The sequence below is a fragment of the Schistocerca gregaria genome, chromosome 3, assembly GCF_023897955.1.
Source record: "Schistocerca gregaria isolate iqSchGreg1 chromosome 3, iqSchGreg1.2, whole genome shotgun sequence".
In the NCBI taxonomy this organism is placed as follows: Eukaryota; Metazoa; Arthropoda; class Insecta; order Orthoptera; family Acrididae; genus Schistocerca; species Schistocerca gregaria.
Window position 1 is genome coordinate 604,469,750 of NC_064922.1, and position 144,179 is coordinate 604,613,928.

Below are 144,179 nucleotides of genomic sequence, written 5' to 3' on the forward strand. Positions count from 1 at the left end.
CGTCTGCAGAAGTATCAGTTGTCAAAGAAAGCACTATATTGGAATCAAAAGCGTTTTCACACACTACCGAACACTTTGCCCGATTGTTTGTCGTAATAAATCCATGGAAGTGAGTTTTTCATCCTACATGGTATGACATGCGTGAAGTTTCATTACACTTGCGGATCCACTACAGGAAATGGCAGAACAAGAATGTATAGAAGCAACACTGAGCATCGTGTTTCTGCTACCCACACGCGTCTAGTAATCGCACAATGTTGGAAAAGTGCAAAATTTTTGCCCAGCGAGGAGCGTTAGCTCCAGCCTTTTCTTTTTGCTAGCTGTTAATGCAATTAACACCCCTTCAGTCCACAATGTAAGCACCCGGTCCTTCAAAGCCATTGTTTCAACATACAAAACGATAACAATCCCCTTAAACCACACCGCTGTTATGTTTCTTTTTTTTAAAAAAAAAAGAAAAGAAAAAGATTGGGGTAGTATGTAATAACCGGATTCCTTGTATATCGGATTATTCTTTATTGTTGCTCAATACTGGCAAGCAGATTTTTAAAAAAAGTTGTTGCCGAATGGAAAGGGCGTATTGTAGTATGTCAGTTGTAAGGGAACATGAAAGCAAGCCGAAAAGATGGGATTCCATTCACAGCTAGTGCGACTGTTATGCTGGGGAGGCCTTTTACCTGGCTAAAGAAAGGCAAGGAACAAGGGAGTTGTGTTGCTTACTTGCTTTTGCGCAAAAAATATCTGAAACAAACAAATACGCTTTAGAGCTGAGAAATTTTAACTGCAATTTCAGTATTTTAATAATTCATTAGCTTTGATAAAGGTAGGTGATTAACATTTATTTTATCTTGTTTTTATGAAACTAAAAAATTTGTGGCTGCAGTGCACCCACAAGATTATGTACGTAGGGCGGCGCCATCGCCCCCACATAATCGGCGCACGTGATATGGAGAACTACTTATCCCCACTCTCCCATTAAAAAAGGGAACCAAATGGCCGGAAAATGAGAAACATCCAGTGTGTATTACTTGACTTAACAGATTTATAACACACCGTTTGACGATTTAAATGCAGACAACAGCAAATTTTTCAGCTATCTTTGAATATCTAAATCTTCGTTTTTACGAGTTGCCTACATAAGAGAAGACATAACTGGAATCAACACAGCACTAAATAAGTGTTTTTCAGAGGATAACTGCTATTTCTATACTGGGGTAGCGAAATTAGTATAAAACTTCGCTAAAACTTTCTTCTGGTTCACAGCGTTCTCCTATTCTTCTGGAACAAGATTCTTTGCAGTGCTGTACCAAGTATTCAATTTCTCTGTTTTGTCAGAGTGTGCATCAATCGTGGTATCCCATATTGCAGGTTTCCTTTGATCTTAATCTGAATTTATTCGTCTTTCAATAGTGTTTATTCATTTCCCTCACTTCTCGCTCTACCTTACTTGGTGTTTCCATATTTATATACTTACTAAAAAATTACTATGTTGTAACACACAGCACCAAACACGATGTTCACAGTATTTTAGAACCAAGTTATTGAAGGACTGTGGGCCTGAGAGCACGTGCTTGAGTGACATATCGTATGCGTGCACAGGTTAATTGTGCAAACAGTGGTACCACCAGCCCCCTCCAGATAACAAGCCCAATTCACCACAATGCTCCATTACATTCTTGGGCAACTCCAAATGGACAGAGCTGTTGTCAGGTCTAGCAGCAAGTGGATGAATGGCATCGCTAACTGCAGTCGGCTAATAGACTCCCGCCACTGCCCATAAGGCACAATGCACCGAACCGTCTGCTAGCTAGCGACACCACTCATGACGTCATGAGTAGTGCCACTAGTGTTCCTTGGCTAAGAACGGTCTTAGGGAGAAAAATTCGTGTAGTCGCAAAAAGGAGGGAGTGCCATGACATCATACGAGCGGGTGGAGGGCGGGAAGAAAGGCGTTTGATGGCCATATAGGTATTTTCCATTGTGCCTAATGTTATTGGCGCAATGAAGCAACACTTCTGAATTCGACATACTTTTATTGAGCATGATTAACCGACAACAAAATTAATACTGAAAAGTCATGGAACTGCAAAAACTATTAAGTCTAAGAGTAAACAATACATGTTACGAGTTGTCTGCTGTTCAAAGCACAATCAAATACATTTTGCAATTTATTCTGCATCCATTGCCTCCCTCACAGCCCCCCCCCCCCCCCTCCAATAGAGCGGAGCTCCTGGAACGTGTGGGTAGTTTACTTCACCCATTGGCCTACCCTGGTGTAGATAGTTGGTGTAACCATAATTTCTTCTGGTTTTGTTTGCTGAGTTGAGAGAGACGCCATGGTTGCTTGCCCAGTCACTCCAATGGTTTCCTTTGGTGTCATGGTGTCGTTTCCTTATTTTCCTGATTAGTTGTACATGTTTTCAATGTCAGCAGGTACGCTGGCTTAATTCATTCTAATGACAGTTTGTCACATTTTAAAATACTGAATGGACTAGAGTATGGGGACGTAGCCCACTCAGCTAGCCGCCCAGTCTAAAGGGCTGCTTCCCGAGTGGGAAGGTGTGCCAGTCCCTGGCATGAATCCACTCGGTGGATTATTGTCAAGGTCCTGTGGATGGTTTTTAAGGTGGTTTCCCATCTGCCTTGGTGAATGCGGGCTGGTTTCCTTTATTCCACCTCAGTTACACTGTATCAGTGATTGCTGCACAAACACTGTTTCCTCGTATGCATACACCATAATTATTCTACCACACTACACTCGTCTGGTATGAAACATTCCAAGGGGAGGGGGGGAGGGGCAGAATGGGAGGGTGTCACTGGGGGCCAAACTGCACAATAATCTTGGGTTTGGTGTGGGGTGGTAGTGGGTTGGGTAAACTGCTGTTGCCTGTTGTGAGGTTGTGAACCACTGAGGGCTATGATGTCTCTGTCGTTTCTAGGTCCCTAGTTTAATACATACATACATACATACATGGGGGTCGTAATGGTGGGTGCACTGCATCTATCCTTGACATCATATGTGAGCATTTTTTCTGATCTCTGTTTACAAAAATCTTATGCTCTCCACGATGTCATCTGGTTCAAAGGACAGCTTGGATATGTGGACCTCTACTTCCTGTAATAAATACGGCAGTTTTGTCTGCTTTGCTATTTGTTGTATTAAAAAAAGAAACTCTGGTGATAAGTGCAAAGTCTCACCATTGACTGTCTCCACTGTTAAAGCACCTGTATCTGGCTTAGGTGCCTTGCAGAGACCCAATAAGAGCAGCAGTGTGGAAGTCCAATTGCCTTCATGACACATGAGTGCAGTTGTCAAAGTCCTATGCTAGTGCTCCACCATTCTATTGCTGGCTGTGTGGCAGCCGATTGTGTGGTTGTGGTGGAACCCACACAACTTGGATAGATCAAAGAATAGAGTCAATTCGAACTGTTGTCCCTAATCTGTAGCAATATGTGACGGCCAGCCAAACCATGATATTCATGCCTTCAAAAGGGGTCTTGCTACTATCACTGCCGAATTGTCACTGATTTGTATTGCCTCTGCCCACCAAGTGTATTTGTCTGTCATGCTAAATACATTGCGGGAAAAAATTGTACACCCTTTTAGATGTTTCCAATTTACTCAATATTTATTGTTGCAACAGTACCAATGGAGCACACAAAATGATTACATACACATATCAATAGTACAAGCAGTTCTGAGATACGAGGTATTGAACCATACAGAAACTTCAATATTAGTATGTGGTGTAGCCTCAATGGGAGGCAATGCAGGTGCAGACTTTGGCATCCAGTTGATTATACAGATGGCAAATAATGTTCTGGAATATATTATGCCATGCCTGCTTGACTTGTTCGCATTGTGCTGTAAGAGATATTGGTTGACTAGTTGTACAAAGTCCAGATATTGTGTGGGCCATGGAAGTTGCTGCACATCTTCTAGAGCATTTTGAGTTTCGCTGGCACTGCATGAGTGAGCGTTATCCTGTGGGGAGAAAATGTGACCTTCCATTGCAAGAACAGCAAAGGAATTGGTCTAACAACATTCTGGACATACAGAATGCTGGTTAGCATCTCCTTCAGAAACACCAAAGACGAACGAAAGTTACAGTTTATTGCACCCCAGACCATAAGGCCTGGGGTGCAGCCAGTGTTTCTTTGACAAGTGCATTCAGCCAGTGTTTCTTTTACAAGCGCATTCTAAGAGACAGTGCTCACCAGATTTACCTCTTATGTACAAACGACTATCACTTGCATCAAGCAGAATCTGCTTTCACTGCTTAAGACTACAGTGTGTGATTCCATCTTCCAAGTGATCCTCTGATGGCACCAGTTGAGACATACTCATTGCTTCTGTGGTGTAAGTGGAAGATGGACTAGAGGTGTGCATGACCGTAGACCCACTGCTTACAACAAGTCCACAACAGCTAGTGTTGAAACATCTGGGATCACAAGCCCTCTTATGTGCACTGTGGTAGCTGTACGATTGCCATTGCTGCCCTTATGGTATGATGATCCTGGTGAGAGTCAGTGCTGCATGGACATCCAGAACCCCATCTGTCGGTTTGAGGATGTTCACATGACCACTGATAGCTGTGTCATTGCACAACTGATACAGAACATCCAACTTGTGTAGCAGTTCTCAAAAGGACCATCTTGCCACTTGGAAGGCCACAATTTGAGTCTCTGAAACCTGCTCAGTTGGATGTAGGAAGCACGAGTGCATCTCCATGGAATGGTTGCCTGCTTGCTCCAAACATATGCACCATACTGAGCCTTCTGGCTGTGAGCATTCCCTATTCAAGTGTGGACACAAATTACGCTCTGGTAGTATGCCACTATGCTATCTGTCTGCAGATGATGCTGAAACCATTGTCAGTGCCACTACTGTCCTCCAGGTAGCATCTGCCATGATCAGATCAACAAATTTATGTCATATTTTCAGGTGGAAACCCAGTTCTAAGCAAAGAAGGGAAAGCAGAAAGATGGAAGAAGTATATAGAGGGCCTGTACAAAGGTGATGTTCTTAAGGACAATATTATAGAAATGGAAGAGAATGTAGCTGAAGATGAAATAGGAGATATGATACTGTGTGAAGAGTTTGATAAAGCACTGAAAGACCTAAGTTGAAACAAGGCCCCGGGAGTACACAACATTCCATTCGAACTACTGACAGCCTTGGGAGAGCCAGGCCTAACAAAATTCTACCATCTAGTGGGCAAGATGTATGAGACAGGTGAAATACTCTCAGACTTCAAGAAGAATATAATAATTCCAATCCCAAAGAAAGCAGGCGTTGACAGATGTGAAAACTACCGAACTATCAGTTTAATAAGCCATGGCTGCAAAATACTAATGCAGATTCTTTACAGACGAATGGAAAAACTGCTAGAAGCCGACCTCAGGGAAGATCGGTTTGGATTCCGTAGAAATGTTGGAACATGTGAGGCAATACTGACCCTACGATTTATCTTAGAAAATAGATTAAGAAAAGGCAGACCTACATTTCTAGCATTTGTAGACTTACAGAAAGCTTTGGGTAATGTTGACTTGAATACTCTCTTTCAAATCCTGAAAATGTCAGGGGTAAAATACAGGGGGTGAAAGGCTATTTACAATTTGTACAGAAACCAGATGACAGTTATAAGAGCTGAGGGACATGAAAGGAAAGCAGTGGTTGGGAAGGGAGTGAGACAGGGTTGTAGCTCTCCCTGATGTTATTCAATCTGTATATTGAGCAAGCAGTAAAGGAAACAAAAGAAAAATTTGGAGTAGGAATCAAAATCCATCAAGAAGAAATAAAAACTTTGAGGTTAGCCGATGACATTGTAATTTTGTCAGAGACAGCAAAGGACCTGGAAGAGCAGCTGAACAGAACTTTCAGTGTCTTGAAAGGAGGATATAAGATGAACATCAACAAAAGCAAAACAAGGATAATGTAATGTAGTGAAATTGAATTGGGTGATGCTGCAGGAATTAGATTAGGAAATGAGACACTTAAAGTAGTAAAAGAGTTTTGCTATTTGGGGAGCAAAATAACTGATGATGGTCGAAGTAGAGAGGATATAAAATGTAGACTGGCAATGGCAAGGAAAGCGTTTCTGAAGAAGAGAAATTTGTTAACATTGAGTACAGATTTAAGCAGGAAGTCATTGCTGAAAGTATTTGTATGGAATGTAGCCATGTATGGAAGTGAAACGTGGACAATAAATAGTTTAGACAAGAAGAGAATAGAAGCTTTCGAAATGTGATGCTACAGAAGAATGCTGAAGGTTAGATGGGTAGATCACATAGCTGATGAGGAAGTACTGAACAGAATCGGAGAGAAGAGAAATTTGTGGCACAACTTGACTAGAAGAAGGGATCAGTTGGTTGGGCATATTCTGAGGCATCAAGAGATCACCAATTCAGTATTGGAGGGCAGTGTGGATGGTAAAAATTATAGAAGGAGACCAAGAGATGAATACACTAAACAGATTCAGAAGGATGTAGGTTGCAGTAGGTACTGGGAGATGAAGAAGCTTGCACAGGATAGAGTAGTGTCAGACCAGTCTGAAGACTGAAGACCACAACATCAACAACCTTTTTTGTGGCAATGTACACAGTGTTATCCTTCTTATTAAGGCAGTTGACTAGTAATGTCTGTACGTATATGGGAGAATTTGCTTATTGCCTCAGGGAACTCTTGCACAAACTTGTGCATTTCTGTCCATACTATGCACTTTCTCACCCATTGGCAACAATCATTCTTTATGTTGGGCCACATGAACTTTTCTGTCAACAGTTTAATGCTTGTTTTTTTGGCTGGTTTTGGAAACATCACACCAACCTACAACTTTAGCTCTTGATTGTAGCACTTTTTTTTTTTTTTAAGCTGTAGCCCTGTTGAACCACAATGTAAATATTGCTGCAGCTGTCTTTCAATATCCTATGGAATGCTGAGTTGCTTGCAAGGAACTGTGCACTGAGTAGCTTTGATTTGTGACAAGAAATCAGCTACTACTTTCTCCAACCCTTTTATGCACCTTATGTCTGTGGTGAACTGGCAGATTAACTCAAGCTAGTAGAACTGTCGTTGGGGACAGCTATTCTTGTGTTTTCTAAAGGTAAATGTGATAGGATCATGGTCCATAAAGATTACAAAACCCCTGGCTTCAACATGCAGGCAGAAGTGTCATACAGCTTCATAAGTAGTTAATACCTCCCAGTTGTATGCCCTCCACCTGGTTTGAGCCTCCATAAATGTATGAGAGAAAAAATCCAAGGCTTGCCAATGCTTTCCTATATTACTGCTGGAGAGCTCCATCATTTGTTTGGTGGCTAGGGTCTACCACTATCACTAATCGTGCTTTACATACCAGATTGGTCAAATAAACTGTTTCTTGCAAGCTAGAATTTATCTTTTCAAAGGCTCATTGCTTTCTCAGTGTCCATGGCAACATGCACAGTCTGTTGCATCATTACCTGACAGCCATCAATGGTGCTTGAATTTTTGCTGCTTCTGGTAGCTGTCAATGATAAAGACTGACAACTCCCAGGAATCTTCTTAATTGTTGATAATCTGTATGGCATGGTATGACCTTGATGACATTGATCTTGTCTTTTAATGGACAAATCCTGCCACCAATCTACATGTCCAAGGAATGTTACTTGCTTCATTGACTGCTATACCATACCTGCATACTCTGGTGAACACTGTTCTGAGGTGTTCCACATGCAGTGTCATCATCAAGAAACACAAAGCAGAGACTGAGTCATGTGAATGCCTCATCTACAAAACTTTGTGATGTCTGCAGAGTGTTCTTCAAATCACATGGCATATGCAAATGTTCAAAAAGTCCAAAAAAAGTTACACCACAATCTTGGGTACATTCTCTTCCACTACCTGTATCTGATTTTAAACTTTATTACAATTGATAATGCTGAAGAACATTACACCTGCTAATATATTTGTGAAATCCTTTATATTCAGTACTGGGTAGTGGTCTGGAATGGTGCAATAATTTCAGCAGGGCTTCCAGATGCCATCTTTCTTCTTGACCAGATACAGTTGTGATGCCCATGGGCCATATGGTCTGTGTATAACCCTTGCTTCCACCATCTTTTCAAATTTCACTTTTGCTGGGGCAGAGTGGTAGGATGCCAGTCCTCTTGGCCACTGAAAGATTGACTGGCCAGGGGATGTCTTAATATGATGGACTGAATCATACATAACTTTTCTTATCTGGTCCCGACTTTTTTGTCTGTGCTCCTGCATAATTGAAATGCAGGGTGGGCAAATGGTGTTTGTATCACCTTGGCCCATAGAACCAGTTATGACTTTCCCGTCCATTTTAATTTGCGTATTACTGAGATTTACCTCTAGTCCTTGCTGACTAATAAAGTCTGCATCTTATATCGGCTCCACTACATCTGCAGGCATGAATTTCCAGTTGCACTTCTTGCTGCAGTCCAGATCCACTTCCACTTTTCAGTTTCCATATCATTGTTGGTGAACTGATTCCTGTTGTAAGATGAATGTGAATGGCTATCATTGCATTCTTGTCTTAGCCAACTGGTAATGTGCTCACATCTGACTTGGAATCCACTAGGCAGCAGCTGCTCACTTTTCTGTCTCTTACATACAACTGCCACAATAACATAAATAAGTCTGATTGTCTGTCTGTACACTTGGCTGACTTGTCATTGATTACTGGACCAATTTTGAACCCGGTGTCCTGCTGAACTTTGTTCAAATGATTGTTGACTTTTTCAAAATTAGTGTTGATTTCTTCTTTCTGAATTAGGCGCTCTTGCAGAGTTTTGCAGCCTGCTGGACTTATTGCTGGCCACTGAAACTATTTGAGTACATATATGGGGGTGTATGCCCTTGGCTCAATCACTGAAACATTGTGGTACCAACATACTGTATTTGGTCAACTCTCTTGTGTCATTTGCCCACCTGCTTGATTTTTTGAAACAGTGCCTTCCATGTTCTTCATTCCACCTAGCTGAAGTCCCTCCATCCACTGGCAGTGTTGACATTTGATTTTGCAACATGGCTATTTGATTTTTCAAACAGCGAGGCTGCTTACTAATGTCTGCTTTGCTTCCAAATAGCAGCTGGTTCTTCTGATTCGATTTCATTGGCTACAATCATCAACATCGATGTGCTTGATGGTCTATTGTCACACAGATCTCATCTGCTATTGTGATTACAGAACTAGTGTTGGTTCTCTCACGCATCACTACATCTGCTTTCATTGGTGATGGGAATTGTGCCAACCACAAATACCATAACATCACATCAGACATTTCCTGCTCTCCAACAATGCCTCTTAAGTACCACCAGGACTCTGAAGGCATTCCATCCCCAATACATTCACTGTGTAATACCTGTTGTATGCATTATTCCAATGGTTTGCACAATCAACTGATTAGTGTCTCTCTCAAAGGTAGATAGTCATTTCTGAGGTGGCTTCAATGTAATATCTGAGAATCTAAACTGTTCACTGTTACTGAAAATTTTGTGTGATGATTGGTAACATTGTTCTGCATGAATGTTAAGTGCAACATCATGTGCGATAACTCTGGTATTTCGAGAAGGAACTTCAGAATTTTTACCTCCATCCATGGACTAAGATTTATCTCATCCTCATCGGACAACTTAATCAATTACTGACAATATAGAGTAAACAGATAGATAAAAAATCTACTCACCAAGTGGCAGCAGGAGAACACACACACACAAAAAGGTTTAACTTTTACAACCTTTCAGAGCCAGTGGCTCCTTCTTCAGGCAGAAGAATTGAAGGTCTCCCACCTGGTCTTAATTTACATTAATTCCTTCTGTCTCAGCATTTCTTCAAAGTAACTACTCCTTTTTGATTCCATTTTAGTGTTCTATATCTTTCATTTTCTTACCTGTCTGTTTTTTGTTGTCCCCCTTCCCACCTCTGCTACACAAAATGCACTTAGCTTTTTGCCCTTATTAACTAATGCACAATGTTTTAGTAGTAATGACTGTCTTGCATATTATCCTGTCTTCCACCTTTAAGCTCTTAGTTTTTCAAATCTCACCTGGTGCAGTTCCCAATAATCAGACTTTCCTTCTCATGCTATATGGTAAACCTCTTCTGACCCAGGGTTCTGGGTAACTTTTCTGAACTTTACTCCTTTCCCTAAACCTCTCCAGTCCTTTTCCTTCACCCTTCTTCTTTCCCCTTCAACTCTTCTGCCACAAGAAGGTGCCACTGGCTTCAAAAGCTTGTAAAAGTTAGGCCTTTTAGTGTGTGTGTTCTCCTGCTGTGGCTTGGTGAGTAGATTTTTCATCTGTCATTTACATTATATCATCAGACAAACTGTTTACCAAATTTATTGTGTTTCATCACTCAAGCAGATTATTCCATATTTTTCTGCTTTTCACTTTTACCTTGGAGTATGTCGAAGTTGCATTGCCATGTGAATTTGTCTGATGTCTTGATATTAAGTCACCATATTCCCTTGCATGATCTCTGGGGTTATTAAATATTTTAGTATTCTTGGAGTCGCCAGGAGCATGTCAGTGTGGCCTTTGTTGGACTGTACTGCAGCTTCAGTATCCAGGAATGGCTTCATGGGGTATTCAATCATATGTCAGAATGCTGCTATCCTAGCTAGATGGAAAGATGACAACTGAGGACAGAAACCACTGAATGAAATGGTTTCTTAAAGATTAACATTGTGGTAGTGCAAGTATTTGCAGATGATTGAATTCTAAGATGTAACAGTGGGTAGTGGAATAGCTTGTTATAGCAGAATACTGTTGATGTGCTGTGTGACACCCAAGGAATATGGCAGATAGTGGCTGTTGACAGGGTAGTATGAGGGCGGATCCAGTAGTGGAAACAATCATCTACAGATAAATGCACCAAAATAAATGAAAAAAGAAAAAACATATTCTGTAGTGCTAACAGTAGTGTTAGTAGTGGAGTAACTGATAACAGATTTTGTAGTAGTTTTGTAGCAGTAGAAGTAGTTGTAGAAATAAAAAAAAATAAACATTAATATATATATTATCATACAAGAAAATGTGATTTGTACAGCCTATTTTAGCTTCTCAAATAATAGGCTTTATTTGTGAACAATAAATAAAAAAACATCAGATTATACTGTGTTGCAGTTTTTTTCAGCTGCTGGACTGATAAAGAGTTTCAGAGGCAACAAATTTCCTTTTTCTTACAAAGCTGTCTCATTAAGGCCAAGGACTTAAAAAATAATGACCACAAGTAGCAGTTTGCAACCAAAAGCATCTCAACTGACCCTTTGGGATTTAGGTTCGAAAATTATGCTCGGCTTTACATGTACTGAAACACCTCCTTTCGGTGATATTTGTCGACTGTGTAGTCAAACATTGCTTTTCCTTAGGATTTATTCAATAAATTTTCTGCCTTTTTTACAACTAGCTTTTTATGGTTGTTCCACTTCAGATTCTGATGCATGCTGATGGATATTTATTAATTGTGCCTGTTTCATGATTGATGAAGAATCTTTCAACTAACCAAAAATTGATTAGTCTTTGTACCTATTTGTTGATTGAGTACTAATTGTGTAATCAAACAGTAACTGGTCTTACAACCTGTTTTTACACAATATGTTACATTTTCTTTTCACAATGAGGTCAACAAGCAGTCCCCCACTGAGTGTTTATCCTCAGTATGTCTTCCTGCATGTTGCAACAATTTTCTGGGATCACAATGAAAGATGGACTGTACCTCAATAGCTTAGGCTCTATGAACATCAGGAAAATGTTCACAGATGTGTGTAACATCCTAACAATCAAGGAAACTGATACATTATGATGGGGGTGCCAAAATAAAGGTAAAAGCTGAAAATAAAAAGTATAGGTACCAGAGACAGGATGTACATGAAATTACAGTCAAAACAAAAATTTCTGCTGATGGACTGGAATATCGATGGCTTAACAGCAGGACTACCAAATCTTAAAGACTCCGAAGTTGATGAACTTAAAATTCTGCATTCTGAATGTGTAAATATCAAAATAATCTACCTAAAAGAAAACTGATTAACAGAAGGCTGTATACAAGTTTTAAACAGTTTTAATAATTTTAAGCTGGCTAGCATCTTTTGTGGGAGAAACAAATCTTGTGGAGGCTCCTGCAATCTTGTTGACTCTTCAGTAAGTCATAACTTAAGTATTTCAGAGTTTTACTACATGCCCTAGTACGTCGATCCCCTCTTGTTCGGGCTCCTGTCAGAGTTCATTAAACACTGATAGTCTTGAATGAACTGTGACATGAACTCAAACAACAGGGAATTGATGTACTAGGGCATATGTTAAAACCCTGAAATGCTACATTGATAGTGCCTATTACTGGCCAAAATGTACATTTGCTTAAATAAAGCCTGAAAGGAAAGGACAACTGATTGCTGTTCTCCATCACCTTGAAAAATCTATTTCTTTAGTCATTTACCTGTTGTTTATGGAGGACTTGAATGAGGATCAAATAGTGGCAGCTGTGGCTTATAGTCATCCACAAGTGAAAGTTGTTCCCCCATAAAAAATACGTCTTTTTTTTTATAGCATACATAATACCCAGGGACTGTCTTTTTATTTTGTGAATAGTTTAACTGTGCAGGAGCCTAACATGCCAGTTTTGTGAGCCATCAGCATTTTTGTGCCTTCATGCGACTCCAACACTCCACTGCAATGTACATGTTACTGGCACCATTTGTTTTCCTGGAGTGATAATTGCCAGATATAGCAATTACAATTGACAACACCAAACATAATAAATTGAGGCACTAGATTCCCATACAGTGATTGTGCTTGATGAGCAAGCTGTTGCTACCACTAATTGTGATCTGCTGCTTCTGATTAAAGTAGTTGGGCTCTAGCCGTTATTTCATCTACTGTAGGCTCCTTAATTTGTATGGTATGCTAGTGGATTACCCTGGGAAGACTCGAATAGACAATGTTTCATACTAAATCATTCTTGAGGAAATATAAAGAACCATGATTTGTATGTTTAAAACTGCACTTAAGACTTAACTCTCACAGATTGGCAACCCAAGCTAGCATGTCAGTCCACGAATCTTCAAGTAGTTTGTGAAATCTTAATATGACAACAACAGTGCATCTCTTCATGGGATAATATGAGTAGAGTTTAATAGAAATTTGGTGCAAAGAAAAGCATGATAGGTTCTTTAGGGTACCCTCTTTAACAACTCATATGACTGTGATCACAAACATGAGAAGAAGTAAGCTTTCTTTGCTTTAGGATCATATACAGGGTGGCACATGATAAGCCACCTGATTTGTTTCATGAATAATACAGTTGTTGTTGACAAGACCTGCAATTTATTGGTGTAGAAGTGAAGAATACAGCTTGGAAATACAACCTAATGAATCACATGTTCAATATGACTGCCGTTATACATTTGTGACGACTCTCCGACACAAATCTTCTGGAATGGCACTGCATTACTCCACAATGACGACCCTAAGTTGCACTGCATTTTCAGTTTTTCTGTGGTACACCTTCTCTTTAAGGTGCACACTTCTCCCATTAGTTGTCTTTCGTATGGATTATTTGCATAGGTTCATGTGCCCAGAATCGAACGTTCTGTTTGTTCGCAACACTGTTTAGGTAAAAATAAACTTCACCAGAACTCGACTGCCCAACTCGCAAACTGCAGTCTCCACTCCTTATCTCTTGCAGTAAGATTATGCACACCACAGTCACCTTGTATGGGTACAAGCAAATGTCGGATTGAATAATCCTATGTACAGATCGGCATGAAATTTCCAACTCGGCACTAGCTCTTCTTGTTGATTTACTTGGACTACGAGTCAAAGCCACTCAAACTGCTTCAATGTTTTGCAGTGAACATATGGTATATGCATGTGGCCACTGACACTCCAAAATAGATCCAGTAACCTCAAATTTTGTATGTAATCTGCATATTGTCTGTGGGGTGGGAGCCCACAGTGTGCCGAAATAAGCACAAAACCTTCTCTGAGTCATAATAATGCTGTTTGTCACCACAAACAGTTGCCCAATCTTTGTATTTTGTGCAACGGTCAACCATCCTTTGTCCGCCATTGCAGAAAACTGAAATGGCAAACTCACAACGCAAGCGACATCTGGCATAATTTCCATTAACTGCACAAAGTTGAGTGCAGAATTTGAAAGCTATTGCCTCAATAGTATACTTGTAGGATCAAAATTCAGTCGGGTGACTTATCGGGTGCCATCCTGTATATGAGAAGTATCACTGTAGGTAGGAGTCCCACTTTTCACAAACCTCTAGAAAAGGAAATTACTCACCATATATCAGAGATGCTGAGCCACATTTGTCAAAAATAGACAACACACACACACACACACACACACACACACACACACACACACACAGAGAGAGAGAGAGAGAGAGAGAGAGAGAGAGAGAGAGAGAGAACCACAACCTAGGGCAGCTGAAAATTGCGACCGTGTGTGTGTGTGTGTGTTTATTTTCAACAAAGGCCTTGTTGGGCGAAATCTCGTTTTGTGACAGCCTTTTTGTTGTGTCTATCTGCAACTCAGTACCTCCTTTTCATAATATTTTACATTCTATCCTGGGTCTTCTGTTGCTTGAAATGAAAATTAAATGGACCAAAGTCAGCTTTCAATGAGTTGTTGTGGATGAAATGGTGCACTAACTGCATTGCTATTCAACTCAACACTTCTGTTTGTTGTTGCTCAGCCTCCCACTTGCAACTGTTGCTGTTGCTAAATAAGTTGCATAACCTGTGAATCGAGTTTATTTCACAAGACATATTACAAGAAAAGAAAACAAGTAAATGAATGCGCTGCCTGTCAGTCACAGCACAAGTGCTGATATGACTCAAGTTCAACGAAATAAGTAGACATGCTAGCGTGAAACTGAGTCACAGCTAATGTAACAAAATTAAAATTCTACATGAACAGTTGTTGCTACAGAGTGTCCTTGAATTATCACTGTTTCGAACAAACAAATACTGGATTGTGATACTTTTGAGAGTGCCTCAAAATGATTCTAAGCTTTCATTTTTTTCCATCTAACGGCCACAAACCCCATTGGGAAAATACAGAGTTTACATAATTATGTACCCTACTAGTAGCATACAGTTAACATATGGTTTGTTAACTCAGATAACTTTGGATGTATATGAGATAGTCAAATGTAAATGAGACATATGGAGATAAAGTTAGTAAACTGTTTACTATTATGGAAGTAATTGCCATAAGTATACACATGTTTATACCACTATGTGACAAGGTAGTCAATACTCATATGGAAAAATGTTTGCAGTTGCCTACAGAAACAGGATTGTATCTAGGTGTATACATCTACACCCTAAGCAAATTGATGGCCTCGAATGTCTTTCTTCAGAGCTCCAAAAATATGAAAATCACATGAGGAGAAATCGGGATTGTGTGGAGGATGTGTAAGAGCTTCCCAACAAAATTACAAAAGTGTAGTCAAAACAACCTTAGCACACATGTTGCCATGGTTGTTTCAACTACACTGCAAAAGTTTCACTGAGAAGCCCTTACACATCCTGCATAAAACCCCGATATCTCCCCATAATTTCCATATTTTTGAAGTCCTGAAGAAAGACGTTTGTGACCACTGATTTGCTTCTGATGATGATGATGATACGTAGCATCTTTGGTTGATGAGTGGTGTATATTCAGAGCTCTCATAGAGACAAGTCTTTAATTGCATGATAACAATTAATTAAGACAATATTACATCATAATTAGGTAAATTAATATATATTGTAAGCTATCAATTATAGGTCTCACGTTTTTTGTGTATTTTCTGGAAAAAGAAAACATTTCAAAGGGGCGAATTTTGGACTAGGATTTGTTCACATTATTGTATGTTGTAAGTTATGTGATTATTTCAATAAAGTAAAGTTTGTGTTGTTAGTGTATTCTTACACACTATCTATTTGATTCTCTAGTAAGCAGTCAAAGTGACAAGTTCCAAAATACGTGAAAAGTTTACATAGTGTGGGCTCAGTTCTTTGTTTACTTTTATTTCGTCATGTAAACAATACAGGTTAAATCGTTTTTGTTTCTCTGGATGTTTTGAATTAATATTCAAACTTTAGGCCTAAACTTTCCAAGAAATGTAATATATAAATTAAGTAGTTTATGAAGTTATTCTTGTTTAACTTATACTAAAGCTAAAATTTGTTTGCCATGAGTGAGAAGTGTATGACTTACTATAGGATTGTTAGTTCTGGGGTGTGGTGTGAGGGTTATTGCAGTTTCTTTCATATGGGTGACTGTAGTGGTGTGGGAATTAGGGAAATAAACAAGACTCGTTGGTTATGTAGTATTTGCTGTAGAGATAGATAGGAAGATAGTGGAACAGGAGGAGAAGATTGCTACCCTTCAGGTAGAAATAGGTAAAGCAAAACAAGATCTGAAAAGTTAATGAAGGAGAAGGGAAAAGAGTGGTGGAAAGTGACAACAGATAAAAGAACAAATAGGAATAGGACTTCCTCGGACAGTGTTGTTGTGAATGTGGGAAACAGGTTTGATCTGTTGTCACATTTGGAAACTGATGAGCCACAAGTAAATGCAGGAGCAGACAGCACACAACAAAATTTCAAAAAGTGTTTGAAAAGTAAGAGGTCAGAAAAAGTTGTGAAGAAGAAGTAAATTTTGTTGTTAGGTAGTTCACGTGGTAGACATGATGGCCAACTATTGCAGAATGAACTAGGGTCAGGTTACCAGGTCACAAATTTTTTTAAACCCAGTGCAAGTCTGCAAAGACTTCACATAGGAAGACACCGTGGTAATAGTGAGTGGAACAGGCAACATGGCAGACAGGAACCCTAATTGTGTAATTGAGAATGACCTGGTAAAGATAGCTTCAGCAACGAGACATACTGGTGTTGGGCTTGTGTCTGTTCTGAGGCATCATAACCAGCCTCATTTAAACTCTTCTGTTATGAGAGTTAATTTAGAGGTGGAACGACTGCTTTGATCAGGTATGGGGTCTCACATCAGTGTAATTCCTGTTGACTCTATCAGCTGGTAAGACTATACTAGGCATGGCCTTTGCAGGAAAGGGAAGGGAAAATTGTCTGGGCTAATAGCAAATAACTTGGGGGGGGGGGGGGGGGGGAGGGCGGCACTATCACAAGTGGTAAAGTACCAGTGGTTACAAGTGACAGATCAGTGGTTTTTATTATGGAGGGTGAAACAAAAGACATTCAGAGACAGGTTGAAAATGACTTTCACATTGATAAAACATGCATCCAGAAAGCAAATTTTAAGGTACATAGTTCATGCAGATAACCTCTGATTGAAAGTAGAGATACTCAAAAGCTGACAAAAAAATTAGGTTCATCTAGTCGTAATTCAGCCAGTGCAAAAAATCTGTTATTCTTTTTGCATCAGAATATCTGAGGACTAAGCGGTAAGCTTAACGAGTTGATTATTTGTGTTGAAGAATTAGGGTTGAGTAAAGCGGTTGATATAATCTGCCTCTCTGAACATCATGTGACCACTGGTATAGATATGTTAAATGTTACAGTATTCAAGTTAGCTTCTTAGTTCTGTAGAGAAAATACAGAGAAAGGAGGAGCTGCCACATTTGGCAGTAACTATTTTGATTTCAAGAACACTGATATTAATAAATTTTGCTCAGAGCAGCACTTAGAAGCTTGTGCAACAGAGGTAAAATTTCATACTAAGTCCTTTATAATAGTAAGTATACACAGATTCACCTTCAAAATTTTAACCTCTTCATAAAAAATCTGGAATCTCTGTTGTCCCATCTCACAGTAAAACACAAGGAAATATTGGTTGCTGGTGATTTTAATGTGGATTTATTGAAAAGCTGTGACAGTGAACAATTACTGTAATCAGTAACACTATCATTCAGTTTAGTTCCTACTGTGAACTTCGCAACTAAGATATGCAAATGCTCTGAGACTGCTATAGATAATATCTTTGTAGACAAATCTAGGGAAAAAAGTCATATCACAAAACCAATTGTAAATGGACTATCTGATCAGGACATGGAGCATCTTGGGTTAAATGCTGAAACTTGTCAGGATAAAAAGTCTATTAAATCTGAATACAGGAGGGTAATAAATCAGTCAAAAATTGAGAAATTCAGGAAATTGCTCAAAGACATGAACTGGATATATGTTTACAATATTTCTGATTCAAATGGAAAATACAAAGCACTTATTAATTAAGTTACTTCCACTTTTGAAAATTGTTTTCTCCTAAAGGTAACACAAATCACACAGAAATCAAAAAATAAACCATAGATTACACAAGGAATAAAGTCATCATGTGGGACAAAAAGGAGACTCACTCTACTACCAAGGAACAACTCTGATGTTAGCATTGTGATGCATCATAAAGCATACTGCAAAATATTGAAGCAAGTAAGCCAGAAATCAAAGCAGCTTTATAATGAGGAAAAGATAATTACATCAGGCAACAAAATAAAAACTAAATGGGTAATAGTGAACACAGACACAGTTGGGACCAAAAAAGAAGAGAGGCAGACAGCTCTAAAAATAAATGAGACTTTGGCAACAAATGAATTTAGTGTTGCAAACCTCTTAAACAAGTGTGTCATTTCTGTTACTAACAGCTTGGGGTTATCAGGTTGGGTGAACATAGCAATGGAGTATCTGAGACCAGTCTTCAAAAATAATTTCAGTAAAATGAGAGTGACACCCACATCTCACAAAGAAGTAGCATCCATCATAAAATCCTTAAAATCTAAGTATTCAAGTGGGTATGATAACATATCAACATTGTTAATCAAAGAGTGCTCACGTGAGTTGAGTTCTATCTTAAGTTATTTGTGTAATCGATTTCTTATCAGCAGAACATTTCCAGACTGGCTAAAATATGCTGAAGTTAAGCCTCTTTAAAAGAAGAGGGATAGAGAGATACCATCAAACTATTGACAAATTTCACTTTTGCTGGCTTTCTCAAATATATTTGAAAAGGTTGTGTTCAAGCATCTCCTTAAGCATCTGGCTGTATATAATATATTGTCTTAGTCACAGTTTGGGTTTCTTAAGGGTTTTGATATAGAGAAAGCTATTTACACTTATAGTGAGAATGTACTTAACTCATTAGATAATAAATTAGAGGCTACTGGTATTTTCTGTGATCTGTCCAAAGCCTTTGACTGTGTGAACCACAGCATTCTCTAAAGTAAGTTAGAATATTGTGTCACTGGCAGTGCTGTGAAATGGTACAAGTCTTATTTAACAAACAGGAAACAAAGGGTGTTGTTGTGAAATACCTGTGCAATAAGCAGTCAGTCTTATTCTAACTGAGAATTAATTACATGTAGTGTTCTTCAAGGATCCATCTTGGGTCCATTGCTTTACATCTCATCTGTTACATTGCTGGACATATGAAGACATGAAGATTGAAGAGGTTGACAGTGTTAAATTTCTAGGATTTCAACTCAATAATAAGTTAAGTTGGGAAGGGCATACCACAGAATTGCTGAAGTGCCCAAACAAGTCTTTATTTGCAGAGAGAATGGTGTCAGATGTAGGGGACATAAAGAAACCTTGCATACTTCACTTACTTTCATTCTATTACATCATACGGATCATATTCTGGGGTAACTCATCAAACCGAGAAAAAGATTTTATTGAGCAAAAGTGTGTTATAAGAATCATTTGTTGTGAAAATTCAACCTTTTCAAGGAACTTTGTATTCTAACCACTGCTTCTCAGTATATTTATTCCCTAATGAAATTTGTTGCAAGTAATAAATCTCTGTTTCCAACCAATAGCTCCACGCATAGTTACAATACCAGGAATAAGAACAATCCACATAAAGACGTATTATCACTTAACTTGGTCCAAAAAGGGGTCCAGTATTCAGGAACATACATTTTCAAAAGTAACCATTAAAAACTTGCTTTCAGATAAAGCATGATTTAAACTGCAGGTTAGCTAAACATAACATTATTGGTATGTACCGCCCACCAAATACAGATGTGTTGCGCTGTCTTGATAGACTTAACAGGGCAATTAGACAAACAGGCCCCACTGACCTTAGCATAGTTGGAGACTTAAATATTGATGCAAACTCCTGTCATGTAACCTATTTGAAAATTATAGATATATTAAACGCATATAATCTCACAAATATCTGACACTAGAGTGACAGAGTCAAGCTCCAGTAAGAAAGATTATGTAATAGTCAACAAAAATGTAAAAGACAGTGTTAACTTTCAAAGTGTTGATTTTCATTACTCAGATCACTATTGTCAGGTGTTAGAATATTTAAGGTTTGCTGTACCAACAGCAACTAAGATAATTGAGAAGAAGTGGATCCTGCACCAACTTCATCACCTTCAAAACTAAGTTAGCAGAGGAGAAATGGGATACTATTTACCAAACTAAAGGGTCAGAAAACAAATGGGAAAAATTTTATAGGACAGTGCTGAAGAATTTCGAGTGCTGCTGCCCTCTCAAAAAAATAACCATGGTGTGAACCAACTCTCATCTTGAAAGTAATACTAGGCTGAAACTTACACCTACACAGATTAAGTTAAGGCAAAATATATATATATGATCTTGACTGTTTACACAAGGAAACAAAGCTACATATATTTAAGGAAAAGTACAAACAAGCCAAAAAAAAAAAAAAAATTAAGACAGATCTCTTACACTTGAGGAAGCATATACAATGATGCAATAGAGCATTCAGCCAACATAAGTAAGGCATCCTGGAGACTAATCAATAAACATCGTAAAGCCACCAGCAAGGGACAGAGTGAAACAGTTAGCACTAGACACAAGGTACATCTAGTAAAAAATCCAAATGAAGTATGTAATTTATTCAATAAGCATTTTATCTTTCCTTTTGACCAACCAGCCCCTATTACAGACCTACAGGCTGGCACGACAAATGATATCACGGATGGTACAGAGCTCGAATTTATGGAGGTGAATCAACATGAAATATTTAACACAATGCAAAAGGTAAACAAACAAGCACTCATCTGGATGGGATGGTATCTCAAGTGTGATGTTAAATAAATGTGCCAATGAAATAACTAAACCACTTACCTATCTTATCAACTGTAGTATTAATGAAAACATATACCCAAATGCCTCAAAATTAAGTGCCAGTCATCCAATCCATAAGAAGGGAAATAAAGAAGTAGTTTCAAATTATAGGAAATCACAACCCAAAACATTTTTCTCAGGACACAAAATGCTTACCGAATCGCAGCATGGGTTTAGGGAAGACCTAAGCACTGCTGTTACCAGTTTCTTCCATGAAGTATATAGCAATATAGAATGGGGTATGCACACAGCCAGAATATTTTTTGACCTGAGCAAAACTTTTGACTCAGTAAACCACGAGCTTCCCTTTTTTTTAAAAAAAAAAAAAAAAAAAAATAAAAAAAAAAAAAAAATGGGCACCTGAAACAGTGTACCAAACTTACACATCACATTGACAATAAGATCTTAAAGTGAAGCAGTGCCACAGGGAGTCCCTCAAGTTCAATTCTTGGATCTTTCCTCTTTTTAGCATATATTAATGATGTTGTACACCCATTAACTTGCACATTGTAAATTATGCTGGCGATACCTCTTTTATTTCACGGTAAAGATTGTGAGGAACTGAAATTCTCAGCAAGTAATGGGATACTATAATTAAGTTCATATTTTTGTGCACATGGATTAAAGGTCAATGTAAATAAATCTCAGATGCTAATATTTACAACTGGCAGCTCACACCACTCATGCATACATCTACATTTACATTTATACTCCGCAAGCCACCCAACGGTGTGTGGCGGAGAGCACTTTACGTGCCGCTGTCATTACCTCCCTTTTCTGTTCCAGTCGCGTATGGTTCGCGGGAAGAACGACTGCCGGAAAGCCTCCATGTGCGCTCGAATTTTTCTAATTTTACATTCATGATCTCCTCGGGAGGTATAAGTAGGGGGAAGCAATATATTCGATACCTCATCCAGAAATGCACTCTCTCGAAACCTGGACAGGTAGCTACACTGCGATGCAGAGTGCCTCTCTTGCAGAGTCTGCCACTTGAGTTTGCTAAACATCTCCGTCACGCTATCACGCTTACCAAATAACCCTGTGACGAAACACGCCGCTGTTCTTTGGATCTTCTCTATCTCCTCCATCAACCCAATCTGGTACGGATCCCACACTGATGAGCAATGCTTAGTATAGGTCGAACGAGTGTTTTGTAAGCCACCTCCTTTGTTGATGGACTACATTTTCTAAGGACTCTCCCAATGAATCTCAACCTGGTACCCACCTTACCAACATTTAATTTTATATGATCATTCCACTTCAGATCGTTCCGCACGCATACTCCCAGATATTTTACAGAAGTAACTGCTACCAGTGTTTGTTCCACTATCATATAATGATACAATAATGGATCCTTCTTTCTATGTATTCACAATACATTACATTTGTCTATGTTAAGGGTCAGTTTCCATTCCCTGCACCAAGTGCCTATCTGCTGCAGATCTTCCTGCACTTCGCTACAATTTTCTAATGCTGCAACTTCTCAGTATACTAGAGCATCATCCGCGAAAAGCCGCATGGCACTTCCGACACTGTCTACTAGGTCACTTATATATATTGTGAAAAGCAATGGTCCCAAACACTCCCCTGTGGCATGCCAGAGGTTACTTTAACGTCTGTAGATGTCTCTCCATTGAGAACAACATGCTGTGTTCTGTTTGCTAAAAACTCTTCAATCTAGCCACACAGTTGATCTGATATTCTGTAGGCTCTTACTTTGTTTATCAGGTGACAGTGTGGAACTGTATCAAACGCCTTCCGGAAGTCAAGGAAAATAGCAACTACCTGGGAGCCTGTATCTAATATTTTCTGAGTCTCGTGAACAAATAAAGCGAATTGGATCTCACATAATCGCTGTTTCCGGAATCCATGTTGATTCTTACAGAGTAGATTCTGGGTTTCAAATCTCCAGTGGATTAGCCACATTAAAGCTGTATCTAAAGAAGTCAGCAATGGGCTGTATCTTCTTAGCCAACTGTCCGAAATGGTGCCCATCCACATGCTTAAAACTGTGTATTATGGGACAATCTATCCCCATCTTATCGACTGTATAGAAAAATGCAGGTTGTACTGCAAACATTCCCCTTAACAGAGTACTATTACTACAAAGAAGAGGGTTAAGCATTATACATGGACTAGGCTATAAAGTCTCTTGCTGTGATGTTTTCAGACAACACAAGTAATTCACCATATACTCTTTGTGTATTTATAAATTAATTATTTTTTTGTCTCAAAGAAAACTGAAGTAACTCAATGTAGTGATTTACATGACCACAATACCAGGTCCAAAGAGAATTACTATCGACAGAGAACAAGATCAAAAATGATGGACAAGAGCCCATATACCAATGGACTGATGTGGTATAATAAACTGCCAGAGTCCATGAAAAACAGTAACAAAAAGCAATTCAAATCAACACTAAAAGAATTCTTAGTAGGAAAGTGTTGAATTCACTCGATGAATTTTAAATGGTTAAGTTTAGGAGCTGTAAAATGATGTATAAAAAATTATTGGTTGTATTAATATGTATAAGATGTAATGTATTTTGACAAGCATCAATTTACTGTTTAATTACTAATTGCAAGGCTAAGATCTAAATGTATTTTATGTTTATAACTGTACATGACGTTTGCAAAAGTCACCATATTGATGACTATGTGAAAAAATCTAAGTAGGTAAATAAGTTTGAAAGACTTTTTGATAGGCAACTCCTTCTACTCTATAGATGAACATCTTAATAGGGACTGTTAGACCAGCTTAAGTAAAAATGTCTGTTATATTTCATTTTTGACAGCACTTGGTCACAACAGTCAAGATTAACTATTTTATGTATGATAAACTTATTAAAGTTGCATAATAATGTTTCATTCTGACAGCATATCTATTTTGCAAACATTAGCAGTTCCAATTTATTGTAATGTAATCACCTGTAATTTCTCAATCTTCACAATTGTTTATGCATTTATTTTACCTGAAAAAACAATTAGAGACTTCAGATCCTTTCGCATCTAGCTGGACATGTTTGTTGAGTTAATATTATTATGTGCATAATACATGAGCAGTAAATAATAACAACAATTTCAGGCTACAGTACATCTGGAGAAGCTCACTTGTCTGGAGAAGAGTGAGAAATAAGTGAGTAAGGTTAGCAACATAGGATGGAAGAAAGAAAGCTCGAGGAAAGCACAAATAATTTACTACGTTGAAGTAATATTAGTTTGTTATCGGACAGAGGGAAGACAGCATATCCCAACTGAGATGTCCACTATGCTGATAAAAATGGGTAAATCTGTAAACGTCTCTTGAATGCAACGTAGTTTTGGACAAGACAGATTACTGGGTAATTTATTCCAGTGCCATAGCAAAATGGAGGAAGATTTAGTGTTAGTAAACTGCTGGCTGTGTAAGATCTTGTATTAGATTTATGCGAAGTTGTTATGAGAGGACCTCAGTGACTAAGAAACTGATGAAGGGAACAGAGCATATAAAAAAATCACATCGACCATCCAGTCACATTGGCACTACTGAAGCATAGCATGGGCTGATGTGATCGGACAACAGAATGTGTGATGTGCGCGCGCGCGCGCACACACACACACACACACACACACACACACCACACACACACACACACACACACACACACACACACCTAATTTTTCTTGTTGGAAATCTTTTTTCTAAATTTTTTGACTGCATGTAAACATGAGAGAGATTTTACAAGTATGTCAAAAGCCATATCATTTTCTCTCTTTTGCTCCCCACATCACCATTTGTCCTTCATTTTGTTTTTATCATTTGTTTGTTATCTAGACAAAAATGTCCACAATTTTCCACATTACTTTTATTTATTGGAAATGAATTTATTTCATTCCTTTCATCAATTGTGAAAAATGGCACAATGATTTAGGAGCAAATCTTTATAATTCAAACCTTTCGCCAAATAACCTCACTTCTGTTTTTCATGTATAATTTTAAATGGAAAGTAACATAGTTCCTTACAACAAACAATGGCCGTTTTCTTCCCTCACCTTTTCTCAGTTGAGTTAACCCACTAATCCTAATGACACGAGAGCAACAAGGAAACACTCTCTCTCTCTCTCTCCCTCCCTCCCCCTCCCCATTTTTATTTTCTCAAGCCTCTTACATTTCGACATTTCTCAATTCATTATCCCCTCTTTCTACCAGTTATTTCATACTTGAGATATAATCTAAGTATTTTGACAGTTCTTGAAACCAGACTATGCACACTGTGCCATGTGTTGTGTTTTTTTCAACCATCTACAGCTGTATCTAACTGAAGGCACTGTCAGCACATTAACTACCTATTGTTTTATAACATACAATAAGTAAGTACTCTGAAAGATACTGTCATTTTCTTTGAAATAATAATTTATTTATTTTTTGACACTGACAGAATAACAACATGTACCATACACTTTTATACAACAATGTGACAAAATAGCCAATGTATCTGATAAATATTTTGAATATTTTGTAACCAACACAGTTTTTTTTTTTTCAGTACTAGTGTTTTGACAAAAACACTTGACAGTCTTTACTGGATGAATAACTAGTATACTTGCTTACAGACAATACTTTATTAAAATGTAAAAACGTGTATAATGTAACAATATCACATTCAAAAAATAGTACAAGCTCTGTAATATGTAAACTCAAATCTCATTTCTCAGATCTAATGAAATGGTTATCTTACTGTGTAACCAAAATGGAAACCCCTAGATTGAGTAATATGTAAAACAAGGGAAAGGTAAAGGTATCTGTGCCACTGCTGTGTGTGAATGTATGTATGTATTTCTTGAGAAGAAGGAAAAAAAACAGTGTCTTCTGTTATCTGTTTCTGTGGTATACACGTCAGCCCACTATGGGTAAGTAGTTACTTTTCCCTTATTTTACATAGTGAAACAGTTATCTTCATAGCTGTGCATATATTAACTGCCAAAACTTTGAAGGTTTCTAAAAAAAATCATGGTCATGGAATTAAAACAATATCTTGAGTATTAACAAATTAAAATGTGTTTTATGAATCTGGCACAAGGAACATATGACCATTTGTATCAGTTATCATTAAGAAATCAAACACACATCAGAATATTTAAATAATTTGCAGCGAGCATCACAACCAACAACTTTTTCCTGCTTAATTTATCAAATATCAGACTGACCTCTGTCTGACCTAGAATGCGTTTTGCAGAGATGATAAACTCTACATCAACATACAAATACCACATCAAGAAGTGATATAATTAATATTAGGTCAAGCCAGTGTGTCCATGCACTGCATAGTCTGCATAACACAATTATATAATATAGATCAAACAACAATTTAGACTGAGTAATTGCATTTTACAATGGATAAGAAGTCAGATCACAACTCTCACAAGCATACAAACAATAATAATTAATTGCACACAGTCACACATGTGCAGGAACAAATGCTTACATCTTTGAGAAGTACAAAGTCAATTGTTGACTCCTTTTTTGGCATGCAGATGTACAGAATCTTAGAAAATGAGGTAATGCACAGTGTGAAAAAATACCGCACTGGTAATCTTTAACACCACAGCATGGACTGCAATAGTATTCCTTAAAACGTAATGTCCAGTGTTATATAAAAATGTTAGATCATGCCATGCTTCACAAAATCACCAATACAATTCTGAATGTATGGATTAACAATTCTGGAACAATGAAAGAAAATCTTCAGAAGAATATCTTCCCAATTTGACATTAGTGTAATAAGCTGAAAGTATTAGCTGTGACAGGATAAAACTGCATTGCTGAATGGAAATTAGTGAACAAGAGAATAAAAAGAAATTTGTTATAGACACTGTAAAAATTATAACAAACCTGTTATTTCCGAGAAGAAAATCACAACAGCAGATTTTATTCCAAAAAACCATTCACTCACAAGCAATAAACATCTTGATATATCACCAGTACATACGTACTAGTACATATATTTCACTCTAAAACAGCAACAATATACTGTAAAACTAACAGTCCCTTAAAAAAAAAGGACATGCAAACATTGCTACTGTAAGTTACATTTCAGCAGCAAAAGCCTTTTATAAACAAAATGACTGAAGTGTTAAATATAACAGTATATATTGCTGATGATGACACAGAACTTAATCTTACTACTTGCTTTCATCATTTACTAATTAAATACATTTAGAATACATTCATAAGAATTTGAAATTTAAATTATCTGGCTGTTTTTAAATGTTACACTGGACAATAACAAAATTTTGTTCCATTCTTTTTCAATTTCATTTTTGCATGAACAATAAAAAATAGTGCTCATCACTAAACAAAAGTTTGTTTAACAAACAAATTTATACTACTTTCACCACACTGATATATCACATTTGCATATTCTAACGGTGTTATGTTGTGAATCACAGATTGCACTACAATTCATGTAAATAATCATGCATGTGGGGTAAATTAAGCAATATATGTATATATGTATAACATAATAATGGAAATTTTCTTAGCTGCTATTATATTTAAATTAACAGGTTACTTCACTACACTCTAATCAGATAAAACACTACCACCAAACATGAGCTAAAGTTGTAACCTATTCCACTAATACACACTCCACAAATACAAAATGCCACACTGAGGCAAACACAACACAAGTCTGTTAACAGGGAGGCAATGGGTGACATATAACAACTCTTTCTGAGAATACGAGTCAAATAACAGTAATACCACTGATAAGAGAGAAACTCTGGAGTAATGTCCAAGTGAAATTAGAGGCACAGATGAAATATTTTACACTTACCTACTGAACAGCAAGACATAATTACATGAACATCAAAAATGTCACAAAAACAAAAAAAAGAGAGGAAAAGTTTACTTTTTACTTTGAAGAACATTATTAAAATAATATTATAAAGCCAGACAAAGGAAATGTTTCATTATTCATGAATAGGGAAGATTAAAAGAAAATCAATGAAGTGACAGTTGGCAGAGTGGGCATAGTGTTAATCCCAATCATATTTCACTATTTAAGATCACGCCATTCGAGAGTGGAATGGTAGAGAAGCAGTATGAAAATGGTTCAATGAACCCTCTGCAGACAAGTGGAAAACAGTGATGGGAAAAAACTGCATTCAGGAAGTAAAATCTCCAAAAATTATGAAACTTCAGTGCTGCAATCGAATGCAGCAAATTATGGAAGACAGTGACCACGCGAACAACAACAGTGGGGTAGTGGAAAATAATGACCAAAAGCATACAAACAAATCAAACTTGCCTCACAGTAATCTCTAAACTCCAAAGTGAAAAATTCTCAAAGAAACTCTTTGGGGAAGTCACCCAGAACCGCGGGTTGGGGGAGACTTACCACACAGGATGAGAATGAAAGTCTTTCCTTCTCATTTTGTGCAGTAAGTCTCCCCTGACCCGTGGTTCTGGGTGACTTTCCTGAACTCTGCCCCTTTTCTTAGACCTCTCCAGTCCTTTTCCTTCATCCCTCTTCCTTCCCCTTCAACCCTTCTGTCTGAAAGGGGAGCCACTGGTTCCAAAAGCTTGTCAATTACAACCGTCTTATGTGTGTGTTCTGCCACCACTTGGTGAGCAGTCTTTTTATCTATCCAATTAAATTATTTTGTCAATAATTGAATAGAGAAAAAATCAGAAGTGACAGAGGAGGAGAGAGAAGAAGTACTGCATTTAATGAATGGTGCAGAAAGAGAGCTATAGTGAGTAACTACACAGTTAGTGTGTATCCTCAAATGAATGATAAGACAAAGAATAAATTTTACTGTCATGAACAAATAAGGACCCTGTTTAATTCAAAAGTCAGAACAACATATGGGGCTATGCAGTTTTGACTGGAGCTTATCTCATGAACAGATATTGCACTACAGCTACTGGTGTGACACTATCTAATATGTGGTATGGAAGAAAATAAAATTTGTCAAGATTGGGTTATTTGAATATGTGACATTCATAAAACTTCTTGGATATTTAAAAAAAATAAGTGTAAGAGGTGAAACATGTTCTAGTAGGATATACAGACAATGGCTATGTATTGTGGAATCCTAGGACTGGTGAATTTTCTGAAGCAAGTGGTGTTTACTTATCAATATGAAGAAGAGAGAGACAAAATCAAAGAAGAATGAATAAATCTACCTATATAAAACCAAGTTTTTGAGGAAGAAGAAAAAGAAGAAGATAAAAAAATCAAACAAATTTTCCAAAGAGATATGATTAAGTCATGCTCATGTACAAAGAGTGCATTAAAGGTGAAGACAAGGAAAACTTGATAAAGGCTATCACAGAATAGAAATTATTACAGGAAACTGTATTTTCAAGAAAAAGGATAACAGAAAGTACAGAGCTACACTAGCTGCAACAAGATCAAAGAAAACTGGATTTTAAAGACATTTTCAGTTCTACTGAATCATTGATTTCTGTATGCTCCCCCACAAAGAGCAACCCACGAATCATTAATTTTTGAAATCACAGATTTATAGAATTAGATGCCCAGAACGTCCATCAAATATACTAGACAAATGGAAGGGTCGTTTACTGTTAGATTCAGTGAAGGCCAAATTAAAAAATATCCCCCCTTCACTGAACATCTAAAAGATTGGAAAAAATTATTTTTGGAAATAATGTAGAAAATAAAAGGGTGAAAATTAAATTTGCTTGAGGAATTCAAAATTTTGAGACATACTCGCTTCAAACCACTGAGGCTTTTAAATGAACAGTTATTGTTGAAAAAACAAACAGTTTTCTGTGCTATGATGTGCATCTTCAAATTAGTTTATGAATTTCTATTCATTCAGACACTGGGCATTATCCATTATTAATTACACACAGCCTTCCATTGGGTGAAATCATAGTATAACCATCTGGCAAACTTCCCGGTACTATGATATCATAGTCCTTAGTTTTCATCTAGTTAGACCAGTGCTAGTACGTAAGGTTGTGTATATATGACAGATGTAAACAGGTCTTATTTTGTGTTTTAGGGATGGTAAGTCAAATAATGTCTGTCTCTTGCTCTTTCGGCATGCAGACAGTTCGCTTCTTTCTGTTGTATAAATTCATAGTTTATATATTTTAACAGTGTGCTTTTCTTCTCCAGATGATTTTTTTATGTTGTGGAGGGAAACTGTATTTTAAAAGGTAACATTTGATATTTCCTTATGAGAGTTCTCATTTATTACCATTGTTGGCTTGTGGTGTTGCCACATCACTGTAAACCTTCACAAGGTAGGCTTTTGCCTGTTTCTCTTTTATGGCTATTTGAAAGCTTACTTGTTTAGCAGTCTTTTTGTTGTGCCTGTCTGCGACTCAACTTCTACACTATATGGTGAGTAGCAATCTGTCCTTTTCATGATAGTCAGAAGACTAAATAAACATTAAATAAAGTGAGTTGCTGGTCCTTTATACCAACACAACATTGGGATCACTCAAATATGTTTATTTACTTGATGACTTAGTATGTAATGTTATCCTGTAACAAACAATCTCAACAACTGGCACACTTACAGAGGTCAAATTAAAACTAGAAGGAAGTAAATACAGTGTAACATCACATTGACTAAGTGGTCATTAGAGACAAAGCACAATCTTGGATTAGGGTAAGACAGAGAAGGCAACTGGCTGTGCCTTTTCAAAGGGGCCTTCTGGACCATCCTGGAACTTGCCTTATGTGACTGGGTATATGGATACATGGAACATCTATATGTGAATGGCTGGAAAGAAGTTTGAACTGCCATCTTCCTAAAGGTATGTCTAGTTCTTACCACTGTGACACCTCATTCAGATTGAAATATGCAAAAATTAGTAATGATTATTGGATAGAGTTATCAATTTTTGAATCCAAATGTCTGAAAAACTCCTCATATTTGCTGTACCCCTTGAATGGTGTGGAGAAAACAGCACATACTTCTGCAGTCATGAAAGATACATGTAATAATGAGTATTACTGCTGAAACTATGGCTGTCTTCTCTAATTTATTTGAGAAATGTGCCAAATTTAAGAAGTTCTTCAGTCTTTTGAATACAGAACTTGGGAACTTAACATGATAGACACTAACAGTACAGTAGCAAATGGAGCAAAAACTTGTTGAGTATTCAAAGTCAGTACCAGCAACAGTGCAATAAGTACAATGCAGAAGGAGTGCAGATTTGAATAAAATGTACATTTTATGAAAACAACAACACATTAATTAAATAAAAGCAGGGATATAACATTTGGTTTAAAAATGACAAGAGTTTTGAGTTGTCAGCAGCTTGGATCCAGACAAAACTCAGGAAATAAACTAGAAGTGCTGATGACGGTCAGCATGGTATGTATAAATAAAATCTGTGAAGAAAAAATGTCCTTTTTTACAGAAGCTGCATTCACTGCATCTGGCCAGTGTGAGCTGTGCCAAAAACATGTAGTAAGGAGATATCTATTCTAAGTAAAAAGCATTTTGACTGATTACAAAATAGTGTAAGTACTCTTCAAGTTTGTCGTGATAAATATATTGTCTTCACACAAGCAAGTACATCTACTCCAGTACAATGTGTATTTCACATAGTGAGTGAAATATTCGAATGAGCACCCAGTGAAAAATTAGCTGCACTAAAACTCTGGCTTAAGTTTCACATGTACACTTTTCATAAAGCTCACAACTGCCCAATTCTAATTTTACCATTCCTCTTTCATTATACTAGAACCTCTTAAAATTATTTTTATAGCTCTAACAACAAGTACCCCTTCAACTTAAAAATAGAAATGTTTATATTTTACTATATTTTAAAATGACAAGTGAATATGTCGATCAACATTAACATAATTGAAAACCAAAAGGAACATCCAGTTAACCAACACAACAACTCATTGTACTTACTACACATATGAGATTTACAGAGAAAATATCACAGAACAGAAACTATTTTCTGCATAATAAAGATAATTGAAATAGCTACAGGGTGTAAAAATATTACAGATTAGCTACTAACACAATGTAATAATTGCAGTACATATTGAGAAATAAAAAGAAGGTGGATTACCGTGCACTGCCTTTCCTTTCACACACAGCAGGAAAAAGTTTCCATAATTAACACACTTAATGCTTTCAGTTTCTTCTCAATACAGTGAACATTCAAACAATGATGAGGAGGTACAGCATAGAAATTTGCCACTTGAAAAAATATAGTAACAGCACCTCTTCTTTCCTCAGTGCTTATTACACAAGGAATACTAAAAAGTTATCTAATTTTCCTGACCATACTCTAGAAATTTATTACCTGTGTGTATTTCGAAGTGATTTATCATAACTTAGGTGCCTCATATTTCTTAGTACAACACCAGTTTAAAGACCGCACATAACTCCAGTGTGAGAAAACAGTTCAAATAATTATGAAATATCAATGAATGAAATTTATAACAACCCCCCCCCCCCCTTTGCCATCAGTTCAGCTTCAATAAAGTGACTTAAGTGATTGACAGATATCAATGGCCAGCTATTCCTCCCTCTTCCACATCACATAATCTGGATCACTTATCAGGGTTCTGTAGTTACCTACTAAACAGTGAGCATGTGGAACTATAAAAAAAAACTGTACTTTACTGACACCTCAGCCCTTGCCGACTGTCTTGCTTAATGTCAATCACAAAGTTATTATAATCAAAGTATAACAATACAAATGTACATACAAGACAGATTTATCAAACTGTGCGCTGCAAAGTCTGATAAAAACAACTATACAATGTCAACAGTAAGTCCACCATTACAAAATTATTAATGCCTTGCAGTCACTTCAAGTGAACCAAGAGTAAAGTAATTTTAAATCATTCAACATGGAGGAAAGCCAAATTGTAAGCAGTATGCCTTTGATTCTCTGATAATAACTGACTTATTTGAAGACTACCAAAGAGTAATCATTCCTCTTTACTTGGTGGTCCTGTCAAATGCCCAGTGGCTTCCACAACACCTTTACTGGCACCAATAGCTGTTGTCTTTGCAAGCCCTTTAGGTGAAAGATGTCTGATATCACGACCAGCTAGCCAGACGTTTCCAACAGCATCCAGAGCTTCACCTGTGACCTGACCAGCAGAGTTGCCATATCTGGAAAAAATTGTTTATATATATATGGTCTTACAATAAAAAATCAGTTCTATCTGGACAGATTATACTTCAACTATGATTCATGACTGCATTGTGTCAGAAAGGACATATAGCTAACATTTACTTTTGCAGGAAAAACAATTGTCTTTGTAAACACATCTGGTAAACAGTTACTATGTGACTTGGGTAAAATATGACACAGTCACTGACAAAGGGAATTTCCTGCCCCACTTGAAGAGAATATATGTGAGAACTGTTTTCAAATGGTCAAAAACTGATACATCACAACATGAATTACCTGCCCATTAAAGTATGGGGAATAGAAGTGACATAGGAATACAACAATGAAGAGCTTAATTTATGGACAAAGAAAAAATTACAAGGAAAAACAAAGTATTTTTTTATCTCTTCTGTATGACACTTGTCATATAAAAAACAAAATGAGGATAAGGTATTGCAATGTGGCTGACTGGGAAATAACATTACGCAGTTACCAATACCAGGACTGATTATCAATGCAATCCAGTAGTCACATGTTTTTCATATATATTATAAGTATTTGCTCATTCCTCTTTCCACTTACATATACATTTTATTTCTACTTTTGTGTCATACGGACACAATTTCAACCTTTGAATCATTAATTTTTATGCAGATTTATTTCCTTTAGAACATTTTAGAAAGACTGCCTTATCATCACTTCCAAGAATTGGGTATTATTATTTGTTTTACTCATAAAGGTTAATTGCACAATAACCCACAATACACACAGACACTGAGTAAATGTAGGTAAGAAAAATAGCAATACTTAAAATGTAAATAAACACTATTGTAAAGTGGTTGTTAAATTATGCTATTTCATTAATATTCATGTTAAAAATGTACTTTAAGCAGCACTTTTATTGTACCAAAATTTTTTCTTTAGGTCTCCAAAACATTACACTGTAATAAACTTTTTACGAAACATTAATTATCAGTTCTAGCTTCTTGAACGTAATAGTGCTTTAGAAAATTTTGATTGTTAGTACATTATAAATGTCTCTCCATCAGTATGGAGTCAATATTTAGGGAGTATTTGCAGGGCAGTCTTGAATAGAATTTCAAAGTTTTTGTGCAGTATGAAAAATTGTTTCAAACTATAAATTTGTAATTTGCTGAGGATTAAGGCACATGTAAATGTGATTGCTATAAAGAACTGGAATTTATTTGAAGCAGATTTCTAAAATTGAATCCCTTGCTCTCCAACACCTGGAAGGGCATTCCAGATGCCACCTCCATAAATTATGCATCCTGCTGACATCCTACTGCCTTGGGGCACCACTATCCAACTACCTAAACTACCCACAGTGTTTGTCCTCTTCAACACCTCATAGCACCAAGACACCACCTAGCAGGTATTTTCAGCTTGCCACATCCCCCTAAACTTCCTACCCACACTCCAAATCAAGAGCTTAAACAACTCTGAAAAACTGTTGTTGACCTTTCCACCAATCCTCATCCCTACAGAAGCTTCAGCCCTATCCAAAGGCCTCACCTTTAGCCCTACACCCAAATTTAACCATTTTGGACTTGTTAAAGACCTTCTCTCATTCTCCTTATCACTGCAATGGAAACATTTCTTTGCCACCTGCACACAGTTTTAATCTGCCAGGAAGCTTCATATCAGCGCACACTCCGCTGCAGAGTGAAAATCTCATTCTGGAGTATTACACAACTTCAAAACAGAACCTGACCTAATCATCCTTCCGGCACACAAAGGCTCCACCAATCTCTTGACGACTCACAGTGACTACCTGGTGGAAGGCCCCTGCCAATTGTCTCAGTCATCCACCTACAAACTCTGCCGGTATGATCCCATCCCAGAAGCCCAACATAATCTTCAATCTATGCTTAAAGCCTCAGGCCCTCACAGAAGTTCTCCACTGAATCCGTTTCCCTCCTCACCCCTTTAACACCCCTCCTATCCCCTCTACTCACTGCCCAAAATTCAAAAACTCAACAATACTGGACACCAAATTTTAGCTGGTTATTGTGCCTCCACTGAATGGATTTAGGCCCTATTTGACCACCTCCTCCAACCAACTGCCCATAATCTAGCCTTCCACCTTAAAGATACTAACCACTTCCTTCACCGAGTCTCCACCATATCCATCCCTTTACCTACTGGTCACTGGTGATGTCACTTCCCTATAGACCCATGATCTTGTCACATTTTAACACCACCTTTCCCAACATCCTTCAGACTCGAAACCCCACTACCTTATTCCTCATACCCCTAACTAATTTTATCCTAATACATAACAACTTCTCCTCTGAAGGGTAGGTATACAAACAAATCTGTGGCACAGCCATCGGCACCTACATGGTGCCCTCTTATTCCAATCTGTTTATTGGTCATCAAAAAACATTCCTGGCCTTCTCAAACCCCAAACCCTTGGTCTAGTTCACATTCACTGATGATAGCATCATGATTTGGACTCAGGGCCAAGACACCGTCCCCTCATTCCTTCAAAACATCGACACCTCCTCTCCCATTCACTTCACTTGATCCTTTTCAACCCAGCATGCTATCTTCCTGGATGTTGACCCCCCCCCCCCCCCCCCCCGATGGCCCCATCCACATCTCTCTCCACATTAAACCAACCAAACACCAACAGTACCTGCATTTTCACACCTGCTATCTCTTCCACACCAAAAAATCACTCCCTTTTCCAGTATGCTGAAAGTCTCACCAAGGTCTTCACAGACAGACACTAACCCCCAGACCTAGTTCATAAACATACTTTCCACGCTATTTCGCCACACACCCCTAATCCTCCCACCACTCCTAAGAGCCAGCTACAAAAGAGTGTCCCCCTTCATCACCCATTACCACACTGGACTGTAACAACAGAAACACATCCTCCATCAGGACTTTGATTATCTATGATCATGCCCTGAAATGAGTGGTGTTCTGTCACTCACCCAACCTCCACAATGTCCTTGTACACCCCTATAAGACTCACACAGGGGTCAGACCCCTATGGAAGACCCAGGTGCAAGATCTGCCCCATCCATGCACCCAGCACTTCCTATTCCAGTCCTGTCACAGCCCCATCTTACCCTATCAAAGTCTGAGGCAGCTGTGAATGTAGCCATGTCTTGTACCAGTCCTGCTACAACCACTGCGCAGTTTTTTTTTCATATGAGTACAGCTACTCACCAGCTGTCCACCAGGATGAGTGGCCACTGCCAAAGTATGGCAAAGAGCAAAGTAGACCACCCAGTGACACAACATGCAGCTGGACATAATATGCTTGATTTCAATAGCTGCTTTACAATCTGGGCCATCTGGCTCCTCCCCTCCACCACCAGCTTTTCTGAACTGCACAGATGGGAGTTAGCCTTACAGGGGATTCTCCACTCCTGAAATTATCCCGACCTCAACCTATGGTAACCTACTGTCCCTACACCCTTCACCCAACAGTTTCTGCCCCCTCTATCCTGTCACCTCCTCCCTTTTCACATCCCCCACCCTCATTGTGTCCTGCTCTCTGCCAATGCACGCACCCATCCTTTCCCCTTCTCCGCTCCTCTCCTTTCCTACTCCCCATGTTTTTCACCCCCACCTCCTGAAGCTATGCCTGGGAGTCTAATCAGGCTGCCCTGCATGCTCATCCTGACAGCACCCTTCTTTCCCCCCACCCATACCCTGCTATCCCTCTCCTTTGCCTGTCCCACTCCAGATTGCTATTCACCTGACAGTCACATTCTGGTCAGAACCGCCAGTGATAGTGGTGCGTGCATAAGGTTGCTGAAGGAGGCCTAGGTCGAAAGCTATAATGTGTAACAATCTAGTCATTCTGCCTGTTTGCAACTCAACAGGTCATCTTTACAGTGTGTAGCAATCTATCCTTTTCCTAATATTGTTGGAACCTTGAGTTGGGTTACTAACAATGAAAAATGTAACCAGGCAACAGTCAGTTCAACCCCCAAAGATAACTACACTGAAAAACACTGACTTATCATCAGATGCTATTAACTTATGGTGACGTAGATCACCTTGTTCTGATGAGATCACCTAAAAATAATTTTTAGCTCCATCCAAAATTTGGAAGTTTTACTCATAATCACATGGTAGCATTAGTGTGTACCCAAGAAGGTACTTTTTAGACTCATAATATTATAACAAGAAAATTAAAAATGATCTCTGGCTTTTACATCAACTAAAAATCTTCTCTCCTTTTTTTGTTTGTATCACAGGTACCTGGATGCTGTAGCATAAGCACTTCAAAGGAGGAAGATTAGTTTTTTAATGCTCTGCTGAGAGCAGAAGCTCTGAGAAGACCAGAGTGGGCCATGGATCAGGCAGCGACTTTCACAGAAACTGTTCCAGTACTGCCATAAGTGATTTAGAGATACCACAAAATACATGAATTGGATGGTTAGACAAGGATTTGAACTGCTGTCCTCCCAAATGCAAGTCTAGTGTGTTACCAGAGTGCTGCCCAATTTGGAAACAGCAACTACATGGGCATGGGTAGTATGGCTGTAAAGTATTATTTTGTCACCCTAGAAAACACAATTAAGATACCAAACTCTAATGACCAGCTTTTTCCTCTTTAACTCATGATAACGGAAGGACACCAGAAGAACAAATGTGCCCTCTCTTGGTAGAATACAAGTTCTCCAGTGTTATCTTTGAATGCACTAGTCATTGTATAAATCTGAATGTGGTTTATTGGATTTACAATTGAAGACTGGAAGTGGGATAAGCTGAATGTGCCAAAAATAAATATTTAGGAAATTTAGAAGAAACCTTACAGAAGTTCTATTACAATTTGTAGTTAATGAAATATAAATTCTGATATTTGACATCACTGTTAACATTTTACACAAACACATTTTAAAAAGGAATAGACTCCCATAAAACTTATGATTTTGGTAAGGCTGAATGTACCATGCTACTTTGCCAAGAAAATGCTAAATGTCCAAGTAAATTCTTACAATCTGATATTACTTACACAAAAATTCATAAATTGCTCTATATTTCACGTCAAGAAATGTGATCATAACAAGTAGATCCTTCTTTTTCTCTTCAAATAATGTGCTTGGCAGTGGAAGTTGGTGCACATTTCCTAAGGATGGCAGATCATTGAAGTTCTGTCCCTTTTTTAACACAGAGAACTCAGTCCAGTCTGCTTCATCACAATGAGTTTTCATTAGAAGCTTTCCTTTCTTGTCTAAAGTGAAGTGTCTTACTGAAGCATTGATAATCTTTAGTTAGCTGTTGCTAAGATATGTATTAACTAAGGAAGCCAGATCCAAGAAATCACCTTCACCCATGCTGATCACCTACAAGGATCTTTTACTCTAGCTGTGACCACCATATCTCCCAGTTCTTCAGGCACCATCTTTTAACCTTCTTTTTTCCTTTTCTCTATAATACCCAAGTCTTGATCAGAAGGCATGTAACTATTACCAAATACTAAACAATTGATTTCAACACTTTCAAAGATACCTTCTTAAACTAGTAAAATTAAAGCCATCAACATTATACGATTTTTGTTCTGTCTGATGCAGTTATCACACCACAAAATGAGTTCCTTTTTGTAGATGATCCCATAGCTATAACCTCTAGTACACAGGACGGCATTTCATTACCTCCTTGGCCAACTAGGTCCTCATGCCACATGCACATGAATAATTTGCCCGAAACAGCTTGCATTCCCAAGTTATAATTTGAGAGTTTTCTTGAGTAAAACATGTTGCTGAGTGTCCACGTACGTGTAAACAAAACTTCTTGCAAATATCTGGACACAGTGCATGTTTTACTTAAGGGCATCTATGAATTTGTAAAGTCAATTTTCATCAAGTCCTGAGCTTTCTTGGCATTCTCATGATGAGTTAACAGTGCAGAATTGGCAGATTCATCAGAGATAATTTTAGTTTGCAAACTCAGCTTATCAAATAGTTCACACATGCTCTTTCTTGGTTTGCTGAAAGAAACATAGCTGGAGAATTTCTTGAAGATGGTAGAACAATATTTGTAAGTCAGTGAGGAAGCCACATGTTTTTCTTTAAGAGATGCATACATATGGTTTTTATTTAAGTGCAGGCTGAAATATTTCTTTACCTAACTTTCTTCTGCCGCAGTAACATTTTTTCCTGGGAAAACCATTAATATTTGCTTTGATTAGATTCATGTCTTCATTTTTGAACTTTTTTTATAAGCATGAGAAACCTGCAATGTTTCCTCTACGGTCGTCATATGTTGTTTAACCATTTTCAAGTTTCTCTTCAAGAGTCTGTAGTTGTGGGAAAAAATTCAAACAAATAATTTAGAAATTTTTACTACATACTTGCACACATCTTCCTGAAGCATTAAGTACTGTGCAGTACATGCTGGCTTGCTTCCTGCTCTCTTAGGACTTATCATATCTACTGCGACTTCTTCTGTCAACACAAGTTACTTAAAAGTACCCTATTAAGTATAAACCCTGTTGCTCTTCAGAGAATTGGTAGAGCTGCACAACCAGAAGCTCTCTGTGTTCATACAATAATGACTTGCAGGGATATCTGCATTTGCACAGCACCTGAAAACAAACCTATGTAATATCAAAGAGAATAGTAATAATGAAACTAAAATGGTAATATTCCTCATAGATGTTTTATTATGTAATGCAAAATACAGCTCAATACCTATAGTTTGAACTGCTCAGGAACAGCAGCTGTCCCTTTCTACGTTGAATATGGGCTTCCATGAATTATCAGCTCCAAGTTTCATTTTTAGTTCAAAAATTGTTTAAATGGCTCTGAGAACTATGGGACTTAACATCTGAGGTCATCAGTCCCCTAAAACTTAGAACTACTTAAACCTAAGTAACCTATGGACATCACACACATCCATGCCTGAGGCAGGATTTGAACCTGCAACCATAGCAGTCGCGTGGTTCTGTACTGAAGCGCCTAGAACCACTCTGCCACCGCGGCCGGCCTCACTTTCGGTTAAAAACCTTTTCTTTCTTTTCCTTTATATTATAGCAATAAACAGTATCAATGCAGTACACAACTCTCAAAGTACTACAATGGTATAGCTCACACCAGACACAGGTTACAACAATCACTGCCTGTAGGCACGATAAATTCAGCATTCACCGTGCCACTGCCATGGAACATCCTTTCTCCTACATCTATTGGAATTCTTGTGAACATAATGAAACCTTTGTGGTACTTCAACCTTTTCCATGTTATTTACCTTGGCATATACAACAGTTTCCATTAAAAATTTGACACTGCATAATTTTGGCACTATCAACATTTCTGATTTCCAGGCTTCAATTGTTGCCAGAACATGTACATTAGACAGACGTCTACTAAACATCACTTTCAGTGAAGAGATTGCAGACCATAAGCTAGCACACAGAATTTGCCCATTTGTGCTGGAATTTTCTTAAAAACATACAAGGTGGACTCCCCTGGAATTATTGTATATTCTTGGCTGTTGGTCTTTCTGGAGGTTTGGAATAGTCTTGGTGTGTCTGTTGCTGCATCCAGATGACAGATGCACTTTTAATGCTCTAGGCAGGTCTGTGTAAACCAGCCAGTACTGTCCCTAACATACATTTTGCTTTCAGAGACTATTTAATAAATGGATTGAGACTTGTTTACACAAGGGAGGTGGTACATGTGTATGTACATATATGCCTATGTACTTTGCAAGTCTCAGTATAGGAAATGGTGGAGATTACATTGTTCCAATGTCAGTGATTTTTTTGTCCTGTCTCAGATAGTAGGCAACAATATAGTACAGTATCGAATATCTTTTGGAAATCCAGGAACACAGAAATTACACATTCTTTTATATCTATTGTTTGCATGACACTATGTGTAAACAAAGCAAGCTGTGTTTCACTGGGTGGTTTTTCCTGAATTTGTGCTGATTCTTTCAATGAACAGAACTTCATAAACTCTGAACTGAGAGCAGGCTCTAGGATCCTGCAACAGATTAACACTTGTGATACCTGTTTTAATTCTGTGCAGCTGATCTCTTACACTTTCTGTAAATAGGAATGAGCTCGGCGCTTTTCCAGTCATGTGGGATTATTTGGAGCTCAAGAGACTATTGATAAATATGATCTTATAAAGGAGCTAATTCTGCAACAGTCTTAACTATTTTTCAATACTGGGGATGGTACTATCAATATTTCTCATGTGTGAGTCTTCACAGTGGTCAAACATTGGTACAATAGTATCCTCATGCGTGAATATCTCTTTAAAAATGGAATTTAATATTTCTGCTGTCTTCTGTTTCAACAACGGATAGATTCACAGGAGAATGCATGGAAGATTTGGACCCATTCATTGAGTTTATCTATGATCAGAACTTCCTGGGATTAAGAAACATGTTCACCTGGGTCTGACTGCGAACATTACTATAGGCTTCGAACACAGATATATTGCTTTTCATTTTTCTTTATCAGTTTCCCTGTCGTCTTTTTTATGATATTGTAGTGCTCTCCAAACAACACAATTATTTAGAATACATCCACGCAGACCGTGGATGTCTTTCAGCTTTAACCACAAAATATTCTCTTAGCTTTCTCGATGGCCTTCCAAACTTTGGTGACCGCTACTCCCGTAACAGTATCACGATTGCTAATCACAATCTCACTGGTGACACTCTCTAGAAGATTGTGTCTCTTTTTTGACTGAGAATCAGAAATATGTCTTTTGCATGTGGATTATTAGACTAGTCATTCGAGACAATTGTCAGAGTTTTTCAATATTACTTCACAAGACTGATTGTTCTTACTGCTGATAACACATCAGTGGTTTTCCCCTGTTGATGCTAAACAGGTTAAAGTCACCAACCACTACTCCTCCTCCTCCTCCTCCTACTACTACTACTACTGTATGCTCAAGGTATTTCCTTGCTATCTTTAAATGGCTGTATCATGATATGTGTGAATCAGGTGGTCAGTAAAAACATCCTGTTATTAATTTAAGCCCACAGAACCTGGTTACTATTGTTCATAGTAGTGTACAGAGGATAAATTCCTCATTAGACTTAATGCTGTAAACATTCATCTTCCTGGGAAGCCTAACCAATATTTCCAATATATGTTCCATGTATTGTCAATAATTTCCTTATCTGTCCTTTGGGTTTCATGCACCTCTCAGTTAGCATGACGTAGGGATGACTGCTTTCTATGAAAGTTGTGAGCTCTGGGATTTTGTTGTGAATACTCTGGTAGTTTAACAGTGAATATTTTGAGATTCTCATTCCCTACATTTGCTATCTGACTCATTGAAATAGTTGTTTATGTGATGCTAGTTTTTCTACTGAGGGTCTCAGTAATGTAAAAATGACAAACATATGCATTCCACATTCCCCTGCCACCTGGGTAGCCATGTATAGTAAATATTGCACACCTGACCAATCCACGCTGACTCTACAGGTCTCCACTGAGCAACATAGGTCAAGGAATCTACTGCTAATCTTGTTGCAGGCCCAGCAAAGCCTTGGGTTAGACCCCCATGCTCCTCACAACTGACACCTAATGAGTTTTAGGATTAATGCTGGAAATTGACCACTGTGCAGAAGCCTCACAAATGAGGCTAACCTTCATCACCATGCCCACCCGTCTCTGTAAAGAACTGGAAATTGTCTCAGAATCCAGGTGCCAACATGAGTGAGGATCTGCATGTGATACAACTGGTGCTTTCAACTGTTTCTAAGATAACCACTTCCAACTGGCACACAATTCCTTCCAGAATAAACTGAGTGCACACTTGGTTCATTTCATTGTTGTGATGCTCTTTCCCCAAGAGAGCTCATCACACTTCTAACACTGGAACTGACCACCACTAACAGCCTTTCCTTTCTCTACGCAGTTGTTCTAATCGTGTCAGAAGTGAAACCACTGCATAAGCAGGAGAGGCAAGACTTGGTAGCTGTCTCATTTTTAAGCTGGAGGCAATGCCTCAAACCATTTGCTACAGGTATGGAGCTAGCCTCACAAGTGCCGGCTGTATCATGCTATGTGCTTACTGTGAGGGAATGCCTCATGCAGCAGTTTTAAATGTGTTGTGACTCCACAGAATAAAAGTGCTTTTACCCACGTTGCATTCATGTAATCCCATATCAACTTCAATTACTGAAGTCTATGAAATGAATGAGATTGGAATGCATGCTGTTTGTTGAGATTTTGCACATTTGGAGGATGTGGAATACTTGCCAAAATACATGTCCCATTGTAGCCGAGTACATCATCAATGGGCTGCATCATTTTATTCTGGCTCTTTTAGGACTCTGTTTACTATGACACAGGGATTTCAATGTATACCAGGATAGCAGCCATGTATCTGCAACCTAACTAACTAACTAACTAACTAACTAACTAACCAACCAGACTCGGGTTGAAGCTCTTCTGCCCATATTTGCTTACAAACAGATTTCTTCTTGGAGAAGGTACACCTTGAGGAAAACATAATTTCTTTTTATTCCCCAGACATATTTTGCTGAAGTTACAGCATCAAAGTGGCTTTTATGTTATCTTCTTGTTACAACATGCTGTGGATTTCCTGGATTTTATGTAATTCAATGTAGGTGTTTTGTTTCAACAAACAACTACAATGAATTACAGAAAAACTGGAATTCGAGAAAAGCAATTTCCTATAAAGCTAGGAGTAATTAAGTGTTATTTGACGGACATGCATTGAGTATTAAGATATTTAAGATTTCCAAGTCACAAGAGGAAAAATCATAATAATAATTACTCTAATGAGAGACATTTTGTCTAGGACTGTCAGTGACTGAACTTTCTACATTAGTGATATTTTTACTAGTAATATGCCATCATTTATAAGCATCTCTAAAATCCATTTGTCATAAATGACCATCACAGCTACAATTCTTAGGTTAACCAAAATTTTACTGAACTTTCTGTAAATACGTACTGTAAAAAGAAAATAGAAAGTAAATCATTTACACACCTGTGTTTCACAATTGTCACTGTGGAGTTAGCAAGGCTGCTGCCTAATATGGATGCAGAACGTTCTAGTCCTTCATACACAGTGCCAATGCCTTGCACTGCGCCAGCTGCCACTTCCAGTACTCCCTCCATACGTGCCTTGGCTTCTTCTTCTCCTGACCCAGATACTTTTGTCAGTAACTTCGTTCCTTGTTCACGAACATGTGGTGCAAGGTACCTTCCAAGAGCCACAGTTGCAGTTCCGACTTTGCTTGCTAAGGAGAATATAAAGGTTTAATTATTACTTTGGTGATAAATTTTAACTTTTGAATACACTGGTCTACTATACATGATTCACTTGTTTTCAAAGTTCTGTATTTTCTAAAGTACTACATGTACACATGTACAAATAAGAGTAACATTGATGCATGAATAATGAATAGAGCCATAAACTTATCAAGTTTGCATTGTGATCACTGGTTGACTTTTTGAGTCCAGTGTCTTGATAAAATGGTGAAAAACAAGGAAAAAAGTTTCTCACACCCAAGCTGATATTCAGCGATGAAGCAACCTTCCATTTATAAGGAAAGGCAAATTACCACAATGTGAGAGTTTGGGGCACTGAAAATCCTTATAAAATTGTGGTATATTTTCTGAAGTTAAAGTTTTCTGCACAGAGTCACCGATGAATCTGTATGGGTGACTTTTCTAATGTGAAGACTGTGAGGGGTACCTCTTACCTCAATATGTTGCAGTTATAGTTGTTTCCACAACTGACGGCTGAGTCCAAGAATTTCATCCTCCGACAAGGCGAGGCACCCCCCTCCCCCTCACTCATCTTCCAGCAAGGCAGGGAACACCCCACCCCTCCCCCTCCCCAATTGGAGTATTGATGTTCATCACCTCCTAAACGACAAATTTCTGCCCCGCTGGTTTGCACTCAGTAATGAAAATGATGTGTGATGTGGCTCTGTTCCCTTCCCTCTCACCCCCCCTCTCCCTCCAGGTCCCCTGACCTAAAGCCTTGTGACTTTTCCCTTTGGGGGTACATTAAGAGCTGTGTTCATGTACCCCCACTGTCAAGATCACTGGAACACCTCAGAGAATGCCTCAACACTGTTGTAATGATTACTCACAGGACATTGCTATACAAGATAAGGAATGAAACAGATTACCTCTTGGCCATGCATCAATTGACCACAGGGGCAATTACAGAACATTTGTAAAGTGCAAAATGCAAACTTGGTGAGTTTACAGTTCTGCTTACACATCGATCATATTTGTACGTGTAATACTTTGGACAATATAGAGCTTTGAAAATGAATGGGCATAAAGTGTGTCACTCCTATGAGTGGTCAGGTGCATTTTCTCTAGTGTTACAGCAGATATTTGGAATTTTCCTTTTGCAATGTGTTACTGGAGTCATTCCAAACAAATACTGCTCATCGTGTCTTTCATTCAATGGAAAACATTGGATTGTTTCCTGTTACAAATAAAATTATTTTTAAAAACAATTTTAAGTGCATATTTGACATAGTGCTCCCAAATTAGTCAAGTGTGATACTTGGTTAATTGATATATGAGGGTTTCGTTTCTATTTCTATCTGCGGCAGTTCTACGATCGCAATTCCGAGCACACACGGCATTTACTCTGACTCAAGGAGAAGACTTGTACACCATTTTCAGATCTGCGATTCGTTTTCTACATTCAAAGAAAGTTAAACCAAAGGAAATTCATTTGCAAATCTGCGAGGTTTACAGTCAAAATGCTATGAGTGATTCAATGGTTAGAAGGTGGGTCAGACTGTACCATAAAGGACGTGATCATGTGCACGATGAAGAACGAAGTGGACACCCATCTGTGGTTTCTGATGAACTGGTTCACACAACTGGAGAGAAGATAAGGTATAACCGTAAGTTTACACTTAGTGCCCTTGCTATGGAAGTTCCGCAATTCTCACAATCACTAATTCATGAAATTGTTACTGAAAAACTGAAAATTTGAAAACTTTGCTCACATTGGGTACCCAAAAATCTTACTGAACAACACAAAAAAACAACAGATGCACAGTGCACTTCAGTTTTTGACACACTAAAATGAAGAAGCGATGGTTTTCTTTCTCGGATAGTCATGGGGGATGAAACTTACACCTAAGAAAATCTTGTCACCTTGAAAAGTCATGTGCACGGTTTTTTGGGACAGAAAAAGCATTTTGCTGATTGATTTCTTACCATGAGGCCAAACAATGAATGCATATGGTTACTGAAAGACCATTAAGAAATTGTGCTGTGCAATACAGAACAAGCTCCAAGGATTACTGCCAAAAGGTGTTTTTTTACCATGACAATGAAGACCTCACACGGCGAATGTGAGCAAACAACTCTTATGGGAATTCCACTGGGACACATTTAATCATTCTCCGTACAGCCCGGAATTGCTCCTAGTGACTTTCATCTCTTCTCTAAAAACTGACCTTGGTGATTAACACTTCAACGATGATAATGAGCTGAAAGAATATGTTAGCACATAGTTGAAAACACAAGTGGCAACCTTCTATGAAGAAGGCATACAAAAAATTGTGCCACACTATGACAAGTGCCTACAAAATTTCGGAAGCTATGCAGAAAAGTAGTTTAACGGTTGTAGATTTTTGTACTATAAATATGTTTTCTGTATCTGTGTACGTTTGTTTTATATAATCAAACAGAACTTACTTTGTGGACATACCTCATATATTAACAGGGACAGTAAAACATGAAGATAACCAGTACTGCAGCAGCAGCATCGGCCCGGCCGTGATGATTTTATCACTATGCAACATCATGGCTCAGTTGCTCCTGGAGTGTTTTAATGTCACTGATGGTACTTACTGGTGACACAAATATCACTCTAGAGTGATTTGGGACTACTCTACCAAATGGCAGTTCAAGTTACACTTACAAATAATTTTTGTTTGTAATGGGGAAACAAACCAACACTTTCCATTCACACTGGGAATTGCATGAAGGACCTGATGAGCATTATTTGTTTGGGCTGACTTCAGATACACATTTCAATAGAGGAATTGCAAATAACTGTCAAAACACGAGAGAAAATGCACCTGACAACTCTTAGGAGTGACATCCTGTAACAGAGAATATGAACAAATTCAAAAGAATGAAAAAAGGAGTCAACATATTTGGAAAAATACAAAAAGAAAACTCTAATGAAGTGGACTCAAAATTAATACAGGGCTTCAGGACGGCATCGATGACACTTCATTAGGTTGGGTACAGAACAAAGAAATAATTTACTATCAATAGACAAACCACTACAAGTGTCGAAAAATTACTTCAGTGAATGAAGGGTAGGTAAGTTTGGAATAAACAAAGTAAAGGAAGCAGTGACATTCTTTTATACATCCTGTGTTGAGTCAATAAGCTTACAACACTTCTAAGCAGATAACACAAAAATTCAAAAACAAGAAAGGAGTACCGAAATTTCCTACAGAATACATAAAGGGTACAAAACATCTTTGGCTTATATTTTTGTACCACACACTTTCTGCAAATCATTTATTGCAATATGTATAATCAACAATTTCAAATTGAAGTATGAACATCATTAAACTAAAAAATGTTCAATACTTACATCTGTTTATTACAGTCTCATTAAAAAATATTATGTATACAAAAAAAAAGAACTCCACGAACAAAGCAAAAAAATTTGAAGTATTCCTAAAGAAACATCAGCTTCCAAAGTACAATACGTAAAGAGATTATAAAATTCATCATGTGACTAAAAAGTATTAACGGGGAAATTAAAATGTCATGGATTTCCTCTTGTGTGTCTTAGCTTTACATGAGAAAATAGAGAGTTTCATTAAAATACTGTCACAGCGATGAAACAAACTGGAGAACACAATGTAAGGTGTGCCACAAATTTCAATTCTGGGTCCACTCTTGTTCTTAATCAACAAAAATAATTTCCAGTGACTCTAAAAGAAGGCTCAAAGAGTACAACTCAACCTTAACAGACATAGCCCAAATGATAGCTGAATAGGCCTACAAATGACTCAGAGAAAATAGTTTATTATCTTACAGATACAGATACATGCAATTTCAGAAAGGGAAAAAGGATCTGCTCACATCAGAAACAGACATTATTGGTCATTCACTAAATGAAGCATTGGATGAAAAATTCCTTGATGTTCAGCTAGAATAGCTTGTTTAGCTTCCATTGAGTCAACCTAAAGGAAACGGTGTTTGTTTATTTTGCACATTTTCACTCCCTGTTTTCTTATGGAACTATAATTTGGAGTAATGCACCCAACATAAATAAATCTGTTATAGAGCAAGAGAGAGAACTATTAATACTGTGTAAAGTAAATAACCACACTACTCACAGAGACCTCTTTAAGGATCTTTGAATTATTACTTTTCCTTCCCAGTAGGCCCTATATTTACTCCTTCATATTTTAATATGAATTATGTCTCCTCCTTTAGGGTTTGGATTGGTGTTACGCACTCCTCTGCACAAGTCTTGATCAAATTCCCACACAAAGCAAGAAAAAGAGGATGTCTATCAATTCCAAAGCAGTTTAAAAACATTTCATTACCAGTCCTACAAATTATGTAATAATCTAGATTTAAGGACTGGAAATACTTGTTAACTGGACAGATTTTTTAAAAGTAGGTGCTTTCCTGGTAATTAAGTTGGATATATTTAATTGACATAAGCACAAATTGTGTCTCATAGAATCTACATCAATTACCAGTTATGTCAGAAGATTCATCAACAAAAATTAACATTTCACACTGAAAGCATATTTTAAATTACAGACAGAGCTGAACTGATTACCTCAGCAGAAAGTGCTCCTATCTGTACATACAATGTTCTGGCAGATTATAATATTCTATAAACAAGTAAATCCCAAAACCTTCTATATGAGGTGGAATCCAAAATTTTCTGGACTGATGCTGCCATCTGGAAAGTAGGAGTAACAGATCTTTGAGCCACTAGGTGGCAAGAGCTGTATATCTGATGAGTTATTGTGTGTAGTGGCATTAAGCTGGGAAGACATGTTGTGTGTCCACAGTGATTTCCATAACGCTGTGTGTTTGGTGTGTGGCGATTTTACGATGGATCCGCGAACAGAACAGAATGTGTGTATCAAATTCTGTGCAAATCTCGGGAAAAGTGCTACAGAGGCCCTTGCCATGATTTAACAAGAGTTTGGGGGTCAGATCATGAGCCGTACGCTTGTGTTTGAGTGGCATGCACGGTTCAGGGCCGGCCGTACAGACGTCGAAGATGATGCTCACACTGGAAGGCCCGTTGCCAAACTTCAACAACTGGTTCATGAGGATCGACGTCAAACCATTCAAGACCTTGCGTATGAAATGGGTATTGGTTATGGGACATGTCAACAAATGTTGACTGATGAATTGGGCATGCATCGTGCCAAAGCAAAATTTGTGTCAAGGATCTTGACTGCCGATCAGAAGGCACAGAATATTGAGGTGTGCACGGACCTTCATCAGACCGCATCTGATGATCCAACCTTCTTGTCATCTGATGATCCAACCTTCTTGTCACGGGTTATAACCGATGACGAGAGCTGGATTTACGGTTATGACCCAGAGACAAAGCAACAATTGTCCCAGTGGAAGAGCCCAGGCTCTCAAAGAGACGAAATAGTGAGACAGGTAAACAGCAAAGTGAAGAACATGACCATTGTTTTCCTTGATACCAAGGGAATTGTGTACAAAGAATTTGTTCCACTCAAACAAACAGTCAATTTCACGTGCTACTGTGACATTTTGCAATGGCTCTGTGAAAACGTGCAGTGATGACGGCTCTAACTTTGGCGTCAAGGGAAATGGATTGTGGGAACTGGCTGCTGCATCATGACAACACACCCTGTTACACGTCCTTGCTCAACATGATCTTTTTGACAAAAAACAACATAGTGATTGTACCCCACCCACTGTACTCAGCAGATTTGGCACCTTGCAACTTCGCACTATTCCCAAAACTGAAACTCAAATTGAAAGGCCATAGGTTCGACACTCTAGAGAGGGTTGAAGAAGCATCGCTGGCAGTGATAAACATCCTCAAAGAACATGACTTCCAGAAAACATTTGACCAGTGGCAGAAGAACTGGGCCCGATGCTTACATGCGGATGGGAACTACTTCGAGGGTGATGGTGACCATTAGTGCAAAGGTAATGTTTTCAACAGATGGCAGCACCATTCCTGAAAATTTTGCATAGCACCTTGTAAACTGACCTTTCACACAGATGTAAACATTCACACTATAGTCCGATTACAATTACTTGATAGTTGACATGCACTCAACATCATGCCCAAACCATTCACCATTGCCAAACTGGCACAAGTGACCAGTTCACTTTCAGTTCCTTGTCCGGCATTCTTTCATGATGAGTTTGGATCCTAAATCATTGGCATGCCAACACGTTTCATACACAGCAGCAACCAAACACTACTGGATACTTCCGCGTAAGACACGATTCAGTGTCTCATATACAGTTACCATAATGACATTTGGCGTACATTAGGTAAGCTTCACATGACATTACAAGAGGCCAAATTTTTGAAGTCTACAATTCATTGTTGCGATTGGACCATCACAGTCATAAATATAAATACTACACCTAGTGTTGTGTCTTAGTGCAATAGTTAGCCTATTATAAACCTGATGTGCAGAAGATGTAGGTCTGAATCTCATCAAATGTAGTGAATTTTTTTTTTTTTAATTTCTGAATTTAATCAAAAAGAGTTTGATTTTTTTTATTCAATTAACTGTTTGTTGGCCTACAATCAGTCTTTCCTTCTCATCCCATTTGGTAAGTTTCCCCTGACCTGGGGTTCTATGGTGACTTTTCTTAACTCTACCCCTTTTCCTAAACCTTTTCCTTCACCCCTCTTCCTTTCCCTTCAACACTTCTGCCAGATGGAGAAGCTATTGGTTCAAAAGTTTAGAGACTTTAATACCTTTATGTGTGTGCTCTCCAACTGCTTTGGTGAGCATATTTTTTATCTATTCAGTTACTTTATGTTTTCAAAAATGGATTATTTTCATGAATGTATTAGCCTGCATGGTCATAATTGCTTCTTATGTAACCCTCTTATCAGTCTCTCTTGTCATCAATCTTGTTCAAACTGTCATCTGTTTTCTACCTTAGGTGCTACCTTGTCCCTCTACCTTATGTGCTACCTTGTCCCTACATCTTTTCTAGTACCAATTTCCATGCATATACTGCGAGCTAACATCCCAAAGATGTTCGGGCTCACATGCGGTTCCTCTTCGTTGAAATGTTTTGACTCAAACTTGTCTGGGGGATGAACTACACCTGTCGCATTACACCCTCTCAATTAGACACTTGTGACCTTTGGTTAAATTATCTAGCTGATGGCAAGTTTGTGAAATACAAAATTAACACAACATATAAAACAGTAATAATAATATCGGGAATTAAATTAATGACCCCTAAATGATGTAGGCCACACAGTTGCGAATTTGTTAGAATAATGTTTATTCAGAAAGCAAACTAATAGCAAAAGCGGTCATATTTAGAGTTACTGTTACACTCGAGCGCATATCCATTGACACAGTTCGATCATTCACAATCTCACCGTGAATTACAAATTTGGTACTCCACCTCATTAACTATGCAAAAAGTTAAGTTCACACCAGGCATGTGGCTGCTCACTGCTCAGAGACTAAGTCCCACGATACCACACAACGCGAAATATTCTAAGTCGTTTCACTTCCTAGCTATCTAAAGACCGAATGTATGCTTTCGCATCTCCATCCATTTGTACCCTTTGGTGCCTCCAGCAAAACCATCTGCTTTCGTGTCTGCACCAGCACTGTCCTCGGTTCATCCACGGTTGCATTTCTTGCACGCCGAATATCCTCACTCACCTGACTAGGGCAGTTCCCTTTCCTGAATCTGTCCATCTGATTGGCTACAGCTTATTCTACATTATTTTACATTTTAACATATTTAAATAATCAAAGCTTGACCACTTTCACATTCTAAATAAAGTAATAATAATATCCATTACATAATAAATGTTAAATTCTTTTACATAAAATCAATACAATTTCCTTCTTAGCTTGAATGCCACGACCAGTAGCCCTGCACCAATGTGCTTTTTATAAATAAAGAATAAAAGTAACTATTATGCACTAAATTTTACAACACATATTCTGGTGCCTAATGATTCAATAAGGTGCCATGCTGTCATTGTTCAATGTGTTTTGTGTGGAGGAAATGATGATCTGAAGCTTAACAAAATACTGATAATTCAAATTTACTATATCTTTTAAACAAATGAAGTTACTGAGTTGATATTTACAACATTCATCAATTTAATGATGTGCTTCTATACCAAATGTTGATCTTTAAGATAGACTAAAGCATACAGATTTTAGCATTCAGGTCTTTGTTATAAAACTTGTGAATTTCACTTTAACAGTAATTCCTAAACTATTATAGACATGATCAATATTCAAGTCTAATTGGGATCACCATGAAAATTTATGGAGGATGGCACACTACAGCGCTTAGGACTCAATAGACAATAGACGCTGAGTTTCCCCATCTTGTGGTGAATCTGCACCCTTGGTTGCACGTGGTCATGGATGACAGGATTCGTTTCACAATTCCTGTAGGCTGACTCTTTTGACCATATATTTAAATGAGAGCGCAATGCTTGTTAACTCACAATAGGCAGATCCACTTATTTATGAATTTGCATGGAAAAATTTATTTGCAGTTCACTACACTGCAGGGCCTTCTCCCAACTGTCTTTTGCTGGTTTACTTGTAAATTTGAGAGCTATTTTCTTTCCCATTGTCCACTTACCTTGCTTATACATAATTCTTTCATGTTTCAGTGCATTTATCACCAAACCACTCCGATTGACTTTTACTGCCATTTACTACATTACGTTATCTGCCAAACACAGTTGATTACATTCCCTCCAATGACTTCATCTTTCTGTTTACCCAGTTTTTAAAATGTTGTCTGTTTTCATGACATTTCCGATCAATCTTTTTTTTTTTCATTCATATTTTTGTATCATAAAGCCACTTTTCTGGTGAGAAATTATCACCCACTAATCACTTCTTGTTAATCCTAGTCTGTTCTCATGATTTTTGTATGAATTTTTCCAATTTTCCCATTTTTTCCTTTCTTTTCTTCCATTTTTCTATCTTTTTCCACTCTCCACTTTTGTGGTTTGACACTCCCACCATCTGTAACATTCCTAAACCTATCCTCTTGCCATGATGAAACCTATCAAATATTACATCTGTTCCTTTTGAAAACATGCTTTTGCACTATCAAAACCAAGGTCCCACATTGTGTTCCTTGAAACCTGCTTGTCCATGCGAGTTACTCCCAAAGGTCTAACATTGAAAGTCCCTGTTTCTGGATGCAACCCTGCTCTACACCAGCCTATTTACAGTTTAAAATACAGCAAACTCTTGCTAAATCTGGCTAATCTGTGACCTACATGCCTCTTCTCTAAAGTCCCAACAATCAGTTTTTCCTTCTCATCCCATCCAGTGACTTTTCCACACTCTATCCCGTTTCTTATACTTCACCAGTAATTTTCCTTCGCCCCTCTTCCTTCCCCTTCAACCCTTCTGCCACAAGAAGGAGTCACTGGGTCCGAAAGCTTGCAAACGTCAATACTTTTACATTAATATTCTCTTGATGCCACTTGGTGAGTAGATTTTTTAGCTATCAAGTTACATTATATTTTCAAAAACTGATTATTTTTGTTGCTATAATAGGGCGTGTTGTTCATGCCTTGTGTGTGAAGATGTACCCCTTTTGGCCATCAACGAAAGTTCCATCATTGTAAAGACAATCCAACTCTAGAATTTCTTCATGATCAAACAAAAAACTCGTCTTAGACAGATGAGTCACTTATGCGTTTCGGCCAGAATGATAGATCTAGACAAAGTTGTGGGCATGGGACACTACAAGGGAGAGAGAGTGAGAATGATTGAGAGAGAGAAGTCAGACACGTCGTGTAATTCAGAGAGGATGGATTGAAGATGGGCTACAGCAGGATACAGATCAAGGGTGTTTTGTAGATGCTGTGCATGTCCTTTTATTTGAGAAGAGAATATAATGTTTTGAATATACATGGACAGCACAGTTAAGTACTAGTTGGAGCCATCAAACCTGTGAGGATGATATGTTCACCTCTCAAGTGGTGTTAAGGCACCTGTGAATGGTACCACATCCACACTCACTTCCTAAGCCAGCCTGGTGAGTAAAGGCTTTAGATTTTGTTGTAGTATCCACTCTCTCTTTTTTTTTAAACAAAATGTGAAAATGTGGTTGGCACCCGCTGTGGTGTTAGATAGCATTTGATATAACGATATGTCCAATTTCAATTTATCACACAATGGAAACTCCAGGTTGGAATATCAACAATCTAGAGAAAAGAGAGATTGCTACTTATCCTAAAGATGACACATTCAATTGCAGAGAGGCACAACTAAAAGACAATTACACATAAGCTTTCGGGCAAAGCCGCTGTCAGGAAAGGAAAAAGAAAAATGCACACATACATATTCATTTACATAAGCAAGCACAATTCATGCACACATGACCATCATCTCTGGTATCTAGGACCAGAATGCAACTGTCATGTAGAATGGAACAGAGATCTGGATGGGTCATCGAACCAGAAGGGATAGCAGCAAACAGTTGGGAGGGGAGAGAAGAGCACTGACTGGCGGAGTGTGCAACCATTGTGTCGGCAGGCTGCAGGGTAGGGAGGTTGCAACGGAGTGAGGAAGGGTGGGGGGGGGGGGGAGGGGGGTGAAAAGGGAGAAGAGTGAGGAAAGGGAATGTTAGGCAGGTGTGTTGGCCAGAGGTGGAACACACAAGGAAGGAGAAGAGAAAAGGAAGGAGGCGATAAGACAGAGAGGGTGTAACCATTGGGTGGAGTGTGTGGGGATGGTAGGTTATCGTAGTTTGAGACTGGGATAATTTCAGAATTTGTTGTACAGGTAACTCCCATCTGTGTAGTCACAAAAGCTTGTGGTGGTAAAGGAGAGGATCCAGATGGCTCAAGTAGTGAAGCAACCATAGAAATCAAGTGTGTTACGTTCGGCAGCATGTTATACCATACTGGTATCTACTTTACTCATTGCAACAGTCTGGCAATGGATGTTCGTCTTGCTGGACAGCTGGTTGGTGGACATACCAATATAAAACATTGTGCAATGACTGCAGCAGAGCAGGTATATATCCCTGCTAACTACATCTCATCTCTAAAATTGAATCCCTGCTCTCCAGCACCTAAATGAGCATTCCAGACACCACCTCCATATGTTATCCAACCTGCTGACATCCTTCTGCTGCCTCGTAGTGCTACTATGCTACCACTATTCTACCCAGGATATTCCTCTTTGTCACCCCTCATAGCTCAGCTGACATTTTCAACTTACCAGATCCTAAAAATCCCTATCAACACTTGACCAAATCCACAGCCAAAATATTCCCGGATCAATGTAGTTAACCTTCACTCCACAGAAGTTTCAGTCCTATCCCAGGGCCCCACCTTTAGCCTTACACCTAAATTTAACCATGCTGAACTTGTCAAAGACATATTTCCATCTCCCAATCCCTGCAATGGAAACACTTCTTTGTGACCAGTGCCTCCTGCCAACCCAATCTCAACATTGAACTCTGCCTTTCCTAGTTCATACCACCATCCAACCATGATACCCCCTCCCCTCACCCCACAGCAACTAACCATCCCCTAGTCAGCTTCCAGGAATTCCTTACATCCAATTTGGCCTCACCATCCTTCCCCTCACGTCCAGGACAGTCATACATAAACTCAAAACAAATACTGATCTAATCATCCTACGTGCAGACAAAGGTTCCACCACTGTTTTTTTGAATCGCAATAACTACCTGGCGAAAAGCCTCTGCCAGTTATCTGACTCCTCCACCTATAGATTCTTCCACAGTGATCCCATCCAGAAGTGCAAAATCGTCTCCATCTGTACTTAGCCTTAGGCCCTACCCAGAGCATCTCTCCTGAATCCATTTAATTCCTCACCCATATGACACACCATACATCCACCTTCTACATGCTTCCACAAACCCAACAATCCTGGACACCCTTTTTTAGCTAATTATTGTACCCCTAATGAAAGCATCTCGGCCCTCATTAACCAACACATCCAACCAAATGCCCGAAATCTAGCTTTCTGTGTCAAAGATACCAACCATTACCTTCACAAACTCTCCATCAAGAATACCCTTTCAGCTAGTGAATCCCTACTCACCACTACTGATTCCAATTCCTTATACACAAACATCCCTTATCCCAATGGCCCTGCCACTGTTGAATACTATACTTTTCCCAACATCCTTCAGACTACAAACCCACTACCTCATTTCTCATGTACAATACTGACATTATCCTAACACACAACAAATTCTACTTTGAAGGGAAGTAAAGAAATCCATGGCACAGCCATGGCCATCCACATGGCACTTTCCTATGCCAACCTGTTTATGGGCTATCTTAGAGGAAACCTTCCTAGACTCCTAAAATCCCAAACCCCTAGTCTGGTTCAGGTTCATCGATGATATCTTCACGATCTGGACTCAAGGCCAACACAATATAACTTAATTCCTTCACAACCCCATATCTTTTCTCCCATTCAGTTCACCTGATCCTCCAATTGCGGGGTCTGGGTGTCGAACCCAGGGCTCCAGATGGCAGAGCTGAAGCATCCACCACGCCGTATTTTGTCAGGAGGCTGAGCAAGTTCAAGATCGTCAAGGGGCAGTGCAGAGTGATACAGCGGTATTCGGTAACATTGCTTTATTCAGCAAATTTACAGTACTCGATGGTGAAGTGTAGCGTCAACATGGTGGCCGCTGATGTCCTGCGAGTACAGCCGGCTCAGCGGACTCCTGGTATGCCGATGCTGCTGCTGTCATCATCAAGGTCACCCGCCAATGGAAGTTGGCTGCCGCTCTCCCGGACACTGTCCGCCGATGCGTTGTGACTTGCGCCACGCTACTACCCATAATTCTGGAGACTGCTACAGCCGCTGGTACTCACTGCCCTCCATACCATTTGGCCTGCTCTGTACAACCATGGAATGAAGATGAATGTACGGGCCACCGCTGCTACCAGGACAGGTCCAAACTCAAACTCACACCCTCTTCGACGCTGTGCCGCAACTTGCCACTAGTGGTGCTTGCTCGCACCCCGGTATGCCAGGTGGGAAGCGAACGTGGCCCATAAACTGGAGTGGAACTGAGCCCCTCCTGGACCCACTGCAGACCACTGTCACTACCCTCTTTCAGGCAGACCATGTGATCTCCAAGTTCCAGGCTGCCGTTCCGTCCCACCCCGGTGTTGTGTCCCCTGGAGGCGGAATATAGCCCAAACAAGTACGTAGAAATAAAGCACAAGTTTATGCTGAATACTTATAACATTGCTGTCAGACTGGCCCCTATTAAGCGTAGACCAGCACAGGTCCGTCCCGGCACTTGACTGACATAGCACACCCTGTCAAACTAAAATTCCCATCTATTTATATTGGTTTCTCCTTCGATTCTGATGTAGTGTCAGACAGAGACAGAAGCTATGACAGGGATAAATTCCCACACGTCAGCCATTTGCGAATCGCCACTCCTGGCTCTGGCCTAGTGCCCTGCCTCATACATCGCAACAGCTTAAAGCAACGCTGCAGTTTCCTGCCTCGTTGTTGCTCCACTCAAAACAAATCATGCGTGCAATACTGCTGCCACAACTCCGCGCCCTTGAGTGCCATGTTTACCTAGCCTGGCCTGCTGGCTGTCATCTGTTACCACACTCTACCAGCGGCCCCAGATTTCATCGCCCGACCGCACCTTCTTTGAATTTTGATAAAATTTCCCTTTCCCTCAACTAGGGCTGACACAAGCGCAGCACTCCTCAACCCAAAGTGCCAACTTCCTGGGTGTTGACCACCTCCTCTCTGACAGCTCCTCCAACAACTCCGTTCACACTAAACCCACCAACCACCAACAGTATCCACATTTCAATGACTGCCATCACCTCCACTACAAAAAATCCCTCCAGTACAGCCTGGCCACCCATATTGCAATTACAAGAACTCCCTTACCCAGTATGCTGAAGATCTCACCAAGGTGTTCACTGAGAGACACTAGCCCCTGATCTAGTCTGCAAAGAGACCTCCATTGCCATTTCTCCACACACTCCCAATCCCCCTGAGAACCAAATACAAAGATATGCCCCATTTGTCACCCTGTAGCATCTTTGACTAGAACAACTGAACCACATTCTTCTTCAGGGTTTTGATTACCTATCACCCTGCCCTGAAATGTGGGACCAAGATTCTTCCTACCTTTCCAAAAGTGGTGTTCCAATGCTCACCCAGCTTCCACAACATTTTAGTATATCCCTGTGCCACTCACAGGCCCACTGCCTTGCCACTGGGATCATATCTGTGTAAGACCCCACTGCAATTCCTGCTCACTCCACCCACACAGTACTTCCTATTTCAGTATTGTCACAGGCCTATCCTACTCCATTAGGGGCGGACCACCTGTGAAAGCGGCCATGTTATGTACCAGCCCTGCTGCGGTCACTGCACTGCTTTTTATAGCGGTATGATGACTGACCAACTGTCCACCAAGATGAATGGCCACTGCCAAACTGTTTTCAATGGCTGCTTCACCACCCAAGCCATCTGGATCCTCCCCTCCACCACCAGCTTTTCAGAATTGTTCAGATGGGAGCTGTCCTTACAAAACATTCTCTATACCTAAAATTATCCCTGCTGCTCTCTACGATATTCTGCTGTCCCCACACCTTCCACCCAACTGTTTCCAGCCCCTCTGTCTTGTCATCTCCTCCCTTTTCATGTCCCCTCACCCTCACTGTACGCTGCCATCTGCCAATGCATCTGCCCATCTTTCTCTTGCCCTGGTCCTCTCATTTTCTGCTCCCTTTTTGTCCCCACCAACCTGCAACACAGTCTTCCAAGTGCTGCTCAAGACCATCTTCTCATGCCTCCATCTAGTGCTTGCATGCTCAACTAGACAGCACTCTTCTCTCCTCCCACCCATACCCTGCTATCCCTCCCCCTTCCCTGGCCCACTCCACATTGCCACTCAATGTGACAGTTTTATTCTAGGTTGAGCAGCTGGAAATGGTCATGTGTGCTTTAGGTGTGATTATTGGTGTGAATGTGTGTGTTTTCTTTTCTGAAATAGGCTTTGGCTGAAAGACAAGTGCGTAACAGACTTTTGTCATGCACATCTGCAACTCAATGTGTCTTCTTTATAGTGAATAGCAATCTATTCTTTTCCTAATAATGTTCTCATTCCAGCCTGGAGTTTCCATTACTTAAAATATTTATGTTTCACGAAGGTTGAATGATAGGTCTCTCTGGACCATAGTACATGCATCAGCCTAATTGTTCTTTTCTGTAAAACAAATATTCTATTCAGGTGTATGTTACTGCATAACCCCACAACTCAGTAGGATAATTAAGAAACTGGCCTACTCTTTTCTTCCATTTCCCACAATGGAAACACTTCTTTGCCACCAATCCCTCCAAAAAAAGCGAACCTGATACCAACTCTCCCAGCTCACACCACAATCCAACCATAATTTTCCTCTACCCCCCCCCCCCTCCCACCTAACCACCCTCTGGGTCACTTACCAGAAATTCCTTACCCTCAACTTAGTCTTACCATCCTTCCCCAGGTCCATTCCCCAGAACACAACCTTTCAGCAGAAGAAAGGACAGTCATACACAACCTCAAAACAAAATCCTGACCTAATCACCCTACCTGGAGACAAAGGTTCCACCACTGTGGTTATGAATCACAGTGCCGACTTTCAGAAGGCCTCCACCAGTTATCTAATTCCTCCAGCTATAAGCTCTGCCAGAGTCGTCCCATCTTAGGTTCAGCATAACCTCCTATCTCTGCTTAAAGTCTTAGGCTTCTACTCTCTTGTCCACATTAAACCCGCCAACCACCAACAGTACCTGCATTTCAATGGCTGTCATCGGCCCCACACCAAAAAATTCCTCCCATATAGCCTGGTCATCTGGCCACCTGGGGATGCCCAATATGCTAAGAGTCTCGCCAAAACCTTCACAGACAAGCAATAGTCCCAAAACCTAGTCCACAAAATGATATCCCATACCATTTCCCCCCACACCCCCCAATTCTTCCACCGTACCCAAGATTCAGCCACAAAGGAGTACTCCCTTCATCACTCAGTACCACCATTGACAGGAAAAATTTGACCACATCCTTAGCTAGGGTTTTGGTTATCTATGATCATACCCTGAGATGAGGTGCATCCTACCCAAGATCCTTCCCACCCCTCCTTAAATGGTGTTCCTTCGCCCACCCAACCTCTGCAATGCCCTAGTCTATCCCTATGTTACTCCCAATCGCAACCACTTGCCAGAAGTATCATATCCCTTTGGAAGTGCAGGTGCAAGGCCTGCCCAATCCAAGCACCCAGCACTTCCTATTCCAGTCCAGACATAGGCTTATCCCTCCCCATAAGAGGCCAGGCCACCTGTGAAAGCAGCCACGCAATATACCAGCTATGCTGCATTCATTGTGTATTTTTTATATCAGTATGACAACCCCCAACTGTCAACCAGGATGTACAACCACTGCCAAACTACGACCAAAAGCAAAGTTGACTCCTTTGTGTCACAACATGTAGGTAAACATACTATGCTTCATTTCAATGACTGCTTCACAACTCAGATCATCGGCTGCTTCACAACTCAGATCATCTGAGTCATCCCCACCACCACCACCTTTTATGAACTGTGCAGGTGGGAGTTACCCTTACAACATATTCTCCGCTCTTGAAATTATGCCGGCCTCAAATTATGGTAACATACTATCCCCACAACCCCATCCAACAGTTTCTATCCCCCCTGTCCTATGACCTCCTCCCTATTCTTGGCTCACACCGTATGGGTGCTGACCTTGGTCAACACATCCACCCACCTTTCCCCTTCCCTGTTCCTCTCATTTTTCATTCCCTGCCCCCTCCCCCTCCCTGCCCCACAGCCTCCCAAAGCTGTGACTTCTGACAGTCTACTTCCTGCGCGCACTGCCAGACAGCACTCTTCTCACCCCCAACCCACACATGCTATCCCTTCCCCTTCCCTGCCCCCTCCAGACTGCTGCTTCCATTATATGTGACAGTTGTATTCTGCTCCAAGCTTTCAGAGATACTTGTCATATGTGCGTGTGGTGCACTTGCTTCTGTGAATGAATGAATGGAGAGAGAGAGAGAGAGAGAGAGAGAGAGAGAGAGAGAGAGAGAGAGAGAGAGAGAGAGAGAGAGGGGGGGGGGGGGGGGAGGGGGGATATATATATATATGTGTGTGTGTGTGTTTTGTAATCTACCCTTCCCTCACATCATTTGCTAATCATCACTGACATCATAATGAACTCTTTTAACAAGCTTTGAGAGGAATAAGATTTACAGTAAACTTTTCACTTATCTTCTTTTTTCAAAGTTGGCTCCAGTTCTTCACGTATAGGGGCTGATTCTTGAAGCTGAAATTTTTGCTATTACAGGTTCTCATGGTTCCAACTGACATAACAACTTCTGAAAGATTTGCCTGAGCAATTAATTTTTATTCTCTCTTACATTTTTCTGTATCACACGGTCTTTACAATTTCTGCTTCAAAACCGAAAATTGCATTATTGCCAAAAAATAAAAACACATCCGAGGCATGCCCACTACTAATCCATTCCGTGGTGCTAACAATATTCCAAAGAATTTACAAATTTTCTTGACAAGTAAATGTCAACCAGTTTATATCATTATTTTATAAATGAATCTAGAAGTAAACATAATAATATCATCAGATTGTGCAGTTAAATAATAGGAATGTTAATTGCGATAGATATTTCGTAATTAAAAAAAAAAAAAAAAAAAAAAAAAAAAAAAAAAAAAAAAAAAAAAGAAGGAAAGAACGTAATTTTAACTGTACATATAGAGCTAGTACATATAACTTGTAACAACGAAAGTAAAGTAATTTCTTTTTGTGGATTATAGCCTGAAATATACCACAGCATGTACAAAATCATGTGAAATTCTTTTAGAAAAACAGCTGAGATAGTATTGACCTGTTTACAAAGTTTTAATTATTTTTGGTATCTAATACTAATGTTGAGGAAAACTAATGTTAGAGAGTGTGCCTTAACAATACCCCTGCACAAAATTTGGAAACAATGTGTTTACAATATTTTGTGACAGACTATAAGGTTTGCCAAACAGTGTACAAACTGATGCCAACAGATAGAACACAGATGTATAGAAGTAATGAGACATAGCATATTACAGAAAACATAAGAAAGATATCTACTATACAAGTCATAATCTATACACATATAAGGGTATGGCATTCAGATTTTCAGATCTATGGAACATTCTGTCCCAGGACAAATGATACAAAGTCAAAACTACAGCATTACAATACTAAACTATAGAAATAGGTGCAGTGACAATGTAAATTACTAGAATTACAAATTGCAAGTTTACATCCATAAAATCACACCTTCAAAACCTTACCAGAAGAATATACTCAATCATAAGTAGAAATATAACACAAAATCAACCAACCACATAAACCAGAGTATTTAAGGATATGTTGACTCACGAAAGGACAAAATAATGAAAAAATATTAGGGCTTATGCTTACAATGTGGGGATTGATCCATGAATCCAAACAACACTGGGCACAAACCAGCATAACATATTTCAACTCAACAAAATGAATAAAGTTCATAATCATGTCAATAGGTTCAATCATATGTAAAGAGTAATTATAAGAAGCATCTAGCCTAAGTCAATAGTTGCACACTCTCCTTGAGTACACATACACAGTCGTGATGACCAGGGGTACCCAAAACAGAGTTTGCCCACAACTCAAGTTCCAGTCAGATCATCTGCGAATTTGCTGTGACCAATACGTAAGTGATATATTATGACTGGTGCTTTGAGAGAAAACTGGAGTCAAATTTGCCACTCATAAGTAGTCTCTCTGATCACTCAGAGTTTGTTGGTAAGGTCAGTATTTTGCCATACAGTGTCCCATGACTTCAAGATATGGTGTCTGAGATGTGACCAAATGTCAGTACGTGGAGCTAATAGCTGTAATATTTCTATTGCAGTTGGGACCATGGCAAGTCCATATACATGTTCTCGGCCTGGAATACTCACACAACTCGTGTACACAGAAAAGTTAAGGACATTTCTGCTCTATGGCGGTCATATAGCACGTCCTGAATGTTAGAGATTGGCATTTTTCATGTTTAACATTGGTCTGTTGCTTGCATTTGTAATGGATCTGGGAGATGTGTTATTTTCTACTGGATTTGTCGATACCAAATTGTAAATGTTTTCATACATTTTTTGTCAGAAATTTTTTTATTTAAATTTCCGTTATTTTATGTTAATTTACTTATATTTCTGAGAGTGAAAGCATATTGATTACTATTAGTAAATGTGACGAAGAATATCAAAGAGACTGATTACAAGTGGAAGCTTGTGTGTTGTGTAAAATGTCTTTGACGCTGGAGACGTCTTTGACTGTAGTCAGTCAGCAGTAGGCAGTGAACTCGTGGTGTGTGTGGATGGTTGAACAATGTGTAGGTCGCCGTCATAATAATTTGGAAGTGAATGAATAATAAAAAAAAAAAATAAAAAATAAAAAAAGAATTATGTTATTACTTTTTCTATATAAGCTTTAAGAAGAAACCACATTTGAAGAAATGGTATTTGAAACACCAAAAAATGAGGCAAACGCATAGAACCAGGACATTTCTGCAGCCAACAAAACTGCATAGTGGAATCATACTTCCACTATACAACTGAAGCCAAGACAATTATCGCCTTGTAAACATTTTACGGAAAAGGTACTGTCACGAAATATGCCAAATGTAAGTAAATAAAAATAAAGACCATATTTCAACTGTGGTCTTCGTGCGGGTTAGCGTATTTCAACTGGGGGCTCAGCCGGGATAGCATATTTCAACTGGGGACTGTAGCCGGGATATTGTGTTCATGTGATCTTCAACAGTGCTACAAAGAAGAAAATTTGTGTGTGTTAATACCAGTTTTTTTTTCAGCACATGTGTTACAGTATGTGTGTTCATCGGAAAGTAAAAGTTTTGGAGAAGAAATGTTTCGGCAAAAAATATGATTTTCGACAGAAGAAAAAATTTCAAGAATTTTGGTCAACAATCACATGGATGGAAAACGTGGATCTGCAACATTAGAAGAGTGTTCCAGATAAGTCACGAAACCCTCGTATTTTGTTACAATAATCTCTTTATCTTGTTTTGTATTGTTGTGTATATTTATTTTTTCTTCACAATGACTTACGAGATTTTCGAGAGTATTGTGCCTCAAGTAGAAAGTAGTAATTTAATAGACTCCGAAAATCAGGACAGGTCAAATGAAACAGAAAGAACCGATCAATTTGATTTAAAAAGTTTTCTTGTAAATTTCACAAAAGAAATTAAACAATCAGTTGACAACAATAAGACTTACTGGGATGAAAAAATTTATAATATTTTGTTGCAAGTCCACCAGTCAATACCCAAGTGGGTGATCTTTCGAACAGAGTTGGCAGTGTTGAGGAAAAAATTGAATCTGTGGAAGCAAAAGTAAATGAAATGGATGCTAACTTGAGCGATGAAATTAATACTGTAAAAAATGAGTTACTGGCAGATAGGGAAAGAAATTTAATTGATTTTAATGAGATAAAAGGGGAAATTAAAAATCTGGATGAAAACACAAAAGTTTTAGTAAAAAATGTAGAACAAAAAACTGAATCGTTTGGTTACTCTAGGAAAAAAAAGTAGAATGCAGTGATTTAGAAAACAAAAAAATCTGTCAAAGAACTTAACGAAAAACTTGAAAGTTTTGACATTGAATTTCAAAGCAAAAATCACAATGTGAACACGTGCAATCTTGTATCCAATATTCCAGTGAAGCAGTTTTCAGTAGATGGACCCTTACATCCTGTTAATTTTATTCAATATTGTAAGGATTGTTTTTTACCTCACTCACCAGATGATACGAAAATTAAATTTGTGAAAAAATTCTTGGAAGGGGAAGCTTTGACTTGGGCAAACCAGATTGTAACTGTGGGAATGACCTTTTCAGAATTTGAATCAAAATTTCTGGAAAAATTTTGGGATGATCTTAAACAAACTAGAATCAAAAGTGAATTTTTGAATGGGAGAAGCTATAGAGAATCAGATGGGAGCATGAAACAATTTTGCAAAAGTGAACTTCAAAAACTTATTCATTTAACAAAACCTTTGGATGACTTGATAAAAATTGATACCTTAAAGAGAAGATTGCCATCAGCAATGCAGTTGACTTTAGTTCATTGTCCTGATAGTAATGTTGAGCAGTTTCTCAATTATATTGAAAAGTTGGATAGGGTAACAACAAGAACACACAGTGGGTTTACTCAGAAAGGTAGTGGTCAAAATTGGGTAAATGATAACTTTCAAAAAAGGGAACAAAACAATTATCATGGTGTCAGTCAAAATTCAGGGGGTTATAACAATTTTCAAAAGAAGGACCATAGTTTTCATCCAAAACAAGAACAACATTTTCGCGATAATAATCAACAAAATAGAGAACACTTTAGGGATCAAAATCACAGAAATTTTGCTAGAGATCAGTACAACAGAAACTACCAACAATCAGGTAATGTTTGGCATAGGAATGGGAACAGAAATGTTGATCAGAATCATTGGCAGAACCACAATCAGCAGTTCAAACAGGTTGTAATTCTGGAAATAAAAAATGAGTAGACGCCCCCTTGAAGGTCCGCAAGGTTGAGGCAGAAGGTGAGCATGATGAAAGGACCAATGGATGTGACAATCATAAACCCAAACATGACAGTTCCAAACCTAAGCTATCACATGAGGTTATTAGTTGTTACTTATTGAAAAAATTTCAAGGGGAAAATAATGATGATATTGATAAAGATAAAATTTTCAGTACACAAGAACATACAATAGATAAAAGTAATTGTGTGATTCATTTAATTTAACAGAGTTTTACACTTGGGTAGAAAAGAACAACACTTTGTCAGATGATGTAATTTGTAGTAGTTCAGAGACGCGTGTGAATGAAAGAGAGAATGCATGCTGTGAGAATGAAAATATTGGTGAAAGGGATCTGGTAACTTTAGAAAGGGGAAATAATATTTTGGGGGATAATTTGAATGTGTATGGCCTGAATATGTATAATGATAATTATGTTTATGATAAAGTTGGTAATGATGGTAAAGGTATTGATGATGATGTTGAGGAAAGGTGTTTCATTAGTTTAAATAGGGAGTTGGGTATATACATGGTTGAAAATGGATTAAATAGTGAGAATATTATAGAAATTCCTAGGGATGTTACCAGGATGAATAAGGCTCACAAGCAGGGTGTATGTGAAAGTGTGAATTTTGATGTTGTTGGTAAAGAATCTGACTACACAAATAATGATGACACATGTATAGCTCCTAGCCTAAGTGAAATTTTTACAGATACTAATGACACACACACACACACACACACACACACACACACACACACACACACACACACACACACATTTCTTATGAATCTATGGCTGAACAGTGAAACTATTTCTTTTGACAAGAACTTCAAAAAAAATGCTTATTCATGTATGTGAAACTAATATGTCATGAGTAGTGGAAAAAGATGAGATATGTTATTTTTGAAAAGCTGAAGGATAAGTACTTCAATAGTATACAATGTGATTTGGATGAAAATTCTTGGCTATTTGAGATAATAGAGAGTACTAATAACAATTTTGTATCTTGTGCAAATTTTATAACTGTGGCAAATAATACATGTAATGATATACCCTATGATTCTGATAAGTATAGGTTTGGGGAACTTGAAAGTGGTTTATTACATGAGGATACAGGTTCTGAGAAAAGTGATCAATTTTGCAGTCCTTATATAAAAGTTCAAATTGGGTCATGGATTGGTAAATGTTTAATTGATACAGGAAGTGAGATCTCAGGAATATCTGAAAGGTTAAGCAAGAAATTGAAAGCGAGGAAAGATTATGTTGAAATGCCAGTTGTTGGGGTAAAGATAGAAGGTGCTACTGGGAAGAGCAGTAAATTAGTAAAAAGCCAGGCTTTAGTGACATTTTTAATTGAAGGCAAGTTGTTCACACATGGATGTTTTGTAATTCAGGAATTTAATGAAGATTTTCTTTTGGGTATGAATTGGATAGTAAAAGTAAATACAGCATTTGATTGGGTTGGAAGAAAACTTTTGATAGAAACTAGTGAAAGGGGATACATTCAGACAAATTTTGTGAACACACTTGGTGATCAGAGTAATGGAAATTTTGACAGTATCAATTTAGTAAAAGAAAATAGATTGGAGAATATTGAAATTCATAGATTTGATACTGATGAAGTTGAATTTGGGAATTTAGTAAATTTGAAAATTTGAGAAACACAAAATTTATCTGGGGTGCAAAAACAACAGTTAGAAAATCTGCTGTGGGAATACAGTGATGTTTTCAGTGACATACCTGGTAGGGTAAAGGGTTATCAGTGTGAGCTTCAGGTGAAACCTCATGAACCATTTTTCATAAAGCCATACAGTATTGCAATATCAAAAAGACCTGCTGCTGAGAAAGAGCTGAAAAAGATGGAATGATGTAATATAATAGAAAGGCGTATCAGGGCATATAATAATCCTCTAGTAGTAGTTTCAAAAAAAGATGGTGTAGTAAGATTGGTTTTGGACTCTAGACACTTAAACAAAATTTTGTTCAGACAGACAGACCATCCCGAAAATACTGATGAGTTACTCTATAAATTTACAGATATAAAATATATGTCAAGTTTGGATCTAACTTTGGGTTTTCGTCAGGTACCACTTTCGGTTAATTCTAGAAAATATACTGCTTTCTTGTACAATGGTAAGAGTTACCAATATTGTGTTGTGCCATTTGGGTTAAATTCTTCTGTTTCCGAATTTATAAGAGCTTTGGATCATGTACTGGGGCAAGAACTTGCATCTAAACTGATAATTTATGTAGATGACATTTTGGTTACAGGGCAAAATTTGGAGGAACACTTTTCAATTTTGAAGTCAGTTTGTGAAAAACTTGGAAAAGGGGGGATGACATTGAAATTAGAGAAATGTAAGTTTGCAGTTTCTGAATTAAAATTTTTTGGTTATGTTGTCACAGACAAGGAAATTTTGGCAGACCCAGAAAAAATTAAAGCAATTTCAGAAATTCCTATTCCTAAAACTAGAAAACAATTAAAGTCGTTCTTTGGGTTATGCAGTTATTACCGAAAACATATAAGTGGTCAGAGTCTGAATGCACCATGTTTAAGTCAGTTGCTTAAGAAAAATACTGTTTGGGTTTGGGATAAAAGTTGTCAGGAAGAGTTTGATAAAATTAAACAAGATTTGAGGAAGCAACACTTATTACACAGATCTGATTTTAATTTACCACTTTGTTTGAATACTGATAGCAGTAATTATGGGCTTGGAGCAGAGTTATTTCAAGAAAGAGTAGAGAATGGAGTTAAGATACAATGTATCATAGCATTTGCAAGCAGAATGTTGCTAAAGCATGAGAAAAATTATACAGTCACAGAGAAGGAACTTTTGGCAATTCACTGGGCTTTTATAAAATTTAGAATTTACCTTATTGGACATAAAACCATAGTATTTTCGGATCACAAAGCTTTGAGTTACTTACAAGAGTGCAAATTATACCACAGTAGATTGACCAGATGGGCAATATTTCTGCAACAGTTTGACTTTGAAATCAAGCACATAAAAGGTTCTGAGAATGTAGTAGCTGATTCACTTTCAAGGTTACCAATTGGAGGAGAAAAGGAGATTTTTGAAAAAGAGGAGGAAAAGCAATTTAAAGTTAGATACCTGAAAGGGGTGGAAAATGAGAAAACAATTAGAGCTATGTGTAACAAAATTAGTAAAAATCAAAATTTAGATCAAAGTTGGAAATTAATCAAAGAATGTTTAGGCAAGAAGGGGTATGAGAAACTTGATAAATTCTACAAATTACATAAGGGGATTTTATTTCGGAGAACAGGTGCAGATTCTGATAAATGGAAACTTTGTTGGCCAGAGGCAGATGCTGAAAAGCTGATCATTTACATACATGAAAGTTTTGGTCATTGTGAGATACAGAAGTGCATTCAAAAGATACAACAAAATGTTTATTTTTACAATATTGGAAAGAAGGTAAGAAAAGAATTGGCAACCTGTGACAAATGTCAGAGAGTTAAAGTGAGCAATCAAAGATGTGGTGGAGAGATGCAAAACATTATTCCGGGACAACCTTTAGATCTATTGCTGTGGACTTATATGGAATGTTACCAATGAGTAAAGGTGGTCACTGTTACATATTTGTTATGGTAGATGTATTTTCAAAATTAATTAAACTATATCCAGCAAAAAAAGCAACTAGCCATGAAATTATAATAAAAACTGAAAGAGATTATTTCGCACAGGTGGGTAAACCAAAAGCTATATTATCAGATAATGGTTCACAGTTCACCTCCAAAATTTGGTAAAAGTTTATTGAAAGATCAAAATTGAAGCATATACTTATATCTGTTTATTCTCCGTCCATCAATCCTGCAGAAAGATATATAAGGGAAACTGGGAGACTTTGTAGAAGCTATTGCAGCCATAAACATCCAACCTGGTTTGAGCACATTCGAAATTTTGAAGATATTATGAATAGCCTACAACATAGTTCCACAGGATTTTCACCATATGAGATAATGTTTAATATCAGACCTCCAAATCTTATATCAGAACTTATTGAATTTTCTAAATGTACACCTTTAACCATGCAAGGGACAGAATTATTGTCAGGGAAACTATGAGGAAACAAGGGAAAATGAGGAATAAAAGACATAACAGTAGGGTAAAATTAACCACTTTCAAAACTGGGTATCTTGTTCTAGTCAAGTCTCATGAAAAATCAAAAATGTTAACTTCAGAAATTAAAAAATTCTTTGATATCTATATTGGGCCTTTTGAAGTCATAGAAAATCCACACCCTAATACGCATCGTTTGGTGTACCCTAAGTCAAAGAAATTATTTGGTCTCAGGAATGTTATCTCTTTGAAACTATATAAACAGAAATCATAATTTCAAAATTTAAATAATCTATTATCATCTAAAACAAAAGTCCTCCACTGAAATATGCTTGTTAGAACAAAACTACCTGTACAACCAAGTATGTATATTTGCATGTATAAATTAATAATTTGAAGTCACATGTTAATAGAAACTGATGAAAAAACACTGTTGTAACAAAGAATGAGAGAAAGATTTATTTTTACTTTTTTACAAAAAAAAAAAAAGTCTCCATAGTGAGCATTTCTGAATTTTTCTAATTTTTGGAAGCTTAGTCTTCCCTGTGGGTGAAGGCATGCATGTGAGGACAAGCATGCAAAGGTATAAGTTTCAGAACCAATTTTAGATAAAGCCTCATGACATATGAGCAATTTATTGTTCTTTATACTGATGTTGTGGGGAGCGGAAGTACTCTTCACAAGAATGCGATTTGTAGTAATATTGTAGTAGAGAGGCAAGTGTACATAAATAATTGGTTTAAAAAAAGATAATACTGATGTATCTTTAGCTGTACTAAAAGAAGAAAAAATACAAAATAAAAAAACATGAGTAAAAAATATAAAAAAATTTTAAAAAGGAAAAAGCATAAGCAAAAAATGTACAAAACAAAAAAACCATGAGTAAAAAAGATCAAAAACAAAAATCAGAAGTAATATATATATATGGTACAATAAAAATGATACTGGACACATATAGTGTAGTGTTTTTTTATATTTGCATTTTATATATTAAAAACAAAGATTCCAAGACTTACCAAGCGGGAAAGCGCCGGTAGGCAGGCACAATAAATAAAACACACACACAGATTTTCTAGCTTTCGCAACCGACGGTTGCTGCTTCAGGAAAGAGGGAAGGAGAGGGAAAGACGAAAGGATGTGGGTTTTAAGGGAGAGGGTAAGGAGTCATTCCAATCCCAGGAGCGGAAAGACTTACCTTAGGGGGAAAAAAGAACAGGTGTACACTCGCACACACACACATATCCATCCGCACATACACAGACACAATCAGACATTTGTAAAGGCAAAGGCAGATTCACAGTAGCCGTATAGGAATTAAGAAAGTAGTCTACATATACATCTATACTCCACAAGTTGGCTTGGGGTACTCTTAGTACTGCTACCTGATCCTACTTCCTCATTCCGTTCCTGAATGGCACATGGGAAAATGACTGTTGTTTAATCTCCATTTGAGCTCTAATTGCTTAGATTTCCTCTTTGTGATCATTACACGAGACCTGTGAGGGAGGAAGTAACATGTCACCCGACTCTTCCTGGAACTCACACTGTCAGTACACCTCTCCGGTTACAAGGGTAGGAGCCAGAGGGTAGGGAAGGTGGTTGCCCCTGGTGTAAAACCTGTCCTATGCACCCTCCCACCACCACCTACTCCAGTCCTGTAACCCGGAAGGTGTACACGATCAAAGGCAGAGCCACGTGTGAAAGCACCACGTGATTTACCAACTGACCTGCCTACACTGTGACGCTTTCTATGTGGGAATGACCAGCAACAAACTGTCCATTCGCATGAATGGACACAGGCAGACAGTGTTTGTTGGTAATGAGGATCACCCTGTGGCTAAACATGCCTTGGTGCACGGCCAGCACATCTTGGCACAGTGTTACACCGTCCGGGTTATCTGGATACTTCCCACCAACATCAACCTATCCAAACTACGGAGATGGGAACTTGCCCTTCAATATATCGTCTCCTCTCGTTATCCACCAGACCTCAATCTCCGCTAATTTCAAATTGCCGCCACTCATACCTCACCTGTCATTCAACATCATCTTTGCCTCCACACTTCCGCCTCGACTTACATCTCTGCCCAAACTCTTTGCCTTTAAATATGTCTGCTTGTGTCTGTGTATATATGGATGGATGGATGTGTGTGTGTGTGTGTGTGTGTGTGTGTGTGTGTGTGTGTGTGTGTGTGTGTGGGCGCGCGCGCGCAAGTATATACCTATCCTTTTTTCCCCTAAGGTAAGTCTTTCCACTCCCGGGATTGGAATGACTCCTTACCCTCTCCCTTAAAACCCACATCCTTTCATCTTTCCTTTTCCTACCCTGTTTCCTGACGAAGCAGCCGCCGGTTGCGAAAGCTCGCAATTTTGTGTGTGTGTGTTATTTTATTGTGCCTGTCTACCGGCGCTTTCCCGCTTGGTAAGTCTTTGAATCTTTGTTTTTAATATATTTTTCCCATGTGGAAGTTCCTTACTATTTTAGTCTCCATACTATGTTTTTTGTGCTAAGGATGTGCTGGTCTGTTTTCGCAGAATTTTCCAAATTTGTAATGTGTTTCAGCTTTGATCATGGTTGTTTCGTGTTTGACAGATCTGGACAAAAAGTTCTCAATTCCCCCTGTAAGTAAACATATATCCCTTGCCCTTTTTGCATCATTCACATAACAATTTAAAACAGTTGTTTAGGCACATGCAAGACACTGCTATCCATGAATTACCAGAAAAACTCAGTTGGCTGCTATCTGAGTCCACTAGAAGACTGATAATTTATCATTATAGTTGCAGTTCATGTCCCAAATAATTTTATATAGTCATACCATCTTTGTGTTTCCATAAATCTTCTGGATGGTGGTGATGTATGTTCGGTTGCTACCAGAATTAACTGTCAACTGCAGCAATATTGGAATCTCCACTGCCAAATTGTGTGTTTCACTCCACTGATTCATAACTTGTACAATAAGCATCACTATGAAAGTGTCAATTAACTAAATCATTTCACATTAACATCATTCACTAGTTTCTTACCCACCCAAATAAGAATAAAATCGAAAAGCATTGCTATTTTTACATATCTGCAAACTAGAACAATTTTACATAATGATAGTCAATCCAGAAATTGATAATTTCTATGTCATCCAGCTTCCCTTAAAAATAAATATCACATTTACTTTATTCTTCCAGGCACCTACCTACAAATCCTGTAAACTGCACAGCTTTTCCAGAAACATCTTTGGCAAATTGGACACCCCTTGTCATGCCAGGACTAACTGGTCGTGGCTGTGCTACAGGCTGAATATGTGATACTAGAGCAGGTGTTCCACGCTGTGTTATCAAGTTTGCTGCCTTACTTGCTCCCCACACTAATCCATTTGACACATACTTGGCACCTAAAAATGTGATAACAAAAAATTTTAAAATTACATTCTGCTCTAGATAAAAACTGCTCTACACTGAGGATAAGGTACATTGTGAGCAGGTGCAAATATCATGTTAATTCTTCCTATAAAAATTTCATCAAAGTATATACAAAAAATTAAGATACTTGTGTTGATGCGATATTTATATAAAATAGCTATGATCATGATAAGTTATAAAACATTTTGTCAACAGTTTATAAATGAAAGTTAAGAAAATCATTCTCCATTGTAGTTCTACTCTTCTTGATATATCTCGACATGCAAAATTTTTCGTCCATCACATATGCATAAAAATAGTTCTAATTTGTATATAATATAAGATTTTATATCCACACTGCTTATAATGTTATCTACATTTATTTACGTACGTATTTGTTTATACCCTCAAATTATATGGAGCATCCAAGCTGAAGCTACACAATTGTAAAACATGTCATTACATATGCAAGAAGTAAAATATTTACCAAAGAAATTAAATATGAAAGCAAGAGATCAACCATCAAATTATCAACAGAAACTTTGCACCATTTTATCTACATCTTTATCTAATTTATACTCTGTAAACCACTATGCAGTGCATGGCAGCAAGTACATCCCACTGTACCAGTTGTTACATCTTTTTGCTATTCCATTCACTTATGGACTGCAGGAAGAGTGACTGCTTAAACGGCCCTTCTGCATGCTACAGTTAGTCTATTCTTGACTTTGTGATCACTACGGGAGTGATACGCAGGGAGTTGTACTACGTTCCTAAGTTCATCATTTAAAGTTGATTCTAGAAACTTTCTAAGTAAACTGCACTTGAATCACCTGTATACCTACAGACATGTAGGCTTAGATTCAAGAGGAACAAAGAATCAAAGAATGAGCTCACAATAGAGGTTGCTGTTCAGAAGTGTACACCTTTGCACATAGGTGTTATCAGAATCTGTTGTTGGGTAACATCCAATAATCTTTAACTCTACATTGTTCATTGTAACATGTTTGGAACCTTCTTGGCATGTTGGCTACTATTTGGTTGAGATAGGGCTGCTCAAGCCTGTCCCACTCTTTGGTGGTAACCCTTCTTAGGTCATCCTATATGTGAAAGACTTCCTGCAAATTTCATTGGTCCCAAGCATGCTCAGTCAGAATAACGTCAGTTGTGCCACAGGTTGATTGCTACCTCCTGTAGGACGATGTGACAAAGTCAGTGTTATTTGCTTCCTTTATGAAATTTACAGTGGCTATGGATCTGTACACAACAAAGACTATAGACAGTAGCAGAAATGGTGGAAAAGACTGAAATAGTGTGCCACAAGGAAAGTTTTCTGGATAGATTTCAAAATCTGACTTTCAACCTCATTTTTCAGCTCTTTTGGAAGCTCATGGGAACTCTCATCAGCAGAGTATAATCCTTTCATCATAAGAATAAACCTGATGTAAACAAACACAAATGCAATGATTGGTCAGACACCATTGCACGCTACACTGATGTTGTTACGCTCTTGGAAGTAGGTCCTACTTATGTATGAGATATCTTATTACCAAGTTATGTTAAATGAAACTTTAAGATATTCGAATGTATTAATAGCCATCAAAGTTTTTCTTAATCACGCTTTAGCGGCTTAGTTTTTATTTTAAAAATCATGTACAGTCACAGCCTCTGTAGCATTGTGCTCTGACTGTCTCACTACTAACGTGCAGTAAGAAAATGGCTGAGGTTGCTCTCTGTTCCATAGTGAAACACACACATTGAACACAGTTAAAAAGTGATGAGAAATAGGGTGTTCTTACAGTTTTTCATAAATTTACGGAGATAATTGGCTTTGAAGTTTTCTCAAGTGTTACATATAACACAGTTGGTAACTGAATGAGCACTGAACGTGTAGTGCAAGCGGTAGTGGAATGGAATGTAATCAAAAAATGGTTATTCGTGTGGTGATTCAGATCTTCCCGATACCATTTCTTTCATTCAATTTGAAATACCTACAAATCATGACTATAAAACTCATCATCATGTTTTGTGAATAATGCACGTCTTCTTGTTTCTAATTACATATTGAACACAAAATTCCTGTTTCCATTTCAAATACAAATTTTAATTGCAGATGTTTAATGAAAGACGGTTCATAAAAGTTGTTAAAATTAAGAGAACATAACAACTTAATTTTTTAAGGCGAAAATGAAAAATCAAATCCTCTTTATTTGGACTATGCCCATCATTTTATACCACAGAGGTAGGTAAGCATCCTAGAAACATGAAACACAATCATTTTCACAGCATCGAGCACAACATATGAATGTTGCATTTTTAAATTTGCTACTGTACTATTACAATATGAACCCAACAGAAGTGAACTGGAGCCAAGCTGTGGGATTTGGCCCAAGAAGTAACAAGACTGTTAAGTTGCCAGACGTACTGGAACTAACGCATGCATCTTTTTCACACTACATTGCCGAACACTGGTAGGATATAGAACGCCTTGTCATAAAAGAAGAAGAGAAAATGCTGCACCTGGTTGGCTTCATGGATTCTGTTGTTGATAGGCTCATTATCAACATGGCAGGTGATACTTCCAGAACTGAAATGTATTTCTCAGATTCAAATTAGGAAGGAGCTAAGAGAGTACCAGACGACTAACTGTAATTAATACCTTCAGTGGCTTCAATATTTAACTATATGGTGAAATCCTTCAATACTCTCTTACGTTACACATGGCTTATACAGAAGAAATTAACCTGGGGTTAAGTCAGGAATTTTCATCATTCTTGTTTTCAATTACAATAGAGTGTTAGCTAAAACCAATAAGGTGTTGTGGTTTTCTTCTAGTCATCTAAGGAACATATTGTGGGAGATTTGCAGTGTGTTATTTCATTCTGCTTAAAAATTAAATGGCATTTGAAGCTGTATTGCTCCTCTGCTCATCTCTTTTTACTTGTGAACTGCAGCTGGCCATGCCACTGCAGGCTAAGGCTAGCTGTACCAGTTGACCAGTCAGTGTTGTCCAAAGACTGACTAAGAATGTGAGAAGCATAGCACAGATTACTCAATTTCTTTAGTAGCTTTTCTCTGTGAACTTACAGTGGAATCACTGTAAGTTATTGTCTTACCACACACCAAGAAATTTGGTCTCATTGACTAGCTCTGTAGTTTCATTGTCAGTTAGTATGGGTTCCATTTACATAGGGTGATTTTTAGAGGCACTGAAAAGCGTATGGGCAGTTTTGCCTTTTTTACAATTGTAGTCTGTTTTTGTGTACCCAGAAAATTAGTCCATTGATACAATCTATTGTTACATCCTTAACCATCTGTAGAGATGGATCATGAAAAAGGAGATTTGTGTCATCTGGAAACAACATAGGTAAAGCATTAGGCAGATTTCGAGGAAGGTCACTGAAAAATAGCAAGAAAAATTAAGGCCCTAGAACTGAACCTTGAGGGGCACAACTGATCATAGTTTCATTGGACAGAACTCTGATGCCATCTTTCTTTGAGAATTCAACCACCTGCCTCCTGTTACTGAGGTATGAGTGAAACCACATATTGCAATTGCCTCTGATGACAAGAAATTGTAGTTTTTCAAGCAGCAGAGAGTGACTGACTAAGTCAAAGGCTTTACCTAGAACTATGAAAGGACCAGAAACAGAATGTTTAACGCTTAAAGCACTTAGAACTGGATCAGTAAAAAAAATAAAGCTTCACTTATGGACCTGTTCTTGTGAACCGCAATGTGGGCAGTAACTGGGCTGCAGACTGATTGGTGGACTCAGACTTGGTGGACATCTGTTGGACCCCCTCACCAGCCCACAATAGTGATTCCCATCCACTGCAGATTCAAGTTGTGTAACCAAAGCCATCACACCCTGGAGCTGAGAGCAAAGTGTCACCAACTCAGCTTGCATCTGCATACAGCAATCACAGTCATACTAAAGACTGTGGAAAACTACACCACACAGACAAACAAGGGCTATCAGCACACACTACGGAACTCTACAGTAGGCACAGAGGGAAATGCAAGAACTGTGCCCAATAAATTAGATTAATATGCAGAGATTCAAAAACTGAACTACCAAACTACTCAGGTGAGACTAAATAATTCGCTCCTTATTAGGAATAAACTACCACCATAAATTAGGTAAAACAGAAATGCATTTAGGAATAAAGTAAAAAAAAAATATCTTAATTATGCATTATTTTTATTCTGTTGATGAATATCTACAATTGAATTTGTCCTAAAAGTTCTTGTACTCTTAGTCTACAATGTGTCTGCACTATAGTATGTATAAGTTTACAGTATATAATTGATCTGAATTGTGCTGTTATGTTTTTGTGTTTAATTTTTAATTTTTAGTATTATTCATGTGCAGCTGACTAAGTTTCTTAACTGTGATCTAGTCTCATGATCTGCACTGTGCTAACTTAGCTGTGTATAATCACACACAAGCAAATTTGTGCAGCAATGTTGCAGTATTTATGGCTAAAAATTTGTATCACATATGGTAAAGTGAAGCTTTGTTCTAAAAATTTTAAGTTTGTCCCACATGCAGGTGTATCTTGTACAAGTGAGATCTGATGGTCTAAACAAACAAGCAAGTATATTATTATTATTATTATTATTATTTATTTCCTTTCTCAGACATTATGTCTGGTTAAAAATGGAAAGTGACGCGGACCTTGATCAAGTGAGACTTCCTTTTAACTGTACGGTATATGTTACATTGCATTTAGGAACTTTCGGGTAATTGAACATGTATCAATAATTACAGATTTCTGTAGTTGTATATATATGTTTGGATGTAGCTGTATTGCATTGATGTAATGGTGGATATTGTGTTATGACTCCTGTAGTTGATAGTATAAATGGTATGATATCAACTTTATCCTGATGCCACATGTCTTTGACTTCCTCAGCCAGTTGGATGTATTTTTCAATTTTTTTTCTCCTGTTTTCTTCTGTATATTTGTTGTATGGGGTATGGATATTTCGATTAGTTGTGTTAATTTCTTCTTTTTATTGGTGAGTATGATGTCAGGTTTGTTATGTGTTGTTGTTTTATTTCTTATAACGGTTCTGTTCCAGTATAATTTGTATTCATCATTTTGTGGTACATACTTACATGTGGGAACGTGTTGTTTCATTAGTTTATGTTGTATGGCATGTTGTTGATGTATTATTTTTGCTACATTGTCATGTCTTCTGGGGTATTCTGTATTTGCTAGTATTGTACATCTGCTTGTGATGTGATCTACTGTTTCTATTGGTTGTTTGCAAAGTCTGCATTTATCTGTTGTGGTACTGGGATCTTAAATGATATGCTTGCTGTAACACCTGGTGTTTATTGTTTGATCCTGTATTGCAATCATGAATCCTTCTGTCTCACTGTATATATTGCCTTTTCTTAGCCATGTGTTGGTTGCATCTTGATCGATGTGTGGCTGTGTTAGATGATACGGGTGCTTGCCATGTAGTGTTTTCTTTTTCCAATTTACTTTCTTCGTATCTGTTGATGTTATGTGATCTAAAGGGTTGTAGAAGTGGTTATGAAATTGCAATGGTGTAGCCGATGTATTTATATGAGTGATTGCTTTGTGTATTTTGCTAGTTTCTGCTCGTTCTATAAAGAATTTTCTTAAATTGTCTACCTGTCCATAATGTAGAATTTTTATGTCAATAAATCCCCTTCCTCCTTCCTTTCTTTCTTTCTGCTTAATGTGAATCTTTCTGTTGCTGAATGTATGTGATGTATTCTATATTTGTGGACTTGTGATCGTGTAAGTGTATTGAGTGCTTCTAGGTCTGTGTTACTCCATTTCACTACTCCAAATGAGTAGGTCAATATTGGTATAGCATAAGTATTTATAGCTTTTGTTTCGTTTCTTGCTGTCAATTCTGTTTTCAGGTTTTTTGTTAGTCTTTGCCTATATTTTTCTTTTAGTTCTTCTTTAATATTTGTATTATCTATTCCTATTTTTTGTCTGTATCCTAGATATTTATAGGCATCTGTTTTTTCCATCACTTCTATGCAGTCGCTGTAGTTACCCAATATGTAATCTTCTTGTTTAGTGCGTTTTCCCTTGACTATGCTATTTTTCTTACATTTGTCTGTCCCAAAAGCCATATTTATATCATTGCTGAATACTTCTGTTATCTTTAGTAATTGGTCGAGTTGTTGATTTGTTGCTGCCAGTAGTTTTAGATCATCCATGTATAGCAAATGTGTGGTTTTATGTGGGTATGTTCCAGTAATATTGTATCCATAATTTGTATTATTTAGCATGTTGGATAGTGGGTTTAGAGCAAGGTAGAGCCAGAAAGGACTTAATGAGTCTCCTTGGTATATTCCACGCTTAATCTGTATTGGCTGTGATGTGATATTATTTGAATTTGTTTCGATATTAAGTGTGGTTTTCCAATTTTTCATTACTATGTTTAGGAACTGTATCAATTTAGGATCTACTTTGTATATTTTTTTCATCATTTATAATTTTGTTCTGTGTTGTATGTGTCATTAATTTCTGTGTAATGACTGAAGTTAATATTTTGTATATTGTTGGTAGGCATGTTATGGGGCGGTATTTAGCTGGGTTTGCTGTGTCTGCTTGATCTTTAGGTCTCATATAAGTTATTCCATGTGTGTGTATCAGGGAATGTGTATGGGTCTGCAATGTAACTGTTAAATAATTTAGTTAGATGTGAATGTGTTGAGGTGAACTTCATTAGCCAGAAATTTGCTATTTTATCTTTTCCAGGGGCTTTCCAACTGTGAGTAGAATTAATTGCTTTGGTGACTTCATGTTGCAAAATTATCACTTCAGGCATTTGTGGTATCATCTTGTACGTGTCTGTTTCTGCTTCTATCTACCGTGCATGCCTGTTATGTTGTACCGGGTTTGACCATATGTTGCTCCAGAAGTGTTCCATGTCTGTTATGTTCGGTGGATTGTCTATTTTAATGTTTGTGTTATCTATTGCCTGGTAGAATTTCTTTTGGTTTGTGTTGAATGTTTGGTTTTATTTCCTTCTATTTTCACTTTTTTTGGATCTCCTAAGTCGTTTGGCCAATGCTTGTAATTTCTGCTTCTTTTCATCTAATTGCTCTATCGCTTCTTGTTGTGAAATTTTACCTAACCTTTTTCGTTTGTTTTCTCTCTCTCTCTCTCTCTCTCTCTCTCTCTCTCTCTCTCTCTCTCTCTCTCTTTCTTTTTTTTCCCCTCTGGCATTTGATGTCTTATAAATTGTGTTAGCTGTCCAATGTCTTTTCTCAGTTTTTCTATTCTGATCTGTAGCCTGTGTTGCCATGTTGGTTTTGTGGGTTTCTTGTGTGTTGGGTGGTTCTGATCTCTGCCTAGTGTGTATATTTAGAGCAGTGAGTGCTCCTATATAAACCAGTAGTTGTAACTCTTCCATAGTTGTGTTTTCATTTATTTTGTTGTGTATGATTGTGTTGATAGTTTTTATTGTTGTTTCAACTTGTGGGTTATTTGGCGGTCTATGCAAGAATGGTCTAATGTCTGTATTTGTGTCTTTGTATTCTATATATATATCAGCTGAAATTTTTCTTCTATATCTAACATGTGTGTCACTTCGTGTTCTATTTGTACTTGTTCTGATGGCAGTCTTAAGATTTCATTTTCCTTTGATTGTTTAACTGATGTGTGTTTTTCTTTGTTTTTTTGCTCTGGAAAGTTTGAGTCCATTACTGTATTTTCTTCTTCTCCTGATTGCACATTATTCTGTTCCTGTATTTGTTGTAATTGTTGTTTGATGTTTTCTAATTCTGACTGGGGTATCCTGTTATTTTTGATTATTACACGGATCTGATCAGCTAGTCGTTGTTCTGTTAAAAATTTTAATTCTGGGTACCTGGTAATAAATGTTGTGTATACTTGTGATCTGTATCCAGTTGTGTTGGTTCCTAGGTTTGTTGCTTCGTAATAACAGAACATGAGGTGTCGATTAACTTCATCTGACCATCTCATCCTTTGTCTTTGTTTTCCTTCTAGGGTGGTTGCAGGAAGCATATCCTGCAAAACACCTCTTTTTGATTTAAATCATTTTCCAGTTGGCTAGCAGTGTCGTTACCATTGTGGGCAGGCATAGGGTTCAAGCGGCGTCCCCGACCATGACAGAACTTGTCCAAGGCTTCTTTAGTTGTGTCCTGAACCAACTAATCACACTAAAAGGGGGTTAGTCCTATTAGTGGTTTGTTCTTTTCGTCACCTTTTACGACTGGCAGAACATACCGGAGGCCTATTCTTTTCCCAGGCCTCCACGGGGATTATTATTATTATTATTATTATTATTATTATTATTATGTTTGTCAATTTTGGGTGTCAGTTTGTTTCTAACAATTTCACAATGTTCTATGATATTTGTTACACTGTTATATTTTGATGTAAATTATTTTTTTATCCTAGTAGACTTGCTCAGGCAGACCAGTGAAGTTTTCCCATCACCTTTGGAGTACAGTGTCAGATTTTCTGGTCCCTCTTGGTTATTCATTTTAAGCATCATCTTCCCTATAGTTAGTTTTAAAGGCTGTATTGTTTCACAAAATATGTTGTAAGACTGGAGATGATAATACACCTAAATAATTACAAAAGTTATGTAAGTTCTTATAGGGGAAAATGACTATCGTATTCTTCAAATGATTCCACTTGTTTTACACAAACTTTTCATACTTTCATTTTTGTACATATATGCCTCTAGTATCTATTATTAACATGAACCAAAAATAATAACTGTGCTAAATCACCTCAAGTTGACATTAACATAGTGCATACGATTTAACAATGATGATGATAAACTATTAATGCTGTCTATAAGTACTGAATACATGCATGCTCACCTGAGATGAGAGCGCCTGAGATTCTCTGACTATAGCTATACGGTGCAGGTGGCAGAGCTGGTGCTGCTCTCGCCATGCGAGGCAATGCCTGGGGTGCCTCCTGGCGCATGACACCTTGTAGGATGTCATCCAAGAGCTCAAGCAATGAAGCATCTGCATTCTCGGGTAGGATCAGTCCAACAGCTGCACCTGTTTGGTGAACAATGATGTTGCATATAATTTTCCAAAACTGCTACTGTATGGCAGCAGTTATTTTACACTGATTTAGATAAAGCATGTAAACACAATAAAGCCTTGTTACTTACTCAAAACTGCAAGTGAACAAAGGAAAATAGAAGAGCTATATATTTTAAAAATGTATGTTGAAGTTGAAATCATTTTGGTCCAACACTGTAACAGCTCATCACTTTCTTATAAATAAGTTAACCAGCCATTTAATTCTTCTAATAATAGTGATAACTGAAAAGACTGTATCAATTTCCCTATTTGTTTTTTCTATACCAGTCAAAATTTTCTGACATTTCATTTGTCCTACTGAGTATCGCATGACGCAGTTCATGATATGACTGCAGCCAACCTCTCACCAAAAGGAGCAATTTTTGAGCTGAAGTGCTGCACATAACTAACATAGTGAGTACTACAGAACATTGTGTGTATCTCTGTCACCTTTTTTAAATCTTGCTTTAAGTAATTGGAAAAATAATTGCCAATGAGGAACACATGTAAGCAGTTCTATGCTTCTCCATTCCTTGAATTCATGAATTTCTGGGAATACAGTTACCACCTGATCCACAATATCTTTGGCTGCTTGTGTGTTTCTATAGAAGCTTATGATTTGCTGCAAGCTGGCATTACTTAACACTACACAGTTAAGCAGAATACTTATGCTCAGTCTAAACTTAACAAGTAATTAAAACCCAACACTGTAGAATTTTATCTGTGGCCAATAGTAATCTTTCACACAAATTATATCATCTGAAATTAGATTTCTTTCCTTCCAATGTGCATCCTTTAAATCATCATAACTTTCATCTGCACAGTATAAAGAGCATTCACTGTTCTATTGATTTTATTTTACAATAATACACATTATAACACTTACCAGTAACATCAGAATGCAAGTCAGGTAGTATCAAAGCCCCGTATTGTGTACGAAAGCATGGCGAAACACCGGGTACTAATGGATAAATCCATGTGCCGAGCTGCAAGTAATAACTTGGCACCTCTCCTTCTGCATCTGCAACATAATTTTCCTTTGAATTCAGTTTTTAATCCAGTACATATAAGAATATTATTGTAAAGCAAATACATTACTCAACATAAAGCTGAAACAGTCATTATATCATTAGTCTCACTATACATTCAATTTAGCCCTTTTCTACAGAAATATACAATCTGCCAGATTCCATTAGCGGCTAAGCTTGCATTTGGGTACGATAAATTACTCAGTCTTATCACTACTGGAGAAATGTTTCCAATGTAATGGTAGTTAAAGTTCACAATACAGAAAGAAATTGTTGGATGTCCTATCTGGAAAATAAAGCAAATGATGTACAATTTCACAACCTGCAACCTGCATGAAAGACAGTTTCACAGGCAATAGGGAAAAGGTGGGAGGGGGGGGGGGGGGGTGAGAGGAGCAATTCTTTGTAATGGAGAATTCAGACCTCACAAGTGAATTTTCTTTTGACAGAATTCAAATCCCTTTTGATAAACTTTTTCATCTACTCCATTTAATTTGACAGCACTTCTCTGACAGCAAACCTTCATAGAGGCCTACTATGTTTTATAAGTTTTGCTGTTTTGACTCCACCCTAAGACAAATCAGCAAAATCTCAGAAAATATTAACTGTCAGCTCTCTAGACAGGGAACTCTCAATCCCTTTTACTTCTGTATTACTACAGTGAATGCATTAGTCATCCACTGCCACAAAATCATTGAAAATGTTGTTTTTAACATTCTGCATAATTTTCAAACTGTCAGAAATAATACGTCCATTGGACCACCATTTCTGTTGTCCTTGATGCTGTTTACCAATTCTGAACTAATGCCAACCAAAGACAATTTTCTGAATAATGATGTGTACAATGGACAATACCAAAGTACTCACTTTCTGGTTAACTGTTCTCACAGGGGCAATCATTATGGCACATCTTCCACTGTAGATTGGTGCACCGAAAATATTTTTACTTATTCATAGCTGTATATTGGTATATCATTGTCTTACACCATCACCACTGTTTCACAATATCACTTGCAAATTTAAATACAAAATTTTATCAACCAAAATAACACAGCAAAACGTCTCACTTTACATATCCAACATTCATGTACTCCCTTTCCTCAACACTTCTTTCCAGTTTATGAACCACTTGCTTAACTGGGAAGTTTTTTGCTAATGATATAGCACAAAATTATTCATTAGCACTCAACAACCAGATGTGAGTTAGCAATGCAATATCTGAGGAAGAATTTTCTAGTATATCTTAAATCTTTAATTGAAGGAAAACAAGTACAACACCACAAGCTTACTGGATGATAGCAGTTTATTATTATTTTTGTTGTTGTAAAGGGTTTTGGTTGAACATGGAATGAAAGTAAGAAAGTAGAATTTGTTAGGGTTCTCTTACACTGAGGGAATCAAACAATTCACTCCAACGTCCAACACTTTCCTTCCAATTCAAAAGTATCTGACAACATCAAGATACATGAAAGCAGAAGCTCTGCTGCCTAGGAATAAATGAGTAACATAAATTCCGCAAACGTAACTGCATCATAAGCATACCTTTGACATGTACAATCTGTAGTGATCCAGGGTCTGATGGAGATGTGACAGAACCATCAGGTGAGATAAAGTAAATTCTAACTCCATCCACTGTGAACAGTAGCTCCCCATGCATCTCATCACACAGCTTACTGCTATCAGGCTTTAACCTCTGCAGGGCTTTTCCCAAATCCTCATATGTCTGGATCTGAGATGGCTCTGGAACAGGTGAACTGGGTGCCGACATTGCCTCTTCATAAGAAGGTGGTGCCTGCTGAGACGATGCACTCCCTGCTGCACTGACCTGCGCATCACTAATCCGGTGCAAGACTTCTTTCCTTGATTAACAGAACAAAATTTGTCAAATCAAGAGTCTGCTTAAGTTGTGAAGATTCTATTTTACAAGCAACATGTGGAAAAAGCACTGTAAAATTGCTATTTGGTGCAAAAGTTAAATAAGAATGCAGATGTCCTCTGACCATACACACATTGCTTCAAAGAAGCAATAAAACCTGAAAAAGGGAGAATCAAGGTCATAAATACTGTCCTTATTGAGGCACGGAACCTGACATTAAAAATACGGAAATATGAACCATCACGAAGAGAGAAGTTGGTGTTCAACTATCTGTAGTATTCCTGACATGACTCATCAGAAGAGCTGTTACAAGCCTCATCAGTGTCGAATCAGTGTAAGTGACAGCAAGTACTGTGCAGTATTTCACAGGATTTTCTATTTCGTGTCTAGTATCCACTGTACGGTATTATTTAGTTTCATTCCTGGTCCACCTTGATTGCTGTATTTATCAGCTGTATATGTCAGCAATCACCTCAGCCCTGTCATCAGCCCAAACATCACCAGCTCTGTGACAGATGGCCCTCTAGTCATCACCAAGCCTGTCAGTATTGACTTCAGTACATTTTTCAGGCCAGTCAAAGCCAGCCATGTCTCGACTGGCCCTCCAGTAACCACTCAGCCTGTCAGCGATGCCAATCCAGGTGTCAGTCCACATGTTGCCATCCCTGGGCTGGCCAGCCCTCTTATCACCCGTACTGTTGATGATGCATAAAGCCTTCTAAATCAGTTTGGTCATCACCAGCTGTTCTGGTCAGTCCACCTGTTATCACCCATGTCGACAACAACATCATTCCTGTTTTCATCAGCCCTGTTACGGCCAACCCTCCTGCTGTTGTCACCCCCGTTGACATCAATCCTAGCTGTCGGGTCAGTGTATCTGTTGCTAGCCCTGTCATGGCTGACCCCCTTGCCGCAGCCACCACCATCCCTGAAGCCAGCCCATTGTCCCTGCTGCCACTGACCACCCCAGGGACCGCTCTTGTTGTTGCTACCAGCCCAGCACTGTTCCCACTGGCACCACCAATCCAGTCATGTGTTCTTCCAAGCTTTGGGCTGCCTTCACAGAAATTTTGCATAAGCTCTGCCTATGCCCAGTTGGCCCCACCTTTGCATGCGGACGCTGGTTGCCTTAAGAGTGCATGGAATATTTGTTTTACTGGGGTCAATTTCCTGTGTTGTTCAGCAGTTTGTTTCAGTATCTTCACGTGCCTGAGCTTTTGGAAGCTGTTACACGCTGCTTATGTGATTTTTCTGTTCTCATGTATAAGGTGTGATAGTCTTACACCCTCGGCTCAGCATCCATGTTCATTGTATATTTAATTCTTATTCAAGTGTTCATGCCATGTCTGGGTTCTTTGTACGCATTGTGTTATGGTTCTGTTCAATGCTAGTAGACGGCAAAGTTGTGTTACTGTGTTTAGCAATGCACTGGTCAGTTCCCAGGCAGATGCTTACACATTGACTGACTCTGCTGTTGTTTTATTCCAGCTGTTAGGAGAGTCTGCACTGGCGGCTGTGTTCGACCTACTCCTTTGGATGCAGCACTTCTTGGAGAGGGTTGCACCATCTCTTTTTAAGGGGGAAGTGGCATGGTGTACACAGGATTGCCCCTGCATTTTCTGGCTGCCACAGTAATGTGTAGTATGCTTCGCTTGCCAGGTATTGCTCCTGCCTCACCACAAAGATTGCTTATAAATAGAGTCATGGTTCGGCATACAGTCAAGCCACCAGTAGCTGTCGCAGCATCAGGGGTGCTGACCTTGCTGACAGGCAGTGTGCCTGTCACAGCACAGAGGACTGTAGGCAGAGCACTACTTTTCTACACTGCGTCACTTGCCCTCATAGTGCCATGTGGTCATCGTTCTGTGAAAGATTATTTAGGCTGCGCCAGACTATGCTCGAGCAGTTACATCCCAGGGCTTCACATTGGCCACACCAGCAGCTCATCATACAGTGTCATTGCCCTCAGTGTGAGCACCTGTCACTAACATAGGAAGGACCACCATCTGCCACTCCCAGTGGCCATGACACGCTGCACGTCATCCCACCAGCAGCTATAGTCATCTAAGCCATCTTCTCCCACAACTGTTGACACCCATATTCTGGAAGTATCATCATCTCAAAGACTTACTCCAAGTGCCAGGTTGGATCCTAATGTCAATCAACCTCTGCTCCTTCTGTTCCACCGCCCACAATGACTCATGGACTTCATTGTGTATGCGCATGTCATGCAGCATCTGAGATAGATAGTTCTGTTTGTACTTCAACTATGTGGATTTTCATCTAGAGACATTGTATTTTAGTTCTGTTTTCTATACCATTACAAACAGTTATTATGAAGTGTCTGTCATCCCTACACAGTACAAGGATACTTCAGAAACATTTCTTCAAAAATTCTATAGTGAGTGGGGAAGTGATAACTGAACAACTGTTCAGCTTGGTATGTAGAATCTACGAGATTGGAGACTTACGATGAGACTTTCGGAAAAATATCATCCACACAATCCTGAAAATAGCAAGGGCAGATGAGTGTGAGAATTGTAGCACAATCCGTTTAACAGTTTCTGCATCCAAGTTACTGACAATAATAATAATAATAATAATAATAATAATAATAATAATAATAATATGAAGAAGAATGGCAAAGAAAACTGAAGATCTGTTAGATGATGAGAAGTTTGGCTTTCAGAAAGGTAAATGCAGCAGAGAGTTAGTTCTGATGGCACTTGATAAGGAAAATAAGACTTAAAAAGAATGAAAACACTTTCAGGAGATTTTTTGAAAATTCTGAGAAAAGTTGGAATAAGCTATAGAGAAGGATGAGTAACACAAAAAATGCACAAGAACCATGACAGAACAATAAGAATGGAAGACCAAGAATGAAGGGCTCAGATTAAAAAGGATATCAGAAAGGATGCAGTCTTTTGTCCCTACTGTCCAATACGTTCATCAAAGAACCAGTGACAGAAATAGAAGAGTGGATTAAAATTCAAGGTGGAAAGATATCAATGATAAGATTTCTAGATGATATTGCTATCTTCAGTGAATGTGAAAAACAGTTATAGGACATGCTGCAGTGTAACTAGCATGGGATATGGTAGGTGGGTAAACCACAGAAAGACAAAAATAATTAGGAGCAGCAGAAATGAGATTAATGATGGATGTAACATCAAAACTTGTGACCATGAAGTAAATTAGATTAAGGAATTCTACTAGCCTGGAAGCAAAGTAACACATGACAGAAGAAGCAAGGAGGGGACAGAAAACATGCTAGCACAGAAGAGGGAATTCCTGGTAAAAAGGAGTCTACTAGTATCAAACACAAACCTTAATTTGAGGAAGAAATTTCTGAGAATGTATACTTTGTGCACAGCGTGGTGTGGCAGAGAATCATGGACTGTGGGAAAATTGGAAGAAAGGAAAATCACAGTATTCCTATTGAAGGATGTTGAAAATTAGGTGGACTGGTGAGGTAAGACGTGAGGAGGGTCTCTGCAGAAATGTCAAGGAAAGAAATATGTGGAAAACATTGACAAAAAGAAAGGACAGTATCATACGGCATGCATTAATCCCAAACAGTTTGGTTGTGTGGTGGCAATACCTGAATAGTCGCACAAAGTTGGTGTGGACAGCCGCATTAAATTCCATGAGGCAACAGTGAAGTTTTAAGGGCTTATGAAGCCAGGAGATGCTACCAAATTGGCAGTGGTAGGTCACCAGCCTTTGCACTTCGACTCTGAACTGGGCTGGTCCGAAAGGCTCCACTCAATGTCCCAGTGCCCTTATGGTGGACAGTGTACATCTTGAGGTAGGAAATATGTACTGATCCATAAATGATGCTGGTGCAATGTAATTGTGATCTGGCAAGTGGTGCCCTATAACACTGCAGGAGGTGGGACAGGTCAGTTCCCAGTGCCTTTCTGCTGAGACATTTCAAAATATTTAGTGATTTGAAGTCCTCTGTTTGCAATTATTTCAGGTACAGGAACCAGGTTAATTTAGAGTCAAATAGCAGGCCCAAAAAGTGCACACTGATATTAAAATTTTAAAAATGTGTCCCCTATTGTAAGCTCCACTGGGTGACAACTAAGATGAGCATAGGTAAAGTTGATGCAAGCAGTCTTCTCAAGTGAGAACCTAAAACCAGTTTTATTGAAGAACTTTTAACTGAGATTCTGACTGCAAAGAAGATGCCACTGATAGCAACTGCGAACAGTGTGCGCTGAATACACTGTCTTGGAGGACCAAATCTCCTGAACAAAGCAATCAAACAAGGAATCATCAACACAATGGTGAAAGCATGTGTCCTCGGGGGAGGAGTGAATAAGAAATACAAGATGTCCATGCAGTCCCCATTCATGAAATTGGTGAAAGATGTCCTACCTCCAAGTGGCATCTTATGCTTATTCAAGATCAAAATACACACCAAGTAAATGGTTGAAGCAATGAAAGACTCCTATATCACCATTTCCAGTACAATTAAGTTGTCAAGTGTGGAACAGCAGCACTTGAAACTGCACTGGAATTGGTAGGGGTGACCCCATGATTTGAGGAGCCAGAGGAGGTGGCATTTGACCACATGCTTGAAAGTCTTAACCAAATAGCTCATAAGAGCACACTATTAGGGCTGGCATGATCTTGCCCGATTTCCATAAGGGAATTAATATTACTTCTTCCAAAAGATAGGATACTGTCCATCAAATCAGATCTGTTTGAAACAATTCAGGAGCTTGTCTTGGACACCAGGGCACAGACGACAGAGCATAGCATAATTAATTTGATCCAATCCTGGAGCAGCATCTCTGACTGCAGACAGAACTGATTCCAATTCCCACAGTGAGAATGGAAGATTGTATTTATTTAGCTTATGGCACTACATATGAACAGCAACTAACAATTGTGGATTACATAATTTTACAAAAATATATTAATTTCATAATTTAAAATTTAAAAATAAGTCTATAAATTAATATCTAATTTGTTGAGCCACTCTAGGGCTACCTTTGTCATTTCAAAGAAATCTTCCAAGTTCCCGTGGTAGGCTCTTCTGCTACAGCTTGTTACATTGTGATGGGTCATCTGGTGTTCATTTCCACAGCCACGTTGAGAAGACAAAGCCTTTCACAACTGGTAGAGGTTTTCAGCACAGATGCCGTGGCCTGTGCAGATCTGATTAATTTTTTTCTGAGCGCCCCATGTTAATTCCATACTGGCTGGTCTTGTGTCAGGTCTTTGGAGGGTCTGATGTTCCTCATGGGCAACAGTGTTCCACATTTCTGCCTACTTTTTGTTGATACTGAAAGTAGCTGCCTGTAGCAATTCTGCCATTGGGACAGGCGATTGCCTAGATTTTAATCAGTTCATTCGGAGTGCAGGAACATCAGAGTGCATTGGAAGCTTGAGGATTTTAAGTAATTTTTGGTATTCCCTGAGGAGGAAGTTCTGTCTCTGAGGCCTGGTGGCGCAATGTTGCTTACAGGTGGTAACCAGTATAGAGTAGCAGATTTGATGCAGACTGTTATTGTCCTCATTGCTGCATTTAGCTCTATGTCAATTTTTCTCAAATTTGTGCTATTAAGCCACACTGGGGCACAGTATTTGGCAGCAGAATAGACCAGCTCTAAGGCAGCCCATCGCAGTGTCATAGCTCTTGTGCCCCATGATGTACCACTCAGCTTCTGTATGATGATATTGCGTGATCTCAGCTTTGCTGTCGTGTTTCATATGTGCTTCCTGTAGGAGAGGGTTCTATCAAGAGTCACTCCTAGATATTTTATAAAGTCTTGGTGGTGAAGGACCTGACCATTAAAGGTGACACTCAACTTCGCGCATTGGCCAGTCTGTTGTTAAGGTGAAAGTAGCTGACTTCAGTCTTCGTCAGATTTGGTGTCAGTCTCCACTTTTTGAAGTAGTCATCTATTGTGCTTAGATTTGAGGATAGGATCTCACCACCTTCAAAGGTTCTCTGTTGGGTGGCCAAGGCCAGGTTGTCTGCATAGATGAACTTCCTTGACTCTGTTTCAGGGCGGTCAGATGTATACAAGTTGAACAGGATTGGTGCCAAAACTAAGCCCTGAGGGAGACCCTTATCAAGTTTTTTTTTTTTGTCTGTTTAATTGGCTACCACGGACTACTTGGTAGTATCTCTCAGATAACATGTTTATGAGCCTGATTGTGGTTTGGCAGTGTATAACACTGACGAATTTGTACAAGAGTCCTTGTCTCCATACTGTATCGTAGGCAGCTGTAGGACCAATAAAAGCCACTGAAGTTTTAAGGTGAAGTTGTAATCCAGCTTCTGCATGTGTAGTTAAGCTGAGCACTTAGTCTGTGCAGCTTCTGTTAGGTCTGAATCCTGTCTGTTTGATGGGAATAACTTCATGGATCCTTGGACCGATTCAATTGAGGATGACGCTTTCCAAAAGCTTGTGGGAGCTGCTCAGGAGGGTGATTGGGCGGTGGATAGCAGCTTTGTTCTCTGGTTTACCTAGCTTCAGTACAGCTATGATTTTTGTTCTTTTGAAGGCTTTTGGAATGCTCCCTGATAGCATAATATGGGCGAAGAAACTGGCAAGCCAGCTAAGAGTCCTGTTTCCACAATTGATGATGAACTCTAGGTGTATCCCATCAAATCCTGGAGCTTTGCCTTTTTTCATTTCTTTTATTTCTGCAGTGATCTCATTTACAATGAAGTCTCTGGAGTACTCTGATTTGTAGGGTGCCTTCTGCTTCAGGGTTCTGTGCTCTTCCTTAACTACTCTTGTGTGTGGCTTATGTGGGGATGCTTTGGAGAGAGAACTTATTCTATTCACAATCTGCTCTGGTGTTACTTCAGGATCTTTTAAGGTGAATGGTCGACTTCCTCCCAGTTTTCTAAAGACGCTCCATGCCTCTCTACTTGATCTCTTAAAATCCAGACTTTCAGTTTTCGGTCTGAGCACTCTTTATGAGCTTTATCGAGATGTTTTGGGAAGATCATAGACTTCTCATTACACAAGAAGAAGCTGAGCCTCCTTGTCCATATAGTCCTATGCAAAATTTGTGACTCGGCAGTTTGTCTGGATGATGCAGTTACAGTAAAGCAGTATTCAGCTACAGATTGTGTCATTTACTTAGGTGCATCCACTAAGACTCCATTTCCTAAGAGAGCCAACAAAACTTCATTTCTCAAGAGCCATAAGAGAGCCACACTGTCCTTGCCTGAAATCCGCCTTGTTGAGCCCCAAACTCATGCAGTGGAAGTGGACTGATTAATGGAAGTCTCAAATTCCTTCCAGGAGTTCCTCTTCTGTTCTTTTATTATTTGCCTCAAATGTGTTCGTGTGGACCTGAAGAAATGAAGATTTTCTGCAGTTGGGTGGTGTTTGAATTGCCACAAACCTGTGTGACTGGCTCTGATTGCCAAATGACATTCTTCATTCCACCAAGGAACAAGCAGTCATCTGAGGTGGTTGCTAGACTGAGGAATGGAATCAGCAGCAGCTAGTTAGACCACGAAGGTGACATTGTCCACCATCTCCTAAGCACAAGCCTATAGTTTGAAGGCAGCCTGCTGACTGTATCACAACCAACTTTCCCTTAAAAGCATCCATCTTTGCGGTCTCTAACTGACCACCACCTGAATCAGCAGATGGATCCACACCAGAAAGTGGTCGCTAGAATTCAAATCTATGACCACTTTCCATTGAACTGAGTCTACAATGGCTGGTGAGGAAAAAATGGTAAAGAGATGATGATGAAAAATTATCATTTGACTAGAGTTAAACATGGAGTTCTCTCTAAATGGATACTCAATAATTCGACCCCTGGAGCAGGTGGTAGCCAAGCTCCACAATACAGTGTGTGCACTGAAGCCATACATGAGGAGTAATGAGGGGAAGAGTGCCCAGAACTGCTCTGTCAGTGAATTTGCATCCAGCAGATTGTGAGGTGGAAGATAAAAGAACACACATTGTTCTTAAATTGTGTGAGACCTTAACCCTCAAACAGCTTGTATGGCCATGGTATGAGGGATAGGAGAGAAGTAGCATCCATCTTTGAAAGAAACAGCCACCTCACTTTTAGTCTTGTCACTCGTAAGATTATTCTTCGCGTAGGAATGGTAGCCCTGTAACACAAGTGTGTTGGTGACTCTAAAATGAGTTTCTTGCAAGCTGAAGTAGAACAGGCTCTCCAGGGTCAAGAGCTGTAATTCTTCCAAATGCAATTAGTATCCACTGAAGTTCCACTGAAACACCAAAGCCAGTGTGGGAGCCACTGATTGACATGGATTGTCCTTGGTCCTGCTTCCTCAGCAATGGCGATTTACCCAAGAGGTCAGGTGGAACAGTAGCTTTGCCCAGCTCTCTGGTTCCTCCAAGAGGATATCAGTATCCTCAATCTTAAAATCACCTTTGGAAAGGGATAGTGCTTGCCAATCCAACAGTCTTGCTGCCACTTTTGAATGATTTTTTGTGTGAGTTTTTTATTCCTTATGAGAGGAGTTAGTCACATGGGTAGAGAGGACAGCTTAGTGGGTCCCTGATGGTGTGCAGAGATATGTGGTCAATGTTCCAAATCCATTGCTGATGACTTATGAATGGTTTCAGGGTCAAGTTAAGATTTTCTTCCCACACGGAGATCAACATGTGAATGTCCTTATGCTTGAATCTGTGGTGTTGGTTTGTGTGGAGGCATCATACTTAGCGACTGGCTTCTTAAGGGCCAATGCAAAACAAGAAGCAAAAAGGTTTCAAAACTTTGATAACCATATAGCTTCACCATAGGGTATGCAACTCTTAACTTTCAACACCTGAATTTTCCTCTCTATGTTTTAAAACCTGTTCTTCCTCTTCCATACTGCATAATCCCTGTAGCAGTTTAAACATTTCAGAGGAAGTGTACAAGAATCACCTGATTCATGAGCTGGGCCTCCACAATTTCCACACATAGCCCTCCCCTTACATACCACACTGGTATGACCAAATGTTTGACATTTGAAGCATCACATAGGGTTGGGAGTATATGGTTGAACCTTAAGATGGGTATAGCTCGTACGAATATGTTCAAGTAACTCTAGAGTACTGAAGGTTAGAATAAATGTTGTCATGTTTTACAGCATGCCAATGACTCTCCTCATATAATTCTGCACTTTCGTCACATTCATTGTTTCTTCACTCCTTAGGGTCCACCTCCAGTACATCCGAGCAATGTCAATGTGCCCTTACAGAAGTTAAGAGTGTTAGAAAACTCAGCCACAACTGGGTAGCCACCTACGGCTTTGCATCCCAGAAGCTTAGATACTTCATGTGACATAGCAGTTTCAACTAGAAGTGTTCCATTACGAAGTTGTTTAATGACCCAGCAATACCATCCAATCCCTCGTGAATACAGAAAAGGGATACCTTCTCAAAGTTTCCCTTAGCTCTCTCAATTACAACTGTTGTGTTCTCCTTTTGTACACAAAGAGAACAGTCCAATGAATTAACATATACCGTCAAAGTAACACAACTCTTTATTTAACACTGAAACAAACTTATCACTCATTGCTGTGAGTGATGGGAATATGCATGCAATTATTTATAGATATTTAATTCTTGATTTCCAAATATACAAAAAGCAGCCAAAGACACTGAGCTGTGTGATACGGCAAGTCCATAAATCTCACAGTCTGAATGTTCTAAGTGCAGTTACTACAAACAGTGTCTGTAAGGCAGAATTAAACTATATAAGTCTGACATGAGCTCAGCAGAGTGATGATGTGTTGACTCTGTGGAACTCTAAATCTACTTCAACATGAACTCAGGATTGAACTTCCATTTTCATCCCTGGTGGCCATATTTCATAATTGCTTTGCAATGTATTTATGCATATTGTTACGTGGTTTCAAATATTTTTGTGTATTTGTGCATATTTTTAAATATATGTGCATGTTTTTGCATATCTGTGTGTGTTTCTGCCTGTCTTCATATACTTTTTACATCTCTTTTCACTTATGCAGCTCAATTATCCACTTATCCATCAATAACTATTCTGCCCGTTTCTATGTCATTCCCATTTCCTTTACAGCATTCCTGTCACTATGGCCCCTCTCTCCATCTACCTGCACCAGTTCAGAAAAGTATCCCTTTCCTTGGCTAAAGCCCTCTCCCACATCCTGTTTCTCAAATGCTGCCTAAACCATGGAATCCCCTCAAACAGCCGAACTGTAAAAAAATCACATCTCTGGACCCCACCCTTCCTTTCACAGTGACCGACATCTTTCCAGATTCTGCCAATCCCTAGCCCTCACCAACCAGGTACTGCACAAAAAACATCTCCATGTCATTCCAGAACCACCTCTGCTATCTCTGCAAGATATTACTACTCTGCAATCCCTACTCCGATTACCACAACTCTCAAATTGATTCCCTCGCTCTCCAGCACCTGGAGGAGCTTTCCAGTCACCACCTCCATAACTTATCCAACCTGCAGACACCTTACTACCACCTTGGGGCACCATTACCCAACCCCTATCATACCCATAATGTTAAAGTGTTCTTCCTCATCCACCCCTCGCAGCAGCTAAACCCTGCCTAGCTGACCTTTTTAACTTGTCACATCCCCCAAAACCTCCTACCATTCCTTCATCAAATCCAGAGCCAAAATATTCCCGTAACACTGTTGTTCACCTTTACCAAAACCCTCAGCTCCACAGAAGTTTCAGTCCTATCCAAAGGCCACACCTTTAGCTCTACAACCACATTTAACCATGCTATATTTGTCAAAGACCTACTCTCCTTCTCACAATCTCTCCAATGGAAGCACTTCTTTGCCACCAATCACTCCAACCAGAACCACCCTAAATCCAACATTGAACACTGCCTCTTCCAGTTCATACCACTATCAAACCATTATCCTGCTGCCCTCCCACCCACTGGTTACCTTCCAGAAATTCCTTACGTCCAACTGAGCCTCACCATCCTTCCCCAGGTCCATTTCTCAGAACACCAACCTTTCAGCAGAAGACAGAACAGCCATACACAGCCTCAAAATAAATCCTGATCTGATCATCCTATCTGCAGATAAAGGTTCCAACATTGTTGTTGTGAATCACAGTGACTACCTGGCAAAAGGCCTCTGCCACTTACCTGACTCCTCCACCTATAGACTCTGCCAGAGTGACCCCTGGGATCCAACACAAACTCCAATCCCTGTTTAAAGTCTTGGGCCTTTCCCAGAACATCTCCCCTGAATCCATTTCCCTCCTCACCCCTATGACACGCTACACACCCACCTTCTATGTGTTCCCCAAAATCCACAAACCAAACAATCCTGGATGCCCCAAGTAGCTGTTTATTGTGCCCCCCCCCCCTCCCCCACTGAAAGAACTTCAGGCCTCATTGACCAACACCCTCCAATGTACTTCAGACTCCTAACACACCACCTTATTCCATATACACCTTTCAACTTTAACCTAACCTATAACTACTTCTCATTTGAAGGGAAGGTATATAAAAAAATCCATGGCACAGCCAAGGACACCTGCATGGCACCCTCCTATGCCAACCTTTCTATGAGCCATCTAGAGAACACCTTCCTTGCCTCCCAAAACACTTAACTCCTAGTCTGGTACAAGTTTACTGATAATATCCTCATGGTCTGGACTCAGGGCCAAGACACCCTATCTTCGCTGCTTCACAACCTCAACACCTTCTCTCCCATCAGCTTCACCTGGTTCTCCTCAACCCAGCTTGCCACCTTCCTAGAGGTTGACCACCACCTTTCTGATGGCTCCATCTGCACCTCTGTCCACATTAAACCCACCACCCACAACAGTACCTGTAATTTGATAGTTGTCATATCTTTCACACCAATAAATCCTTCCCATACAGCCTGGGCATCTGAGGATGATGTATCTGCAATGACAAAAACTTCTGTGCTCAGTATGCTGAGGGTCTCACCAAGGCCTTCACATATATGCACTACCCCCAGACCTCGTCCGCAAACAGATCTCCTGTTCCATTTCCCGTCACACCCACAATTCTCCCACCACCCTCAAGAACCAACCACAAAGGAGTGCCCCTTCATCACTCAGTACACCCCTGACAAAAACAACTGAAACACATCCTTCAGTAGGTCTTCAATTGCCTATCATCATGCCCCGAAACGGAACATCCTACCCAAGATACTTCCCATCCCTCCGAAAGTTGTGTTACATCACCCATCCAACTTTCATAGCAACATCCTAGTCCATCCCTGTACCACTCCCTATCCCAACCCCTTGCCACAAGGATCATATCCCTGTGGAAGACCCAGGTGATAAACCTGCTCAATCCACCCACCCAGCACTTTCTATTCCAGTCCTGTCACATGTTTATACTACCCCAACAGGGGCTGGGCCACCTGTGAAAGTAACCCTGTCATTTACCAGCTCTGTTGCAATCACTGCACAGCTTTTTATACTGGTATGACTACCAATAAGCTGTCCATCAGGAAAGCAAAGTAGACCACCCTGGCACAACATGCAGCTGAACATAACACACTTCATTTCAATGGCTGCTTCACTACCAGAGTCATCTGGATCTCTTCCCTCCACCACCAGCTTTTCTAAACTGCGCAGATGGAAGTTATCCTTTCAACACATTCTCTGCTCCCCAAATTATCCCGGCCTCAACCTATGGTAACACACTGTCCCCACACCCTCCAACCAACAGTTTCCACCCCCTCTGGCCTATCCATCATCTCCCCATTATCATCTCCCACCCTATTTATTTGCAGTCCTCTACCAATGCATCCACCTGTCTTTTCCTGCTGCTTTTCTTTTTTTTCCCCACCTCCCTGGAACAACCTCCTGACACGGTGTCTGTTGGCAGCCTAGTTCCTGTGCACTGCACCAGACAGCATTATCTCCCTCCCCACCTGTACACTACTATCCCTTCCCTATTCCCTCCAGATTGCTGCCTTCATCCCACATGTGTGTGTGTGTGTGTTTGTTTTACTGATGAAGGTTGTGGCTGAAATCTTCATGCAAGTGTCTTTTAATTGTGCCTGTCTGCATCTTGACATGTCTTCTTTACGGTAAGTAACACTATGTCTTTTCCTACATTGTTAATAATTAAAAATGGTCATTTTCATGTGTGAACACGAAAAAATATTTTAGTGTCGTGGCTTTTATCTAAATGTGTTTTTATTGGTGTACTCCATGAATTCAACACCACTAATACTCACATGGTGTAGGGTTAGCAGCTGTATTTATGCCTGTCTACATATTTGGATTTAGAATTTCTGCCTGGATAAAAATAAAATAGTTTTTGACAGCCATAAGCAGTATTGCCCACGTTTAATTGCTAATTGTTTTGTTACAATATATGTGGATATTATCAATTCAGGCTGTCAGTGAATGGTATTGCTTATTAAACAAGCCAATAGCAGAAGTGTGTCATCATATATTCTCAGACTAAGGAGAGAGAGGTATTGTCATTATTCTCTCAGACATAGCAGTAGATGCAGGCAACACAATCAGAGGGATGTGCACAGCATACAAGAGTGAAAAACTAAACAGTCCAGACCAAGAACATAGTCCGATTGGAACAGCAAACTGACAACTCCAAAAGTATCTCAGAGAGACAGAGAGAGAGAGAGAGAGAGAGAGAGAGAGAGAGAGAGAGAGAGAGAGATGGGAGTTTTGCTCCCATTACTTGCAGAAGAAACGTGATAACACCAGCAACTCAGGCCAGGGTTTTGGAGGTTTCCTCTGGCTATAAGGTGAGTACTACCCTCTCCCCCTCAATAAACATCTAATAAATACCTAATTAGGAAAACTAACCTACCCAAATTAGTCCACCAACAAACCGGGACAAATATTAGTAAAAAGAAAATGCTGAACAGAACTTTTCATATCACACTAATTTCTGTTGCTGTTAATAGCTTCCTATTTTCATCTGACCAGAAATTCTTATCTTTTCTTTTCATTTCACTGCCTCCTCCTAGATCTGGAGCATTTCTTAATATTTTCATTTTCAGAGTTACTAGATTCTCTACCACATTCATACTTCTGACATTCAGCACACTGATTCTCAGAATATTAACATTTAATTGGTTTTTAAAACTTTTTCTCATGATCGCCTCTCCTTTTTTGGCAAACCCATCCAGGATATTTGAATAAAACACATCCATTGTGACACTTTTTCGGTTACAGGTCACATTTGCTGTGGATTGTAATGTAACAAGCTGAAACTCAAATGCTGGAGTGTATGATACATCTCATTACTTATGATCATGACGCAAAACAATCGATGTATTATGTGATACACAGTCTATGATGTACAACTCAATACAATGCACCTTTTATTATGTTGTCTTATATTTATGGTCATGTTTACTCCTTTTGCAGTTATTATTCTTTATCTACCACTGTTTCAAATAACTAAAATGCCTGTAAATGACAAGTTAGTGATGCTATTTCGTCTGCAAAAGCACAATACTTTGAAATTTCATGTAGCCATATTCCTATTTTGCTGATGTTATTTTCAAAATGATAATGTCTAATCCAGAATGCTTATGGTTGACTCACGTATTACAGTTTCGTAAAATTCTAAGAAAGACCTCAGTAATTTCAATTCTGATTATTGAAATTTCACAAAATATTTGGATGCAGCACATAATGTGTGTATAGCATTGTGCTTATGTAAATGGTAATAAGTCGCATAAGAGTGTGCTAGAAAGGATGCAAATCATGTTAACTTTATATAAATGCTGTAATGTTCATGAGTGTTAGTTGCCATTGAGACTGGACTTGGTGAGTTGATGTTAATTAAGAGTGTGTTTAAGGCCGCAAAGATACCATTATCAATACCTCACTGACTTCGAATGAGGCTGCGTAGTAAGGCTACAAGAAACTGGACATTCTCTCTGTGACTGAATGTTCATACTGCAATACTGCAGAGACATCATGGGAATGTAGCCACTGTACATGATTGCTGGCAGTGGTGGTCAAGAGATTGTAAGGTCACATGGCACTACCAAGAGGGAAGACTATGGTGTTCAATGTATGCTTCTCTTGCATTGTACTGCATCTATAGCAGCAATATGAGTAGCATTTGGCACCGCAGTGTCATAATGAACTGTTACAAATCGATTACTTCAAGGACAGCTCCGAGCCCAACATAACATGATATCCACTGACCCCAAACCAACTGCCAATTTGTGACTTCAGTGTTGTCATGCAAGAGCTCATTTGGTGCCAGAGATGGTTGTGTGTTGATTACGAGGAGGCCAGTTGAGGGCCTGCAACCAACCTGTCAGTGTGCTAGACACACTGGACCTGCACCTGGAGTTATGGTCTGGACTGCTATTTCATACGGCAGCATGAGCACTCTCGTGGTTATCCCACGCACAGTGACTGCAAATCTGTATGTCAATCTGGTGAGTCAACCTGCTGAGCTGCCATCTATGAACAGCATTCCAGGGGGTGGCATTTTCTAACAGGATAATGCTCACCCACATACCACTGTTGTAACCCAACATGCTGTACAGAGTGTTGACACATTGCCTTGGCCTGCTCATCAGCAGATCCGACTCCAATCGAGCACATATGGAATATCATCAAACAATAATTCCAGTGTCACAAACAGCATTAACCCTCCCTTTATTGATTGACCAAGTGCAACAGGCATGGAAATCCATCCCATAAACTGACATCTATACAAAGCAGCACATACATGCTTGCATTCAACATTCTGGCAGTTACACAGGTTATTAATACAGGGGGTGGAAGTCAAACCTGCATTTTTAAATGAGTGTAAAATAAACACAGATGCAGATATAATACAATCTACATTAAAAAGTACTTAAGAAACATCAACACATTTTTTTTTCATTGTTTGAAAATAACATCAGCAAAATAGCATACTTCTCAATCACAGCATTCTCGCAGGCGATTTACAAAGCTGTCCATCACATGACAGAGCATACCCTGAGAAATTCTCTCGATTTCCAGCTGGATTCTTGCTTCGAGATAACCAACATTACAATGTCTTTCTTTGTACACTTTTCTCTTAAGGTAATCCCATAAGAAAAATTCACGAGCTGTAAGGTCGGGCGAATGAGGGGGGAGGGGGGGGGGGGGGGCAAGCAGTCACTCCATCCTTGGAAATCACCCAGTTAGGAAAAACTTCATTGAGAACATTGATGCTTAAGCACGCTGTGTGACTTGTTGCTCCATCTTGCTGTAATAATGTTTCATCATTCACTGCATACTGACGAAGCTGAGGTATGAAGAAAGTCCTTATTGTTGAATAGCACTCCTCTTTCGTTCTAAAAAAGGTCGCCTATTATTCCTGATGAGGACACTGGACACCAAACTGTTACCTTGGTTGAGTGCAAGGTTTTTTCATGGAGTTGGTGAGGGTTTCTGATCACTCCAATATCTAAAGTTTTGTTTGTTTACATATCCATTGAGATGAAAATTTGCCTTGTGACTCATCCAGAAGTTGTGAACGAGCTCCTCATTTTCTTCAATCATTTGCAAAAGACTTTCACAGAAATATTGTCAGACCACGAAGTCCTTATTATTCAAAGCATTAACCACTTGGATTTTGTGTGGGTGGTGATGTAAGTCCAACCTCGAAATCCTTCCGACTTTCCTATCAGAAATTCCAAGCTTAACACTCTGTGTATGTGCTGATCTCCAGGGGCTTCTGCCCACAGCAATTCTTACACATTCCACATTCTCAGGAGTATGCGTTGTCTTTGCTCTGCCGTCTCTTTTCCTCGTTATTTCACCAACGTTTTCAAAGTTTTCGACCCAAGATTTTATTGAGTTAACCGAAGGCACCAAACTATTACAATTAATTTGAAAACACGCCTGGAAATGATGCTGAGCGGCTACAAAACTACCACTTTTGAGGACCACTTTGACTGCAAATGACTGTTGTTGCTTAGTCCACTGCTCCATGGCTACTGAAATGCTTTGTGTTAGGGAACGCAGTGGTGACCTTGGTTACTCTTCCCCAACTACTTCCAATGCTTCCGCACACTAATAATAAATGCAGGTCTAACTGCCATACCCTGTATATCAGCATTTCATATTTGCAATGACATATCTCACACTTACATGAACCTGTAATCTTGCAATGTTAACCACGTGCATATGTTACCTAGACATATGTATTCCCGAAATTTCATCACTCTACATTAATTATTTATTAGTGCTGTTATTTTTTTCTGCCAGTGTATTTAATAAATCATACGAAGCACAGGAAATGTTCAAGAGCAGATCTATGATTTCCATTTGCATCACATAAAAGTCCACGAAAATATCCTTTCAGCCCAGACAGAGATCACTTATCAAGAGAAACTAGTACGTAGCAAATGCTCACTAATGACTGACTCTCTGCGCAACAGTCAAAAAAATCAGTGGCACAGACCACACCATGAACCTGAGCTGCTTTTATTGTCATCTCGCCAGTTAAGATAAAATGTTCACTATTCTACTGCATGGCAGTCCTTGGCAAATCCCAATACTTTAGGATGGGGCTAGTCATCTTAAACAGCCCCCAACATAGAAAAACACACCTAATGTAAACTGATGGAAAAGAAAGGACTCATGATATTAAATTGAACACAATTTGTTTTGCATTCTCCCTTCAATATCTCAAGGTATCCCATAAACTACAAGAACACCCACAATATCTACAAGTGGAATTCAGCAGTTTGGGCCTCAATTTCCAGTTTTGGAGCTCACTACCCTATTTTTTCATTGACTTGTTATCAAAACCTCAACTTTGACAGTGAAATTCAGCATTGCAACAAAAACTGTAGAAAAGTTTGAACCATCAATTTTTTTCTTCATGTTCAGTAAGGAAATTCTACTTTTACATTAGAGAACACAAAATCATCATTCTTATCTAGCAAATATTAAATAAAAAATAATCCATATGTATGAACAATTACAAAAATAATTAGCAATTTATGTGGAACATGAGTTTTCACACTAACCTGGTCTTTCTCATTTTTTGCATCATCATGCATGCTTTTTCCCAAGAAAAGTCTGGATTCTGCGGACAGTCGAGCTGAATACTTAGTGCTCTATCTATTAAGATTAGACCTTGTTCATACCTTTCAACTGCCTGCAACATTTAGAGTGGAAAAATTCATATAACCTCTTCCACAACATATTCTGCTGACTATTGGATAGAAAAATTTAAAAAATGATGGTGGTGGTGGTGGTGGTGGTGTGTGTGTGTGTGTGTGTGTGTGTGTGTGTGTGTGTGTGTGTGTGTGTGTGTGTGTGTGTGAGCGCGTGCACCAGCAAACAAACAAGCACCCTCTCTCTCTTCCCTCATCCCCTGCTCTCTCTCTCTCTCTCTCTCTCTCTCTCTCTCTCTCTCTCTCTCTCTCTCTCTCTCTCTCTCTCCCCCCCCCACTACAGCACACATTCTTCACTATGAGAAAAGAAACACAGTTTCTGCATAATACTCGGTCCATACTCCACAGAGGCTCTACCATATTATTATGTGAAAGTAGCATCTCTAATGGAAAGGGCATAGCTTTTCGTCAGACTGTAATTTATCTTTGTTGAAGTGTATATTTTATTAAGTGAGATTAGTTTTTCTCCCACATTATTTTTTTAACATGACATTTGTTGGCTACATCAAACACAGTTAGTTGGTTATCATAAGCAATGTATGGTGTGATAGACCAAGGGGGGAAAAATGTGTAAATAAACAACAATTGTTCTGACACAGTGAATGTGTGCCAAACACATTGTTCTAGAAAACAAATGACAATACCTTCTCTGACTGAACTTACACAAATGATTACACTGGAGGTAAGTGACAGTATTTAGCTAAGTATGCAGGACACTAACATTAGTTTCATTCTATGCACAGTTTGAGACAATAGAGATGATAATGTTTGTTATAATTCAACAATAATATTGATAATGTTCATCTACATTCAGTCCTTTTTGAAAATGTTATTGTGGTTGATTCAATGAGTTGTAAGCCAGAGAGGGAGCAACCGGAGCAAAACCTTTGGGACATTATTTCAGTTAATAAACATTCACAGCAACATCAGTCCAGCAAAGTAGTGTTTGTAGCAACTGTGTAAATAATGACACAAAGGACTCATTTCAATTGGCATTCCTTGGCTGGCAAATCTGTGCTTATAATTTATAGTCTTTGGAATAGAAGCAATAGGAAATGGAACAAGCATCGAAAGACTGTAGCAGGGAATGCGAACAGTCAGCTTCGGTTTATTATGACAATTTTAGATAAGTGTGGTTCAATTGTAAATGAGGCCGCATACAGAAAACTAGTCCAACCGATTCTTGAGTACTGCTCGAGTGTTTGGGCTCCCCACCACATCAGATTACAGAAAGATACTGAAGGATACTGAAGCAATTCAGAAGCAGGCTGATAGATTTTTTACCAGTAGGTTTAACCAATATGCAAGTATTACAGAGATTCTTCAAGAACTCAAGTGGGAATCACTGGAGGGAGGATGAAGATCTTTTTCAGAAACAAAATTTAGAGAACTGGCAGTTGAAGCTAATGCAGAATAATGCTACTGCTGCCAATTTACATTTCATGTAAGGACCACGAGGAGAAGACAAAAGAAATTAGGGCTTATACGGAAGCATATAGACAGTCATTTTTCCCTCACTTTATTTGCGAGTGAAACAGAAACAACCAGTGGTATACAACATTTCCTCCACCAAACAGCATACAGTGCTATGTGGAGTAGGTATGAGGTCTGTCCAAAAAATTTTGGAACATTCATAATTTCGTGCCAATGGCATGTTGGAGCGAAATGCGATTGGCATCCCTACACACGTCTGTGTTTAATGTGTAGCTGCCGGAAGTTTCATACTTGCACATGTGTTAGTTACTGCTCAGTGCTATACTGAGTAGAATGTTGTGTCACACAGTTTGCATTTTCAAGATGACACAGCTACAGGAACAATGCTTATGCATTAAATTTTGTGTGTAACACAAGAAAACCTTTAGGTAGAGACAAACAAAATGAAGTAGGAAGCTTACAGTGATGAGTGCTTAAGCTGTATTCAGTGTTACAAATGATTCACATGGTTTAAAAATGAACCGAGGGAATTTAAGGATGACCCTCATTCAAGATGCCCTTCGACATCTACCTAAGCAGCTCATGTCAGGAATGTCAAAGAAATGGTGCGTGCCAATCGAAGACAGCCTGCCCAAGAGATTGGAGAAGAATGTAACATTTCAGTCAGATCATGCCATGAAATCCTGAGGCATCTTGGAATGCATAGTGTTGCTGCCATGTTCACCCATAGCTCATAAGTCAAGACCAGGAAAACCTTCACCCAACAGGCACTGAAGAGCTTTCGGATTGTGCATGTGAGAACGAGATGCTCCTTAAGGGAATCTTAACTGGTGATGAGACTTGGGTCTATGGTTATGATGTTGAATACTCCATTAGTAGTGTAGCACTTGACACAGTCACATCGATTAAATATTTGGGCGTAACATTGCAGAGCAATATGAAGTGGAACAAGCTTGTAATGGCAGTTGTGGGGAAGGCGGATAGTCGTCTTCAGTTCATTGGTAGAATTTTGGGAAGATGTGGTTCATCTGTAAAGGAGACCGCTTATAAAACACTAATATGACCTATTCTCGAGAACTGCTTGAGCGTTTGGGATTCTTGTCAGGTCGGATTGGGGCAGGACACAGAAGCAATTCAGAGGCGGGCTGCTAGATTCGTAACTGGTAGGTTCGATCATCACGCAAGTGTTACGGAAATGCTTCAGGAACTCGGGTGGGAGTATCTAGAGGAAAGGAGGCGTTCTTTTCGTGAATCGCTACTGAGAAAATTTAAAGAAGCAGCATTTGAGGCAGACTGCAGTATAATTTTATTGCCGCCAACTTACATTTCGCGGAAAGACCACAAAGATAAGATAAGAGAGATTAGGGCTTGTACAAAGGCATATAGGCACTAATTTTTCCCTCGTTCTGTTTGGGAGTGGAACAGGGAGAGAAAATGCTAGTTGTGGTACAAGGTACCCTCCGCCACCCACCGCATGGTGGATTGCAGAGTATGTATGTAGATGTGGATGTTGAGCCCCTGGTTCAATCTTCACAAGGGGTTGGGAACAGTTCTCCTGACCAAACAAAGCTTATCAGGTCAGGTCAGATCAAATGTCAAAGTCATGATGATAGTTTTCCTTGACTTTGAAGGATTAGTTCATCATGAATTCATGCCACAGGGACAAACTGTTAATCGATAGTATTATCATGACTTGTTGCAATACCTTCGAGAAAATGTCAGAAGGAAATTACCTGAAATTGATGAGACAATTCATGGCCCCTGCATCATGATAACACAACCACACATTCATCCCTTTTGGTGTATGACTATTGCACAAAAAACGAAATCATTGTGCTGCCTCCTCCTTCGTACTCTCCAGACCTGGCCTCTGCGGACTTTTTATGATTTCCAAGACTGAAAACCCCATTGAAATGATGAAGATTCGTAATGACAGACAAGATAAATGAAAATTCACAGATGGAGCTTTGCACAATCCTGCAAGAGGCGTACGAAGACTGCTTCCAAAAATGGAAACGGCATTGGAAATGGTATAGCAATACAGGAGGAGAGTATTTCGAAGGAGACCATACACAATAAGTAAAAGGTAACTGTAGAGAAATTTTGTAAACAAAGTTCCAGAATTTTTTGAACACACATTGCATGCATATGACTTTGAGGTAGAAATGTTATGCAATGTCAGAATTGTAATATTGTGGACTGATTACTGCATTATGAGTGGCAAGAAATCCACAGCAAAATACCTCTGAAATTTGATTAGAAGGCAACTGTGTAGGGAAAATGCTGATGATTCCATGGGCACATAGGGCAGAAAATATTTTTCAGTGAAATTATTAACCTTGAAAATAAAGAGTGCAAATACTTGTAAATAATCACTGAAGTACAGATGGTGAATTTCATATTTATCCACAATGGCATTGAAGAAAGAAAAGTGGAAGCAGTCTCCTGCCAAAAGTAAAGTGACTGAAGACAAAACACAGTAGAGCAGTCACAGTAAGGACTTTTACAAAAGACAGGGGCAACAAGTAGCGCATTAAAAGTGAGGTCACATGACCATATCAAGCAGCAGCTGCAGTATAGAGTGTACAACAGATGCTAGTATCAGGGTGTAGAAAGCTTATTGAAAACAGATAGTGGAGGTACATAAAATGTTACTGATTGCATGGTTCAATAAAAATGGTATCATTACAATCTCTAAATAATGTGAGTGAATTAAGTTTTATTTCATCTATAAAGGTAAATTAGATAATATGTTTTCTTTGGAATAAGCTAAGTACGTACAAATGATGACGGTTCAGATATATCACTACTAAAGGAGAGACCCAAAACTGCTATATACATGGAGATCAGAAGATAAAGCAGTTCCACTGAAGATCTGGCATTCAGTAAAAAAGAAACGGTAAATACAGGGAAGGAGAATTTAGTATACGTGGTCTGAAAAATACTGAAATGGAAGAGTTCAAAATTTTATTCTGTGAATATCGTGGAGGAAAGTTATCTTCAAAAGATAAAAAATGTTATCACAATCAAAGAAGATACATTACTGGTGAACAACACTCAAAAAGATATTACACAATGACATACAGGTGCATAAATAGAGTAAATGTCACCTCAAACGGTGCGGTAGCACGACTGACTGGGTGTTGTGTGTTCTTCATCATCATTGACGCGCGCAAGTTGCCGAAGTGGCGTCAACTAAAAAAGAGCTTGCAATATGGCGGGCGAACTTCCCCACATGGGGCCTCCTGGCCAACAATACCATATGATCGTTTCATTTCATTTCAGCACATAACTGAAAATGTTAAAGCTAAACTGTACATAAAAGTGTTGGGAACATTAACAGTAGACTTTAGCCCTTGCAATACCAATGCAATATCCATAATGCAGATCACCAATTGGGGAGGAGGGGGTGTACTTCACACTCACCCTAAAAAAATTTAATTAATTAACTGTTATTAGATTTTACTAACAAAATAAATTTTAAAGAAATATTGATGTGTAAGAAAGCTCCTGCACCTGAAAATAGTGAATACGACATTACTGGGGAATGTGACACTTCTATCACAACTTAAATTTTTGGGTTGTTTTAACTCAAAAATTTAAAACAACAATTCATTAAAAACAACATTTTTCAGTTTTAATATAAGAAAAAACAGACTAGATTACAATATTTTCAAACAGTGGGCATAAAGTACCCCTCCACTTGGGATTGCAAGGGTTAAGACTAAATATTGAAGGGTGGGGAACACAAAAGGATGAGCTGCGCACCAAGAGGGCAACGTGAGCAAAGATTTGTGCTCAGCAGAAGGAAAGATGGTACATATGGCTAATTATTGTGTGTGTGTGTGTGTGTGTGTGTGTGTGTGTGTGTGTGTGTGTGTGTGTGTGTGTGTGTGTGTGTCTGTGTCTCTTGTCTTTCAATATGGTGCAGATTTAAACATTCATTGGCTTCGCCAAGTCACTCCTTGCCACCTAACCTAGACCTTGGGCTGCGTAACAGATCACTCTGTCACAATCAAGACTTCAGGGTGTTCCAATACAAAAATTTAGCAATAAATGACAGTAAAATTATATTATAGGTTGTCTTTTTCTGAGAGGTCGCAGTGTTTCTTATATTCAATGGTGTAAATTGATATTATTCATTTGATCTTATGCTCCTTGGTGGTGATTAATAAATGTGAGTCACAGTTTATTTAACTATTTTGAGTTACACATCAATTTTAGGGAAATTACACACACACACACACACACACACACACACACACGCACACACACACACACACACACACACACACACACACACACACACACAAATCATGTAGCTTATTGCATCAATAAAAAGACAAAGTTCAACTGTAGTAAATCTTCAGTATGATTGATCCAAATCCAATATCTGCAGTACTTAACAAGTTTAGGCCTTCAGTTAGACTAGTTAACCTAAAATCTCTAGGATGTTAAAAATGTAAAAAATAATGAAAGCAATAAATCATTTTATGTATGCGTACGCACGCGCACACACACACATACACACGGAATTCTCAGCAGTACAGTGCGTTTTGGTTGAGAGCGCGTGGAAGCAATCCCACATGTGAGCAGCCATTAAATATCTGTTAAAACTACACAACTGTGGGTTAGCTATATTTGAGGAAGAAACAAGCATTTCATAGCAGTGAAAAGGAACAGAAACAAGAATGAATAGGTCAGGGAATTTAGAGTCAATTATGGCTGCAGATACATAGGTGAGTTGTTTATCCATGTGAGGGTATTAAGGATGAAAGCATTATGCAAATACTCTTCCCTTTATCTGCACCCAAACACGTTTTCTCTGCCCTTTTATTTTATTATCCATAAAACTGTCCACTTGATCAAGTGGAATACCATCAAATCAGCACACAATTACACTTTTATAGATGCACGAGTCCAACACTTTTCCATCTGAGTGCCACTGTTCAATATTTTTTTTAATTTTTATTTTGCATAGTTACATGAATTTATGGCACATGGAATAATGTTCCAAGTAATTCTATGCCTATACATAAAGCATTCATTGCAGAAAGATATTAATAACTTTACTCTTCAATTTCTATGGAAAATGCATTTAGAAGCACCACACTGGATTTAGGCATGGCGACACTGGAGAACATTGGAGGTCATTGCGAGTTCATAAGTAACTTTCCTGTGGTACACGTTAGAGGCAATTCACAAAGAATTCAATGTCTATGTTTAACAGACTCCCACCTCTAAATTAAATTGGAAATAAGCATGGTAACAGAACATCTGAAGCTTCATTGAAATAATCCCCATGATTTTGTCACTGCTACTCTGAGCTCACATACAGCAATTTCCTTGTTGCTCTAATACACAACATGGCAGAAGCATTGTCTAATTAAAATTGCTTGTTATTTGACACCTCATGCCTTAGAACTTAGGCCCCCAAATCACAGCTCTCAATGTGACATGTAAAAAGTCCGCTGTTGTAAACAAACATCAGTGCAATTGCAGTGTTGAAGTACACACACTACTGGTTGCCCATTTAATGCTGGCCACAGCAGACAAGTACATGTATTGTCCACACTGGCAGATCATTCACCGTTGCCAGTGTCTGAACTGAAGTGCACTGCTTTAGCACCACTTGTCAAACTGCACATAGGCCTAACAAGCAATGTAATTATTTATAACACCAGCACACACACAAAACCACTTAGTTATTTCAGAGAAGGCTATGCTGTATTATAAAGCTTTTATTTTATGTACCAGCTACAACAAACTGCAAGACGTAAAAATGCACATTTTGCCTGACCACTATCATATCTAATCAACTGAAAACACGTTCAATAAGAGCACTCCGAATATGGCCCATGCGGGTACCCAAGGGTGTCAATGAATTATGGTCTCTGACCAAAATAATGAAGCAATGAGTGTCTCATAAACATTCCATTGACTTCTACACTGCAGTGTGCTGGCCTTAATATGCTGGACTGAACCTGGCAACACACAACGTCGGTTGTCAATGAGAACAATTTTGATATTAGGAGAATAATTGCAATTCATGTTACGACACGTACTTTACCCATACTGGATTATGATGGTCCTTCTTTCATAATGTCATGGGTCAAAGCAGAATGGTGGTATCGCCATGTTCATGATCTGCAGCAGCAAAGCCATTGCCCTAGTTGAGCGCATTACAAATTTATAATTTTTACCCAATAAAGATCGGTTCTGTTTAAAAACTTACGTGTCTGTTAACATTATCATTTGAAGTGTTAACAAACTGCGAGTTATCATGTGTCATGACGGGTCCTTTCTGCTGCACAACGCAATAACACATTTGTGAGAGAGAACATTCTAAAATATTTCACAATAAAGAACTTCGCTTTCCCGCATCATACTGTCCAACTCATCGAACTCTCTATACGTTGTATTATCTTCCTGTCCTATAATTACCTCTCTGTTTTTTCTTTCCTCTTCCAGTTTTATAGCAGTGTCAATCACACGATACGCTTCGTCGTGGTACTGTTTTAATTCAGCAAACAGCATAGGCCAATCAGTTCTCGTATCACCATGATACACAGCCATTATGTTATCAAACGTAATAAACGAAGAATGTAAACAACAACACCACTTTGGCTAAGCCTTGACAGCAATTATGGATGCGACGACTGCGCTGACAGACAGCCAAGTCACTGCGATCTTGCAAATCAAAATACACAAACGTGCATGTCACATGAGCAAAGATAAGTGATCTCTGACAGAATTATCGCTGATCCACTATGCAACATATCGTACGTCAACAAAACGTCGTCTCGTCCATACCCAGCAGAATACCAAAATTGAAGTTCAAGAGAATAGCAACAGCGCTTCTAGTGGCCTGGTAGGGCACTTTGAATACGGCGGAAAATGGTACGAAAATCGATATTTTTAATTCGTAATAAGTCATTTAGATCACAATATTTTTCATTTAAACTTTTATGAGTAGACCTCGCTGTCTAGAAGTAAAGTGCGTGTCTGTTAGCCGAAGTCTTCTTGCAAAGTAATAGATTCGAGAAATCGTAATCAAAAACCAAGATATATATGATGTATCACCTAATAAGATTGCTATGCATTAATGTGACAGCACGAGAGAGAGAGACAAAGATATGCTTTATTACTCTGTGGCGTAGTGCGCGTAGATAGTAAGCTTTTGTTCTTGTCACGATTTAATTTCATGAGAGAGGAGTCTGTTCTTTATTGTGTAGTACAAATCGACGCCATTTCGAGAATTTGAAGGAAATTTGTAGATACATCTGTATAAATGATAGAGAGTCGCTAATTCATGTGCGAGAAGAATTTCATTGACATTAAGGTCAATAAAACTTCGTTCATTTCAAAAAGGTACGTGTTATTTCCACAAACGACGTATACTCAATGGTGATCTATCAATGAATACTAGCTCGAGACCAATACCGACAGCAGCATTCAGTTCTAATTAAATAATTTGATGCTTTCTTCGGAAAAGAAGTGATTTCATGGATCTTTCTTCTTTTGCCACCAAGGTTTCTAAGAACTGAAGGCAAATCTGATTGCTATGCAACAGAGCCCCGACGAATATTTCTCCGCAACTTTGAGTAACACCTTCAGTTTCGATACAGCGTCTGCAGCATCTGGAGCAGATCGCCATAACAACAAAGCAGCCCTGTGTCCGACCAACGGTGTATGTATTCACTGCAACAAAACACAGATACAGACAATAACTCACACACACACACACACACACACACACACACACACACACACACATATATATATATATACTCCTTGAAATTGAAATAAGAACACCGTGAATTCATTGTCCCAGGAAGGGGAAACTTTATTGACACATTCCTGGGGTCAGATAAATCACATGATCACACTGACAGAACCACAGGCACATAGACACAGGCAACAGAGCATGCACAATGTCGGCACTAGTACAGTGTATATCCACCTTTCGCAGCAATGCAGGCTGCTATTCTCCAATGGAGACGATCGTAGAGATGCTGGATGTAGTCCTGTGGAATGGCTTGCCATGCCATTTCCACCTGGCGCCTCAGCTGGACTAGCGTTCGTGCTGGACGTGCAGACCGCGTGAGACGACGCTTCATCCAGTCCCAAACATGCTCAATGGGGGACAGATCCGGAGATCTTGCTGGCCAGGGTAGTTGACTTACACCTTCTAGAGCACGTTGGGTGGCACGGGATACATGCGGACGTGCATTGTCCTGTTGGAACAGCAAGTTCCCTTGCCGGTCTAGGAATGGTAGAACGATGGGTTCGATGACGGTTTGGATGTACCGTGCACTATTCAGTGTCCCCTCGACGATCACCAGAGGTGTACGGCCAGTGTAGGAGATCGCTCCCTACACCATGATGCCGGGTGTTGGCCCTGTGTGCCTCGGTCGTATGCAGTCCTGACTGTGGCGCTCACCTGCACGGCGCCAAACACGCATACGACCATCATTGGTACCAAGGCAGAAGCGACTCTCATCGCTGAAGACGACACGTCTCCATTCGTCCCTCCATTCACGCCTGTCGCGACACCACTGGAGGCGGGCTGCACGATGTTGGGGCGTGAGCGGAAGACGGCCTAAAGGTGTGCGGGACCGTAGCCCAGCTTCATGGAGACGGTTGCGAATGGTCCTCGCCGATACCCCAGGAGCAACAGTGTCCCTAATTTGCTGGGAAGTGGCGGTGCAGTCCCCTACGGCACTGCGTAGGATCCTACAGTCTTGTCGTGCATCCGTGCGTCGCTGCGGTCCGGTCCCAGGTCGACGGGCACGTGCACTTTCCGCCGACCACTGGCGACAACATCGATGTACTGTGGAGACCTCACGCCCCACGTGTTGAGCAATTCGGCGGTACGTCCACCCGGCCTCCCACATGCCCACTATACGCCCTCGCTCAAAGTCCGTCAACTGCACATACGGTTCACATCCACGCTGTCGCGGCATGCTACCAGTGTTAAAGACTGCGATGGAGCTCCGTATGCCACGGCAAACTGTCTGAAACTGACGGCGGCGGTGCACAAATGCTGCGCAGCTACCGCCATTCGACGGTCAACACCGCGGTTCCTGGTGTGTCCGCTGTGCCGTGCGTGTGATCATTGCTTGTACAGCCCTCTCGCAGTGTCCGGAGCAAGTATAGTTGGTCTGACACACCGGTGTCAATGTGTTCTTTTTTCCATTTCCAGGAGTGTATATATATATACTCCCAACTCAAGGTTTTGTGGGAAACATCTCAGTATAAAAGGCTCAGTATAGGCAAAATATAAATAACAGTAAGTGAAGATAGCTGAGTGATTTTATAATTGGCAGGACTCGATCCTAATACAACAGCACTAAAAAGGAACTATAACCTGCAGTACCATTTTAATTGATGACAGTTAGACACGTCACTAACAGTCAAACATATTTGTTATTACTTATAACTGTAACATACTTTATAACAGATATAGTTCATATCTTTAGGGACATTAGTTATCTTATTAATTAAGTAATAAATGTTTCATTTTTGTGCATGTATATATAGCTAGAAAGTGTAACTACATTATGGTTCTTTGTATGTTTCATGCTAATTGAATGTTCGGGATTATCTTGTGAAGATTAGATTAGATTAGATTTACTTTCATTCCAGTTGATCCATCGTGAGGAGGTCCTCCAGGATGTAGAACATGTCAGAAAAACAATAATATATGACAAATATTTACAACTGAAACAAATAAGCCAATCTACCTTCCACAGGTGCCAAGTGAAATGATCGACATTTTTTAAAATGAACTATATGTGAAAGAATCACTTTACAAACACTAATGCACTGAATTTAAAATATTTTTTTTATTTATAAGGAAATACACATGTAATAGAACTACTACAATACTTATTTGCAATGACCACATTACTGCACTGAAATGGTGCACACACACACACACACACACACACACACACACACACACACACACACACACACACACACACTAGAAACCCTCCTCAACTGCGTAAAAAGCACCTAGTGTTAACCTAGGTTTCGGTGTAGATAACTACACCTTCTTCAAAATAATAAAACCCACAAGTGCCTAAGAAGACTTTCATCAATGATTAAAAGAACACCACAGCTACACGTTTATAAACGAATAAAAGGGAAAAACACAAACATTACATGTGTACAAAGTCTAAACCACTACTTAACTTAATCGTGTAACCTCCACCTCACACCGGCCTATGTTCGATGGACCATGACCCGCCATAAACTGCAGCTACATATTGTCACTCACTTACACGCCCGACCCGCTACGTTTGTACATGAGCAAGACAAGGGAAGTTACTTGAATGCGCATACGCATTCGAATATGTGAAAGTTTATACACGGGTCATGGCTAAATAGCCCTCATATTCCCAGCCGTGGATCAGTGTATATCAAAAAATAGAATGGACAGAATAAGTGACGAGCTGAATAGGAGATGAAGCCTAAAAATAACCGCACACAGTTGCTTATGCTAGGAAAGAAACATATATGAAGCTACCTATGACAACAGGAGTAACTCTTCAAAACTATTCCTAAAGCCAATAGTAGTTAGCCTGGGGGGGGGGGGGGGGGGGGGGCTGAGAGGACATAATCTAAAGACGTCGTGGTAATAAAGATATAGGGAGATAAAACGTGAGGTGTTCAACGGGCTAAAATCACCTTCATCATAAAAAGAAATGAGGAAAAAAGAAAAAAGATGAACAGCTTGACCAACCGCGCTCGCCAATCAGCGCACGCATGTGAAAATCCCCAGATCATCAGATTTACAAGTATGAAGAACAAATTAAAGGTGCGAAATCTTCAAAAACTTTTCTGTTTCTTAGTAGGAGTTGGCCGTTAAGGATATTGTCTTTATCATGTTGCAGATGCTTAAAGATGTGCATTTCTTCCAAAACATCAAGTTTTAAGCCCTTAACCTCGGCATGAAGTAACTCGATATTAACTGGAGGGCCTGGCGCATGAGCCGTTTGCACAAGGTGTTCCGCATAAGTAGAGCCCTTAGAACCGTCACCGCTTCTAGTAGGAATATGCTCTTTATACCTGAGACCCAGAGCTCATCCCGTTTGCCCGATGTAAAATGTTGGACAATCCCCACATGTAATTTTGTATACTCCTGACTGGGAAAGTTTATCGCTCTTACTGTGCAAGGAGTGGACTAAATTCCCATGTAAACTATTATTAGTAGAATAGGCGACTCTGAAATTATGGGCTCTGAGTAAACGCTCCAATTTGTAACTTATATTGCCTATGTAAGGGATAGATATCGTTGCCACTTGTTTGTCGTCTAACGCATCCCCTAGGGTGGAAGACGTAATATTATTTTTATTTATTTTCTCGTTATACATCTGTCTTACCAACTGAGGTCTATAGCCATTAATTATAGCAATATTCTCAAGTGTGACCAGTTCAGTTTCTACCGCATCTGATGCAAGAGGGATAGCTGTAACTCTTTGAATATTAGAATGAAAAAAGGCCATCTTATGGGCGTATGAATGGGCCGAGTCTGCAGTTATAATAATGTCGGAAAACGTATTTTTCCGAAAAATATCAAATTTAATGCGGTTGTCAACCACAGTTAAAGTGAGGTCCAAAAAATTTAATGACCTAGTATCAGATTCTCGCTAAATTATAAAACTGATATTATGGTGAAATTGAAAAAATATGGTCTACATCACTTTGAGAACCATCAATGATTAATAGAATGTCGTCAACATATCTTTTGTAAAACGATTGCTGACACGCTGCGATGTTGAAGGTTCATACACTACTGCCCATTAAAATTGCTACACGAAGAAGAAATGCAGATGATAAACAGGTATTCATTGGACAAATACATTATACTAGAACTGACATGTGATTACATTTTCACACAATTTGGGTGCATAGATCCTGAGAAATCAGTACCCAGAGCAACCACCTTTGGCCGTAATTACAGGCTTGTTACGCCTGGGCATTGAGTCAAACAGAGCTTGTATAGTGTGTACAGGAACACCTGCCCATGCAGCTTCAACACGATACCACAGTTCATCAAGAGTAGTGACTGGCGTATTGTGATGCGCCAGTTGCTCGGCCACCATTGACGAGACGTTTTTAATTGGTGAGGGGTCTGGCCAGGGCAGCAGTCGAAGATTTTCTGTATCCAGAGAGGCCCGTACAGGACCTGCAACATGTGGTTGTGCATTATCCTGCCCAAATGTAGGGTTTCGCAGGAATCGAGTGAAGGTTAGAGCCACAGGTCGTAACACATCTGAAATGTAACGTCCACTGTTCAAAGTGCTGTCAATGGGAACAAGAGGTGAGCAAAACGTGTAAACAATGGCACCCCATACAATCACTCTGGGTGATGACGAATACACACTTCCAATGTGTTCAGCGCGAGGTCGCCAAACAAGGATGTGACCATCATGATGCTGTAAACAGAATCTGGATTCATACGAAAAAATGACGTTTTGCCATTCGTGCAGCCAGGTTCGTCGTTGAGTACACCATCGTAGGCGCTGCTGTCTGTGATGCAGCGTCAAGGGTAACCGCAGCCATGGTCTCCGGGCTGATAGTCCATGCTGCTGCGAACGTCGTCCAACGGTTCATGCATATGGTTGTTGTCTTGCAAACGATCCCATCTGTTGACTCAGGGATAGAGACGTGGCCGCAGAATCTGTTACAGCCATCAGGATAAGATGCCTGTCATCTCGACTGCTAGTGATACGAGGCCGTTGGGATCCAGCATGGCATTCCGTATTACCCTCCTGAACCCACCGATTCCATACTCTGCTAACAGTCATTGGATCTCGACTAACGCCAGCAGCAATTTCGCGATACGATAAACCACAATCGCGATAGGCTACAATCCGACCTTTTTTAAAGCCGGAAACGTGATGGTATGCATTTCTCCTCCTTACACGAGGCATCACAACGACGTTTCACCAGGCAATGCCGGTCAACTGCTGTTTGTGTATGAGAAATTGGTTGGAAACTTTCCTCATGTCAGCACGTTGTAGGTGTCACCACCAGCTCCTACCTTGTGTGAATGCTCTGAAAAGCTAATCATTTGCATATCACAGCATCTTCTTCCTGTCAGTTAAATTTTGCATCTGTACTACGTCATCTTCGTGGTGTAGCAATTTTAATGGCCAGTAGATACACAAATCAATTGGTTGTACTGAGAAATTCATCAATGGAGTAGAAGGAGTTGGCCACCAATAAATCCTTTAGGCCTCTCTTAAACCGAATTTCATTGGTTGTTAAGCTTTTTATGGCTGCTAGCAAGTTATTGAAAACGTGTATTCCTAAATAATGCACACCTTTTTGTACGAGAGTAAGTGACTTTAAATCCTTGTGAAAATTATTCTTATACTGATTCCATCAATTGAGCTGTTGGTTTGAAAGAGTTATATATTTTTAATGAGAAGTTTCATTAAGGAATAAATATATTGGGAAGCAGTAGTTGGTATCTCTAGTTCCCTAAACAGGCTTCTGCAGGATGTTCTTGAGTTCACACTACATATAACTCTTACTGCACGTTTTTGTGCCCAGAAAACTTTAGGTTGGCTTGATGAATTGTCCCAAAAATAGTCCCATATGACATTATGGAATGAAAGTAAGCAGAGTACGCCAGCTTTTCCATTTTTATATTCTCTATGTCTGACACAATTCGCATTGCAAATAGAGATTTATTAAGAAGCTTAAGCAGTTCTGTGGTGTGCTCCTCCCAGTTGAATTTATTATCAAGCTGTAATCCCAAGAATTTAACACTGTCCACTTTTCTATCTGCTCATCTGGCACTAGATTTCTCATTCAGAGGCTGTTTGTTGAACAACTGTCTGAGTGTGCCTGCCAAAGATCCTCAGATTTTGTTTCTCACCTAGTTACAACATGGCGGCCATGAACTGTCACTAGAAACCAGAAAAAAATTCCTTCCAAAACACATGAATCTATTAAGCTGGTGTTCTAAATAATTGGAGAAGAACTCTTTCAAACCAAGTTCTGCTATATCATTTTCAAACCGTCCTCTGAAACAGAAAGCAACAGGCTGATAAGAAAACTGATTCTGTTTTATTTCACTTATGCTTCACTCATACATTTCCACATTGTTGTTCCATGAGGTACAGTAGAAATCGAGAAAATATGTATTATATAGGTATTATATTAGCCAAACCTTTAACTGTGTATAATACCTCAATTAAAATATCGTCAACAGTGCAGACATCTCTCAAACAAAAATTAACATTGTTTGTTCAAACGTGCAACTGCTGATAAAAATTACGAATAAATCAAGAAAGTAGTGAAATGAAATGACCTTATAGTATTTTTGACCGAGACACCGTATCTGGAGTTGTTCGCCCGCTCAGTGTGTCTTTTTTATTTGGCGACTTGCGCGTAGACGATGATGAGCACACCACACTGCTAGCTACAATGACCACTCAGCAAATGGAAATGGAGTAAAGAAGTTCTAATTTAAGTAAATAAATCGAATGCTGATGCGATATTCTCCCTCGTAATGTGGCACCTACTTTTGTGTTCTGTCGAACACTATGGAAACTTCTCTGCTCTAAAGCTGAGTATTGCTTTTAGAATGAATTTTCGCTCTGCAGTGGAGCGCGCGCTGATTTGAAACTTCCTCGGAGACATGCACTCTTCATATTTGTTTATGCCTCGTCTAACTGTTCATGTTGTCTGACCATGTTGCTACATAAAGAGCACCATTATTAAAAGTATAATAAAGCACCATGTTTATCTCCTGTTACAAATGTATACATAGTTCATTGCAACAGGTTTATGGGCTTGGGCCAGGATGCTTCAGGCTGCATTCGCTGGACTATCTTTCAGTTTACCAAGGATGTTCATGCAGTGGCAAGATGTGCGGAGTATTGGCGACATTACGCATTAGTTGAATTATGACAGTAGTCATAGAGCCATTTGCAATCTGACAAGAAACGATCAGTGGGAAACATGGAAATGAAAGTTTCAATTTCGCTTAAGGGAACATTGACTCTGAAACTTCCTGACAGATTAAAACTGTGTGCCGGACTGAGACTCGAACATAGGAACTTTGCCTTTCGCGGGGAAGTTCTCTACCAACTGAGCTAGCTACCCAAGCATGACACACACTCCATCCTCACAGCTTTACTTCTGCCCGTACCTCGTCTCCTACCTTTCAAACTTTACAAAAGCTCTCCTGCGAAACTTACAGAACTAGCACTCCTGAAAGTAAGGATATTGCAGAGGCATGGTTTTGTCACAGCCTGGGGGATGTTTCTACGAGGTGCATTCAAGTTCTAAGGCATCCGATTTTTTTTTCTCTGGACTGGAGAGAGATAGAAACATGCGCATTGTTTTAAAATGAGGCCGCATACATTGTCAATACGTCCCAGAGATGGCAGCACCATACGGCAGATGGAATTTTACCGCCAGCTGCGAGAATGAGAACTGTTTTAAATACTTAAAATGGCGACGTTTTCCTTACTTGAACAGCGTGCAATCATTCGTTTTCTGAATTTGCGTGGTGTGAAGCCAATTGAAATTCATCGACATTTGAAGGAGACATGTGGTGATGGAGTTATAGATGTGTCGAAAGTGCGTTTGTGGGTGCGACAGTTTAATGAAGGCAGAACATCGTGTGACAACAATCCGAAACAACCTAGGGCACACACAAGCGGGTCTGATGACATGGTCGAGAAAGTGGAGAGAATTGTTTTGGGGGATCGCCGAATGACTGTTGAACAGATCGCCTCCAGAGTTGGCATTTCTGTGGGTTCTGTGCACACAACCCTGCATGACGACCTGAAAATGCGAAAAGTGTCATCCAGGTGGGTGCCATGAATGCTGACGGACGACCACATGGCTGCCCATCTGGCATGTTGCCAAGCAATGTTGACCCACAACGACAGCATGAATGGGACTTTCTTTTCGTCGGTTGTGACAATGGATGAGACGTGGATGCCATTTTTCAATCCAGAAACAAAGCGCCAGTCAGCTCAATGGAAGCACACAGATTCACCGCCACCAAAAAAATTTCGGGTAACCACCAGTGCTGAAAAAATGATGGTGTCCATCTTCTGGGACAGCGAGGGCGTAATCCTTACCCATTGCGTTCCAAAGGGCACTACCGTAACAGGTGCATCCTGCGATAATGTTTTGAAGAACAAATTCCTTACTGCACTGCAACAAAAACGTCCGGGAAGGGCTGCGCGTGTGCTGTTTCACCAAAACAACGCACCCGCACATCGAGCTAACGTTACGCAACAGTTTCTTAGTGATAACAATTTTGAAGTGATTCCTCATGCTCCCTACTCACCTGACCTGGCTCCTAGTGACTTTTGGCTTTTTCCAACAATGAAAGACACTCTCCGTGGCCGCACATTTACCAGCCGTGCTGCTATTGCCTCAGCGATTTTCCAGTGGTCAAAACAGACTCCCAAAGACGCCTTCGCCGCTGCCATGGAATCGTGGCGTCGGCGTTGTGAAAAATGTGTACGTCTGCAGGGCGTAGAATGACATTTTAACTCTGCACCGGAATGTGCGCTGATATGAAACTTCCTGGCAGATTAAAACTGTTTGGCGGACCGAGACTCGCACTCAGGACCTTTGCCTTTTGCGGGCAAGTGCTCTACCAACTGAGCTACCCAAGTACGACTCACGCTCCGTCCTCACAGCTTTACTTCTGCCAGTACCTCGTCCCCTACCTTCCAGACTTTACAAAAGCGCTCCTGCGAACCTTGCAGAATTAGCACTCCTGAAAGAAAGGATATTGCGGAGACATGGCTTTGGAGGATGTTTCCAGAATGAGATTTTTGCTCTGCAGTGGAGTGTGCGCTGATATCCTTTCTTTCAGGAGTGTTAGTTCTCCTAGATTCGCACGAGAGCTTCTGTAAAGTTTGGAAGGTAGAAGATGCTGCATGGAAGTAACAACTGTGTGACTAAGTTTGTCCTTATGCTGAGTCAATTGGATCACAGATTCACAGCCGAGTTGCAAGACGTCTTTACACGTCACCCAAGACGTAATCATACATTAAGCTCAAGACAGAATTGATATCCAAGACGTGTGGATGCCTCCCAAGACTATCCCATTATGCAATTGCTGACACACAAAGAGATCGGTGACAGGAAGTCATCGCAGTACCTGCGTTATTTGCACAGTAAAGTTGACACAGGCACGATAACAGATAACTTGTTAACCGCATTATGGAGTAACCCTTGCCACCACAGATCAAGGCAATCGTCGTCTGACAGATGAACATGTCGCTGGACGCTATTGAGGAACTAGCGGACTCCATTCGAAACGCGGTTGCCTCCATGCAGGTCAGTACAGTCGTGGTTCTGGATAACTGTGCAACTACTGACTCAACAGTAGTGCCGGCAGACCATGACTCGCTTGTGGCAAAAGTGGAAATGTTGTGCTCCTAAATCAGCGCACTGTTAATCCGCAACGGTGCTGGAAACATCAGAGGACAATACCGGTGACATTCTCGAACAATTCCTGGCAGACACCTTGTACTTCTGTTAAGGGACACAATCTAGGGACACACATATCACTTCCAGTTTGGTGAATAGACGAAGAAGCGTTCACCACCTTGATCATTCCCAAATGATGCCGGCAGTCAGTAGTAGGCGCAACTGATTACCAAACATCCTCCAAGCACTTATTTGCAACCAACTGAGATTCTGGCATAAAATTCCTGGTAGACACAAGCTCAACTGAGTATATTGCCTCGAATGTCTATATATCATTGTTGGCCGTCAGTCACTTTTCACCTGACGGCTGCTAACAACTCTTCAGTTGCAACATATGGCACTCAACAGTTAGGGCTTAAACTTGAACTGCGCCGTCCGTACATATGGGATTTCACCATCGCAGACGTAACAGAGTCCGAGCAGACTTCCTGGTGCTCTACAGGCTATTACCCAAAGTGGCAAATGTCCACTTGGTCGATTGCTTCAACGACTTCACCGTCACTAGCTTCGTTCGCAGCATAGCAGTTCACAGCGCCAAGTTGATCCTGGTTCCTGGTGGTGAGTACGCTGCATTAGTGTGTGACTACCCTAATTTGGCAGGCCACGTGGTGCCCTGAGGCGCATACCACATGATACAGTGCACCATATTAAAACAGCAGACAGACCCCATGTGGCGTGGAGGCCTAGACGATTGGCTCCAGTTCTTTTGGCAGTTGGAAAGGCCAAATTTGCTTCAATGTTACAGGAAGGCACAATACGGGCATCTAAAAACCTATGGTCTTTGGCACTGCACTTGGCGCCAAAGAAAGGTGGAGCCTGGAGCCCATGCAATAACTATTGTGCAATCAACTCTCAAACAGTTCATGACAGATACCCTGTACTGCTGCTAAGGGACTTAGATTGCGCACTGCATGGAGCCACCGTTTTCACCATCTTGGACTGTGCAGAAGCTTACACCCAGATATTTGTAGCCACAGAAGACATACTAAAAACCACCATAATCACCCCATAATCACCTTTTAGTTTATACAAGAGTATGTTTATGACTTTCAGCTTATGTAACACAGTTCAAATGTGGCAGAGATTCATAGATTTTGTTCTTCAAGAACTGTCATTCTGCTTTGCATACGTCAACAATTTCCTGGTGTGCTACACCAATCTGTAACAATGTCAACAACACCTGCATGAAGTATTCGGACTACTAGAACGGTACAGAGTCGTACTGAACGTAGCCAAGTGTGTTTTTGGGCAGCCAGAACTGACGTTTTTTGGTCGTAAGATTTCAACTGTGGGGTCCCTTCCTCTGACTGAAAAGATAGAAGCAGTACTGCAGCTGTCCAGGCCAGCTACACTCAAAGAATTACCACGTTTCTTGCGTATGTTTAATTTCTACAGACGACACCTTCCACGTGCCGCAAAGTTACAGGAACCTATGATAGCAGCTTTTTCAAGTCCTACTGTTAACGGAAAATGCTTTGTGCACTGGACAGATAAAATGTGCGCCGTGTTCGTGGCTCCAAGGAAGAGCACGGGTGAGGCAGTGCTTTCAGCGCACTTGAAGACTGATGCACCACTAGTTATTGCCGTGGATGCAAGTCAGACAGCCATTAGCGAAACACTCCAACTGTGGATGACAACTTCTGGCCGCCACTGGTGTATTACTCCCACAAAATGTCGTCTTCGCAAAGGAAATGGAGCACATATGACTGTGAACTCGTGGCTGTGTACCAGGCAGTTACAAAATGTCGTTCACATGTCGAAGTGTAGGTGTTTAGAATCTTTACAGACCACAAGCCCTTGACATTTGCATTCAGAAGGAACAGTGTTAACTGCTCTTCCAGGCAATTTAATCATTTGGAATATGCTGCCTACTTCATGACAGACGTTAGAACACATCCGAAATTAGCAATTTCGTTGCACACTTTCTGTTGAGGGTCAGCAATACCTTGAGTTCAATAGAATTTTTCGCATATGCACGAGCACAACAGGAAGATAAAGAGCTCACTATGTACGTTAATGACCCTGTTTCAGCACTGAATTTGAAGCTCATGAACGTACCAGGAGAAACTACATATTTGTGCTGCAATGACCCATGCAGTCGGTCTCGTCTTTTCCCGCCAGCAGGCAGAAGGCAAGCTTTCAGCACGATACTTGAATTGTGCCACCCAGGTGTGCAACCAATGACACATCTGGTGTCTCAGTTCTATGTGTGGCCAGACATGCAGAAAGACTATGTGAGTGAGTCAGATACTGTCTCAAGTGAAAATGATGCAGCGTTTCTCACATGTACATACTCCAATGGGCGATTTTCCAGATACCACCAGACGCTTCGCCTATGTGCATTTGGTCACCGTTAGCGGACTTTCTGCATGAGATGGACGGCGGTGTTTGTTAACCATGACTGATTCTTATACCTGCTGATCTGAAGCAGTACTGACAGTTAATATCACAACTGAGACATTAAGCTTCTGCTTTTGCATTGGCATGGTTGGTGAGATATGGGTGACCATTGCATATCACAACTGATTGTGAACGTGAGTTTGAGTTAGACTGTTCACTCATCTGGCCAAGTTTTGTGGATACATCCATCTCAAGACCACAAGTTACCACCTGTCCAGCAATAGGATGACCGAGCCCTGGCACCACTATCTGAAGGCAGCATTAATGTGCCATGACGAATCTTGCACAACGGACTTATGGACAACTTTCAGATCAAACATCAATGTGTTAGCAGCACAATTAGTATAGAATTTGAGACAGTATGTGTCCAATATCCAGCTGCCAAAGGTTTCGTGACATGGTACACTGCGCCCTTTCACACGCCAGTACCTTGTACATTGTAAAATTATGATACTCTGTGCAGATAGTGTTAAAGTTCCGTTCCAAACCCGGTATTCCAGTCCATACAAGGTTCCCCAGAAACATGGACAAACAACAGACATTCTGGTGAATGTAAAAACGATAACTGTCTCATCGAAACGAGTAAAGTCAGCATACACCTTCCATGAGATGCTGCTGCTAATGCCCCAGTGTAGATGACGACACCCCTCCAATTGTCACTCAATGATATGTCTGCTGCCTCATACAGTGGAGCATCCACCAACTGCAGCGATACCTTCTCCGGAGCCGACGAGCCGCTCTGGTCGCCAAGCCCACTTCCTGGCAAGTCTTCTCCATACGAATGCTCCGCTTCCGACAGGGAGGCGACGATGTAGCGCCCTGTGTATCAGCCTCCATGCATTTGCTCATAGTGTTGTGCAGTGTCAGTAGTGCCATGTGTGCATAGCAAGTGCATCGCCATCGAGTAGTTCTGCACCTGGCCTCCAGGAGTGCTGCAGTGCATATGTAAGTCATCTGTGCATGTGCACATTACTCTTAGATTTAAATGTATTCTGTTGTTGTTCTATTCAACTTCTCCCTGACAGTGTGCTGCGAGATTTTCTAGCTTTCTTTCTGATTCAAATTATAATTCTGTGAGGAGGCTAACACTTCAGTTAAGTTATCGTTGGGTTACAATGTGGAGAGTAACTGTACATGCTGGATTCAATAAAATCTGTTCTTGTTATTGAGTTTATTCCTCATGACTTTAGAACACTTAAACCAAGGGTTGGGCAGCAATTCCCTACAAGAAAGGACAGTGTTTTCAACACATTAGGTCCCAAACAACAGCTTTATAGATCAGTAGTAGGGAAAGGCCGATTTCAGTGCAATTTGATAGTGCGGGTTGCCTAAATCAGGAGAAAATATACATTCAGAGGCGAACCTATTGTTCTCTTTTGATTGACAGGTCCTTAACCTATTGTTCTGCTAAGAGGACTAAGACTACCTACAGATAATCTGTCCTCCTGACAAACCTTCCCCACCCCTCCATCTCCTTCTTCCAACCCTTCAGGAAACCTCCAACATCCCCCAACCCTAACTGATACAGGTACACTTTCAGGCTTGAGTTATTCAAATAGCCCCTCTCACTCTATCAGTTTGATTAACTACTCAATTATATCAATTAATTAATGGCTCCTTCTCTGGTAATTCCCAATCCTCCCCTCCCCTCTCTGCCTCCTCTACCTGTAAATTGGCGGCTATTTGCTGGAGAGGAAGGATCTCACAACAGGAAATTCAATTACATACCTGAGGGTATATTGTTTATTTATAAGAAATTCAGTTTGCAGGTGTTGGATTTCTCGTGTTCATCATTCTCTAGTGTTACGGGAGACACAGGTCTTGTAAAATACATCGAAAAGAAGTAATTAAATCGATTGCTTTTTTTTACTGCGATCATGCAAAGAACAGTATCATGAAACAACCGTTGCACATAATTATACTGTTAAAAATCTTTCGATCGCACCGTCCACTGGCTGGAACAGAACGCCACCCATGCAGGTTGCCTGGAGTCAGGGTGCACCGGTGGCCCATACAAAGTGACGTGTCGACAGCGGGCGGGGCATGTGCCTGTATCCGCTCGAGCCCTATGGCCGACAAACATAATGTCATGCTAATCTCCAAACAAAAGCACCTGATAAATTCCTGTCAAAACAAGTGCTCTCTATTTCTCCTCCTGTAGCATCCCACTGCTGAGCCTGCAAGCACTGTCGGTTGTGCTCGGATCGAACCACAAACAAAGCAGCGCTTATCCAGAAAATTCACGTGGAATACCGACACACGCGATATTCCTTCCTTCCAAGGCAAATTCCTGTCTGAGAATGGATTCCACCATGGTCTCTAAACTGCCCCAGCCCTCCTAGTACAGTTTCTTGTGTTGCATTTCACGATCTGCTTTGAGACTTATCTGGTGCTGTGGAAAATTGTTATAAGAATTAAATGTACCACTGCACAAAGAGAGAGCTTTGGAGATTACATGAGAATATTTAAACAATTACACTTTTATTCCAAGGAATACCCTATTGCCACACTTGAACACAGACTCTAAAAGAAAAGATCGCAACACACTTGTGAAACCATCCCTGAGACACTTCTCCCGCTTTTGCAGGAAATACGCTTATCTTTGAGCATGAGCTGCTTCAGGAGTTACTAAATCCAATTGAATATGTCTCTAAATGCACTTCCAAAAGGATCGTTGCACAGTAGTTTGCCTCAGTTTTGTGATGAATAATGCCACTGACTAAAAAAAGATTGTGACACACTTGTGAAACCTCTCAGTCTTCCTCCACTAATCTGAAACATTTGCATGCATATACAAATTAGGTAAAGTGTTCGATGCCTCAATACATGTTGCTTTAAGCTGGCTGCCTTTAAATATGTCTGCTTGTGTCTGTGTATGTGCGGATGGATATGTGTGTGTGTGCGAGTGTACACCTGTCCTTTTTTTCCCCTAAGGGAAGTCTTTCCGCTCCCGGGATTGGAATGACTCCTTATCCTCTCCCTTAAAACCCACATCCTTTCATTTTTCCCTCTCCTTCCCTCTTTCCTGACGAAGCAACTGCCAGTTGCGAAAGCTCGTAATTCTGTGTGTGTGTTTGTGTGTTTTGTTCATGTGCCTGTCTGCCGGCGCTTTCCCGCTTGGTAAGTCTTGGAATCTTTGTTTTTAATTTGCAGGGCACACACAAGTTATGTGTGAATAAATAAATATACAAATATTTTTTTCTGTTTATGGTTTCTTCAATAAACATGTATTTTGTTTATGCTTTTTTAAAACTTTTTTCACACACATGGTGTGCATATGTTTTTATCTTCTTCTTCCACACACGTTGTGTCTGTGTGTATATATACATGTGTATATAATACACATAAATATTTACACCACACACACACACACACACACACACACACACACTTACTTACTTACACTGTGATAAAATGGTTATACTATTACTCTGCAATCTCTCTCTCTCTCTCTCTCTCTCTATCTATCTCTCTCTCTCTCTCTCTATCTCCCTCTCTCTCACGGAGGTTCCACCACCTCTTCTCTTTTGCTACAAGTGAATAGTGTGAGTCCAGAGTTTCAATCCTGTCATCACAAATGACCCTTTTATTGTCATGAGGCGACAGGCCATTTTTAGACTGCAGCACAATGTACACCTCGTGTCATCTTGATCGAATACTAGTCTGCCGTACCATATGCGTGCAAATAGTTTTAGATAGAGAGGGCTATTGATGCTATACGACACACACCCTAACCCTTGTCTGGGTGGCACCTTCCAGTGTGTGACAAGCAACATTGTTGATTGCAGACCTACAAACTCCGCAACTGGCAGTCCATTTGCCTTACCCTTTGTAAGGTCTATAACCTTGTTCTCTGGAACAATACCATAAGGATTATCGGCAATGGCGTACCCAGGATCTGAACTGGTGGGGGGGGGGGGTGAGGGGGAGGGAGGGTGCAGGTCATACTATTCTCAGGAAACAAGGACTCGAGACAACATACAACAAACTAATAGGTTATGTGAGTTCTGCATCCACCACATACCCCACATCAGAACAATGTGTCACACTCCCCATGATTTTTCCGCCTAATCCCTTGCGTTCGTCTTCTGGCACCAATCGAAACTCACTAATCGCCAGTGATTGCCGCATGGCATACCTGTATAAATTATATACATCTATGTACATTATATAACTTGAATGAAGGGTTGCATACCTCACATCAGAATCAGCCACCATACTCCCCATGATTTTTCCACCTAATCCCTTGCATTCGTCTTTGGACACCAATCTAAACTCACCAATCGCCAGTGATTTCTGCATGGCATGCCTGTATAAATTATTTACATCTAGGTACATTATGTAACTTGAATGAAGGGATGCACTGAACCTGTCACCCACCTGTGGGTTATTTGCCTTTGTGTGCCTATGGACACTTTGGCAAAGTCCTCCACAAATCCAGAAGGCGGGATCCAGAGAATATGTGGTCATGCATGGACTCCGGAATTTCTCTAAAACGTCCACAAACAAGCGTACATCTGTGTCCATGTAAAGTCGTATGCACTCTCCTAAAGTGGAGATGTTGAATTCCAGCCAGAAATTCATGACATACTCATACTCAGAATCTGTTATGGCATTGCTGCTGGAGAATGCAGCTGTCAGGTAGCCTGGTTTCTTTGAGTTTTGCCATACTATCCACATAGTCGTATGGGATAAATCCCTTCCTAGTTAAAAGCTGAAATTTTTCCTCATCGAGAAATGCAGTATGGGTGATATGCATATCCTCTCGAGGTAGAGTTCTAACGTGTTTCTGGAGAGGTGCCTGCATAAAACGTAGTGCATCAAGGAAGTGGAGCATAATTCTTGGCGTCATTCGTTTGAAGAATGAAATGTATTTCTCGACACTCTCAAGTAGGACACTGACCTGATTTTTCTCCCAACCCCAATAAGCAAAGTGCTCAACTAGAAAGTGTGTCATACCTGCTTCAATTATGGAAGAAAACGGGTATTCATCTTGGTAGCTGGTAGTTCAAATTGCATGTATTGTGAGCTGCGCCTCAGAACTTCCCCATCAGATGTCAGTGGTCCCTGTGAGGAGTTCCCACTTCTCTGTGTAATGGCAGACCACAAATATGACAGACAACCACATTATTGTACATATCTCCATCCTCCTTCGATTTAGTCGTTTGAATGCTGTCGCTGTAAAGCTTATCAACCTCCCATGAAAGTTTTTCGAGCTCAGTGAGCAGCCAAACTGCAGGATTATCCCTGACATAAGATTTGCACCACTTGAGACTCCAATCATAGACGATACAATTTGGTATGCTGTTGCATATGTTACGTGTTTTTCTGTTAAGATGATGTGTGAGGCTGCATGGTCATCTTCACAGTGGGTCACAGGAGCGAGGAGGCATTCAAAGTCGGCGTACACTATAAACGTACATCTCTCCTGGTGGTGCGCATTTTTCAAATTTGTGAATCTCTTTTCCTCAGTGGTCATAATAACACGCACTGGGGATTGGAATGACTCCTTACCCTCTCCCTTAAAACCCACATCCTTTCATTTTTCCCTCTCCTTCCCTCTTTCCTGACGAAGCAACTGCCAGTTGCGAAAGCTCGTAATTCCGTGTGTGTGTTTGTGTGTTTTGTTCATGTGCCTGTCTGCCGGCGCTTTCCCGCTTGGTAAGTCTTGGAATCTTTGTTTTTAATATATTTTTTCCCATGTGGAAGTTTCTTTATATATATATATATATCATGTACGTCTTGTAAATAGCATAGTTTCTAAGTTTTCACCTGCCAATAGCCATCCAAATCAGATTAGTTGTTTAGTGCATAGTAGTTATCAATATAGCTCACAGTCCATCACAGTTATTATTATTGTGAAAACCTTTGCTACTGGGGCTATCGGAATTAGATTCTAAGTTTGCACAGTCCACCAGAACTATTGTATAAGCCATGCTACTGGGACTGTGGAATTTAATTGTAGTAAAAGTACCTCTGACTTAGTTTTTAATGTAGATTTATATCTCTGGAAAAGTTGTAAACACTCTCATCCAGTGCTACTGTGAAAAAAAAACTGTAAGAAATGATTACTGTTGTAGCGTGTAAGTTAAAAGTATCTCTGGATTGGAATAACAGAGTCAAATTGTACCTCAAGAACTATATTGTAATATTAGGCACTGAACTGTGCCTCAAGAACTACACTGTATTTGTATGAACTGAATAAACGAGAACAATTCTTTACCACACGTCTTTTCTGTAATTTACAAAAAACGTCGCCGCGATTGCGTTATGTATGTATATACAAATATAAGGGCTGTGCAGGTCACAAATGACACTAGTTTTTCTGAAGATGAGTGTTCTTCAGGTGGTGAAGTTTAAGTTCCAGAATAACAAAACATAAGAATGGTTGAATGGAATTACACCTATCATACAACTTGAACTGGGTTGTGGGAACAGGAGGCACATGACCACATCTGCTTCCAAAGACGTATAGCAAACATATCTAAAATTATATCTCCTGTGCTTGAAGAAAACCACAGACATAGCATTTGATTAATACTGTACATTGTCAAAGTGGGAACGGAGTGAAGAGAAATTACACATATATTATCCAACTTAAAAGTAATTTTATACACTCCTGGAAATGGAAAAAAGAACACATTGACACCGGTGTGTCAGACCCACCATACTTGCTCCGGACACTGCGAGAGGGCTGTACAAGCAATGATCACACGCACGGCACAGCAGACACACCAGGAACCGCGGTGTTGGCCGTCGAATGGCGCTAGCTGCGCAGCATTTGTGCACCGCCGCCGTCAGTGTCAGCCAGTTTGCCGTGGCATACGGAGCTCCATCGCAGTCTTTAACACTGGTAGCATGCTGCGACAGCGTGGACATGAACCGTATGTGCAGTTGACGGACTTTGAGCGAGGGCGTATAGTGGGCATGCGGCAGGCCGTAGGGGACCGCACCGCCACTTCCCAGCAAATTAGGGACACTGTTGCTCCTGGGCTATCGGCGAGGACCATTCGCAACCGTCTCCATGAAGCTGGGCTACGGTCCCGCACACCGTTAGGCCGTCTTCCGCTCACGCCCCAACATCGTGCAGCCCGCCTCCAGTGGTGTCGTGACAGGCGTGAATGGAGGAACGAATGGAGACGTGTCGTCTTCAGCGATGAGAGTCGCTTCTGCCATGGTGCCAATGATGGTCGTATGCGTGTTTGGCGCCGTGCAGGTGAGCGCCACAATCAGGACTGCATACGACCGAGGCACACACGGCCAACACCCGGCATCATGGTGTGGGGAGCGATCTCCTACACTGGCTGTACACCTCTGGTGATCGTCGAGGGGACACTGAATAGTGCACGGTACATCCAAACCGTCATCGAACCCATCGTTCTACCATTCCTAGACCGGCAAGGGAACTTGCTGTTCCAACAGGACAATGCACGTCCGCATGTATCCCGTGCCACCCAACGTGCTCTAGAAGGTGTAAGTCAACTACGCTGGCCAGCAAGATCTCCGGATCTGTCCCCCATTGAGCATGTTTGGGACTGGATGAAGCGTCGTCTCACGCGGTCTGCACGTCCAGCACGAACGCTGGTCCAACTGAGGCGCCAGGTGGAAATGGCATGGCAAGCCGTTCCACAGGACTACATCCAGCATCTCTACGATCGTCTCCATGGGAGAATAGCAGCCTGCATTGCTGCGAAAGGTGGATATACACTGTACTAGTGCCGACATTGTGCATGCTCTGTCGCCTGTGTCTATGTGCCTGTGGTTCTCTCAGTGTGATCATGTGATGTATCTGACCCCAGGAATGTGTCAATAAAGTTTCCCCTTCCTGGGACAATGAATTCACGGTGTTCTTATTTCAATTTCAGGAGTGTATTTTCATAAGCAGACACAGCAACTCTATTTTCACACATCTTCTTCTTCTTCATGTTGAGTCGATGGAGAGCGAGACACTCGTAGTATTCCAGGTCTTTAAAGCAGCAGGAGAGTGAGACATGCATAGTATTCCAGGTCTTGAATAGCAGCAAATTTGAAGATTCGACGCATCCATGAGATCTTCTTCTTCCCCTTAAAGTAGGTGATGGTATCAGTGTGGTCGAATAATCAAAGCGACATATGCCAGGATCATCCCATTGAATTCCACGGTAGAAATGTGTTAACCACCTTTTACTCTCCTGTGTTTTAACGCACTTCACATCCATGAATGATCTTGGTGATGCAATATTTGCTGAGAATGTCTCTATTATTCCTGCATCTTCTGTGTACGCTACGAATGCGACGCCTTTAAATATGAGCTGTCTATGCTCATCATCATAGGTACCCTGAGCGTTTGCAATGATGTTCACACCTTGAGATGCTATTGTGAAATGCTCTAGGAATGACACAGCACATGTTCCTTTATTCAACTCGTTGCACAACACCAGTGAGCTGGCAGTAGTTGATCACACATTCATGTAGAACTAGAGCATACGTTGAAGTGTGTTTCGGGAAATTTGGTGACGGTTCAACTTCAGTTTGAACATCTGTAGGTCAAGACTTAATTACCTCTTTCTGTTTTGAGCAGTCTGTTACGATGATTGAATTTCCGTGGACTACATAGATACCCTCCTCCTTCTTCTTCATCACTTTCACAGTAAGAAGCACAAAATCTCGCATACATGTCATTTACTAGACTGTATACATTTTTCATCTCACTGCAGGTTCAGATTGTCATGTGGGTAGAATTCTGAATTCAGTTACACTCTGGCATTAGTTAACATGTGGCTGTCGAATGCAGGGGAATCATTTGCTATATTCCCTCTTCTATCAGTCTGAAACACAAGTATGATTAATCCAAGCGTGTCTAGCCGCGAAGGGGATTTAATAGCCCATGTTTGTCTGCTTTCAGTCGGTAGTACTGGATACTCGAAAACCTCCCACAAGTGGAGTGTCAGCGATAGATTTGTACCGAAATTCAGGACTTTTAAAAGCTTCAAACGGTCCTCGTCTGATATATTGATGCGAGACATTTTCCATATTGTCTTGCTGATTGTGATCATATTCTCTCTGGAGCTCCTTGAATGTATGAGTTATTATCTGCCTCACTCTGTACCTGAATGATTTCCTGTTTTTCATTCAAAATAATCTGCCTAATGTCCTCAGAGTAGCCCATAAGCATCTTTAGAGGTATGCAGGCTGTAAATCGCTTGTACTCTGCAACTGTTCTATTCTCTGGATCGTCTATAAACAATCTTGCATTTTCTAAACTATGATACCGAGATGTACGTTTTAAGGGTTGATGTTATGCCGAAATTGCGTGTACGGTCGATCCCAGACCCATTGAGTTCATAGCGTATCTCTTGGAACAGGAATGCTAAACCGTTACGTGTCAGCTTGGATCCCACTGTATCGATGCCGTCGGTTTCCTTGAATGACTCCTGAATGTAGTAAATTGTTTGTACTCTGCAACTGTTCCATCCCCAGGTTCGTCTATGAATCATTCAGCATTATCTTAACCGTTCAAACGCGTGGGTGATGCAGACACATATGTTTTAAGGGTTAATGTTATGCCGACATTGCATGTACCGTCGATACAGACCAATTGAGCTCATAGCATACTCTTGAAACAGGAATGCTAAAGCGTTACACGTAAGCTTGGATCCTACTGTAGTGCTGCCATCGGTTTTCTTGAATGAACCCTCCAAATATATGAAATTCTTGTGTGGAAGCGTCAGCGCGTCTTGGTACTGGATGACCATCATTTCATCATTCTTGTTAAATGTGACTCAAGTGCAAGGTTTATGCAAGAAGTATTCCTGACGTATAATTCGCTCATTATACTCTACTAGACTGGTTATATTGAGTGTGGACGTCATTGCGAGGTTTCAAGCCAACTGATTTAGGAAATTCATAGTTCGCACGTGTTATCACTTTGCGATTCGACAGCAAAGTGACGTGCTGTGGATTGCGTGCACTGGTTTTATACTGTATGCCCATCCTGCCTTAGATGTAATCGTACAATGATTTCCTCACCACGAAACTTGACAAATTGATTCTTCTGGACCACAATAAGCATTCCAAATAGTCTAATGTCTGAACTGTCACTGGAAAGTATATTGCATTGGTGAGAATCTCAACAATCTCATACACTGTTGCAACAGAGGGGAAGAATCCATAAATAATATGACTCAGACTGTCGCTGAGATAGGAGTTGGTTACAATGTTACACTCGACTCGGATTGTGCTGACTGGTAGTATATCCACAGTGTGATCTGACTTGTAAAATTTATACTAGGATCCTTCTTCAAAACCTACCATTTTGCGAAACCCAGCCGGCATCCTATTGAACCTTTCTGGTTAAAATCAATCGTTGCATTCACACTCCTTATTTCAGATTTAAGTGTATTGATTTTTGTACGTAGCTCAATATCTTTCCTAGACTGATTTATGAGTTCGTTTAAATCATCGATGTCGTATGCATCCGATTATATTTACACCGCCTTTTTCACTGTTAATATCCAGATGCAGTTTGTTGTTAGCCTCGGTGATATTTGGGATGCTGTTGTACGCCTCGAGTCCAAACAATGGAATATTCCATTTGCCAATGCTCAAATCAATTGATGGGAAGTAATTTGCACATACTACAGATGACTGTTCTTTTAAAGTAAAAATGTACAACGTTACATCTGAACCTCAATTGATGAAGGAATGTTTAAAGCTCTTCCTTGTATTTCTTCTTTGTAAACGCTAAGAGAAACATTATTCACAGATGCACGCAGAGGTGTGTTTTAAAGTCCTGATAGGGCCGAAAGTTGTAGAGCACACGTCTCCTGCGAGTGAACTGTCGTTTAAATTTTCTGGCGGTTGCAGATCACCAAATGAATTGAAATAGTAAACGGTATTTGCATTTTTCATAACATATGACACTTAATGGGTGGTGGGACCTCCAGCAACATCTAAATTGACAGTACCACAACAATCAGTTTTCCACATAGTCTTCGGTAATGTATCCGCAAAAACATACCACAGAGTCTTGAGTTTTTTTTTCTGGTAAACTTGAGAATATCGGTATTTGTGAGTGGTCGATCTGGTAGGACCGCTAATGGGCTTTTTTAATTTATGAATAGACCAAGCCCTTTCCTGTACGGTTTCAAGTATAGTCCTTTTCCGATGGCTGCGGCTTCCATCATGCGGTTATGTCTTCTTGCTTCTTCTAGATGTTCCTGAGAGTTTTGCGAGTTCTTGACTGTTCTGGCAATAGCCGCAGCTCCACCAGCCAGTGATCCCACCGCTGAGAGCGGAGAGGGCTGGGGTGAGGAATGGAAGAAAACTACCTGATGCCTTGGATACTGGTAGAACTCGAGGTGCTTTAACCGATCCTCTTCTTCCCGCACTCTTCTGCTTCACAGCACTTTCAGCTGCAAATATCGCTGTCGGGATACAGTTTTTTAAACACCCTTTCTTCATCTTCTTCATCATCGTCTTCTCTTTCTTCTTCAGTGCATGACGTGCACCATTCATAACTAGCTTGAAATTCATCTTTCCTAAGCCCAACTTAATTTTTGCATGCATAGTTTTATAAACTGCAAATGCTGCAGTGCATTGATCTATACGATCTATACCAATGTCCTTTCTTCTGTGTATCGACTTAGCCTTATATGCTAAAATCCTTTTTCCAATGTGACGACTTGGGAGATCTTTATTTGCAGCGTATGCAATGTTGTGTCCCATACACACTTCGTCGAGAAAATTAATCCCCTTATCACCTCATGCCAAGCGTTTTTGAAGCTTTGTTCCAGGCCACAGTAGTTGTATCCCAGAATGTGTAATTCCACTGGCAGTTTGGAATACCCACAACTCCTCTAAAGCATCTCCTAGCACGGGTGTTATGCTATAGTGCCAGTTGTACTCTGTACACCCCATTATACAGCAAATCATCAGCGTCAGTCCAGTTGTTTTGTGCTGCCGGTAAAAGCAAGTAATTTAACTAGTGCCTTTTTTCCCCGACGTCTTATGACTCTCCAAGAGAAACACGCCCGTTCTGCGCTGTTCTGCATTTCCTCAGTATAGGAGCAACCTGCAATTTCTTCACCTTTACTATACTTTAAGATGTAAGTTCTAGGATGTGTTCTCTGCATTTGAAAGCGATAGTACACTGCATCCATGAGTCCATTATCACGAACATCGATTAGTCTCATTTTTATTGTGCTGTGTTTGGCTCGATTATACTGAGCAATTATTTCTGGGAGGATATTTGTCCATTAGTAGGAGTGCGAAGACTAAATTACATCCACATTTGACGGTTTATTGTCCTGTTCAGATGTTCCACGATACTCGCCTTCAGGTGAGTGAATGCTGAGTAGTGATGCATTTCATACCGCTGCATCACGGTCTTGAATTACTTATTGTAAAACTCTCCATTGTCATCAGTTAGATTTATAGGCTGAGTACGGTCTTCCCCTGCTAACTCCGAATATCCCGTCTATCTGGGCAATGGCAACAGCATCGTTATTGTGTGATTTTCCTTTCACTGCGAGCTGCCTGAGAGATTCAGCAAGCGGATGAAAGGTCTCTCTCTCAGTGTTTGCTGTTGACCCATATGCCATAATCTTAGCATCTGTAATTTCTCTCGAACGGCTTTCTGGGTCTGAATGACTTTCTACTTCATTGACATTTTGGTGTACATTAATCAGACGACTCTGCAGCGTAAGGCTTTATACATGCGCTCTACTTCCTTTTATTTAGTGCCTGCTCCCCCTTCTCAACTACAAGGGCCTCTACATCTATTTTCCCTCGATAATCTCGACCTTTTCAATTAAGTCGGTTACTTCCTTACTTTTTTGATTAACTAACTCATTTAATGCATTGTTCTTTCTCATAAGAGTCTGGTAATAGTTTCTATCTCGTTGTGCATACTTTCAACTTTATGCACAATAGCTTGAACTTTCGCATTCATGTGCAAACGTCTGTTCTGTCCATGTACACACTTCTCATGGGTTGAGAGCTACACATGCGCGCGAATTTGTCCATGGTGCTGTGTATACTGATGTACTCACCCCTGTTACTGGGCTACATATACAGAAACTCTTGGGAGTTTCACCTGTACCTACCATCATTCTGTTTTCTTGTTTTATCAATAACGAGAAACCCAAACTGTGAATGATTCCAGCTATCGGCACGTATCTTTGCAAAATCATTGAATGACGTGTCAGTTCCTACATTGGCTTGATGAAAGAGGTTTAAATTCAGATTGTCTTGTTTGACGACTATAATGAGGTTTGCATTATCCCTAACCAAGTGTTTCGAGATTCTGGAATATGTTTGGCTGAGAGAAAATACATTAGTACCCATAAGACAATAGGGACAGAAATATTTCCGAATTGGTTTTCTACAGTAACAGCTTCGAATATGAACACAACGTTTGGCTTTACTTTTCCAGATGGGAAGATATCACCGCTCTCACTGAATATCGTGTATGTAACACCTTTTACACCGTGCAATATTTTTGTAATGGCTGATACTTACGCTGAAACAGTGTTTTTGAAAATACACAAAAACATTCAAATTGGACTCCATTGGACTCCATCTACACGTGTTAGTAGCCAAAACTGGATGGACCTACTATAATTGCTTGTATAGTATCAGGAAGGAGTATTCTATTCTTCTTCTTCTTCAGGTCTTCTTTTGCTTCTTCTTTTGACCAACACAAACAACAAAGTTCTGATGATTTACTCACTTGGCCATGATAGCCACTATGTCAGGTTTTTATGTGCAGTGGGTTTTTATAAAAAAATAAGTGCTTGTAGTAATAATAATAATATATGTAGCCACTATAGCGCTGTCACCTTACCAATGGCTACATCTTACATTATATAAAGGCAGGGTAGTTAAATGAGAAAAAACAACAAAGATTCGCAACTATGCCTATTTTATTTACATTTCAGCAATGATGCATAGGTTGCATTACATCAAATACAACAGAAAAAAACTGATTCATTTTTTACAGTATTTCCCGAATAACTGTTTCTTTTATGCAGCAAATTCAGCACGTTCTCACAAACTGATTGGCGTTTCTTTAGTTTCTTCTTTTGACACCGTATTGAAGTACTGGTCTATATCATCTGCATGCACACTATATATACACAGATAGTTCAAGATGTCTTTATACACAGTCTGAATACACAGCAGCCCACAGTTCAGTTTTTCCAACACAAGAAATAGCACCATCCATAGAACAAACAAGTTTGTAACGGTGGAGTGATGCAGATAAAGGGATCGACCATCAAATCTCACCATGAGTGTCATGCCACCGTACAATGATGTTATAGAAAGCATCACACCCAACCAGTAAATGTCTGGAGGTGAAGAATACTAAGAGGTCATCTTTGGGTTGATGTTAATGTTCTGCACAACACAGTTCATCCCATTCCTACTCTGTAAACCGCACTTTAACACTTCTCGATGCATTTTCAATCTCTAACACAACATGCTAGTCACTGTCTACTGATGCTTCTATACCAATATCCAATCGCTTTGAACCACTAGCTGTTAAATTATAATGTGAAATGAAAAGCAGTAGAGCACTTGGAGGAATCAGCAGCTTCTCATCCATGACAATAATACTCTGTCCTTGCAGTAACACTGGAATGTTCTGCGATGGTTCATATGTTGGAGACCAGTACTGACCCACACCGTGTGGTGTAGGGCCTCCAGCACACTTCTTTTGAGAGCCAGGGACTTGCTCCGTGTCTAATCAATGAGCAGGATGGATAATAGCAGCTCTTTGTGCTCCTCCAGCATGTTGGTCAGGTGTGCTAGAGGCCCCACACTGTTGCAACTGCTGCTGATCCTGTTAGGGCAGGGTTTGCTGCAAGCCTAGATGAAACGATGGTGACTGCTGCTGGCCTGGACACCCCAGAGGTCATTGAAGAAAGAAGAAGAAGAAACAACAAGAATCCACAAACAATGACATAGAGTTGAACAAAGAAGAGGAGGAGGAACTGCTACATGCAGTAATAGTAGCAACATGAGCACTTACTTTTACACTTATTCTGCGATGGAGAGGCAGATGAGGATCTTGACTGCTGGAGACGTTACATGGTTCTTCTTCTTCCAGACATTGACTGCGACTGGCATCGGTGACCTTTCACACTCGCCTTATATCCCCTACATCATGTGACCGGAAAATATAAACCCAGCAGTGGGACATTACACATCGAGAAATAGAGAGAGTGCTTTTGTTTGTGCATTAGAATGACATCCATCTGTCAGTCGCAGCGACTGAGCAGCCATCTCTTGGACACTGGCGCGCTGAACAGCTGCTGATGAACACATTGCTTTGTGGGGGTCGCTGGTACACCCCGATTTGGGCATCGTACGCAGGTGGCGTTCTCTGTGGGCCAGTGGACAGCGCATGCTTTGCAATCAAACCATTTTTAACGGTGTAATTATATGTGGTGGGTTTTCATGATGATATTCCTTGCACAATCGGAATAAAAATGCGACAGAATTAATAACTTCTCTTTGATGTATTTTACAAGACCAGCATCTTTCCTAACAGCAGGCAATGATGAGAAAGAGAGATCCAGCACCGGCAAACTCATTTTTTTTTAAAATAGATAAACAAATACCCTCTGTAATTGAATTTCCTGTCATGAGATTCTTCCTCTCCAGCACAGAGACGCCAGTTTCCAGGTAAAGGAGGGGGATAGGGGAGGGGGAGTTGGGGTTTCCAGAGAGGGATGGGTTAATTAATTGTTCAACTTAATTAAGTACTCAGTCAAATTGATAAGAGTGAGAGGGGCTATTCGAATAATCCAGGCCTGAAAGTGTACCTGTATCAGTGAGGGGGAGGGGGTTGAAGTTTCCTGAGGGATTGGGGAGGAGATGTGGAGGAACAATAGGCTAAGGAGCTGTCAATCAAAAGGAAGAATTATCCCCAGGAGGTCATAATCCACTTAGCAGAAAATAGGTTGAAGACCTGTTGATAAAAGGAGAACAATAGGTTTGCCTCTGAAAGTTAGTGCAACCTGCACTAACAAAACGCCATCATGCCCGATTTGTCCCCCTACGTAGGTCGACCTGGTACTGTGTACCAGAAGCTACACAGAGGACGAAGCTTCTCATTGAAAATTTGCTTTCGATTCAGAACTAACTAGCTACAAATGTAAAGGATCAGGCAGCTCGCAGTTGCTACACCAAATCAAAGAACAGAGTGGAATAAGTAAAAGAATAAAGGGAATTGTCGATATCTATACTCGAAGAAAATTGGACATATTATTGCAAATTGCCAAAAGCACATGGCTGCACAAGAAATAAATGCAACAACTGTTAATATAGTTCTGATTCCAGTTTAAAAGTAAACCGGAAACAAAATATATTTTTCGCCACTGGCTTGCTAGTTCACACTAACTGCAATAGAGCTGATTCTTTGGTTTCTGGCTTTTCGCACAACACAACACATTTCACCAAATAAACAGCATTACACTATGTTTAACAAGTTCCTGATTCCACAATGTGTACAGACAGCTGACAATGAAGTGATTTTTGCCCATGAGACTGGCAGTATTACTACTAAAGGTTGTATAAACAACCAATGGTTACCTGCTTTGCTAGATAATGTTTGGTATGTACCTGATGCCAGACATCAGTTCTCTCTTTCTGTCAAATGGCACAAGAAGGATATAATTTGACTTGTGACAAGAAAGGTGTTATCATTTAACAACATAGTGAAACAGTCGCAACAGGAAAACTTGTTGGTTCAGTGTATGAACATGTACATTTCTTATCCAGATTCGTAAATAAAGATTAATTTAGAAGCTCCAGAAGAACAATTATGAAGCTGGCATGAGAAGTTTAGTCATCTAGATAAACATGACTCTCTCTTCGATATTACATTTAAGTGTCCTGATACTACACAATTTTGCGATGGGTATTGTAACGAATAATGAGGGAAAAGTCATACTATTAAAATTAACCACTGTTAGACAGCATTTTCCCCACGCAAGGGCTGTCGAGTGAAATGAATACTACGTTACAGGGAATGCCAAGAGTAATAATTATGGCTTTTACTGTTCAAACTATTAGCAGTTTCGGAGGCAAATGCAAATTGTAGCACTTTTAGGTATTCTACGTAAAACCACTGAATAAACACTACTAAATATGCTGAACTTTTCTCCATTTACTACAAACTTTCTTCAGAGCACATACAGTAAGCGTAAATCACAACAAAAAAAAACATCCAAAGAACTCAGTCCTTATCCATAGATATTACATTATATGCTAAGTTCATAACTTGATTCAAACCCTTTCCACCATGTTAGCCCATTCCCCCCAAATTGTGGGAGGACTGTAGCTTGTATAACAGTGAACATAGAAATAGAATGAAAATTACAAATTTTAATAAATCTTTGTAAAACCATTAGCCACTGGTACCTCTGAGTAGTAACATACATTTTTATTTGAACGAATTAGAATTACAGGAGGTAGATTTACGTTTGAAGGAGTCTGCAGCACACCACTGCTGTCCTTCTTTGACATGGGAACAGTTCCCAAATTGCTTTCTCAATAGGCTGGCTTTAAGCTATCAGTGGAGACAACATCTGATTTACCATTTCTGTCGATCATAAATACCATGTCGTCACACTGCAGGACACTGGAAGGGCCAGAATAGTGAGTGGTTGGGTTGATCTGACAGAAACATCACGCACCAAACAGTGTAACATCTTCAAGTCCTTATGTACGAAAATAGGATTGGTCCCATGTCTAGTATGGTTTTTGGGAACCAGGCTTTGCATAAGCTTTTGTAGTTTGTTTGAAAATCAACATATTCCCCGGATTGCAAGGAAAAAACTTAGATGCTGAAAACGAATCCCCATGCACATTTACTGACTCACCATAAACCACCTTTGCAGATAAAAATTACATGTCCTCCTTAATACTAGTACGCAATCCTAATAAAACCAATGGCAATGGCAAGACTCATGATTCTGGACGGCATGTCAATGCTGTCTATAAGGTCTTGTGCATATGCTTTACCATCCCTTTACTGGAGGGACAGTAGCTCATAGTACAGATATGATTGCAACCACAAATATGCAATAAATCTGTGAATAACTAGATTTCGAACTGGTATCCCCTACCTGAAGTAATGACCTGGGGGATACGAAAATGGCCGAACCACACAGAAAGCAAAACGTTAGCAACAGATGTTCAGATATATCCTGGTACACCCTCTGGCAAATTAGCAAATCAGTAGATCATCAGTATCAGAAAATCATGTACTTTAGAAGGGGGAGGGGGCCAACAACGAAAGTGAGAAAATCTCCATAATGCAGTGGGAAAATTAGCAATACGAGCTGTCATATGTCTACTAATTTTTCATGTTCAGGATTTGACGCAGTCCCTCGCCCAACTGCGGCTACACTACTGTGTCCCAGACCAGACAAGTTCGTCTGTAATTAAATGTATGGTCGCTTTTACCCCTGGGTAATCCGGAGAGTGACATGAATTAAAAACAATTCGATGTTACTTTTCAGATACAAATGGACGTATTTTTAGTCCAGAAGTATCACACCAAATACCATTTATGATACCAGACAAGAATAGACGTTCCAGATGTAAACCTGTTGATTGTGGATGGGATTGATATTGGAGGAGGGATGGGTCTGTGCCCTGATCTTCAACATTTTTACCTAGTCAATAACTCTGATCAACGCACAGTTGCGAGGAAAAATATCTGCCACCACAGTGTCTGCCCAGAAATATGCCGAATATCTGTAGAAAACTGAACTACGAAATCAGCTTGGCTGAAAGGCGGAGTCGCTTAAAAGTCTCAGGGAGAGCCATGTTTTGAATATCGAAAACCTTACGAGGCATAGGAGAAATACCTTTGTATCTTTGTAAACATCCTATAGCCTAAGAAAGGAACCTCTCTCCTCATGAAAATAAAGCTTGTCAAATGGTCGTTACATGTAGCAGCATCAAACAAATGGAAAACGCTGAAGAACTTTATTCATAAATTGTTGCCATGTTCAGGCTGCATCATGCAGTATAAAATGCATAACATTGTGTTTGAATAACCTGAAAAGTGTAGTAATAATAGTCTTCATTTTGTCTTTGAGGTCATAAACATCTGTAAAAAACCGTAACACAGTTAAGAAGAGTAAAAAGTGTGCACCCTACAAATTACCGCTGAAATCAGATACGTCAGGGACAGGGTACCTATCATGGATTGTGCCAGAGTT

At 39.7% G+C, this 144,179-nt stretch overlaps 1 protein-coding gene across 1 annotated transcript; it reads right to left on the reverse strand.

Moving 5' to 3' along the window:
• Nucleotides 1-25,460: 25,460 nt before the first annotated feature.
• On the reverse strand, nt 25,461-112,215 carry LOC126354189 (protein spartin). Its single transcript, XM_050003640.1, has 8 exons — nt 111,517-112,215; nt 103,489-103,619; nt 85,197-85,513; nt 83,513-83,647; nt 82,411-82,599; nt 73,351-73,548; nt 44,177-44,429; nt 25,461-33,199 (listed from the first exon to the last, which is right to left on the reverse strand). Exons 1-8 carry the CDS (start codon nt 111,646-111,648, stop codon nt 33,013-33,015), a joined length of 1,542 nt encoding a protein of 513 aa, XP_049859597.1. The 5' UTR covers nt 111,649-112,215; the 3' UTR covers nt 25,461-33,012.
• Between the last annotated feature and the right edge of the window lie 31,964 nt (nt 112,216-144,179).

Excerpts from the sequence above, each read along its gene's own strand:
- LOC126354189 (XM_050003640.1), bottom strand. The coding sequence starts at position 111,648 with ATGGCTGTGTATCATGGTGATACGAGAACTGATTGGCCTATGCTGTTT. Across the intron at positions 103,620-111,516 it reads AGGAAAGAAAAAACAGAGAG|GCAGTTGAAAGGTATGAACA; the intron begins GTAATTATAGGA and ends TAAATGTTGCAG. Across the intron at positions 44,430-73,350 it reads GCAGTTTACAGGATTTGTAG|CAAGCAAAGTCGGAACTGCA; the intron begins GTAGGTGCCTGG and ends TATTCTCCTTAG.